Source organism: Vipera ursinii, assembly GCF_947247035.1.
Source record: "Vipera ursinii genome assembly, chromosome: 2".
Classification (NCBI taxonomy): domain Eukaryota; kingdom Metazoa; phylum Chordata; class Lepidosauria; order Squamata; family Viperidae; genus Vipera; species Vipera ursinii.
In genome coordinates, this window is record NC_139513.1 from 151,418,139 (window position 1) to 151,527,019 (window position 108,881).

The 108,881-nt window shown below is 42.6% G+C and overlaps 2 protein-coding genes across 11 annotated transcripts; one reads left to right on the plus strand and one right to left on the minus strand.

Moving 5' to 3' along the window:
• Window positions 1–11,521: 11,521 nt before the first annotated feature.
• On the plus strand, window positions 11,522–38,719 carry TSPAN31 (tetraspanin 31). 2 transcript variants are annotated; one of them, XM_083353685.1, is made up of 6 exons: window positions 11,522–12,118; window positions 25,058–25,225; window positions 27,878–27,958; window positions 29,362–29,502; window positions 34,288–34,401; window positions 35,181–38,719. In XM_083353685.1, exons 1-6 carry the CDS (start codon window positions 12,056–12,058, stop codon window positions 35,253–35,255), a joined length of 642 nt encoding a protein of 213 aa, XP_083209811.1. In that variant the 5' UTR covers window positions 11,522–12,055; the 3' UTR covers window positions 35,256–38,719. The 2 variants fall into 2 exon arrangements, with proteins under 2 accessions (XP_083209811.1, XP_083209810.1); XM_083353684.1 differs by lacking the exon at window positions 11,522–12,118 and adding an exon at window positions 14,011–14,092.
• A 5,160-nt stretch (window positions 38,720–43,879) lies between these two features.
• On the minus strand, window positions 43,880–61,561 carry CDK4 (cyclin dependent kinase 4). 9 transcript variants are annotated; one of them, XM_083356172.1, is made up of 9 exons: window positions 60,943–61,165; window positions 60,433–60,612; window positions 58,127–58,376; window positions 55,525–55,660; window positions 55,235–55,402; window positions 54,386–54,495; window positions 46,480–46,530; window positions 45,603–45,738; window positions 43,880–44,771 (listed from the first exon to the last, which is right to left on the minus strand). In XM_083356172.1, exons 3-9 carry the CDS (start codon window positions 58,342–58,344, stop codon window positions 44,679–44,681), a joined length of 912 nt encoding a protein of 303 aa, XP_083212298.1. In that variant the 5' UTR covers window positions 58,345–58,376; window positions 60,433–60,612; window positions 60,943–61,165; the 3' UTR covers window positions 43,880–44,678. The 9 variants fall into 9 exon arrangements, with proteins under 9 accessions (XP_083212298.1, XP_083212297.1, XP_083212299.1 ...); XM_083356171.1 differs by having other exon boundaries at window positions 60,442–60,612; window positions 60,943–61,164; XM_083356173.1 differs by lacking the exon at window positions 60,943–61,165 and adding an exon at window positions 60,822–60,863 and having other exon boundaries at window positions 60,442–60,612.
• Window positions 61,562–108,881: the final 47,320 nt, after the last annotated feature.

Sequence of the window (108,881 nt, forward strand, 5' to 3'; positions counted from 1 at the left end):
AGGCTGTGAGTCATCCTGCATGAAATCCAAGGGGCAGTTAATGTGAACAATGTAACAGGTTATTCAGGTGAGGTAGTGGAATAGTGCTGCAGCTGCCTAGGAATAAGTTATATTTGATGAGACTTGGCTTTTTTTTTTTAGCAGATAGGAATGGGGTTGCTCTGCAGATCTCATCAGGAACAGCCAAACGTAAGCAGGTGGGGACGCCCTTTCCTCTTTTTTCCCCTCCTTATTAAATCTATCACCTTCCTTCTCGGAGGCCAGAACTAAGCCAGAAGGATTAGTTTTCAAGACGCAGGAGTGAATCTCATAACGTGCTAGTAACAACAAAAGGAAGCATCGATCTGAGCCAGAGGCATAATATACTTTTACCTACTGAACCAGTAGCATCCAGATCGCAGCCTTAACGGCCGGTTTTCTTGCAAGCTTTCAGATCCATACGCTTGCATGTCAGCATGGTGGTATAGGAGAGGATGCTCGTTGTTACTGTGTATCTCAAGGGTACCTCTTACATTTGAGCACACTTTAAATTGGGAAGAAATGGCAGAAATTTGGGGGGGGGAAATGTTTCAGACCTCATATAAAAATAGCACCTTTCACCACACTTGGACAAAAAGATGCTTTAAGTTTTTGTTTTAACTACGATGATGTAATTAAAAGAGAAGATTACACACAGTGAGATAGATATTTGGGTTGCCTAGACCCTAAAAATATTTTTAATTTTTAGGGTTTAGGCAACCCAAATAACTTATCTCACTGCGTGCAATCACAGATATCACATAACTGGTCTTAGGTGAGAGCTTTTTAAAATTTAAGCCCACAAAATGGTGTGTTCGACACTCTTTCCTGATTTCCATGTAGAGGTTGAAATTTGGAAATTCTGCAACTGTAAATATAGTTCATAGCAGAGAAAAATTGGACAACTTGATTAAGAAGTGACACAGATAAATTAGTTATATTGAATAGAACAGGTTGTCATAACGGGAAGAAAAGCTACAATTGCTCAAATTACTTTTCTATGCTTTTAATGTAACTACTGTGTTTACTGATATCTAGTCATACTAGAAATGCTCCATTTGGTTAATGTTCTGTCCTAATCAAGCATGCAGACTAAGATTAGGCTGCAACAATTTATTACATATGAAAGCAAAAATCTGCAGGCAGCACAAGCATTTGTACAATTGCGTGCACAGTTAGCAAAGTCCCAAACAGTGGCACAAACAAGACTGCCTACAGCAGGTCTATGTCCATAACAGTAGCATTGTCAAAACAGTCAAGGAGCTCATGGGATAGTTATTCGCTGGTCAGAGTAGCAGAGCCTCTGGATATACTGGTAGTCCTTGACTTACAACAGTTCATTTAGTGACCGTTCAAAGCGTCGTGGAAAAACCCAATGGAAAAGACAAGAGACAGCAATACAAAACAATAATTCTTACTTTAAGATTCAGAGGTTTATTTTGCTAATCATTTGGAACCTAGCATTATAACATAACATCACTTACGTTAACAACCCATTGCAATGAGGACCATATGATATAGCAAACTCCAATAGGACAGCTATAGGCCAATGGCAAATCAATCAGGTCCAGTCCCAACCTTTATACCCTTTCTTGTTGGGTATAATACCCAACCAGTGATGGTCCACTGACTTTTTACTGATTCCTGCTGACCTTCTGCTGAACATAAAAGGTAAAGGTAAAGGTTCCCCCGCACGTGCATCCTAGTCGTTTCCGACTCTAGGGGCCGGTGCTCATCTCCGTTTCAAAGCCGAAGAGCCAGCACTTGTCCGAGGACGTCTCCGTGGTTATGTGGCCGGCATGACTAGACGCCAAAGGCTCATGGAACGCTGTTACCTTCCCACCATAGTGGTCCCTATTTTTCTACTTGCATTTTTACGTGCTTTCGAACTGCTAGGTTGACAGAAGCTGGGACGAGTAACAGGCGCTCACTCTGCTACGCGGCACTCGGGATTCAACCCGCCAAACTGCCGACCTACTGATCGACAAGCTCAGCGTCCTAACCCACTGAGCCACCACGTCCCTTTCTGCTGAACATAACTTTCCACATATATCCATGTACATTGGAACCCGCATCCATCAGCTACTTTCAGTTCCTCTTTTCCCACGGTTATAATACTCATGTTCCAAATATAGATAGAACTATCTACTTTGCAATTTCATATTGCACAAAGCTCAGCAGATTACAAATAATACGTCCGTATTGCGAAACAGTATAGAGTTTGAGTTAAAAGCTTTGTTTTAAATCACTTCTGTGGGGCCTATCCCAGGTGTGCTCCAGCCTCATCTTGTTATATGAGGAGGGGACTATATTTTCATCTCGTACAGAAGTTACAACAGCACTGAAAAAAGTGACTTATGACCGTTTTTTATACTTACAACTGTTGTAGCATCCAAATGGTCATGTAATCAAAATTCAGAGGCTTGGCAACTGGCATGAAATTATTGACGGTTGCAGTGTCCCGGGTCCTGTGATCACCCTTTGCAATCTTCTGACAAGCAATGTCAATGGGGAAGCCAAATTCACCGAATAACCATGTTACTAAATTTAGAACTACAGTGGTTCACTTAACAACCGTGGCAAGAGAGGTCTTAAAATGGAGCAAAATTCACTTAACAACTGTCTCACTCAACAAGAGAAAATTTGGGCTCTATTGTGATCGTAAATGAAGGGCTACTTGTACTAATTCTGAAGAATGAGCACACTCAAGAGCCAGGGTGAAATGGCCATCTTCGGTGGAGAGGTACTGGCTAGCTGGGACCCTGATTTAGGGCAGCCACCAGGTAAGAACCAATAAAGGGATAATGGCACTCTTGCCAGGAACGGAAGTGTGCCAAGAGCCACTATTTTGTTCTCTGTGGTACACAGTGTATCCTGTGGTTGCCTGGGATTAGTTCCTTTGTCATCAGACTGTCTAACCAGCTGCTTTGAAAGATCTGTGGCAGAATCTGCTTCAGGTACTTGATTCTTCCTGATTCCCAAGGCTATCATTCACCCAGTATGTCTGAGGCAGGCTCTTCAGTGTCAGATTCCTCAGAAACCAAGTCAGGCATGTCACTATTCCCCCTCCCGATTCCCCCAGGGCCCCCCCTTCTTTCCTGACCAAGAACCTGGGCTTCAAGGGAGAGCGCCAAAGAAAGAGTTGCATCAGCCACGGGGCATAGACTTGTTCCACGTTTTCACACAAGGACTTCTCCGGTCTGTGATTATTAGCCCTACCAGGTAGTCCAAATAAGAAGCCCAACCAGGATTACTAGCTCTGTTTTTATGGTTGATTACGTTTAACAGAATCCTGCAAGACTGAAAGAATTTCTCCTCTCCTGTCCATTCACTCTCTGGAAAACTAGGGAGGGCCCCTTCTTGAAACATTTCCCATGCCATCCCTCCTTTTGTGGGCTGAGACATCTTTGACGTGCCGGTTGTCCAGTCTGCAGCATTTTCTCCTGTCTCCCAGAGTCATTCTCACATACCATTACAGTAGTCCTTCCAACCTATGAAGTACCCAATGTAGGCAGTCCCAATGATGGAAGGTCTAGAACAGTGGTGGCGAACCTAGGGCACGTGTGCCAAGGGCGGCACTCAGAGCCCTCTCTGTGGGCACGCATGCCATCGCCCCAGCCCCGCCTCTCCCTGCGACCCCCTCCTCACCAGCATCCCCCCCCCCGGAGAATCATCTCCAAGCAGCCAAGGACATGGCAGCCAGGCAGCGGGGTCAAGACACTGCACTCACGCCCCATCACACGCAGATGATGCTGCAGGGCACAGGCAGATGGCATGGTTGCCATGGCACTGCTGGGCTGCCTGGGCAATCTGCGGTGGGCCTGTGGGCAGGTGGGGGGCAGGGGTGGGACAGGGGCGGTTTTTGGGCAGAGTCTCTAAAAGGTTCGCCATCACTGGTCTAGAATGTATATCAACTCGTATTTGAGTGCCTCCAGGATTAACACAGGTGGCACAAGTTGTGTAGCATGAGGCCATGGGCTCAAGGTAGCCACAAGAGTAATGAAATCAGAAATCTACCTTCAGCATCAAAAGCAGCTTGATCCTGTACACAGTGTTGATTACAGCTTCTATAGCAGGGGTCTTCAAACTTGGTCCTTTTATGACTTGTAGACTTCAACTCCCAAAATTCCTCAGCCATGCGTGCCAGGCTGAGGAATTCTGGGAGTTGAAGTCCACAAGTCATAAAAGGGCCAAGTTTGAAGACACCGGCTCAAAAGGAAACAATGATCTACTTTTAACAAAGGCCACTGCATTTTCATAGGCATTGTCAACATCCACACCAAGTGCCCCATTACCAGGGAAGCCCCAGACTGCCAGTGCTAATCAACAAAGCATTTGCAGACTTCTTGGCATTTTGGATCTGGATCTGGTGGCTTGTAATTCCTGTTTCTGGCCGGAATAGGGAATGCTAGTTGTTGTAAAGGGAAACATTGGGTTGGAAATCAACATTTGCCAAGAAGAGTGCCATATGACTGAACACATACTGGGCATTGTTATAACCTATGCAAAAATCAGTAGCTGCACTCAATTGTCCTATTGGTAGTTTCTCAAGAATCTCTATATACATCTATAAAATGGAAGATGGAGTGCCAATAGCTGGATACCCAGATTTCACAAACAAAATCTGCCTAAATCAGGTAAGTAAACGGTGGGCTGCAATTCATGCGGGCAAAAAATGTTCTGTAAAAAGAGCTGGGCCATCTCCTGGACTGAGCAAAACACAAAATGTGCCCAAGTAACGTTCAGAGCTTCTGGTGTTTTGAAGGACCCTAAAAACTTGGGCTCTTCACTCAGGCTTTTGGTGAGGGTGACTGAAGTTCCCTTTTCATTTGTTGCCATCCAAATTAGTAATCTCTGCAATCTTTCTATTTCTTTTTAAAATGTTTTTAACTGTTTTATAAAATGTAAAGTGCCCAGAATCAATGCGGCATATAAATTTAATAGATAATCTTTTAAAATTGGCATTTAGTGTTTTATCTATAGAATTCTGGAATCTGGGCAGATGTATGTGGAGGAGAAGATGGAGAAGAGTGGGGTTACACAGGAAAATGCATCGAAAATAAGAGCCAGAACTCCAGTCACCATATTAACCACTAATTAACCTAGCACAGGAGCTAGAAATGACTGATGTTAAGTTATTATGAAGTGAAGCCTATCCGTTTAAATTATGGGAGGGCAATTTGAGACTCTCAGGCTAATGTTGGGTACCATCTGAAAGAGTTCTGTTCAGACTGTTGTTAAAAACTGTCTGGCTTTTCCCTACCTTGTGGGGGGGGGAGAGAGAGAGAGAGAGAGAGAGAGAGGGAGGGAGGGAGGGAGGGAGGGAGGGAGGGAGGGAGGGAGGGAGAGAGAGAGAGAGAGAGAGAGAGAGAGAGAGAGAGAGAGAGAGAGAGAGAGGAATATCACAGAAAAAAACCCTGGTATCAGAGGGACATCAGTTGTCCCACTCCCTTTGGGTTTTGACACTACCTATTATAGACTTTGATCATATCCACTATATATAGTAGTTCCCAAGAGATTGCTCTGCGATCAAAAGAAAAAGGGATATAAAGTGGGGGGTGTAGGCAATGTTTAAGCAGTATTAGATTAAGCTTTTAAGGGTTAACCTAACATGAATTAAAGGGACGAGGTGGCTCAGTGGGTTAGGACGCTGAGCTTGTCGATCAGAAGGTCGGCAGTTTGGCGGGTTGAATCCTGAGTGCCGCGTAACAGAGTGAGCGCCTGTTACTCGTCCCAGCTTCTGCCAACCTAGCAGTTCAAAAGCACCTAAAAATGCAAGTAGAAAAATAGGGACCAGTACGGTGGGAAGGTAACAGCGTTCCGTGCGCCTTTGGCGTCTAGTCATGCCGGCCACATGACTACAGAGACGTCCTCGGACAAGCGCTGGCTCTTCGGCTTTGAAACGGAGATGAGTACCGGCCCCTAGAGTTGGAACCGACTAGCATGCATGTGTGGGGGAACCTTTACATTTACCTTTTTAATATGAATTAAAAGTAACACATTTGGAGCATTTTCAAAATTCACGATGCACTGTGTATTTGAGGAAGCAAAATAAAAGGCTGATGTAAGAAACAATAATTCTATTTGAATATGTGTGATTGATTAATGAGAGCAATCAAGTGTGCTGTAGCAGTTAAGGTGAAGGACTAAAAGTGGGACTACTGGGAGCCTAATTTAACACAGAAAATCTCTGGGTGACTCTGGGCCTATAGTTGTGTCTCAGCTCAATCTATCTCACAGGATTGTTGTTGCGGAGGCGGGGGGGGAGGAGGGAGATAGCACATATGTGCTGCTTTGAACGCATGAAAAGTGGGCCATAAATCATCTAAAAAGAGTGATTTCTTGTCCTCTTTCATTTCAAGAATATTATTGCAACAATTGGGTTTTTTAGTCTAATACAGTACCAGAAAACCTACTGCTATTAAAATAAACTGTTGGAATGAAAAATGAGATACATCTGAGTGGGAGGTGAGTTTCTTCCCTAAGGAGCCTCACTCTGCTGCAGTGAATTCAGGGATTAGTGAAATGAGGCGCTGAAAGGATATTTTACTGATGACACAATAAACAACTAATAAACCTAGTTATTTTGCCTATTCTTATATATTTGGTAGCAGGTGGAAATAAATATTCTCTCTATATATCTATGTGTATGTTCATGCGTGTGTGTATGCATAATCTCAGAAATGAATGCTAACCATTTATATAAGTTGTTAAAAAATGAAAAGCTGCACTTCAGCATATTACTGAGGAATGAGCCAAATTCATTTCTTAATTCTGGCTGAAAATCTCATCATTTTCAATGGGCCTAAACCTATCCTGAATACTAACTTAGAATAGAATAGAGCTGGAAGGGACCTTGGAGGTCTTCTAGTCCAGCCCCCTGCTCAAGCAGAAGAATCTTTACCATCTCAGACAAGTGACTGTCTAGCCTCTTTTTAAAAATCACCAGTGATGGAGCGCCCAGGATTTCTGGAGGCAACCTGTTCCACTGGTTAATTGTCCTCAATGTCAGGAAGTTTCTCCTTAATTCCAGGTTGCTTCTCTCTTTGATCAGTTTCCAACCATTGTTTCTCATCCTGCCCTCTGGTGCTTTGGTGAATAACGTGACTCCCTCTTCTTTGTGGCAGCCCCTCAAATTCTGGAATACTGCTATCATGTCTCCCCTACTTCTTCTTTTCTTTAGACTAGCCAAACCCAAGTCCTGCAGCCATTCTTTGTATGTTTCAGTCTCCAGGCCTTTGATCATCTTAGTTGCTCTTCTCTGAATTTATGGTAACGAAAACTGGCTGCAGTATTCCAGGTGTGGTCTTACTAGGGTTTTATAAAGCAGTACTTGCATTGATTCTATGCCTGTTTATACAACCCAGGATTATATTAGTTTTTTTGGTGGCGGCTGCACACTGCTGGCTCATGGTTAAGTGACCATCCACTAGGACTCCTGGGTCCTTCTCACAGTTACTGTTTTTAAGCTAGGTCTTGCCCAATCTGTACTTGTACCTTTGATTTTACCTGCCTAAATGTAAAACTTTGCTTTTCTCCACATTGAAACTCATTTTTTGTTGGATAGGGTCCATTGTTCAAGTTTGTCAAGATCTTTTTGGATCCTGAGTTTGTCTTCTGGTTGTTGGCCACTCCTGCCAGTTTGGTGTCATCTGAAAATTTGATGAGTTCCCTTCAATTCCCTCACCTAAATCATTGATGAAGATATTGAAGAGTACTGGGCCTGAGAGGGAACCTTGTGATACACCATTGCTTACTTCTCTCCATGTGGATGTAGTGCCATTGAGTACTACTCACTGAGTACGGTTTGCCAGCCAGCTACAGATCCATCCGGTGGTGATGTTGTCTACTCCACCTTTTTCTAGCTTACCAAGGAGTAGGTTGTGGTCTACTTTACAAAATGCCTTACTGAAGTCTAAGTATACTATGTCCACAGTATTTCGTTGGTCTATTAGTTTAGTCACTTTGTCAAAGAATGAAATAAGGTTTGGCATGATGTTTTTAACAAACCCATGCTGGCTATTGGTTATAACTTTGTTTGCTTCTACTTTTCAGCAGATCTGCTTTTTGATTCTCTTTTCTAGGTTCTTCCCAGGTATTAATGTTAAACTGATTGGTCTGTAGTTTCCTGGGTCCATTTTTTCCCCTTTCTTGAAGATGAGAACCATATCAGCCCTTCTCCAATCCTCAGGTACTTCCCCGGTGCTCCAGGATTTTTGAAAGATGTGGCGCAATGGTTCTGAGATAACATCTGCCAGCTTGTTCTTTAGAACTCTGGGATGTAATCTGTCAGGTCCCTGTGATTTATATTTGTCAAGGTCGGATAGGTGCTCTGTTACCATTTTCTTGCTTATTTTAATTTTTGTTTCTAATTTGTCTTTTGCAGTGGGTTTTTTTTTGGTATGTTGGGCTACAGTTTCTTTTTGTGTGAAGACTGATGCAAAGTATGAGTTAAGCAGCTCTGCTTTCTCCCTGTTGCCTGTTATTTCTTTGCCATCTTCTCTCTTTAGTGGGCCTACAGTTTCCTTGACTTTTTGTTAATACGTTGGAAGAAACTTTTTTTATTATCCATTTCTTTTGCAAGTCTTTGTTCGTTCTGAGCCTTTGCTTTCCTGACTTCATCTTGGCATGCACAGCTGGCTGCTGATAATTAGCCTTAGTTATGTGCCCCTTTTTCCACTTTTTGTATTTGTCCTTTTTCAGTTTGTCAGAGAGATCTTTATGCAGCCATGCTGGTTTCTTGTTGAATTTCTTTACTTTTTCACTGGTATTGTGCTGGTCTGGGCTTTTATGATCACATTTTTCAGTTTCCCATGCTTCTTGGATTGTTTTCCCCTTTAGGGTTTTTATCCATGGGCTCTTTCCTAGGTTCTCTCTGAGTTTGTTAAAGTCGGCTCTTTTGAAATTTAAGACATTGGTTGGATTGTTTTCTATTGCTAATGTTTGTGTTATATTAAATTCCAGTATGATGTGGTCACTTTTGCCCAAGGTTCTGGCAACTTCATCTCCCTCTATCACTTCTTCTCTATTAATTATAATTAAGTCCAGTATAGCTTTTCGCCTAGTTCCCTCCTCCACCTTTTGGATGACAAAGTTGTCGGCTAGGTTGGTCAGGAATCTGTTTGATCTCCCGCTCACTGCAGTTTGTCTCCTAGTTGATATCTGGATAGTTGAAGTCTCCCATTACTACTGTGGTATGCTTCCTACATACATTTGTTAGCAAAGAGTTCATCTATTTCTTCTGATTGGCTGGTGGCCTGTAATATACACCTATGGTAATGTCACTTTTTTTCTCTTTTATATTGACCCATATACATTCTGGAGAGATTTTATCTTGGACCACGTGCCTTTCGGTAGATGTGTAGTGTTCTTACATATAGTACAACTCCTCTTCTTCTTTTTATAGACCTGTTTCTTTTGAACAATTTGTATTCATCAGTCCATTCCATTCATGGGTTTCATCCCACCAGGTTTTTGTAATGCTTATGTCATAACCTCCCTTGTGTACTATTGTTTCTAGTTCACCCTGTTTGTTCCCCAAGCTTTGAGCATTTTTTTATAAGCATTTAAGACTTTTATGCCTGTTCATGGGTACGTTTCCTGCATCTCTTGATTGTTGTTTGGGTTTTTCTTTTTTCTCATCTCTGCCTGCCTCATTGTTTGATTTGTTTTCTTGGGATTTATGATTGTTTTTGGGTTCTAGAGATTCTAAAGATCGGTCGCCTTCCCCCCTCAATTTTAGTTTAAAGCCCTCCTGATGAGTTGGGCCAATCTTTTTCTGAGTACATTTTTTCCTGTTTTCGTGAGGTGCAGCCCATCTCTTGCCAAGAGTCCTTACATTTACATAGTATGGTAGAATATCAACAATAGATTTTTAAAAAGATAACTGCTACAAAGTATCTCTACACTTACTGTAGGTCAACAGTATTATCCCAATACTGCAGAACGCTAATACAGTAGAATACCTTTCATTCTGGACATACTAGGGCTGGCTCAGGAATTCTGGGAGTTGAAGTCCATGAGTCATAAAAGAGCCGAGGTTGCCTACCCCTGTACTAGGGGATGGAGAGAAAATAGTTCATGACACAATTGCACTAAACTATTATTTTTCTCTGAGAACTTTCAGTAGACAATTTTCATGGGAAAAATCCATGCTAAATGTTTTGGGAATGGACCCTTAGGGTTGCAAACTGTGTAAAACTGTATCACACTTGTGGTTAGGACACTGTTGTCATTTTTACCAATTCTTGTTAAAGGAGGATATGGGAATTAGGACCACAAAAAACGAAGCAACGTTGTCATTCCGTACGTTGCAGGAATATCGGAAAAGCTCAGGAGTCTCTTCAGCCAACACAACACACGTGCATACTTCAAACCCAAGAATACACTAAGGCAGAAGCTTGTCCACCTCAAGGATAACATACCCAGACACAAACTGAGCAACACTGTATATGCAGTGAGCCATGTGCAGATCTGTACATTGGGGAAACAAAACCACCACTTCATAAATGCTTGGCAAAACATAGAACAAACCCATCAGGATAAGAATCAGCAGTACATCTACATTTAAAAGACAAAGTTCACTCTTCGGAAGACAGCAAAGTCCACAGTTTGGACAGAGAGGACCGCTGGTTTGAAGGAGGGGTCAAAGAGGCCATCTAGGTCAAAACTGAACAGCCCTCTCTCAACAGAGGGGGAGGGACATGACATCATCTATCTCGTGTCTACAACAGCCTTTTCAACAGTTCCAAGAAGGCTCCACACCCATCTGCACCACTCAGGTGAACCTGATGACACAGATAAGCCTCTCCTTTCGCCCCCCCCCCTTCCAGTCAGAGCTGAAGAAGCTTCTTGGATGAGAAGCGAAACATCTTCAAAGAAAAACAAGCCCAGCTGCCTCATGAAAAAGCATCTTTGGGATAAGTGGCTTACTCCCAAATCCACGCGCAATGGATTTTATTTTAAGTATCTGCGCACTCGCTTTCATTATCCTCAGCACTGAATTTATTCGAGGAATAAATTTATACAACTCCAGTCTTGTAACCGTATACACGAAACGCTCCCTTCTTTTCTGTAAGAACACCTGAAGCCCAATATCTGTTAAATGTTTACAACTCTCTATTGTTTATATTTTTTAAAAAAATATTAGCTCAAACATGTATTTCCAAAACTTCTTTAGAGTTTCTGATCAACCGACTTATTAAATAGAGTTTACTGAGATGATGACCTACTAAAACAGTAAATGACTTCGGGTTTTAAGGCATCACAAGCATCTTCGATTCTGCTGCAAAAGACGCCATGGGAACATTTCATCAACGTAGAAAATATTAATTCTTGCCCTGTACACCGCCCTGAGTCCTCTGGGAGAAGGGCGGTATAGAAATATTAATAAATTAAATTAATATTAATATTAATAATAATAATAATAATAATAATAAACCTTTATTGTCAAAGTACAACGTGTACATTGAGATTAGCTGAGCCTCCCCTCCCAACACACAGCATTACAAAGCAAAAAGATGCTACTTTCCCGTTTGAACGTGTGGATACCACCTAAGAAACAAAAAATAAACTCTTTCCCTATGCTATAAAACAAGGCGCGCTATAAAATTCCCCTTTCTCCATTAAAGGCAGCCCATCCTACTCAACAACCGCCCCGTGAAAAAAAAATGGCAGCTTGGAGCCGGAAGTAGCCGCGACGTCACCTCATTGTTTTTCAAAAGCTCTCTGAGCTACGCATCTTCCGTCTTTTTTTTTTTAAACTTCAGAACCCGGATGGAGACGACCGACTCCCCAGGGGCCGTAGTTGCGTCTTACTCCACGAGGGCGCATGCGCCTGGGGCGGATGAACGTAGTAGGCGTTCTAGCGAGAGAATGCGCCGAGCCGGCCGGGCTGCACTGAGTGTCGGCGCGCAAGCGCGGCGGAGGCAGGCCGGGATTTAAAGGGGTAGTGTCCGCGGGTGCTGCCCCTTGGGGGGGGGGGAGTCTGTTCGGCGTTTTCAGAGGCGAGCGGGCTTTGTTCCTCCGGTTTGGAAACATGGTTTGCGGGGGCTTCGCCTGCTCACGCAATGCTCTCTGCGCGCTCAACGTCGTTTACGTGGTGAGTATAGGACAACCGGACGGCTGGCTGTTTCGCTTCTTCCCGGACGTAGCTTGGAAAGAAGAAGAAAGAGCGTGGAGTTCCTATGGAGGGAAAGGCGTGGGGGGAGGGCGGGCGCTAGATCTAGGGGGGGGGTCGAAGGCTGGGCTGTGTGTGTGTGTGTGTGTGTGTGTGTGTGTGTTCGTGCGTGCGATGATGGGGGGGGAGAACCGTACCCATATTGGGGTTGCTGGGTGCCCCAGGAGGAGCTTAGATTTGGGGTGGGGGGGGCGAGAGGTATTGCCAGGTCTTTTTCTGACTGTATTCTTGAGGCTTGGGCGGGCGGGGGGCGGGGGTGGGGGGGTTTAGGGTTGGAAGGAAGGTGGCGGTAGTTTTTAGAGGAAAATAAGTAAGAGCTAGGCCAGGGGTCGGCAACCTTGGCTCTTTTATGACTCGCGGACTTCAACTCCCAGAATTCCTGAGCCAGCTATGCTGGCTCAGGAATTCTGGGAGTTGAAGTCCGCGAGTCATAAAAGAGCCAAGGTTGCCTACCCCTGAGCTAGGCGAAGGGATGACCTCACTGCTACTGTGGCAGTTGCCCCAATCTGGTGACCTTCGTTTGGGTTGGAAGGCAGGTAGTCCTCGACGTACGACCACAGCTGAGCCCAGAATTTACCTTGCTAAGGGAGAAAATTTGTGCCAGCGAATTTTGCCCCATTTTTGCAACTCTTCTTGCCACCTTTGTCAAGTGGATCGCTGCAGTTTGCTACATTAGCAACACGGTTGTTAAGGGAATCTGGCTTCCCCACTGAGTGTGCTTGTCCGAAGGCGCCTCAACTGTCAGAAATATGAACCGGTTGTCGAGCATCCAAATGGGAATTATGTGACCGTGGGGATGCTGCAATGGTCATAAGCGTGAAACATCATCATAAGTCACTTTCAGTGCTGTGGTAACTTTGGTCACTAAATGAACTGTTGTAAGTCGAGGACTACCTGTATAGTATAGTCTCCAGAATTTCTAACTAATATGGCTGGAAATGTTGAGGGTGGTTGTAGTCCTCTAGAGCAGAGGCCCCCAACCATTTGGGCACCAGGGACCGGTTCCATGGAGAGAGGTTTTTCCGCAGACCGGAGGGTGTGTTGTTTTGTGTGTTGCCTGCATCCCACAGATGGGGCTTTTCTTGTTTGTGCAGACCGGTTGCTGGCATGCCACGGACCAGTATTGGTCCACAGACTGGGGATTGAGGACCCCTGCTCTAGAGCAGAGTAGATGGAGGAAGACTAAGATTAATGGGTGAGAGAATGTATGGTAGGAAAGAGAGATTTGTTTTGTCTGTCTTTTTTGTGGGGCAGGAAATTATAGTACAGTGAGAAGAGAAGCTATAAATCCTGCATACTTTGTTTGCAAGCATTGTGGGGGAGGTGATGAGTGGGTAATGGGTTGGCCCCAGAAGAGTTGGACTAAAACATATGTCTTGTCAGGGTTGCATAGAAAGGGAAGCTTGTGATATTTATCAAAGAAAATTTGCCTCTGCAAGTTTGAAATCTTGCCTCAAATGTTCCCTTGACCACTGACAATGACTGAACCTTCGCTTCTTGTTTATTGACCTATGTTTTGTCAGATTTGGTAAATAAGTTACAAAGATTATCTGTCATTTGACTGGGTCCCTGGCTACGCTGCGGGAACATCTGGGAAAGGTTGGAAAAATAAGAATTAGCAATACATAGCTCAAAAAAGAGCAGAACAGAAAATGACTGGTTCAGCAGAACTTTAATAGTTTACCTTGTACAATGATAGAAAAATTGTGATTTTTTTTATAACTATATTTTCTATTTAAAAATGCAAGACTGGCATTAGGGATACATAGGTTCTAAGCCATCCTCAGCCACAGAAGTTCATTGGGTGACTGGGCCACTCACTCGCTTGCAATGCAACCTACCTCACGTGGTGATAGGGAAATTGGAAAATGGAGTGCTATGTGTGCTGCACAGAAGGTGGGTCATAAACCTAACAAACCAATAAATGAACTTTTCTCCTCCGTTTGAGAAAGACAAGAGGCCTAAAATAGATTAAGTATGGATAGTAAGAATTTGTTGGAATTAATATGTACTGCTGTAAGAAGTCTTACAGTGTTGGAATCCTGGGTGAAAGAACTTTTTAAAAGCCCTGAGACTGATGGTTTTAAATGATGTAAGTTGCATTCAGCATCAAAGGACAGAATCTTTATAACTGAGCAATCCTACTTAAAACTGTAAGATGTGGGGCAGATTCTATGTTGGGTAACCCGATTCCATTTTCACAGAATAGACGACTTGGCTACATTTTTCATGCAATTAGAAATTTTTGAAAGCAGAGCTACTGCTCTCAAAGCAGATTGCGTATATTTATTGCTTTAGGTATTTGCCACCTAGATAATGAAAAGTCATGGCCAGAACATTGGGTCTAACTATAATTAATGCTTCATTAAAAAACCATGGGATGGTATCTGCTTGACAATTTTTCTAAAGGTAATAGACAGAATAACAGAGTTGGAAGGGACATCGGGGGGGGGGTTCTTGTCTGCTCAAGGATGAGACCCTGGAGATACCATTCCAGAGAAATGATTGTCCAATCTCTTCCTTAAAACCTCCAGTGTTGGAGAACTCGGAACTTCTGGAGGCAAGCCACTCCACTGATTAATTGTTCTCACTGTCAGGAAATTTCTCTTTTGTTGTAATTTGGATCTCACTTTGATAAGTTTCCATCTGTTACTTCTTGTCCTGCCTTCAGGTGCTTTGGAGAATAGGTTGACCCCCTCTCCTTTGTGACATTCCATTAAATATTGGAAGACTGCTATTATATTGTATATTATATAATATACAATACAGTAAGATGCTGTTCAGTACTGATGCAGACGCATCTTGAACTTGCAAGACGGGGAAAAAAACAATGCTTGGTACACTATTTGAATAGGGAGTGACCTTGGCTAGAGGCTTTTTTCGGCATAAAGTTACACATTCTGATTAAGTGAGATAAAGCACAGCTCATAGATTTTGTTTATATGTGAGCCACCTTCCTGGATCACCCCTACCCAAATTGTCCACATGTTGTTTTTTTGAAATTTTAAAATATGCAAGTTCATTCACACAAAGACTGACCCATCTTAGTGGACAGGCCTAAAATATAATTATCAGAAAGTATGGTGAGTAGGAAATCTTTGAGATTATAGTGTGAGGGGAAGGGAGAGAATTAGATTTCTCTTCCCCAAAAATAGTTGTCATTCACAAGCCACAAACATCTTACTCAAGATGAAGGCATTTTCCTTTATGGGCATCTCTGCAGCCGATTTGTACAACTATACGCTCTCCCTCAATTACTTATTTCCTGCTGTCCAATGATAAAATTGAACTCCACCTCTCTGCTACCCAGAGAAAAAGCTAAAATAAAGAGAATGGGATTACTGTATTAAGGAAAAGTCAAAGAAGATGGCCCCACTGACTGCATTTGGACTGGTGGCTTCTGTTCCCACACTCATGACAAATACTGAGTAATAACCATCTTCATACACAGTTCAGAGGCATTTATTTATTTATTTTTTAATTCCATTTATATCCCACCCTTCTCCGAAGACTCAGGGCGGCTTACAAGCTTAGCAGTAGCCTTCATTCTATGTATATGCCTGCTTATTAGGGCTTTCACACACACCCCAAGCAGCATTATTACAAAGTCAGCTTAATTGCCCCCAACAATCTGGGTCCTCATTTAATACTTTTCAGTCAAATGAAGCTATTTGTAACCAACCACATACACACAGCTATGCTTGGGACAAGTTGATACATTGTAAAACTTCATCTAAGGGAGCATTCAGTGCCTTAGTTAAAGCTGGCCTCACCTAAGATTTTTGCAAATATTTTATCACAAAGGCTTTACATATTTCTGCATCAAAGTAAATGTGGTTGGTGTATTTCCCTGCACAGTTTGCTCGCTGCTTTAAGAAAGCAACTTCCTAGCATTTGTTGCTGCAGTCAAACCCACAAGTAGCAAGCAGATTTTCCTGTCATTTCCACAAATCAGATGAATAGATATAGTCAGTGCTTTTTTTGTAAAAGAAAAAGGTGCCGGAACTCACACGTGTCATCCAACCCGCCTTGCCTACCCTACAAGGTTCCATCCAAAAAAGGTGCCGGAACTCCATTCTGAGCATTCTATGACAAAAAAAGCCCTGGATATAGTAAGAAATGGTATAGATTATATAGAATGTCTAACCCACTTCAGATTTCCAGGGAAGAAATGGCAAACTGAAGATGGCTCCACTAAAAGCAGATCTGACAATTGCAGCAGGTTTAACAGCTGGCGAGTAGACCAGCAAGCTGTAATTGCTTTCCAGATGAGAAAACTTGAGATCACCAACAAGTGCTCTGGACAGTTGCCCCTTGCGAGGAGAATGCAAGATAGGAGTCACCAGCTGATTTAGAGTTTTGGGAGACTAAAGGGAATAGTCATCCTTTTGCTCAAAGCACAGTTGGTGCCTTCAAAAGGACACTGGGTTTTCATACTTCCTTTTCTAATCACTTAAAGAAATTACTTGTTAACACTTTTCAGTTATTGGAAATCTTTGGATTAACAGGTTTTACAGCTCTAGGTGAGTTTCCTTCAGTCCTTAGCAAAAGAAATTTTAAATATGAGTTTAAGGAATTTTTAAAATATATTTTTGGAATAAACAGCCAAAGGTGATTAGAAGTTTGATTTTGGAAAGTTATAAATGGACTAAAGATCCAGATGGATTTGAAATAGGATTTTGAAATTAATTATACGAATCCTTCCCCGGAGGAAAATGCTCTTGTTTTGAATTCTCTTAAAAAAACTTGATGGGTTCAGATGTTGAAGGTTGAACACTAGAGGAAATTAGAAGCAACTAAAAATTACAGTTAAAGGAGAAAAACATTTACATTTGACCTAATAACAATGAAGCAAAATATTTTAATATTGGAATATTAAAGGATATTTTTGAACAATAGAGTCAGAATGTTAATTTTAAGATAGTCTGCCTCTATAGATAGACTGAGTTTTATAGAGGTTATGAAAGAGGAACAAGTTTTACTGAACAGGATTAACACTGATCGGAAAGTGGATTTAAAAATGGCAGGTTGTAAGCATGATATAGAAAAAGATGCTGCACTGTCCATACAAAAAAAAATCCTTTCAGCTGATGTCTTAATAACTAAAACGGATATGCAAATAATAAACCAAGAGATATGCAAATAATAAACCCAGATAATTTTCTTATATTGAATTACGAAAGAGACTTTTGTGATATCTGGAATATTTGTCGCAAGGGACTTAATAACTAAAAGGGATATACAAATAATAAACCAAGAGAATGACCCAGATAATTTTTCCTATATTGAATTATGAAAGAGACTTTTGTAATATCTGGAATATTTGTCACAAGAGACAAGGAAAAAAATAAAAAGAAATCAAGTTCTAGGACATTAGGAACTAAAGACCAAGACTGTTAAAAGAAAAAGAAGGAATGTAAAATTAGTGTATTTGGTCAAGGTTAAAATGGACAGTTTTTGTCTCTGGTAACCTTTAACGCGGTGGCTCAGTGGGTTAGGACGCTGAGCTTGTCGATCAGAAGGTCGGCAGTTTGGCGGGTCGAATCTCGAGTGCCGCGTAACAGAGTTGAGCACCTGTTACTCGTCCCAGCTTCTGCCAACCTAGCAGTTTGAAAGCATGTAAAAAAATGCAAGTGGAAAAATAGGGACCACCACGGTGGGAAGGTAACAGCGTTTCGTGCGCCTTTGGCGTCTAGTCATGCCGGCCACATGACTACAGAGACGTCCTCGGACAAGCGCTGGCTCTTCGGCTTTGAAACGGAGATGAGTACCGGCCCCTAGAGTTGGAACCGACTAGCATGCATGTGTGGGGGAACCTTTACCTTTTACCTAACCTTTAATGGACTTGCTGATCAGGACAGAATGACAAGGTTCTAAGGATTTGTTTAAAGAGATATGTGATAAGGGAAGAAAAGATCATTTGTTGACTTTTAACCAAAGGTGATAAGATATTAAAATTGGTTATACCTCTGATGAAGGGGAGAAGTAATTTCTTTATGTATTGCTTTTTCTTCATTATTTTTTTCTTTCTGTTTGGTTTTTCTAATTTTATTTGTGCATTTTCTATTTTTCTTTAATTTTTCTCTAGTTTTTATCTTTTAATTGTAAGTTTTAATAAAATTACTGTATTAAAAAAAGAAAATCTAACACATTTCTTCCCCTCTGCTTCCTACTTAGTGCAGAAATTTCAGAGCTGTTACATTCTTCAAAAGATGGCTGTTTTAGTAATAGGTTGAAAATCTCCCACATTGAAAAGTTAGATACTGCTAAGATTCTTATGAGGTTCTATCAAAATTTGCTTGTCAATTGCCATAAGTTACCATAAGACTTAATACTACCTTCTAGGACTAGGTTGACATTTTGTGTATATAATTTATACAGCTACCCAATGTCACAGCAGTAACTCAGTTAATAGAGGATTAAAACCCACAACAGCAGTACAATAAATATATAAATAATCATTTCAAAAATGATACTATAACATGTGCAAGATTTAAAAATAATTCCACTATTCTGATTAAGTGGGTAAAGCACAATTTATACATTTTATTTTATATGTGAGCCTCTTTCCTGGATCATCTCTACTCAAATATCCACATATTTTTGAAATTTTAAAATATACAAGCTGATTTGCACAAAGACTGGCCCCTCTTAGTAGCCTGGCCTAAAATAGAATTATCGGACAGTTTGGTGGATAGGAAATCTTTGAGATCAAAGTTAGTCCTCAACTTATGACCACGATTGTGCCCAATATTTCTGTTGCCAAGTGAAACATTTGTGAAGTGATTTTGCTCCATTTTATGACCTTTCTTGCCCCAGTTGTTAAGTGAATCATTGGTTGTTAAGTGAATCTGGTTTCTCCATTGACTCTGCTTGTAAGAAAGTGGCAAAAAGTGATCACATGACCCTGGGACACTGCAGCCGTCATAACTACGAGTCAGTTGCCCGGCGTCTGAATTTTGATCACATGACTGTGGGGAATGCTGCAATGATCATGTGAAAAATGATTATAACCAGGGCTTTTTTTTTTGTCGTAGAATGCCCAGAACGGAGTTCCGGCACCTTTTTTGGATGGAACCTTGTAGGGTAGGCAAGGCAGGTTGTATGACATTTGTGAGTTCTGGCACCCTTTTTCTGTTACAAAAAAAGCACTGGCTATAATTCGCTTGTTTTCATTGCCATTGTACTTTTGAACAGTCACTAAATGAACAGTTGTAAGTCGAGGGCTACCTGTATAGTCTGTGGAGAACGGAGAGAGTTAAATTTCTCTTTCCCCAAATAGTTGCAGTTCGCAAGCTGCAAACCTCTTACTGAGGATGAAGGCATTGTTTTCCTTTTGGGGCATCCCTGCAGCTACATTGTACAACCGTACCCCCCTCTCCCTCTTACTGGTTATTGCATAATTACAATTAGTTGTTGCATTAATTCTGTGAAAGTCATTAGTCTTGCCAGGTAAGTCTTACAGGAAATGGCAACCACATGAGCTAATTCTACATTGTCTAAGGCTACGTTTACCGGTTGAGCTCCAGATGGCTCCCGACCTTCGCTCCTTCCGACGCGACCTAAAAACATATCTGTTTGAGCAATCCAGTCTGGTCTGACGGGTTCTGTTGTAATTATTGTTTTAAGGTAACTTATCTTCTGCATTTGGGCAAAATTAGGGTTTAATTTGTTTTCAATATCTGTATTTGTGCATTCTGATATTTATGTCACTGTTCACCGCCCTGAGTCCTTAGGGAAGGGCGGTATACAAATCAAATAAATAAATAAATAAATAGAAAGGTCTTACAAGTCTGAAAGTACAAATATCGCATTATCCCACTGTTAAAAAGTTTTGAGAAGTTAGGGGGAGTTCCTTCTGGATTTATTTGCCAATTATGTATCTGCAGGCTCTGTCCTCTCTTATCTGATTGCTCCCTAGATAGCATCTTTGCCCCCTCCCCACCTTATTCTCGCATACCATTGCGGGTAGTCCTTAATTTACAGGTTTTTGATTAGTGACCATTTGAAGTTACAATGGCACTGAAAAAAAAGTGACTTATGATCATTTTTCAGTGCCCCCCTGGTCATGTGATCAAAATTCAAACATTTGGCAACTGACTCATATTTATGACCATTGCAGTGTCCCGGGGTCACATGATTTCCCCCTTTGTAACCTCCTGACAAGCAAACTTAATGGGGAAGTCAGATTCGCTTAACAACCATGTTTTTAATTTAACAGCTGTGGCAAGAAAAGTTGTAAAATGGGGCAAAACTCACTTAACAAATTTCTCACATGGCAACATAAATGTTGGGCTCAATTGTGGTCGTAAGTCGAGGACTACCTGTACCTCACCCTTGTTCTCTATCGTTCATTATATTTCCAGCATTTTTTTTTCCAAAAAGTGACTACTCATTTTAGGTATCAAAACTGGAGCGGTACCCCAATGGTAAAGCATCTTGTACTAATTCTTTCTGAGTGCATAAAAGCCTGGGGCTAGGCCTTTAATGCTTTGTGAAAGTCCAGCAGAGTGGAGCCATCCATATCCTAGAGCAAAGGTCTCCAACCTTTTGGGCACAAGGGACCAGTTCCATGGAGAGAGTTTTTTCTGTGGACCGGATGGGGCGTGGTTTTGTGTGCTGCCTGCATCCCGCAGATGGGGCTTCACTTGCTTGTGTGGACCGGTTGCTGGCATGCCGCGGCCCGGTACTGGTCCACAGACCAGGCATTGGGGACCCCTGTCCTAGAGAGATACTGTTCCTTAGAACAGGCACTGAAACAGAGGAGACTCTTAGATCCCACAAGGTGACTCTGCCCGACAGAAGAGGCATGGAGCATGCCACTCCTGCTAGTTCTGGGAGGTGAGTGAGACAGGTGATTCCAAAATAACTTGGTGCTGTGCTGTGTAGGTGATAAAGTAAGTGATAGCCAGCACCTTGAATTGTATCCAGAAGTTTACTGAAAGTCATTGTGGCTCATGGAACAGAGGTCTTTCACGAGCATATTGTGATATCTCCCAAAAAGTCCATGGTGCTACATTCTGGACTAGTTGTGAAACATCTTCAAGAGCAGCCATACACAGAGTGCATTACAGTAAACCAACCAGGGGACAACTAAGGCATGAATCACTGTAAGTAGGGCATCTCAGTCCAGAAATGGGTGCAATTGACACACAAGGCAAAGAGTTGTGAAAAGGCCCTCCTAGTCAGAGAAGCCTCCTTCTCTTTTAGCAGAATCCTTGAATCCAGGAGGACCCCCAAATTGCAATTCCACTCAGAGCCAAAGATGGAAAATCTCAGGATCTGGAAGGTTAAGGTGCTAAACTGTAGCTGCTTGATCTTGCCAGGGTTGAACTGAAGCCTATTCTTGCTCAGACATGCCCCATGGATCCAGAACATTGGGAAAGAACCTTGACGGCGTCACTTGATCAGTCTGGAGCAGAGACATATGATTTGGTATCATCTGTATGACACAGTATAACCCTGTGTCGGCAGCTTCATGTAGATTGTAAACAGAAACCAGAGATGGTTAGAGCTCTGATGAACATCACAAAGCAAGGGCATCAGGCTCAATCTTCCCCAGCCCATCAGCACCAAGAGAAAGAAGGGAAAAAACCACGTTAACACTGTGCCTCTCACTTCCAGTCCTCTGAGCTGCTCCAGAAAGATGACTACAACCAATAGTATTGAAAGCTGATGAGAGATCAAGGAGGACCAGGATGGATGTACTGCTCCCATCTCAAGCACAGCAGAGGTCATTGACAAGCATAATCAAATCAGTGCCATCTCAAGGCTGTAACCAACCTAAAAGAGGGAGGTTAGAGACTGGATGGAAGACGGTCTGCTCTCTTCTGTGTTCAGTGAATGCTTTAAAAAAGTTAACGTGTCTCTTATGCTTCCTCACTTTAAGCAAAACCTGCTTGCTTCTTTTTTCTTCCTAGGCCTTGCTTGCCTAGGAAGACTAGATTAATAGATGGTTAATTCCCGAGTTGCCACTGCTCCTATTACCCTCACAGTCGCCTACACATTACTTTTAGTGTTCTAATTAGCAGTTTTAATTGATTTCAGTGGCTGTTATTTCTAAATTTTGTTGTTTTTAATTATGGAAGCTGCCCTGAGTAACTTAGGTGAGTTAGGCAGCAATATAAATTGAATTAAGTATAAGTTATTCAATAAGTTAAACAAAGAAAGTAAATAAACTTCAAATATTAGTCTATAATGTTTATACTTCAAATAGCAGTCTGTCATTTTGGAATATATTTTTGTGTGTTTAGCTCCTGCTCTTAATTATATCGAGTTTTACCAAACCTGCAATGTCAAAAATATTGAGAGAATTGCTAATAGTGAGAGAAAAATGGGATAACTTTCCAGCTCACAACGTGAATCAAATTTCACCCCTTTTTTAATAGCCTCACCTATTTCTTTGCAGAGGCGTTTCCGAATGTGAGTTCTAATCTAAGTACACTGTAATAATTATATAGCTCATAACTCTACAGAAGTGTTCTGATATCTGAGGGGCTGCTACAAAGAAGAGGGGGTCAACCTATTCTCCAAAGCACCCGAAGTCAGGACAAGAAGCAACGGGTGGAAACTAATTAAGGAGAGGATCCACCTAGAACTGAGAAGAAGAAAAAAATTCCTGACAGAACAATTTACCAGTCAAGCAACTTGCCTCCAGAAGTTGTGGGGGCTCCAACACTGGAGGTTTTTAAGGAGAGATTTGATAACCATTTGTCTGAAATGGGTTTCCTGCTTGAGCAGGGGGTTGGACTAGAAGACCTCCCAGGTCCCTTCCAACTCTGTTATTCTGTTATACTCCATCTTTATATCTAGATCGGGGGTAGGCAACCTTGGCTCTTTTACGACTCGTGGACTTCAACTCCCAGAATGCCTTGTCCTTGTTGTGGCAAGTGTGGACCTGTATGTCTGAGCCATATTTTCTCTTTGTATACACCTAAAAGACCTTACACTTGGCAACCTTGTTTGAGAAGTGCATTTGCCACATTTCCCTTCTGTGTCCTTTCCCCCTTGTTTGGACAACTTCTTGTGGTTAAAAACAAGTTTACCTAGTTTCTCAGTAGAAGCGAACCAAGACAGTAGAAGGCAATCAAGCTCAGAGAGCACCAAGGCCTACACAGTAAGATAGCTTACATTGGAAAGCATTTGAAATTGAGTACGAAGTATAGGCAATTGTCAGTTAACCCTAGTAATAGGGGCTGTAACTTCTATCGTTAAGCAACGTGGTTGTAAAGAGCTATATCACATGACCCACACCACTCCTTAATTGCTGCTGTTAAGTGAGGATTGCAAGTCGTTAAGCGAGTCCTGCTGGGTGGTTTGCAAGCAGGCAAGTAAGACGGGCATCTGGTGCTGAATGGGAAAAGGTGTGCAAGTGGCTTGTGCGACACTAGTGCAGTGGACTGCTGGCAGACTGGAGAGAGTGTGAGCAACTGATCAGAGCAATCTGTGAGTTTTCCTGCCGACTTCCTCATTGATTTTGCTTATGGGAAGCCAGCAGGGATTTCCTGAAATAGTGATCGTGTGACCGCAAGACGCTGCAACGTTGTAAGTCTGAGCTGGTTGCCAAGAAGCCAGATCACGATCACATGACACATTGTTATGAGAGCTGGAACTTCAAGAACCAGTTGTCTTCCCCCCCCCCATGCCTTCATAACTTTGAACAATTGCTGATCCAATGGTCAGTAAGTGAGGCTGTAATTCTCTTCTCTCTTTTGTGGAGAATAGCTGGATTTGGCACTCATTGGTTGATCCCTTTATAAATTGGAAAGTCTCTTACCCCTATACCCATGGATGGGTGTGGAGGAATCCTTCAGTCTTGGAAGTTAACACCAAGCAAGCTAAGATACTGGAAAAATTAAGCAATTAAGAATGTTCAAATAGTGTAAAACAACTAAGTGTTTTCTTCTCAGCTCTAAATCACTCAACAGCCTTTGTCTAGCTTTCCAATATTCTTTTGGAAACATTTTGAATAATTGAAACATAACACAGTTCGGTGAACATATAATTTTATGGGTATACGGATGTTAAGGCTGTCCAAATAAAGTAGGGGTGTGTGTGTGCGTGTGTGTAAAGATTGGTTAATGTGAGGAGTCACTCTCTTAATCACTTTGTTGTAATGGAAGAAACTCTACTTTTTTCTCTCTATCTGGGGTTAGCTTGATGTTCTTCAAAAAATACAGTGAGGACAATTAACCAGTGGAACAGCTTGCCTTCAGACCTTGTGTGGGTGCTCTATCACTGGAGGTTTTAAAGAAGAGGTTGGACAGTCACTTGTCTGAAATGGTATAGGTTCTCCTGGTTGAGCAGGGGGCTTGACTAGAAGACTTCCAAGGTCCCTTCCAGCTCTATTCTGATTAATTATATTCTGATTAATTAAATGTAAAATACAGCAGCAATAGAGGGGAGACAACGCGGTATCTAGTTTTGTCATGAAAGATTTTGAATGAACAATAAACTGAGAAAAACAAATCCCTGTTTTCATTTCAGATCTCTTTAGGACTCCTAGAATATTTGTGGCAATTTTGTAATACACTAAAACTATTTTATATGATGTGGCCAGTTTTTCCACAATCTGGTCGATGAGAAAGTCTGGTCATGATAATGATAACCGAGCAGACACGTTCAGGCCAGTTCACTGGAATTGGGTTAAATGGATTTATAATCCAAAGGAGGGTAGTTAGTAGTTGCAATGCTATGCTTGAGCTGAAATGAAGGCAGCAACTGCAGTACAATATGTAGCATTTGGGAATGGAAATAATGCACATTATTGAAGAGAAAAGAAAAGCTAAATAGATTGGAATTGTTTTCAGTGTTTCTGATTTTTGCATCTTCTTCCTAACCCAAATCTTCCTTGTTTTCCAGCTGGTTGGTCTACTGCTGATTGGAGTGGCTGCCTGGGGTAAAGAATTTGGAATTGTTCCCAGCCTGAACATCACCGGAGGGGTCATTGCTGTGGGTTTCTTCCTGCTTATCATCGCCATTGTGGGACTCATTGGTGCTATCAACCATCACCAAGTCATGCTTTTCTTTGTATCCTTCTGTGCTGTTGGCAAAGGAGAATTCATGGCCTGTCTCCCAAAGTCTACCTTGCAAAAATAGATACGTGAGAATTCCACCAGATGTGTCGTTGGCATGACTGGAGTTGAAATTGCCAGTTATAATATTGTGGACTGCCTACGGTGTTTCCCCAAAAGTAAGACCTACCCCCAAAATAAGCCCTAGCTTGATATTTGGGGGTGGACCTAATATAAGCCGTACCCCAAAAATAAGCCCAGGGAAACACGGTATGTAAAAAGCGAGAACTTGTGACTGTTTAGATCAGGGGTGTCAAACTGCCGGCCCGCGGGCTGGACGCATCATCCAGAAGCCGTGCCCACCCCATTGCCGGCAATGGCAAAACCGTCCCGATACGTTGCGCGACGTCCCATGATGTCGCGAGTTTGACATGTCTGGTTTAGATCTCGATGAGCTACAATTCCCATTGCACCACTACTATGCTAGATGAGAGTTTATTTAAGGGAGTGGCAGGGAGATAGATATGTTGATGAAATATATTTGTAGGTTTTTCTCACTTTCACTTGGGCGCTTGAGGCTACCAAATAGGTAATATTTTTCTTCTGCATTGAGAATAATAGCTAGCCTTTCCTTAAGTCCATGGCTCTGCTCCTGGAGCTTTCTTCTCTTTTTGTCACGTTACGGAAAATGTGAATGTTGATGAAAATGAGTAGTTAAAAAGTTCTGCCTTCAAGCAAGAATTAAAATTTGATGATGATCGAGTCCCTTCCAGCCCTCTGATCATTATAACATGAAGATAAATCCTGTACATATAAGTTGATGAATAAATCTGTGTCTGGGTACAACAGTAGAGCATTTACAGCAAAAAATGTATTATAAAACAATGTATGTAAACTTAGGGGGGGAAAGAGGCCACAAGTAAACCTTAATGTTTGAGGTTGCAGTTTTGCTGAGTGGTGTAGTTTTGTTTCTTTAAAAGACTGGGTTTTGTTTTTGTTTTTTTAAGAAAAGGACTTCAAAAGTCATTGAAGTATTTCGAGTATTTCGAGGTCGTAGCATTTGTCTGCAGAGCCTGGTTGTCAGCATTACTAAAACCACAAAAATCTGGGAAGAAGCCCTTTGAAACATTGTGGCTGGTTGTTGACCATTCAAAACCTGCTTCAGAAGCGTAACTCACCTTGTTTTATCCTAACAACCTCCCACACTTCCAACAGCCAATTTCTGGGGGGGGGGGTTGTGGATTTCTCAACAGAATTAGGCTGCTCGTGAATGAAGGAGAGGCAGCGTAAGTGGTATCAAGCAACTTCCTTATTTGCCCAGAAAACTTGAAATGAGAAATACTGATGTAAGGCAACAGGAAATGTTGCAGAGACATCGGCACTTTAAACCAAAAATAGTCACCTTTGAGTTCAGCTCAGCAAATAGTTAACCAATGAAGGGATAATCAAGAAAGGGTCCAGAAAAGCTGATGCCTTTTTTCTTTTGCAATAATGGTGGAGAGGAAAATGTCAGCTGCAAAGTCTGGATTGGCTTCTGGATTTTCTGGATTCTGATTGACACATGGGACCCGTGATTGATTTAAGAGTTTACTAATCAGTGGGTTAGGACGCTGAGCTTGTTGATCAGAAGGTCGGCAGTTTGGCGGGTCGAATCCCGAGTGCCGCGTAACAGAGTGAGCACCTGTTACTCGTCCCAGCTTCTGCCAACCTAGCAGTTCGAAAGCATGTAAAAATGCAAGTAGAAAAATAGGGACCACTACGGTGGGAAGGTAACAGCGTTCCGTGCGCCTTCGGTGTCTAGTCATGCCGGCCACATGACCATGGAGACGTCCTCGGACAAGCGCTGGCTCTTCGGCTTTGAAACGGAGATAAGCACTGGCCCCTAGAGTCGGAAACGACTAGCACGCATGTGCGGGGGAACCTTTACCTTTACCTTTACCTTTACCTTAATGAGTAGGGCAAAAATATCCTCTTGCTGCCAGCCTTAAGAAACTGCTGTCATTCAAATTAGCACTCTTAGCTGAACAGTAGGGGCGGTCCTCGGCTTACAACAGTTCATTTAGTGACCATCAAAGTGACAGTGGCACTGAAAAATGTGAATTACGACCATTTTGAACGTTTACGGCCTTTGCAGCATCCCCATGATCATGTGATCAAAATTTAGATGCTCGGCAACTGCTCATACTTACGACAGTTGCAGTGGCCTGAGGTCATGTGATTCCCTTTTACGACCTTCGGACAAGCAAAGTCAATGGGGGAAGCCAGATTCACCTAACTTGTCAACTGCAGTGATTGATTCACTTAACAACTGTGGCAAGAAAGGTCATAAGATGAGGCAAAACTCAAATGTCTCACTTAGCTACAGAAATTTTGGGCTCAGTTGTGGTCGTAAATTGAGGACTAAGTGTTTATGCTCATGAACAACAACTTTGATTGTTTAAAATATCTTGTGTACCTGGACTCCTAAGGTCAAACAACGGCATTCCTAATCTTTAAAAAAGTATTCCCAATTTTATAGCCTTCTTGGAAGAATCTATACTACTTTTGAGAATATTTTGCTTCCTGTTTATTTTCTTCATGTAAATATCATTTTATCTGTAACTCAAGTTTTATTTGCTGCTAAGAAGCTCTATATTTTCCCCGAGATGTTCCTTAATTGTGTCTTCAGTATATGATAATTCTAGGGCTAATCTTTGTTTTCCAGTTTGGAATTTCCTGTGCATGCCTGGCACTAAAGACACATAAGCAGGTAAGTCTGCCTTTCTGTCCGAGTTTCATTCAGTTTTTCTGGCATATTTAGTCTGCACCGAAGCAAATTTACTTTCAAAAAACGCCCTTCGTGTTTATTCCCATCGTTTAAACAAACAAAGGGACAAAAAATGGAGCAACTTGCAAGATATCCCAATCCCATGAGCCAGGCTGAGGTTTGTGACTTCCACCCAATTTGCTTTGATCTCTTAGACCTCTGATACAAATAGAGATGCTGAATGTGGAAGTTGTGATTTGGCAACTTTAAGGAAGGGAACTGTTAAAACCATTCCTTGTTGGGTCAACAAAAGTATAACCATAGGGTAAATTTCCTCTTTGTTTTCCAAGCTTAGTAACAGGAAGACTTTTTTCTTGGCCCAAGCAGCATGTTAATCTTGCATTTGTCTCTGTGTACTTGCGTGTGTGTGTATGTGCACGCTCAGCATGTCCTTCAGCCCAATTGTGTAGCTGTTTAATTGTCTACCCAGTTTAATGCACACACACACACACACACACACACACGCACACACACACACCACTGAGTTTCCAGCAAAGGTTCAAGTTGCTGAAAAGATCAGTAGATTAAACCTCATCCCGTCCTTTCCCAATAGTGTTGTTGCATGTTGCATTCACACGGTACCCTGAATCTAATACCTGGGTTGTGAAATATAGTAGTTCTATTCATGGAATGCGCTGTGGCCAAACAAATCACATTAAGCAGAAGATCAGATTGGTTTGTGTAACATGTTAAGGTAACGACTGACTTCCCAAAACATAATGAACAGTAAACTACTGAACCACATTTATTCTAACATGTGGGTGGAACAAATGCAGTCAGCGAGTGTGCTTACTTTCTTTACATTTAATTTTACTTTTGTTATTTGATCCAATTGGGTTTAGATTTTGCGCAAGCGTTCCATAACTTCCTGTTCTTCAGATGCATTAGACAGTTCCCGGAATTTCTTGTGCTATAACCACTTGGAAATTCTGGAGCTGTGCAATGTATCAGGAGGAAGACAGGTTGGAGAATATGCCTGATATGCTGTTTCACAAACATTTCCCTCAAGGTACCTAAGTCATATAGGTGGTCCTCAATTTACAACCATAATCGAGCCCAGAATTATGGTTGTAGGCCGTGCCAGTTGTTAAGCAGGTCACCATGTGACTGCCTGTTTTTGCGTCCTTTTTTTTTTACTTTGAATTCAGATCATACATAGTCCTGGGGAAGTCTGCTGTAAATTCAGTTGCTAAGGGACTGGTTGTAAATCGAGGACTACATGTAGAAGATCAAAATTTAGCTTCCTTGGCTATACGGACAAAAATTAAGAAGCCCTTATGTCACGTCACTGAAAATTCCATTTTATGACACTGGCTTTCCAAGTCTTTCTCTCTCTCTTCTTCCAGGAAAGTCTTTTGAGCAGTACATGGAAATTACTGAATGAAAACACCAGGATATCATTGGAAAACAGCTTAAATTGCTGTGGGTTATTCAACAACACTGAATCTGCTGAGCTATTTAAGAGCGATGTTGACAATTGCAGTGCAGTAAGTGTACACTCTGGGATTCTTTGCCTTATGGATGAGATATTTAACTTGTAAAAGATATATGCTCTAATTAAAGAGGTTTAACATGCTGGAAATGATAAGTAAGGATTAAGGTGCACTTGAGGCTTTGAGCATCCAAGGCTGATACAAATCAGCTGTAGCACCCAAGATAATTTTTCAAAATGAGGTTCCTACTCACTGGAATTTGGCCATATCTGTGGCTCAGTAGGGATGCGGTGGCTCAGTGGGTTAGGACGCTGAGCTTGTCGATCAGAAGATCGGCAGTTTGGCGGGTCGAATCCCGAGTGGAGACATTTGGAATTTTGAAAGTATGCCTCATATTCACTAATTTCTGCTAGTACAAAGTATATATTTATCAGAAAGACCTTCCTGCGGGCCCAAAAGTCTATAATAATGAGAACGAAGCATCGGCACTCATGGATGGATGCCAGATTCTGAATTCTCCTCCCCTGAACACATTGTATCATACACAATTCCCTCCCTTAATTACACGTCGTAAATCACATTCTCCAATTAGTTTAACATGCAAAGTTTCACTTCCTTTCTGTAGCAGGGCCATTCCTTATCTTATTAAAACAACCAAGTTAGCATTCTTCTCTCCCCCCCCCCCCAGGTTCATTGATTGAAAGCAAGGCAGTTTAAAGGAAAAGGCTGCCTCTCATATTGTCAGAGCAAAAACATCCAATGTTTGCAGCGTTGACATATGTAGCATGTGTATGTGTGTGTTATGTGTATGGGTAGATATATTCTCTCTCTTGAGAGCAGGCAACAGAATTTCATTTTTAATGTGTGCCAGTGTGCCTACAGTAAAAAACATGACTTAAATCTATTGCTGCATTAAAAGATGAAGCTGAAGGGTACTGCCTTCCTTTGCAACATGCTATCCTTCCTTTTTCAGGAGCTTTGTTTTCAAGTTAATTAGGACTAAGCAGCTTGTTGTCCAAGACATTACCTTCTAATCCATAAGAAATGGGTTTGTTCATGTAATTACTTTATTTATATACTGTCTATTCCCAAATACTCTGAGTGGTTAACAGTCCAATTATAAAAGCAAATGACATCCAGAAAGGGGAAAAAATAGTCCCAAATTATACATCAGCAAAAATAACAAAATCAGAAATATATATAGAAAAAAGAAAATAAAAATTCATGTAGTTGCAATCCTCACCTTATTCAGAACAGACAGGAGTTGTTGTGCTCCCCCAATTATAGTTACTCCATATCATTCACAAGTGCAACCAGTGCAGTTTCCATGCTGTACCCTGGCCTATAACCTGACTACCTAGAGTCTAAATAACATTTTCTCTAGATTCTTTGGATTTTCAGAGACACTATTTTCTCTAGAATCCTTCCTAGATTACAGATCTAAATTATCCAAATCCTTCAAATCAAGTGAAAGTTCTTTGAACAGAGGGCATACCGCACCCTTTTTTCCCCAAGGTTACAGGCATGGGGCCTCACTTGGAGAAGAATTTATTACTCTTCAGATCCAGCTTTCTGCCCCTTTATGGGATAGGCATCCAACTAAGAAGCGGTGAAGCTGACATCCCAGATATTTCCTCAAGGTTCAAAATGATCCCAGGTCATATGACAAGATAAAGTTCAGTCATCTCCATTCTCCTACTGAAATATAACTGCTCTGGAATCTGGTTGGCTATCTACAAAATACCATAAGAATTCCTCAGAGTAGCCATTGAAATGGTTGTGACTACTAAAAGGATCAAGTCAGATTTATTTTTATTTATTTTAAACACTCTGCAGCCTCCATTAGGCCCTTTGGTTAATAGGCCTTTCCCCACTGAGGTGGTGGTTCCATCGTAGAACTCCCCACCAATCAAACAGCAGGTTCTCCACAACAGGCAAAGGTCATGGGTCAGATCCTATTGAGACAAAGTACAAATCTAACGTGATTTTTTTTTCATATGCATTAGGCCCTGATACACGGGGTCAGGTCCATAATTGTCATGGCAGCCATTTACTCCTGACCCATACCATGAACCTTGTCAAGGAAAGGCAGGCTGAAATCTCCCAAAACTACCAGCTTGGGGGACTCTTACTTCATTTCCACCCCAGCAATGAGGTCTATTAGATCTGACATGGTTCCTGCTTTGTAGGAGGAGGAATGGTACAGGAGGAATAAACTCATTCAGCTTAAACAAGGATTGGTGCCTGGCTATTTGCAGAGTAATGTCACTTGATACTGCTAGAATCTACCTACCTTCCTGCATGTCAGGACTCTCGCTAGTTGCAAACTCAAAATCCAAGATTGGCAGCTTTCCAAGAGAAGAACACGACCTCCTCCTCCCACTTAGGTTTCAGTGATACAAACGAGAAGTGTCAGGCATCCTTTATTTATTAAACTAATTTATATATCTGCCCGACTCTCTCGTATACCAATTTTAATAGATATTAAATAATAATGGACACACCTGTCAATAGCAGCAGCCAGAGCCTGGGTTCCAGCAATCTGGCTTTTAGAATGAGAGTTGGAAGTTGGAAAAGGAAGAGTGATGACTGAAGATATCAAGCATTTCTTTCCTGAGTGTGGTTCATCTTCACCCTCTTGCCATACTCCCCTGTTGCCTGTCACAACTGTGATCTCATTTCTCCACAATACTCCCACACACAGTGATGATGATTAGGGGACTGGAGGCTAAAATATGATGCTGAACTGTTGCAGAAAAGGATATGTCTGGTGCCAGGGATAGGCAACCTTGGCTCTTTTATGACTCGTGGACTTCAACTCCCAGAATTCCTGAGCCAGCCATGCTGGCTCAGGAATTCTGGGAGTTGAAGCCCACGAGTCATAAAAGAACCAAGGTTGCCTACCCCTGGTCTAGGCTAACGAAGAGAAGAAGCAGGAGTGACATAACAGCAGTCTTCCAATATCTAAGGGGCTGTCTCAAAGAAGAAGGGTCAGCCTATTCTCCAAAGAACCTTAGGGCAGAATAAGAAGTAACAGATGGAATCTTGTCAAGGAGAGGACAAACCTATAGTTAAGGAGAAATTTCCTGACAGTGAGAACAATTAATCAGTGGAGCAGCTTGTCTCCAGAAGTTGTAGATGCTCCATCACAGAGGGTTTTCAAGAAGAGATTGGACAGCCATTTGGCCAGAATGGTATAGGGCTCAGGTCTGCAACCCGCGGCTCCAGAGCCGCATGCGGTTCTTTCAGCCGTCTCCTGCGGCTCCCTGTCCTCTTCCATGTGCGGTTCAAAAAAAAAAGTGGGACTAAAAAAGTTCAACCAATCAATTCAAATATGTAGGGTAAGTGCATATCTCGCCTTGGCTCCACTCTTCAGTCAAACCCTGTTCTGCACATGCGCGCATGTACGCGCATGTGCACACATTTTTTGCGGCTCCCAGTTTTTCCTTTTGTGAGGGAACCGGTTCCGAGTGGCTCTTTCACTGTTTCAGGTTGCTGACCCCTGGTATAGGGTCTCCAACATGAGCAGGATGTTGGACCAGAAGGCTTTCAAAATCCCTCTTATACTGTTACCTTTACATTAACCCTGGCTTATATCCCCTGATGCAAAAAAAAAAAAAAAAACCTCTGCCATCTATCACAGAACCATAATCAACCACAGTAACTGTGAGCTGATTCAACCTCCCCAATACCCCATTCATCTTCTACTATGTCCACAGCACACCTACATATCTAGCCTCCTCCCCATCTGCTCCCACAACCTATTCTCACTGGAGGCAAGGAGCTAGTCAAAAATTAGATGCCCTATTGACTAATATGAACCTCACCCAAATTCTAGACCCCACAACATCTCAACAGTTCTTGCGTTGGGGGGAGGGCAACTCTAAAGGAGCTTCATGTTGATGAAAGCTGATTTCTAAATTGTTCCAAGTCACATTCTTGCTCTAGTCTCTCTTCAAAGGTCCAAATCCTTTTAAAGAATCGTTCTCTTCCAAACCAGCCTCCAGAGCAATGCTGATGGTAGAGCAAGTTCTCACATCAAAGTCCAACTTGCAACTCACACTTACTACTGTACCATCGGTTGCCAACTCTGATCACCTACAACTACCACAGTACCTTCTTTGGAGGTCCTCTTGGCTTCTGCTGTCATAAATTTGGGCACCCCAGAGATCAATAAGGAAACTCCTAATCTGAGGCTCTCCAGACTTCCAGTACTTGAAATTAAGCAGCCCCCAAGAGACTGAGAAAGAGTCCCCTAGGGCTAGGTTGAAAATTCAGGTTGTAATGTTGTATTCCGTTTTGGATAATATCAATAGGTTCATTCTTAAGACAAAAACCGTGTTGCTGTGTTATTTATGAATCCATATAGTGTACTTTCTGTAGTTTTAAAAGTATTTTTCAAACCAGCTCATCTTATTTAGAGCAGACTAGCAAGGATTAAATTCAAAGCAGAATACATACGGGATGTGAATTCCCACAAGCATTTTTGATGCAGCAAATGAGTATGCCTGAAGTGTTCTGCTTCTTCCAATGTGGTTCTGTTCAGACGTGCTGAACTACATCTTTTGACAATGCTGCCAGGGTGTTGCACAGTTGAGAGTCAATTTTGGCAGGACTCTGTCCATTGTATTTTATTTATAAGTATGCAACTTTCTTCTGTGTAGAAATAACTGGGTAGGATCATCTGCTATTTCACTGGTTAATGGCTCCAAAGGAAGAGCAATCCAATTTCTAATGGGAGTCCAATTTTTGATTGCTGCTAATGGTGTCTGCAAATTGGTAAAATTTCTGGTTGTCTGGAGAATACAGAGTTACACTGCATTTTGTCACCTCATGCAGCTGTGCACAAAATCAAAGTCTGGATGCTACAAATGTGGTGTTGTGCTGATGGAACATGCAGATGAGGCTTTGAAAATCCTTGGTGGAGTTGGACTCTTCTTCAGTTTCACAGAGGTAACCATGTCTATGAAACTAAACAAAAAGTAGGGGCTACTTAGCCTAGGTCATTTAAGTCCTTCAAATATCCCCTGATCTCGGGGAAAGATTTTATTTACTTATTTGTATCCTTGCCTTTATTATTATTAATATTATTATTTACAAATAACTCAAGGCGGCAAACATATCTGGCATTTCTTCCTCCTCTTGTTTTCCCCACAACAATCCTGTGAGGTAGGTTGTGCTGAGAGAGTGTGACTGTCCCAGAGTCACCCAGCTGACTTTTCATAGCTAAGGCGGGACTTGAACTTGCGGTCTTCTGCTTGCTAGTCTGGTGCCTTAACCACTACACCAAACTGACTCTTGATACAACTGGTGGGAGATACTTAAGTCATCTGAGTAACATTAAAATCTAGCCCTTTGATAATTACACATCCAGGATAAGCTATAGTAGTTCTCACATCTCTAAAGGTTTGGTTGGATAGCTACTTTTTAATTTAGTGCTGAAATGGAAAACAATATTTGAATTAATTTGGCATGCTGAGGCAGGGCGTTTTAGGGCTGACAAAGAAAAAAAGACTTCTTTTAGAGCAATGGACCACAACTCCCCAATTCTCAGAAAAGATCACGTTGCCAGGGAAGTTCTATGAATTTAACTCTGAAAAGGGTTCTCACCGCATGTTTGAAAGAGACAGCTTTGATCAGGGCAAACCATTTCCTAACCGTTCGTAAGATAAGCATGTTGGGATGAAGGAATGAAATTTTGTACAGTAATTGCATTTTTCCCTCCCTTTTAGATCCTTGGAGTATGGCTTGCAATGCGCTACAGAAACCAGAAGGATCCCAGAGCTAACCCCAGTGCCTTTTTATAGTTCTCCTACCATTTTCCAGGTTCCCTTTTTAGTTAGTCACTTCTTGCTTATTTAAGACCTCCCATTTCCATCACTTGGTTGCCGACGGCTCTGGCAGGCCCTAAGGAGGGTGAATTTTGCCTTTATGCCAAAATGCTGATTGGATGAAACAGCAAATCGGAGATCTCGTCCATGACATGAAGCCTTGGTGGCATGTGGCAAAGGGATCCAGTACTGGAAGAAAAAGGCAGACATTAGTTGGTACCGCATAAGATAGTGAAAAATCATTTTGTTGACTCATGTGATTGCTGCTCCATAACTACAATCATTCTGGTGTTTTTAAAATTTTTGCATTATTGTACCCGTGTTTTTTTTTAAAAAAAAAATAAGATTTTTCCCTAAAGCTGCTTCTCCCCCCCCCCCCCGCCTCCCCAAACAAATTTGTCTTCATCTTGACAAGGTAAAGTGTTTTGTGTTACCTTTTAAGCAGCAGAGGCAACGATTGCCCCATAAAATTACTTTCACCTGGTTTGCCAGCTCTTCCCAATTTGTGTTTCCTACGGTCAAACGCAGTAGACACAAGTGCTAAATAGGAAGCAGCTCTGGGGAAAGATTTAGTTTAAATAAGCATGATGATGTCTTATTTTAGGATTATTGTTTTTTTTACAAGCGGAAATTGGAAATTTATCTAAATTCAGAATTTACAATCATATACTTAGGCTGCATCTTTTTAAAGGAGGAAGGTCGTAATCCGCCTAAAACTGACTGGAGAACTCACTTGCTCATAAATAGTGTAATCACAATTACATCTTTAAAACATCTTAAACTGGCTTGAAAATGATTTCACTGAAAACTTAACACACCTTTGGAACAAAACGGACTTGAGTGATACCAGCCTGAGATTTGGATTCCAAGTTCCTTTGTAATATTTTTTTTTCCCTGTGGTGGAGGATTAAGACTTGAAACTTGTATGCTGGTGATATAGGTATGTGTTCAGTCGTTTCCCCTATATTCAATGGTTGTGAGTAAGGATGTATGTGAGGATCTTAGCTAAAACCCCATTGGGGATTCCATTGTTTGAACACTAGCCTGCCTATGTAGTAGCCCCCCCCTTTCCCCCGCTTCCGGTTTCAGCCCGCTATAATTCTCATATGCAATTTCTTTTGTTCTATTTTTAACAAGGGAAGCTGCAGCTGAGCACAAGCATGTTGCACATTAGCACTGGGCTTTGTATAGTATTAACTGATCTAGATGGCAGCCTAGGAAAGAGGGTTGCAGTGCTGTCGGTCACTTGTCAAGAAAGGTACTAGTGACACTCCGACAGAGGCGCCCTTTCAGAGCCAGATCTTTTTGAGGACAGAGATTGGAAGGACCCCCGGTGCCTTCCAGACGAAAAGCAGAAGCTCGTTCCCTTTCGTGGGGAAAGAAAAACTGGACTGCTTTCTCTTTGATGAGTTATGAATGTCTTCTAGTGAAACCTTGAATGTCTCATATGCTTATTACACGCACCCCGTACTATTTATTTATAGATTAGGAAACGTCTCATAATCCATGGCATATTTTGCAAACAAAGTATTTCATTATATAGGGCAGGGGGAAATAGCTTGGCAAATTCTCCTCAACTCCTAAAGCTACAGGTGGCCTCTGAGGTTATCATCCCAGGTGTCGCACAGTCTTAAACGGCACAGGTAAGCCCCCAAAGCAGTTTGCTGCCTTTTGGAAAAACGGGTGTGGATTGAGAAAGATGGACCTCTCAAAACTGCGTTTTTGAAGCTCAGATTACAACTCCAGTCAAATGTTGAGATGGGAAAAGTGGGAGAAGATAATTGTAAACATTTGATTTACGTACTCCGTCCTTCTGAGGCTCATAAAAGAGGGATGATAACAGAATGCAAATGCGAACGAATGATAAAATTCCGAAATCATCATCAAAAAAAAAGCAAATAACATGGTAAGAAATGCCTCTTTACAGATTTCCTAAATGCAAAAATCAGGGGGGAAAAGGTGGCCATTTGCAGCTCCCAAAGGAGCATTATCTGAGAGTAGTACCCCCCAAAATAAGAGCTGGCGTGAGTTGCACAAGGGAGACATCAGGAAGAGAACCTGCCCTCTAGATCCCAACAACTGTAAAAGTGTGAATCAGGAGACAGATTCTAAGCCATTTCAAGCTGTAAAGGTTAACCATTAACCCCTTAAATTACGCTCAGAAAGCAACTGGCAAGCCAGAGAACTTTTAGTATAGGCACCACGTGATCCTTGAATCCTAGCCGCCTAGTGGCCGCTTTTTGGAGTAAATGCAGTTTCTGTACAGTCTTCGAGAGAGTCTTGATGGAAACGTTGCAGGAGTTAAGATGTGAAGTAACAAAACATTGAAAACTGTCATCAAACCTGGCCAGCCTGGGAAAGGTGCAATTAATTTAGACGTAACTACAAGGGTGCACCTCACCTCACCTGGGAATCCAGTGACATTTGAGGCTCGAGGAGTACACCCAGTCTGGGTACTTGCTCGTTCAGAGAATGTGCAACGGTATCAATTAGGTGCAATTAGGCTGATCTCGGTCTCCCATCTTCGGTTTCCCATTTGAAAACTCATCTGGATTTAATTTCAGATGGTTCCTCTCCATCAAGTTTTGTTATTGAATTGACAGTGTTCAAAGGAACTAGTTTCTTTCTCGGAATTGAATGATAAGCAATAGAGCTAGGTTAATATCAGCTGGAAATACCCTTCCAAAACACTCTCTCTCTCTCTCTCTCTCTCTCTCTCTCTCTCTCTCTCTCTCTCTCTCTCTCTCTCTCTCTCACACACACACACACACACACACACACACACACACATATGCATGCGCACACACACACTCAGAGGTTTTCTCCTGACAGCATAGAGCAAGAGGAAGCCTACCAGACACCAAGAGGCAACCCCAATTAATACCTTCTGGATTATAACCATGGTAAAATGAGATTCCGATCTTACCCAATAGTCTAAAGAAAGTCTACCCTATCGTCCACTACACGCTGTAGTGGTGATAGTAAAAGTGACAATGGGTACAGAACTGGTAGGGCTATACTCGTCCCATCAAAGTTCCAGAAGAGCATAGGACAACTTGCTATGGGACAATAGTTACACTAATATCAAAGAACTGGTGGAAGAGGATCATTAAAGAAAGAATGCAAAAGGAGGAGTGAAATGGAATGTGAATGACAAAAATTAAAATATTTTTTTTATTTTTTTTTAAATAATTGAATAATTGTAATTGTAATTGAATTTAAATAATTGTTGAATTGTCCCACGGCAAGCAGGCTGTGGCGAGTTGTCCCATGCTGAGTTGGCCATGCTGAGTTGATCGCGGCAAGTTGGCTGTGGCAAGATGACCGTGGCGAATTGGCCGCAGTGAGATGGCTGCAGCAAGTTGTCCCATTTCATTCCAGAACAGGTGAAACACCCAGGTGACCCAATCTGGCTGAAAGCTTGATATTCATCCGGGGGGGGGGGGGGGGGGGGAATCAATATTATTTAGCTGCATCTAGAGCTGCAGGACTACTACATTCTTCATCGCTATACCATGAAATGGAATATTGAGTCTGGCCTGTAATTCTGCAAGCTTCCTAGGATAAGAGCGTGTTTCTGCTATAAAAGATCTTACAATGGTCACCATTACGTGCGAGGGCAGACATTTTTAAGCAGGAACTGGATACCATTTTTAGCAGCCTTTACACACTGGGCAAGGTGCTGGCAGTCTACCTAGCTGCGTTACTCACAGGAACTGATTGAAGCAATTCAACATGCACTTTATATAAGGTGGCAAGTGAAAACTGGATTGTAGCCATGGTTTTCTTATCCTGTTTACCTCAGAGGAAGGGCTAGATAGATGCCACCATGCATTAAACACATAAAATGGAGTTTGCAGGCTATTTCTTTCAATCCACCTTTTTTGGCCTTGCAGTGATGGTTGATGGAGAGGGTGAGGGAAAAACCTATCAGAAAAGAGCAATTTTGATGTATTCAGAGCTGCCTACAGCTTTAGGATCTACATACATTTTCCATCATGTACACATGGAACTGCTCCTGTTGTGACAGGCAATTTAAATAAATTCATTTCTGTCAAATGCAGACCTTTAGCGTTTTTCTTTAGTACTTGCTACTTTACTAGCTGGGGGATAGGAATGGCAGCAGCATTAGCAAGGTTAGGTGGCGATACATTCCGGTAAAGCAAAATTTGCTCTAAGGCAGGGGTGTCAAAACCTGCAATGTCACGTGATGTGTCGTGACGTATCACAACTTTTTTCCCATTGCCGGCAATGGGGTGGGCGCGGTTTTGGTATGACACATTCGGCCCGCGGGCCGGCAGCTTGACACCCCTGCTCTAAGCTATACCATCCTCGTTGTTGTGCTACAAATAAAAAAACAGCCTTCTGACAGAAGTCGACTGCTCTACTAAAAACTGAAATCTTTTAATGTTAGAGCTTTTGAAAATTCAACCCTACTTCACTGTTCCTCCTAGTAAGGAGTAGCGGCATCCCCCTTTGACTTAGAGCTAATAAAGAGGCCGACCAAGAATTAACCCATGGCACTGAAGGGCAGGTGGCTTCCCTGTGATCTATCAGGAGCCAATAGATTGGCCTTACTAACTCAAACCTTGGATTCCTACAACCCAGCATTCTTATTTTGTCAGGCAATGGTGAGGGGTCCTCTAGGAACGTAGAAGCCAAGTAGGAAGACACCATGGCTTTAAGCTTATTTTTCACCCTAATTATCAAACACCGGGATGTATTACAAACATGTGATTGATCCTAAAAGGAGATTGTGGTTTCTAACCAGGAGAAAAGGTCTCTTTTTACTTTACAGTAGCCCTCGAATTACAACAGTTCGTTTAGTGACAGTTCAAAGTTACAACGGCACTGAAAAAAGTGAGTTATGACCATTTTTCACATGCCTGTTGTGGCATCCCGGGGTCATGTGATCACCTTTTGTGATCTTTTGACAAGCGAAGTCAATAGGGAAGCCAGATTCACTTAACAACCCTTGTTACTAATTTAACTCCAAACTTAACAATTGTGGCAAGCAAGGTCACTGGGGCAAAACGCAACAAATGTCTTGCTTAGCAATAGAAATTTTGGGCTCAGTTGTGGTCATAAAAGATTACCTGTACTTTATTACACGCTGCCTATCTCACTGTGTAAGTGACCGAGTGGCTGCCAAGAAAAACGATTAAAATCCTTACCAAAATTAAAAGGCAGAGGGAATATTTTCAAACTACCAACCATTCCCAGGGCTACATACCACTATTGGGTGCCCATGTCAGCAATGCCAGATTTTATTGCTCTTCTAGAAGACCAGACGAGGGGGGGCCAACTTCACCTCTTAGGGGGGCAAGATATTCCATGGGGCAGGGCAGTGGGAAAAAGGCTTTTCCTAAACTCCAGGAGTCAAAATTCTTTAGCTGATAGGGTCTGTGACATGCCCTTCCTTCTGGACTGGGTGAGACGGGTCATTGTAATTGGGTCAAGACAGTTCCTCAGATAACCTGGCTCCATGCCATAACAGTCCTACCCAACTCTCTTGAATTGGACCCAGCATCCAATGCAGCTCACACAGCAGATGTGTTACACACACAGCCCTTAGAGCAGAGTTCCCCAACCTTTCCGGCTTCACAGGTCGTGGAGGGGGATCATTCTGCATGAGCTCAGCTCCATTTGCATGAGCAAATAGAGCACACACGTGCTTGCCTGCTGGTTGCGCAAGTGGGAATGTGAGTGCTTGCCCCCACTTCCGCAGCCTGGTTCCGAATGGCTAAAGGCCTGGTAGTGGGCCTCGGCCTGAGGTGGGTGGGTGGGATACCTCTCCTGGACCTATAAGTGTCCATAATGCCTGCACTGCTACATTCTGAGCCAGCTGCAGCTTCCACATACTTTACAATGGTAGCACAGTGAAGAGTATTGTAGTGGTTCACATGGGGGATGACCACGGAATGAGTGAGATATCCCGGAGAAGGGACAACTGGTGTACAACACGAAGTTCAACACAGGCCCTCCTAGCCATGTTTGCTACCTGCTCCTTGAGTAGCAGTCATGAGTCTTGGAGGACCCTCACATTATGCACTGGGACCAGCTGAGCCAGTTCAGTCCCATCCAGGATCAAAAGATGATAAAGTCCCTGATACAGAAGAACTCCACAGCTACTCTGTCTTCCCAGGGTGTAGTCGAAACCTGTTGTTCTTCATTCAGGCCTCCAAGGCACCACAAAAGAATACCCGTGGCATCCCCTAGTAATCAGGGGTAGGCAACTTTGGCTCTTTTATGACTCGTGGACTTCAACTCCCAGAATTCCTAAGCCAGCCATGCTGAGGGAAAAGGGAGAGGTTTCCAAGCTGAGACATGCTGGCTTACCGGTCATACCTGTATAGTCTATATTTAAGAACTTGAGAAGAGGTAGAAAAAGCCGGATTTTTGAATTTCTTCAATTTTGGCTCTCTAGATATGTGGAACAAAAATTCCCATGATCCTCAGCTTTCATGGCTTCCTCTAGAGCAGGGGTAGGCAACCTTGGCTCTTTTATGACTCATGGACTTCAACTCCCAGAATTCCTGAGCCAGCATGGCTCAGCTTGGAAACCTCTCCCTTTCCCCTCAGCATGGCTGGCTCAGGAATTCTGGGAGTTGAAGTCCACGAGTCATAAAAGAGCCAAGGTTGCCTAACCGTGGCCTAATTCATGTACAATTGAGCATCATTCAGCTGCTTATGATACCTCATCCTCTGGTGATGGGTAACCTCACCCACTGGTTTCATGTAGATGTTAGAAAGGAGCCAAGACAGCACACATCAAGACAAGAATAGCAACCGAAAATGAGAGCAGGTTCATCTATGATGCTTAAAATATACTTTGGCTTTGCTTCTGCATTTCCTTACTGAAGAAAAGCTCAGTGATAGCCATGCTATCGATTGTATATTTCTTTTATCAAAATAGCAACATATAGATGGTGTCTTGAGCTACATAAATGGAAGTAAACTTCAATCTATAAGGCACATACAATAGCTGCCCGAGCATACATTATGTACCAGAATCATGTATGTTTCAAAGTATACATATGAATTACTGTCATTTCTGAATACAGCAAAATCAATTATGAAGCACAGATCTTTGAACAGAATACATAAGATATGCCCCTGAATTTATTACAATGCAATAATCATGCAGTTTGCTTGATCTTGGATACATCACAACTACTATTAACTTAGAAATAGCTTTGATTTGTAAAAGAAAAAAAAGCAGCCAAATCTCTCCTGTTTGTCTCTTCAGTTTTGAGTACACACAAATCAAGAAGTATATTTTTATGAGGAACTCCTCTAAAAAAAATATTTCGGGTTGGAGAAATAGTTGATTAGTACATCAGCAGGGAAGAGACAGAACCCTATTCAAATGAAGCAGTTACAGCTTAGTCCAAAATTTAGCTAAAACAAGGAAAACTGGAGGAATGTATTAGCAAAAAAAGATGGTTTTTAATGGTAAGCGTGATCATTCTCACAGCATGGTGAACATAAACCAAGCTCCTAGTTGAGTTTTAAATTAAACATGAATGGCTTAGATTCCAGGTTGGTTGTGATGTGGCATTTCTATCAAGATTTTTTTTTCTTAAAATAGTCACTCCCTTCTCCCCAAGAAATAGCAAAATGCACTAAACATTGTTTGAATTGGCTATCCGTCCCATGCAGCCAGACTCCAGCTTATCTTGGCAAAACCGGAACACACAAAAAGCAGTTTGTTGAAGTTACCTGGAACTCGACGTATGAGCTCCCACATAAACAATTTCCTTCAAATACCCACTTCCATCAGCGAAAGCAAATTATTTAGAACAAAGGCATATTTTTGCAAGTAAAAATGTAAACAAAGTGCCTTTTACTTGGCTAAATCATACATTCATGAAGCATTGGCAACAGTTCTTTGGGGTTTCACATCAAGATTCCTCAGGCCCTTTCTTAGAAGTCCTTTCAAAGCTTTAAGAGTTGAATTAGGGGATTTATTTATTTTTTTTAAAGAAAGAGGTGCACCTCACCATGGCTATCTTCCCTGTCCCAACAGGAGAGAGTTGGCTTTTCACCCTTTTCCAAGGTATTAAGGCAAATCTGTATGTTGACAAGAGCTTCTACCACATCTAACATACTTCCTAAAGGAGTTTGCTAGATTTGGTGGAATTACATCAAGTTCGTAAGACCAATAGCGAAAGGGCAAAGTAGCCCTCAAGAAGAAAGGAAGATGTGAAAAGAAAAAAAAGAGAACTATGTAATAGAAAGTAAAATATGTAATGAAAGGGAGAAGGGAAGAGGGAAGAGAAAAGAAAAGGGGGAAGGGAAGGGAAGGGCCCTAAGCAAAGCTCAAGAATGTTCCAGAGAGGCTATTGCAGAGTCAGATTGTCAGGAACCTCATGAACAGATCAGGCAAGGGGCAGGACTTACAATAGGAAGATTCTGAAAAATCAGTACACAGTGTAGAACACACATCGTAAAGCACCAGATTTCCAATTTGAAAAGCAAAACGTTTGGCAATATCACTTTCTGTTCCTGAAAGCCCTTGGGGGTGTAGATGAATCAACACTTGAGCAACCCAACCCAGATGATAACCATTCACCAAACTAATCACAACACAAGACAACTTCAGGTGACAAGAAAAGGGAAAGACCAAACTATACTTGCCTGGACCTCGCCCTTATCCTTTATTGAAATGTTACCATTTTTAGAAGCCTTTAAAAATGTTTCACATTAATATCTGGAATCAAACAGACAGAGAATCTCTCTCATCTGAATGTATTCCCCATGCCGAGATAGCCAACAGCGTAGGTCTGTCCTGACCAGTGTCTTGGCAATTAAAAAAAGAAGAAAAAAAAAGAATTGTGAAGACTTATACAAAAATAATCTTCTGCTCCCATTTTTGTGGAGCTCTGCAACATGCTAAGGCAAGGCTTTAGTGTCGAACGGTTAGCCAGAGGAATGTGATAAGGCAGCAGTATTATTACGTGTAAACTGTTACAAAATTTTTATTAGAGGAAAAAGGGGCTATCCAAGAGAGACCTTTGGCAAAGAACCCATAGACAGATGACCGAGATGCCTCAAACTGGGCTGTCCCAAATACAACGGACCTCCAAGAATGTCAATGGAGATCAACCCAGGAATACAGAATGCACACTGCACAGTGACAGAGAGATGCCACTACAAAGTCCTAACATTTTCAGGGTGGGAAAGGATTTCCGTGGTGCATTTCCTGCAACGTGGCCCTTTCTTGTTTTCATGCATGTTGTCAAAAGCTTCGTCCTTCCCACCCCTTCAATCCTAGCACAGCCAGGACAGCTTGGGGAGTAGTCTGAGTGTATCCACTTGATGGGGTTCAGGTTATGCGCCTATTCACAAAGTCTTTTGTACAGTCTCTTCCCCCGTGCTTAGGGACTCGCTGGGGTGCTACCCTTCACCTGCGTTCTTGTCCTGAAAGTACTGATGATGCAATGCTTGGAAGGCAGATATACGCTTCAGTGGATTGAATGTCAGCATTTCCTAGAGAGGCACAGAAAAGGAAAGCGATTATATAAAGCTCATAAAAACAGATGTGCACGTACCTGTGTTTCCCCCAAAATAAGACTGGGTCTTATATTATTTTTTTGCTCCAAACGACACATTAGGGCTTATTTTCAGGTTAGGGCTTATATTTTGGGGAAATTCGGTACTAAATGTGTCCGTCTGGCTGAGGATCTTAACGTGAGGCTTATTTTGGGGATGGTGCTTATATTACGAGCATCCTGTAAATCATCCAAGGGCTTTATTTGCCAGTTGGGTCTTATTTTCGGGGAAACACAGTCTATCCAGCATTACAGTTGTGTTCCGAATCTCTCCCGAGCAAGACTCACGAGGGAGGATCTGAAGGCAGGCAAACCAAGAACTTCAGCAGTTCTCGGTATCTATAGCCTAGATTCTCTGGTCTGCCTCTTAAAACTTGAAATCAGGGCTTACTCTGAAAGCACCGCCTCACGCTATTCTATGATTAATGTTGAATTCACACAGTACATTATTCAGACGCCAGCTGTAATTGTCACCAGCAGCATGACTGGATGAAAATTAAGTCGCTCCTGGTTATCTAATACTGAGTCACCAACTCTCACTGCCTCTTCGCTGCCGAAGACAAATGCCAAGAAGACGGGTGCAAAGAACCGATGACTTGGTGATTACTCATGTAAGCTACCTAGATAGGAAATCTCTCCTTTGCTCCCTGTTTCCACCTTCAGAATAATACCAAGCCTCGGGCTCTCAATGATCATTCAATTCCCAATTCTCAACTCCAAATTTTTGCTCTCGTTTGTGTTGTAATTAGTCTGGTATCTTGGAACGTACCAACAGCAGCTGAACTCCCAGGACCTCAATTTCTGGCACAAAGTTCTCCACCGGCTGTGGAGAGCGAGCAGCGAAGGCACAGCGTGGTAGAGAAACATCCAAAGGCCAATCTTCCTCTGAAGGGAGACCGATCAGGCTGAAGGAAAGAAGGTGGGGTGGAGAACATGAGCTAGATCCAACTCAGATTGGTTTCAAGGCAATGGGGGCGAGCCTGTTAATGCACTGCAACTCCAAAGGTTTCCCAGCCACAGCACCAATCTTCAAATTACATGACTGAATGGTTTCTCATCTTGTAATTGTTGTTCTAATTCAGGGTTTCCGAGAGCTTGTAAGTGTAGGACAAGATTAACCCCTCCTAAATAATACTTCCCCTGACTAGTATGAGGGTCATGCACTCCAACTGAAATCAAGCACAACTAACCATTAAACATCAACAATAAAATGGATGAGTTCGCATAGATTCTCACCATCTTTTTAGCACATGAACTGGAAATCTGTGTTCCCCAGATATTGTTCAACTACAATTCCCAGCATCCTCCACGAGAGGTTGTGCCCTTTGAATGTTACAATCCAGCAATGTCCCTGCTTTTAACTCTCAACAAAAGCCAATGGCCAAAGCCCCGTTACTTGTGGCCATTTGCTCAATTACAAAGATCAACAAAATTAAGACCTTGCAGCTATAATGAGGCCCTTCCGCTTTCCCTGGCTCACAAAACCCAACTCACAAATCTTTGTTCTGCATCCTTATGTAGAGCAAAATCAGTCATGCTACCTCAAGTCATGCTGAGCAAAACCAAGGCTCTAAATAAGAAACCACCTCTTTGTGATAATTTACTGACCCGCAACTTTTGGCATATTATAAGAAGTTAAGACTCACTCAAAAATCTTGCCCAGTTGGTCAGCTTCTGATTTGCCACAGAAGAGAGGTCTAGAAAGAAGACAAAGGGAAATGGTGATCATGGCAATGGATGACGCTCACAAATTCTGTTCTCTCTTAAACCCCAGGGCTGCTCTTTTCTCATTCTCTCCGATATCAAAGCACTCAGGTCAAACATGGGGCTTGGTTAAGGTTGTATTATTCAGGGGGAATAGGAGGAGTCCATCACAGGGTTAACTATTCCAGGGCAGCTGTGATTCAATACACTGAGCTGAGAAGAGTAATAATTAGAAAGGCTTAACAGAGCCTTAACAGAGACAGGCTTTGAATTATCTGAAGATAATGTAGGAGTCAAGCCAGACAACTGGAATTAGTAAGCAATGGCAATTGGGGAAGGCCTGGCCACAGATGGGAGATGAGTGTACCTATTGATGGAGCTTATAGACAAGGATACATTATGCAGGAAATCCCAATTCTTCATCAGATTGCCCAAACTAGTATTTACAATTCATCAGTATCCAAGGTTCCAAGAAACACTGCAAGCTTCATGAATCACAGTAACACCTTTTTGCCAAATTTCTAGTTCTTGGCCAATGAAATGTTGAGTTTTAAGAAATGTATAAAAGATCTAGGAAAACACTTCACGAATCATTAGATGTTACCTCCTCTCTCAAATGAAAACAGTAGCTTTAGACAGCTCTTGTATAAGGTGCAATACCCCTTAAATAGGCTGCTACAAAGCTATATTCATAATCAATGGAATCGGTGCCTTTAATTAAAAAGACAGATGACTGACAACTGTAACTAGGTTCAGAGCTAATACCGGATTGACTGCAGTATCTAAAGACCACACAGCTTAGAAAGAAAATAAGAGAACAATGCAAAAAAGATGCTGTACTGAAAAAAAGCTTGAAAGAAACTGATAAATCCTAGACAGGGTGTGTCCAATCAGCAGCCTGCAGGTCACAGGCAGCCTTGGACAGCTAGCAATGTGATCCAACAGGATCATACACCTTTAACATTATACGATATATATATATATATATATATATATATATATATATATATATATATATATATATATATATACACACACACACACACACACACACACACACACCTTTTCGTTTTAGGCCTCCACCACGGTGTGCAAAAAAAAATAGGTTCAATCAATCAATTTCAACTTCTCGGGGGGAAAAAGAGATCTCACAAAGTTGGAATTGATTGATTGAACTTTTCGGTCCCACCCAGTCTGCTGTTACCACCGCAGCCACGCCCACCCAGTGGGCCACGCCCACTCGGCACCCAATGATACATAAGTGGGTTTTGGGTTGCAGTTTGGGCACTCGGTCTCTAAAAGGTTCGCCATCACTGTTATATACTTTATACGTAGCCTGAGACAATTTCTCTTCACTCAGTGTGGCCGAGGCAAACCAAAAGGTTGGACATCCATGTCCTAGACCAGTGATTCTCAACCTTTCCTTTACCAAGGACCCCCTTTAAATACCTTCTGTGGCCATGAATCATGGCCACAAACCTCCGAGACCGTAACATTTCTTCAAGCCTTCGCAGACCCCGTGATGACATTGTAGGCCCCCTCCCAGGGGTCTGTGGACCACAGTTTGAGAACCACTGTCCTAGATCATCCAATCGCCAGAATTTATGCTAAGCACCTGACATTCTATGTAGAAAAGGGAAGTTTGGACATTCAGCATGGCTGGCCAAAGCCACCAAGCACAATTGGCTTTCACGGATAAGCCCCATGCCACGTTCCCTTCCTCTCCTACAACTGCATGCCAGGGGACCAGTTAAGAAAGAGCTCTTGAAGAAAACCTCTCAAAGCTGGTGAGCACCTCTCTCTTTTTTTGCATCCACCTTCTATTATGCTACTCCCTCTGCTGGCTATGAGCAGGTAGAACAGCTGAACATTGCTGAGATGCTGACAAAAGAAGCAATTAAAGACTCCGAAGGACAGGCTACTCCGGTATAATATGCAACAGGAGGGCCAGCCACTGTACTATGCACAACGTGTTTACGGGCACGTTTAGTAAATCTACAGCAGCAAGAATTGGGAGATCAAAAGAAGTGAAAGCCCTAAAGGAAAAGTTACGGGAAAATAAAGAAGAGATTGAGAAATGTAAGTGATCCCCGTTACTGCAGCCATGGAAAGCTGTCAAAACAGAAAATCGGCAGATGCAAACACAATTACATGTTTGCAAAAACAGGAAAATCAAACATCAGCAAAAACGGAGGTAAATTTAGTCCGGCAGTCCAAAATTTAAACTTGAAAAAAGGTTTGAGCTACTCGGTATGGGGATATGCCAACCATAGAGGTAATGAAAGAAGAATGGATTAGAAAAGATTACAAAGTTACATGTATGGGAACAGGAAGTTCTCAACTGCTGTCCCTGATGGGCCCCTTTATATACTGAACCCCAACAGCATTCATAACAATGCTATACTCGAAGCAACACATTCGGAGGACACTAGCAGAATTATAGCTGCTCCGTTGTTCATTATAAATACTTTAATGGAATGATGAGCCAATTTGAATCGCTAAGGCCCTAAGGTATAAAACCAGGAGACGCCGAGTTTTAATCTTGCTTTAGGCATGAAAGCCAGCCGGGTGACTTTGGGCCAGTCATTCTCTCTCTGGCCAGCCCACTTCACAGGGTTGTTGTTGTGGAGAAAATAGGAGGAGGAAAGAGGATTAGGTAAGTTGCCACCCTGGCTAATTTATAAAAAATAATAAAGGTGAGAGGTAGATAGGTAAGTAGGCAGGTAGGTATATAGAAGGATGAGATAGATAGATAGATAGATAGAGAGAGAGAGAGAGAGAGAGAGAGAGAGAGAGAGAGAGAGATAGGCAGTCAAGTACGCAGACAGACAGACTGCACTGCACAAGGAAAAGTAAAATTAATTCTCAACATGAACTTCTACCAGTAACGATGAAGAAATGTACCGCAGTCATTTATTTCCCTGCCAACTTATTTGAATAATCAATATAGCCAATATTTTGCAGAGATCATTCTGGAAGGGTCTTAAGCTAAAGATACTTCCCAAATGACCAGGACTGACCATTTGACACCAAAAACAGGTTTTTTACACTCAGGTAAGGGTGCCTCAATCTTCAGATAGTTCAGATTTGAAACTCACTACATCCTTGGTATGAAAGTAACAGTCAAGAAAATAATATATTAGAAAATAAATGCATTAAATATAAATTCTATCATGACAGAAGTACCCAACTGCCTTTTGAGCAGATATAAAATATGATTCTCTTTCTTGATTTAGTAGAGCAAGAACTGATGGAAAGTGGGCACTGAATAAACTAAACCCAAACCTTAAAAAGAGCACAATTGCTAAATAACACAAGATCAGGCAACACTACTCTGTGGCCAATCAGAGAAAACATTGTGGATGTAATGTTTCTAGTTCTGCTGGAAATTACATGGACCTCGACAGATTCATCATATCAACAATAAAAGGCTATACAGGTAATCCCTGGGTTACAACTACTCGTTCAGTGACTGTTTAAAGTTACAATGTCAACATCCACCTGCCCAGCAACACAAGTCTCATCTACCTACCCGCCTGCTTGTAAGCTGTCTAAGGCGGAAGTCCCCAACCTTGGCCATTTTATGACTTGTGGACATGCTGACTGAGGATTTCTGGGAGTTGAAGTCCACAAATCGTAAAGTGGGCAAGGTTGGACACCCCTAGTCTAAGGCAACACTTGTTGTGCCGGGTACTTGAAAATTCCTGCAAGAATTTCCCATTGACATTACTTTTTGGAAGCCAGAAAGAAGGAAGTCACAAATCATTATCAATGAGATACTCATTTAACGTCACACAATTCTCACTTAACAGTAAACCAGGATTAACATCGCTAAGCGATGTAGACACGTCATGCTTTATGACCATAATAATGCTTAGTAACCAAAATTCAGATCCCAATAACCATCACTGAGGAATATCTGTAAGTATACATGCTTACTGATTATAGTTTCTGACAATGAAAAGTATTCAAAATATAAATGCTGAATAGATTTCATTTTCAGTTGGGTATAAGAAAACAAATGTCCTGCTTTTCTAAGAATGAGGATAGTGCCTCCTCCTCTGGAGAAGTAGACTTATGAAAGAGAAATGTATTTTGAATTTGCTTGATCTAGTTATTCTTTGGAAAATTATGTTAGTATGATCACTTTAGATTGCCAGAAAAAAGTGTCTTTCCATTTTCTTTATAATGAAGTTTCAATCAAAAACAAATCATAACCAATGAGAAACTAGAAAATGATTTATATTATGTATTTATATTGGAATGGACTTAAATCAGAAAGAAACACTGGAATCCTTCTGTAAAAGTATGATTTAGTTAACTATTATTTACATAAAATTATGTATGTCTCTTTCACATCCACCCCACATCCCAGAGGGTGGGAACCTATACAATATTTCCATATCCCTTTGTCTAGACCAGGGGTAGGCAGTCGTGGCTCTTTTATGACTCGTGGACTTCAACTCCCAGAATTCCTGAGCCAGCATGGCTCAGCTTGGAAACCTCTCCCTTTCCCCTCAGCATTGCTGGCTCAGGAATTCTGGGAGTTGAAGTCCACGAGTCATAAAAGAGCCAAGGTTGCCTACCCCTGGTTTAGTTCAAAGTATAGTTTGTGTTTAATCCTTGCAAGCTGCCTAAAATCAACACTGGATATTTATTTATTCGTTCAATTTCAATTACCCATCTCAGTAAATGACTCTGGGTGGCTTACAATTCAGTATATATGCCGTGTTTCCCCAAAAATAAGACCAGGATTTATATATTTTGGGGACCAAAAGACCCATTAGGGCTTATTTTCGGGCAATCTCTTATTTTGCAGCAGCCCGCCCACTCCATCCCATCTGGTTGCAACAGGGCAGGATAATCCAAATCCCATCTTGTTGCTTGTGGCCGCAACAAGGCAGGAGAGTGCACGTCGAACGGTGCCACCACCATGAAGGGAGGTGAGGCAGGTGGGGGAGGCCCCGCAGCACTCTGCCTGTTCCCCGTTCGCCGCCTGTATTGTATGGTTTCAGTGGCAGCAGCTCTGGAGGCCGATGGTAGGCTCTCTGCATCATCCTTGGGCTGCCAGTTTCGGCCACTGCCCCCCCTTTGCGGCTCTGCCTACACAGCCATGGGGAGAGTTGGTAGCTGGAGTTACGGCAGCAAGGTCTTCAGAGTGCCCCGCAGCCAGCCCTGGTATAACTCTCCCATGGCTGTGTGGGCAGAACCACAAAGGGGAGCAGTGGCCGAAACTGCCAGCCCACGGACAATGCAGAGAGCCTACCACCAGAGCTGCCATCATTGAAACCATACAATACAAGCGGCGAATGAGGAGCAAGCAGCATGAGGTGGTGCTGCAGTACCCAAGTGGCAGGCGGTGAACGGGGAGCAGGCAGAGTGACGCAGAGATGCAGGGAAGTTATCTGCGGGGTGGGGCCAGCGGGGACCAAAGAAAGCCCCTCCAGCTTTTACGATCTGTGAACTTCAACTCTGAGGATTCTTGAGCCAGCATGGGAGTTGAAGTTTTACAGATCGTAAAAGGGCCATAGTTCCCCACCCCTGAGGTATACCATTAAGATTTATATCAACATGCAACAGAAATACTTTCAGTTTTGCATTTGGGTTATGTTTTAGTGTAATTTTTAAAAATTATGTAGGAATAATAAAGAACAATATTACACAAGAAAAAAAGCTTACGAAGGAACAAAAACAGACAGGACCAATGTTTACAGACTTTTAGTTCTTGAAAAGGACCAAGTAATATACTGACACAGAATATGCATACTGAAAAGTGGGGGAGGGGAAGCCCTGCACCATTTACTTCCTGATTTAGTATCTCTGTTCTGTCAGGTTATATTCTCTTGATTCTGACAGGAACAGAAGATTCTAACAGCTTCCTAAAAAGCCAATATATGATGGCATAAAGACCATCCTGTGAATCCACAAACTGAATAGTGAAATAACTTCATTGTATTGTTTGCATGTTAAGAATAGCATAAGAAGTACAGTTTCGCCAAAAGAGGCCCACACTGTATATTATCTATTTACTAACATGTGGAAACTGCCAGAAAGACAGCTATTTTGGTAACAATGCTTTCCGAAATGCCTCAGAATAAGGCAGGGGGCTGCTCACATGTGGTAAAAGAGATACATTTGTTGAATTTTAAGAGCATAAAAATTGGGCTATATGACATTTGGAGGTGCATTTTTCTAAGTCTCAGGAATGGACTAGTATTATATCGTGTCTATATTTTATATTTATACTTCGGAGAGATGCTGTCTGAAAGTAAAGGAGAATATCCTAAGTGTAGAATTTTGGACATCTGCTGTGTTTTACAAAATACACCCCCCCACCTCAATAAAAACCCTTAGCATCCAAAGATGTAAATAATACCGTCTGTTGCAAAATCAGCTAAGAACTTTTTTAGTTTAAGTGGCAGTGAACTGAAGATTGTTGGATGAAATCCAGTAATGAACTATTCATGTGGTACGTGCCTCAAAGGAAGCCTGTCTGTTGGCTACACTCTTGAATCTGCCAGAAGAAATTTATGGGAGGAAATTATATAACTAGTGAGAAATACACTCCCAAGTTATGTATACCTGATTGAGCAATCCTGGTTTGGAAAAAATGGTCAAAATAATCAGGTCCCGTTGGATTCCGGAGCAAACCTGCACACTTAAATATCACAACCTATAGAAATAATGGCCAGGCATTTTTTTTTCTCTTACGCAAATGAAGACAGCAGTACTTTAACTCACTTAACAATGAGGGGGGGGGGAGAAACTGGCGGAACCCTGCTTAATTAAAATGGTGGTTTTTTTTTTTTGAAAAGCTGAATTGTTTTCTCCTCCCTCCAACCAGAATGTTTTTAACCTCCACAGTGCAAGGCAGTGAAGTGATTAAGCTGTGAATCTGTGTGACTTGTGATTTTTTTTTCTTTTTGGTTAACTAATACTCAAACTTCAGTTACATGCAAGAGGATTTCAAAACAGCACATGGTGCATTTAGTCTTGGTAAGTCTCCCTAATCCTATCTTCTGTTGAAAGGGGAGCCTAAGGAGAACAAGGGGAGGTCACTGGCTCCTCCCTATCAATCCTTAGCCTGAAAGATAAGCAAGACAGAATTCTGGCAGGCCAAGCCTTAATCTATTGTTTCCCAGCTGTGCTGCCGGCTGTGGTCACGTGCTGGCAAAAAGTATATTCACCAACACTGATCTGACACAAGGACAGCAAAGGAGGCAGAACAGCAAAGGAGGCAGACCCCGAGTCTCCTTTGAAGACAGAACATGCCTGGGTCAACCCTTGCCTTGCTGCCCGCTTCTTTTCCAGCCATTCTTTATTATCCCCTCTGTATCAATCCTTCCCTCTTATTTCAAATTACCCTAAGGCTGTGGAAGAAAAAAAAAAGGAAGCGAAGCATTTAACCTCCGCAAATGCCAACCCCCATCAAAGGCTTACACAAGCACACACAGAAAACTCATTCCCACCCAGACTCAGTACGGTAAACGTCTATAATGGTATTCGGAGGAAACTCCCATCTCATGAAATATTTTTTAGAAATAGAAAACGTTAAGACTCAAAACTGGGCAGAAGGGGGGGGGGGGGCTGCATGAAAGTTAAGACTATTGCAGGTATTATGGGGACCTACACAATTGCTCCGGAAAGTTAAGCCTATTGCAGGCATTATGGGGACCTACACAATTGCTCCGGAAAGTTAAGCCTATTGCAGGCATTATGGGGACCTACACAATTGCTCCAAAACAATCTGAAATCAGCTAACTGAAGCTCTGCCACAATCCCAATGATTTGTTTTCCCAACTGGAAGGAGAAAATCCTCCTTCCTCTTCCTTTCCCTCAACCGCTTACTTCCTTCGGAACATCTCTGCAAAGATACATCCCACACTCCACAAGTCCACGGGAGTAGCATAAGTTGACTGGAGCAGCACTTCTGGAGCACGATACCAAAGGGTGACCACCTGGATGAGAGGAGAATACAAGAAAGCATGAAGATGGGAGAAAAGCCACAGAGGGGAGACTCAAGCTCCATGCTGGAGATGAGGCTAAGTTCCATAAGAAACATTCTGATGCTTTCTATTATTTCCCGGGCTCCCATCCGTCACAATTCCTCCTCAGTCTGAACTACCCATTTTCCCATTCCTATCAAGACATCCGAGCATCTAGTTTTGTTTGGAAATAATATTGTCAATATTGAATGTAGATCTGCAGCTACCTATTAGGGGCACAGGGCTACTCTCCATTACACCCACCAAGACCACACAGGTTATGAAATACCCCTTCTCCACTGTCAACAGTAAAAAGAAGCAACAGAGTAATCCCTTCCTATTAGCTGCAAAGATCTCTAGAGGTAGAAATAGCTACCTGCTATTCTCCAGGTGTTATAACCCAGCAGCCCCCAAGCTTTTGGGCACCAGGGATCAGTTCTGCGGAGGGCAGTTTTTCTGGGTCCCGGAAGTGTGTGGTTTTGCATGCACAGAAGGGCCTTTGTTCTCTTGCACAGCCTGGTTCCTGGTGGTCTGCAGCCCAGGAGTTTGGGACCCCTGTTGCAACATAACAGTCTGGGATTCTAGTAGGTGGAAGTCTATAACATTGGGATAGAATGAGCTGGTTTACTCCTGTCTTCATGAAGGTCCCAACTTAGCTGTGCTAGTGAGAACAGGCCTTGTTTCTTTCTCATAAGATCTGGACAGCGCTCACCAATGGTGTCAGGGCCATCTGGCAGCTGTAGATACGGGCCAGTCCAAAGTCAGCCAGCTTGACTTGACCAGAGCTGGTCACCAGGATATTCTCTGGCTTAAGGTCACGATGAACAATGCAATTCGAATGTAAGAAATCCAAGCCGCTCAAGAATTGACGCATCATGTCCTGGAGGTGAGAGGTAGAAGAACACGTGACATCAACAGCTCTGCTTAGGAGTCCTTGTATTCTTACCAATCTGGAGGTCAGCCCAGAATAGAGTACTGGACGTCAATCTAAGTTTGATTTACCTTTATTACTTCTGAGGGTAAGCCAGGAGGTGGTGTTTTTTCCAAATAGGCTTTCAGATCCTGATCTACATGCTCAAAGACCAGAGTCACTTTGGTTTCTCGTTCAGTCCGTGTAGTTGTGCAAACATCCATTAGTCTAAAGAGGAACGAAGGAAGAGACACTCAGCAAATGTTCCACTACTGCCAAGAAAGATGGAGACTGGTAAAATTAAGAGAACATCTTAAATCAAAAGGATTCTTGAATAGAATTTCTCTGATCCTGAATTATGTCCAGGCACATCTAATGTCCTGAATAATGAGACAGGCTGGAAACCTCACAGCTTGCAAGAAATAATACAGATCTCTACATAATAGATTTAATCTATCGAGCTCTTAAGAGTCCAGGCCATCTGCCCCATACGCTTTTTTCTTTGTCTCACTAGCCTACCAAGATACTTCTATTCCAGTCTCAAGATCCTCCTATTAAAAAAATGCATTGATATACCCCTTCCCCCAATCTCTTCACTCCCATCCCATGTTTATCTCCTATTCTGACTCTCAGTTCACCCAGTTTCTGCTGTGAGTCATCCTTAAGACAAACACTGACCATGTTGTAAATTATCAATAGAGCCAAGGCCTCCTCTCTGCCTTTGTCAACACAAAAGAGAGCCAAGTAGAAAAAAAAGTCTCTGAGCCCCCCCAGATTCTCCTACACCCAATTTCAGATCTTATTTGCTAAGGGTGATCCTTTATAATCAGCAGTCTTCTCTAATCTGGCTCTCCATATACATTAGATCTGCATTAGATGATGACCAGTCTCCTGTTGCCCAGACACTGCACTGTAAAGGCGATGCTGCATCTTTCGGTGAAAGGTGAAAGATCTAACCAAGTTATAGCCCCTGCCCTTAATTGGCCTGCTCCACACAACAAAGGCAGATGAAAGTGCCCACTGTTGTTGGAGCGTGGGCCTGGAAGAAAGAAAGGAGGCGACCAAATAAGTCAAGAACTATAATCGGAGACCAATTATTCTAAAATAGCTCTGACAAATTTAGATCACCCGCTGTACACAAAGTCAGATAGTTTCACTTTAGGCTCAGTCTGATTCAGTGATCCAATTAACATGGCTTGTAAATCATGGTTGAAAGTTTAGCATAATTTATAAACCCAGGGAAATTGTGGTTTATTCAATTGACAAGCCATGCCTTAGTTGGCTACCCTCCAAACTCCCATATTCCTAGTGCTATCTACTGCATATACCTGAAGAGGGCTACTACCGTCTCCACAAGTAGTTATGGCAATTATCAATATGCTCAGTCCTCTTTCAGACTGTGATTATCCTAACCGAGCTAGGAAATGCAGCAGCATTGTGCTCTAGATAGACAGCTAAAAGGCCAACCCATACTTATCACACTATCGGCTTAGTCACACATAGATTTTCCTTCCAGTGTTTCTTAGATTGTGTGATCCCACTCTTCAAATCAGCTTTCCCCAACCAGGAACATTTTTTTCTGTGTACAAAGGCCACACTGAGCAAAGACTGTTAAAGCGGTAGTTCCACCTGTTCCAGTCCAATCTAGGCCACCAGTTTCCAGATCTAATCCAAGTCACTTAAAAGAGGCACTGAATGTAGAAAAATGCTCTAACTGAAGACAGCCCCATTTCCCAATTCTCAAACATTACAAACTAAACTCAAGCAGGAATAAGGCAGACTGCTGAATAAATTCAAAGCACTGAATCCCTCACGTACTCCTTCTATTCAGCCCTTGATGTGAACCAAGTCTGGTCCTGTTTTTATCTCAACTCTATAATCACAACACAGGTGGAACAAAAAGCCCATTGAAGAAAAGCTTTCCGGTGAATTAAACTTTGTTTAGAAAATCAGTTCAGAGTCTGCGTAGAGATAATGGTTTCCGGTCCCCTTGTATTAATTTACTTAAACGATGATTGAGTTAACATAAACTTCTGTTCTTTTGCATACATGGAAGCATTAACTGAACTGTCCAGAGACTGGGCTTTATGACTATATTATTCCATTTAAGCCCAATTACACACACACACACATACACACACACACTGTATGTGTTCATATATATGTTGATTTGATGGCACATTGTATATGAGGATTACTTATCCTCAGATGAAATCGACAAAGGCTTATACCACAGTAATATATTTGCACTATTTGTATTTGCAAAATAACTACTATTATCTCTGCAAAAACACAGAATGTGCAATTTGAGCCATAAGGTAAAGGTTCCCCCGCACATGCGTGCTAGTCGTTTCCGACTCTAGGGGCCGTTGCTCATCTCCGTTTCAAAGCTGAAGAGCCAGCGCTTGTCCGAGGACGTCTCTGTGGTCATGTGGACGGCATGACTAGATGCCAAAGGTGCATGGAACGCTGTTACCTTCCCACCGTAGTGGTCCCTATTTTTCTACTTGCCTTTTTACGTGCTTTCGAACTGCTAGATTGGCAGAAGCTGGGACGAGTAACAGGCGCTCATATCTTTACACAATTAACTCTCAAAAGGCTGCAGTTCCAGGTTCCCAGTCCTGCACCAACTGCAAATCTATCAACCCTTAAACCCCACCCTGGAAGGCTTGTAGTTACAGATGAGGCCCTCACCTCACAATGTTGGGGTGGTCAAGGTGCTCCAAACGTTTCAGCAGGGCCACCTCTCGGACGGTTGACAGAGGGAGTCCATTCTCACTGTTCTGCACTCGTACATTCTTGAGAGCCACAAATTTGCCACTCTGCAAGTCCCGGGCCTTGAAGACGGTGCCATAAGCTCCAATACCAATTTCAGCCACAGGCTCATATTGTTCTTGCACGCCCATGGCCATCCTGGCAATCCCTTGCTGGAGTCACTGAAGTTCTAAAAATGCAAGGAAGAAGAGAAAGACCGCATTTACTCTTACCTCTTCTTATACCAAACTCCTTGAGTACCCCAAGGCCAATCATTTCGTTTTTTAAACAAAGCAGTTTATTATCCCTCTTTACGTCAGTGTGTGGCCTTCAACTCTCAAGAATTCTGAGCTGGCTGGGAAATTCTGTGAGTCGATGTCCACACATCTTAAAAGTTGCTGAGGTCGACACACACTGCCCAAAATTCCACAGCACCTCCATTCCTTTCTGCCCTGGGCAGTTTCTTTCTGCACTTCACTAGACCAGGGGTAGGCAACCTCGGCTCTTTTATGACTCGTGGACTTCAACTCCCAGAATTCCTGAGCCAGCTGGCTTAGGAATTCTGGGAGTTGAAGTCCACGAGTCATAAAAGAGCTGAGGTTGCCTACCCCTGCACTAGACTATACCCCTCCAAGGGAGCATCCTGATTATTCTGATAACGAAATGGATTTGGAACTCTTTCCATCTGCATTCGAGTGGGTAGTGGATCTGTTTCAGCCGACAGTGCTAGCAGGTTTAGATATAACAAGATGTAAATAATTTGTGATGCTTTTAATATTGAAGCAGGAAGAGGGAATTTCAGCAGGTGCTGTTTTGCTCAATCTTGCATGAAAATTGGCACCTTGGGGGATACCCCCTTCTAACAGCACTGCTAGGGATATCAATCAATAGAAGGAGGAAGACATAACTCGAAAGCCTGAGAGCGCTTATTAGGCTTCCCACATAGGCCCAGATGATTCACAGATACTCACCCATTCAGTCCTTTTATTTGCAGTGGCATGACTGGGGTGTATTCCATTAAATAAGATTACTATTTTGACCGACCCAAGTTGCCATAACTGTGTACTTTTCCACATGCTCACTTGGCAACAGGGGAGAAACAAACCAAAAATCCTAAACTTTATCTACACATCTTCAATAAAGTGGCTACACAGATACTAAGTGAACACCAACAGAGCAGTAACAACTTTCTGTATATACCCAGAACTATATAGTACACGTACAGATTGCACTCAACAACTATTCCGAAAGGTTAAAGCAGGCATATAAGCTTAGCTAGGCTTCCCCGATTCCCCCTTGTCCTCCACACAGATCCTGAGTAGGCACATTAAAGCTGTCTAAAAAAAACAGCCGCTGTATCATAATTATAATCATAATTGGAGGAGGTCACATTCTATGAATGGGGTAAAAAGAGATCAATTACACAGGGCCGATTTCAAGGCACTGCATCATATGGAACTTGCTCAATTTTTAGACAGATCGGTCCTCCTTTATCGCAGGCAGGTAGTAATACAATAAAATCACGCTTACTTTTATCTTTCAAGCAGCCCATTTGCTAGCCAGTATCGACCACTTGCTTTGCCCAAACTCTCCACGGCCATTTATTTCTCTGGGCCACAGATGGCGTTTTTTGTGTTTTTTTTTAAACTCTTATCGCAAACAATCTCCACGTGGCCCCGAACAGCCCTAGAAACACTTTTTCCCACAGCCACAGCAAAAGCTGCTCAGCAGCCAACGAGGCCCGACATATTTCAGCGTCCTTAAAGGAAGAAAGGGGATGGGGGCGGGGAAGGGCTTCTCGGGGTTTTCAAACAATTAAAACACGCCGCCCGGTTACGGGGCCGGCGGCTCAGAGCCCGCGGGGAAACGTGGAAAAAAAAAACTCAGGTCGTCGGAATGCAAACTCTTGCGAATTAAAAGCTAAGCCCCGCCTCCTTCTCCTCCTCCTCCTCCCCACCACCACCACCAGCGCTTTGCTCTTGTGCAGGGGTCTTCAAACTTGGCCCTTTTATGACTCGTGGACTTCAACTCCCAGAATTCCTCAGCCAGCAAAGCTGGCTGAGGAATTCTGGGAGTTGAAGTCCACGAGTCATAAAAGGGCCAAGTTTGAAGACCCCTGCTCTCGTGCATTTCCTACAGTTACGCTGTTGCGCTCCGGACTCCGGGCGAGAACAGTTACATTTCAAACAACGCCCTTATTTTATCCCTCGCCTCCCATCCCCGCGTTGTAGCCTCCCGATTCCTACCTAACTCACCCCGAACCAAAGCCGAGGGGGGGGGGGGGCGGGGGCTAGGCTTCCAACATCGCCAAGCCGCTTCCTCTACCGCCTTCCTCCTTTCGCAGCCGCCTTCCAGCACAGAGACGGATCGGAGAAGGGGGAGAAGCGTCCTCCCCGGAGGAGCCTCATTCGCCGGGCAGTACGAAACTGCAAGACGTGATTAAAAAAAAAAAAAAAAACCAACAAACCAGTGTTTGCAAACATTTTTTTTAAAAAAAAAAAACAAAACCCCCCAAAACCCACCACCCTCTTCACCCACCCACCCCCTCCCTCCCTCCCTCCCTCGGCGATCCAAAGACCTCGCTCGCTTCCCGCCGTCCCCAACGATGCCCCCCTCCCTCTCCCCTCTGACTCACTGCCGGCGCCAAAGCTGCTTTGGCGGGATTAAGGCATTCCCCGCTCTTGCGAGCCACGCGGAAGAAGCTTCCCCTCCCTCCCTCCCTCCCTCCGTTGGGAAGAAGCAGGGCCCGAACTCACCCCGGCGAGGAGCCGCGACGGGGGCTGCTCCGGCTCAGCGGCGTTCAAAGTAGCAGGCTGGGTGGGTGGGTGGGTGGGTGGGGAGGAAGGCGGGGTTGGAAGACCCGGCGAAAACCAGAGAGGCGCTACAGCCAGAGTGGCTACCAGAAGGAAGTGGGGTCTCCATAGTTACCAGTCTAAGCTTAGCCTCCCCTCCCCCCCCTCTCTCCTTCAGAGGTATATGTGTGGGGGAGGGGGAGGGAGGGAGGGAAAGGCGCTTACTTCCTCTTTGCTGCGGAGATGCTGGAAGGGGCCAGGTGTCTTCCTCCTCTGTTTAAAGGACAAAATGTTGCCATGCACGTATTTGCAGGGAGAGAATGAAAGCGTGTGTGAGAGAGAAAGAGCTCACGTTGGCCTTGGACAGCTTTTAACCCTCAAGGGACGTCAGGGCTCCAGTGCCTTTATTTATTTATTTATTTATTTATTTATTTATTTATTTATTTATTTATTTATTTATTTATTTATTTATTAATTATTTTCTATACCGCCCTTCTCCCGAAGGACTCAGGGCGGTGTACAGGGCAATAAAAATACAATAAAAATACAATATACAAAAGTTAAAAATAAAATCAAATAAACTAGCCCAGGGGTCGGCAACCTTGGCTCTTTTATGACTCGCGGACTTCAACTCCCAGAATTCCCGAGCCAGCATAGCTGGCTCGGGAATTCTGGGAGTTGAAGTCCGCGAGTCATAAAAGAGCCAAGGTTGCCGACCCCTGAACTAGCCCATTACAATAAATAATTAAAAAATTACTAAATAAAATACCCCAAACCCATTAGACCAGGCCGGCTTGTTCAAATAGGTAAGTTTTCATTGACTTTAAGCGCGAGTTACATACAGCAAAGGCAGACTTTCTTAACTCCTACGGGCCCACGCTTGCCATTTTTCTTTTTCTTTTTTTTTTGCTCTTTTTTTTTTTTGCTCCAATCTGAGATTTGGATTTCATCTTTGGTGCTTCTTCCCCCACCCCTCCCACCCCACCCCCGGTCCGTGTTTCCAGGCGTGTGGAAATCATGGGATCTGAAATCCAGCACACATTCAGAGGGGGCCAGAAGTGAGCCGATGTAAAATACAAGTAGTCCTCAACTTGCAACCACGATGGAGCCCAACGTTTATGTTGTTGCTAAGTGAGACGTTTACGTTTACGTTTACGTTTAATTTATATACCGCCCTTCTCCCTGGGGACTCAGGGCGGTTCACAGGGCATATAAATAAAAATACAATACTATACAAAAGTTAAAACAAAGATTAAATCAGTGCCCAATTAAAAAACAATAATGCAATCTAAAATGACAATTTAAAACCAAGCTCCCCCATCAGGCCAGACCGGCCAATTCAAACAAATGGGTCTTCAGACCACGACGGAAAGTTCGGAGGTCCGATGCCGTCCGGAGCTCCACCGGCAGTTGGTTCCACAAAGCCGGGGCACCCACAGAGAAGGCTCTCCCCCTGGGGGCCGCCAGTCGGCATTCCCTGACCGGAGGCACCCTGAGGAGGCCCTCTCTGTGGGAACGCACAGGGCGGAGGGGAGTTGAAGCCGGCAGCAGGTGGTCCCCGAGGTACCCCGGACCCATGCCATGTAGGGACTTAAAGATCATAACCAAGACCTTGAACCTCACCCGGAAGACAACTGGTAACCAATGCAGCTCGCGGAGCAAAGGTGTAACATGGGAGTACCGGGAAACTCCCAAGACAACTCTCGCGGCCGCATTCTGTACCAGTTGGAGCCTCCGAGTGGTCTTCAAGGGAAGCCCCATGTAGAGAGCATTACAGTAGTCAAGGCGAGAGGTCACGAGCGCATGAGTGACCGTGCACAGGGCATCCCGGTCCAGATAGGGCCGCAACTGGCGCACCAGGCGAACCTGGGCAAAAGCCCCCCTAGTCACGGCCACTACATGATCTTCTAGGGTAAGCCGTGAATCTAGGAGGACTCCCAAGTTGCGAGCCCTATCCACGGGGGGTAAGAGCTCACCCCCCATAGAAAGAAATGGAACATTTTGAATGTCCCGGGATGCCGGAATGCACAGCCACTCAGTCTTGTCAGGGTTGAGCTGAAGTCTGTTCCTCCCCATCCTTTTAACGTTGGTTAAAAGTGAGCTTTGGCCCATTTTACCACGTTTCTTGAGAGAATGAATCCCTGCGGTTCTCTAAATTAGTAGCACGGTGGTTTAAGTGAATCTGGCTTCTCCATGGACTTGGCTTGTCAGAAGGCTCCCCAAAGAGGATCACGTGATACTAACCTGGATGCTAACCATCTTAAATGGGAGTCGGTCGTCAAGCATCCAGATGTAAATCGTGACTATGGAGATGCAACGGTCGTAAGTGTGAAAAATGGGTCATAAGTCACTTTTTTCAGTGCACTGTAACTTTGAACGGTCACTAAATTAACTGTTGTAAGTCAAGGACTACCTGTATATGGTAAAGGGAGCATTTTATTTTTTATTTTTTTTATTTTAATCCCATTTATATCCTGCCCTTCTCCGAAGACTCAGGGCGGCTTACAATTAAAAGCACAAATCAATGTGCTTAGCAATAGCCTTCATTCTATGTATATGCCTGCTTATTAGGGCTTTCCCCCCCCCCAAGCAGCATTATTACAAAGTCAGCTTAATTGCCCCCAACAATCTGGGTCCTCATTTTACCTACCTCGGAAGGATGGAAGGCTGAGTCAACCTTGAGCCTGGTGGGATGCGAACCTGCACTAATTGCAGGCAGCTGGTGTTACTTAAGGAGGCATTAGCCCACTGCTCCACCAAGGCTCTATTATTTCTTGAATCCAAAATAAATTCTGGTGATTATATGGGCATACACCCATGTTATCTTGGCAAAACAGTGGTTTGCCATTGTTGCCTGATGCTTGGATCATTGTTGCCTTTGGTTGTTTTCTTTTTCTTTTTTTTAATTTTCAGATTAGGCTACAGCCCTGGAATATCTTGGTGGTTTCTTTCAAATTTTAATCAGATTCTAGATAAGGCTACTTAGGTTTTCCATTCAGGGTCAGCTAGTCTTTCCATCTGAGTGGACAGTGAAAGTTGAATCTCAATTCCACCTACAAATGCTTTCAGTTACCTTGCCACATAACATCAATATTTGGGGAAACCAATGTACGGATCTTCCCAATCTGCTCACAAAGCACCATTGTGGATCTTGGAGAGCCACTGCAAAGATTTCCAGTGGTTTCCCACAGTGGTTATAGCAAAGAGAGGCTTTTGCAGAACTTCTACTGTAGCTCCTCCTGTGTCAGGATCAAAATGCAAATACCAAAATACAAGGAAATGATGCATTTCAAATCCATAAAAAACCCTATTAAATTAGAGGGAAATAATAGTGAAGTTAAGAAGTCCCTAAAGGAAGGACTTGCTAAAGCCACAGTTAACACAGGCAGATTTGGGATAACAAGACTGTTCCTTGAGTCTGGTCTCAAATGGGAATGAGTCAGTGGATGGAACTCAATGCCTCTGCCTCTTCAGGCCTTACTCAGCTGAAAATGTGACCATGAATATAAGGTTGTTTTTCTCCGTAGGAAGACAACCCCCCAGAGAAGGAAATATTAAAAGGGCAGAAAAATATATTTCCTCAAAGGATCTTAAAGAGGCAGAAAAGCATGCCCAGTTTTTCTTAATAGTCCCAAGTCTGCCTCCCCCATTGAAACTTAACATTAAGAAAACCAAGATCATGGCATCCGGCCCTCTCAATTCCTGGCAAATAGATGGGGAAGAAATAGAGGTAATGACAGATTTTATTTTCCTGGGCTCCAAGATCACTGCAGATGGGGACTGTAGCCAAGAAATTAAAAGAGGCTTGCTCCTCGGGAGGAAAGCCATGGCAAATCTAGACAGCACACTAAAAAGCAGACATCACCCTGCCAACAAAAGTGCGTATAGTCAAGGCTATGGTCTTCCCAGTTGCAATGTATGGCAGTGAGGACCATAAGAAAGGCCGAGCGCCAAAGAATTGAGGCCTTTGAACTATGGTGCTGGAGAAGACTCCTGCGAGTCCCTTGGACTGCAAGGCGATCAAACTGGTCAGTCCTAGAGGAGATCAACCCTGACTGCTCTTTAGAAGGCCAGATCCTGAAGTTGAAACTCAAATACTTTGGCCACCTAATGAGAAGGAAAGACTCACCGGAGAAGAGCCTAATGCTGGGAAAGGTTGAGGGCAAGAGAAGAACGGGACGACAGAGAATGAGGTGGCTGGATGGAGTCACTGAAGCAGTAGGCGTGAGCTTAAATGGACTCCAGAAGATGGTAGAGGACAGGAAGGCCTGGAGGAATGTTGTCCATGGGGTCACGATGGGTCGGCAGCTAACAACAACTGCCTCCCCCAAGCAGAAACCAGCTCTATAGAAATGCAGATATAAATCCAGGAAGGTTGGAGCTAGAAGATTAAGAAGACAAAGACACCTAAAATCTACATACCCCACCCAAAGTCTAAGACAGGACATAATAGGATTAACTTACAGATGCCAAAGGGACCCAGGTCAAAATACATGACATACGAAATACAAAGCCTCAAAACAGGAACAGGAAACAAGTCCAAACAAAAGGCTCCAGAGGGTATAAAAACCCACTCCTATATATGCACAGCCCTTTTTTCTCTTTTCTGGCAGAGCCATCTTTCGGTCTGGTTCTCCTCTTCAATAAACTGCAACCTTCTTTCTAAAGCAGTCGCCATGTTTATTCCCACCTTGGACTGAACCACGATGAAGACTTTTCTTCCAACACCTCTTGTCTCAATTTACTTTTGAAAGTGTCCCTCTAAGGTAATGTGTCTTAGTTAAAAGATATAATTCTTATTTCTACTGAAGGAAACATTTAAATCCTTCAATCATATTAAATAAAAGTTTCTCTTTATTGTATATATTACAAGAATTACAAGAATATAAAAGACTGTTCCTCCATCTCCATGAAGGTAAAAACTGTTACATTTGATGCCCAGCAGGAGCATAATTAGTAAGACAACTTGATAATACTACAATTAAATCATTAAATCATTCCAAGCTTAACGAGCTAGGACCTGACTCAATCATACAACAATTTACTCATAATAGGAATGCTTTCACTGTTTCATGCACATTTGAAGTGCTTACTTAAGCAGAATTTTAAGGGAAAGTTCCAGAATCAAGACAGATAAGGTCCTACCGTCAAATCTGAAAGCTTTTTAAACACAATGTGAGTTATTTTAATTAAGTCCATATATCAGATTTCCTTCCTTTTTCTTTTGGGAAAAAAGACATTCAGCGAACTACTTGTATAGAACAGGATTAATCATTTTGTTCTTTAAATGCCTAGATTTCAGAGGTAGACAATGCCTCTTTAAAATCTTTCAATAGAGCTGAAAGGGGAGGAATAGCTAATTGGGACCAAGAGAAGAGCTGAGATAGTTGATAGGTTAGACCTGTGGAATGTGAATTGCTTCCTAGATGCTTGCTTAGAAAGGAGTTGCACATTATATGACGTGGAAGAAAGCATTGTTATTTTGATTGTGACAAATCATAGAATATATGGTGGGGGTGTTGGGTAGGCTGTTGCAGGAGAAGACTAACAATCTATTGCTGGTCTCCACCTCTGGCCCAGATATCCCACTGCTGGGTCAAAGAGATACTTGCTGGAGACCCCGGCCTCAAGTCTTCATAGGGAACACCAGGTATGTGCAACATGACTGCATTGATCCATAATTTGAGCATGGATGAGCAAACAGTATGTGTTTAGGTGAATTCATCACCTTTATATGAAATTCCAACGTATTTTATAAAACATCTTCTCTGTTGGACAACCCTAACTATAAACTCAACAGTTCCAATGATTAGATTTATGTTTTTTCCCCTGAAGGAAGGAAAATATTTTTTTACGCATACACATCTGTTTTACAATTGCTGCTATGCTTACATTTCCAGATACAATTTGAAGTGTTGGCTTTAACCCATAGTACTGTATAAAGTCCTATATATGATTTGGCAGTAGGACACATAGAAGACAAGTCTTGCTTGTCCAGAAACAGCTCACTCATTTCATCCAGTGCAGACTTGACGGACATCTTTTAATGGTCCCCCAGTTAGGTGAGCTGAAAGGGGCCTGGGCCTTGTGGGCGATGTCTTGTCACTTGCAGCCTCCAATTTCCCCCCCCTGGAAATTAGTCTTTCACTCTCACTGCTGGCCTTCTGGAAATTATTAAAGACACAGCTGTTATGGAGGTTCTTTGGGGAGGGAATGGCCACTATTGTGCCCGCTGTGTTACGGCAGATTTCAGCTTTCATTGGTGTTTAGGTTTTTATTATGTTTTTTATGCTTTTCATGATGTGAATTGCTGGGAGATGTTTTCTAAGTCCATCAGTATGTAAACAAAATGATAGCTAGCTATATATAGTTAGCCAGTCTGCCAGCCAGCTAGAGAGAGTGACGGTACAATTTGCTGCCAGCAGCTATGGGCATGGCAGCCAATATACCGTAGGTGCTATTAAAGAGACACTGGACAAGTTCATGAAGAATCAGGCTATCAATGGCTACTGCTATTGATTGTTGTTTACTACCTCCTTAATTATAGACAGCATTCTTTATATCCTGGTTGCTGGAAAACTACAACAGAAGGGAGGAAGCACCCTCCAGTCAAAATATTGGACTCGATGGATGCATGGTTTGATCCAGCAGACCTTTCCTTAAGTAGCTATCTCAACACGTTTCTTATTTGTTTTTCCATTGTAGAAGGATCTGCAGTTTTTATGCTTTTAAAGCAACGTCTTCCATCCGCTTCCCTTTCCTTGCACTGAGGCATTTTGCATCAGTTCCACACTTTCACCAAAACCTTCTCTTGCCTCTGCACAGCTTTTTATTTTTCCTGAGGAAGCACTTTGTAAACTCACTCTGTACCACGTTTATTCCTAATGAATATTTTACTGTCTGAGGTTTTGCTTTTAAAAAATACTGCTAGGGATTCCCCATCCCCTCCTCTTTTTTTAGATTCATAAACGTGTGATTAAAATAGTGAGTTTAGGTTTTTTTTTCTGTTTTGCTTTGGAAATTTTGTGATAATTGTCCCAGATCCCGGCTGTACCTGTCTAGGTTTGATGTGCTTTGGAATAATGTCGCTAACCGTTTATGAGACTTGGTAGTGTTTGTAAATATCATGTACAGCAGGGCTTCTATTTTATTTATTTTATTTTATTGAATTTGTATACCACCCTATTCCCGTAGGACTCAGGGCGGTTTACAGGGCAGTTAAAACCATGAAATACAAAAAATTAAAATCAATTAAAACAATTAAATTAAATTCAAGCCCCAAGAGTAAAACTAAAACCCAGTTAAATTAACAACCCCACAGTCTGGACCAAACAGATCAAAGAGCCAAGTTTTCAGGTCCCGGCGAAATGAGCGAAGGTTGGGGGAAGTCCTTTTTTTCAACCTTTTCACCCATTGTACCATTTTTAGAATATGGCAACATCCGAGTACCACCAGTCGCTTAGCAAGGTGTCAAAAACTTGATGACCAAAAAAAAAAAGGAAAAAGTGATGAAGTACAGGTAGTCCTTGACTTACAACAGTTCTCTTAGTGACTGTTCGAATCGAAGTTACAATGGCATTGAAAAAAGTGCCCCCCCAAGCCACAGCTGAGCAAGACAGCTGCCTGCCTGCCCGCCCGGCGGCGCTCTTCCTCCTGTTCGAGGTTTACATTGTTGTGAGCATTTCTGTTGAGGATTGGCAGCCGGGATGGGGTGGGGGGTGTTTGGTTTTTATTCCCCCCCTCTGCTGGGTGGTTGCAGCAGGTTTTGGTCACTTCACATGACCCTGGGACACTGACCGTCATAAATATGAATCAGTTGCCAAGCATCTGAATGTAAATCACAAGACCCTGGGGATGCTGCAACATTCCAGCTGATCAGTGCTTCTTCTGGACTCAGAAGCGCCGGGATCAGTGCCGAGCTCTAGCTGGATCCTGGCGCTTCCACTGAGCACTGACAGCCCCAAAGAAGCACCGATCAGCTGGAAAGCAGCACTGATCCTGGTGCTTCCGCTGAGCCCTAACAGCCCTGCAGCTCCAACCATCTCTCGCTCAGGCTTGTGCGGTGCTGCCACCCATTCAGCTCATTCCCCTCCCCCGCTACCACTTTTCTAGGATGGTCGCATACCACCTGCCAGCTGCCAATGTACCACAGGTGGTACCCGTACCACTGGTTGAAAAGCCCTGCTGTACAGTATTACATTATTGTATGTACAGTATTAACTATATAGCCTAAACAAAGTTGGCGGCACAGTATTCACTTGCATGTACCTTGCATCGTTTTAACACGCCAGCATCCCAAATTACTTTTAGGTTTTTCACTGCTCAGCCTAAGTCTCCTTTGTGTTCTGAGTCTCTTTTGTGCCTCTCTGCAAAAGCATCCAGTCTGCTTCCTATTTGTGCACATTTGGCTGGCAGAGAGGAAGGGAGAACCAATTTATTCTTTGCTGGTCCTTGATAAGAAAAGGTTGTCCAACCAGCCTGAATATGTGATGCCTCTTCAATAAGTATAGGAAGAGCCCTGCTAGATCACTTCAAAATCCACGTAGTCCAACATTTGGTGTCACCCAGTGGCTGACCAGATGCCTCTGGAAACCATCAAGCGGGATTATGAAGGAGGCCTTCTCCCTCCAGGGTTTCTCCCCTAAAAGCAACACAGCGATCAAGATGGGCAGCCAATGATAATTCTTCCCTGGTCCCCCTTTAAAATCTCCCATCACAGAGCACAGAATTGGAAGAGACCCCAGCGTAGCCTTACTTATTATTTCCTAGCAATACTTTTAAGAACAAATTCCTCATCTTGTATGGTCCTTTTGGGTTGGATGTAGGAAAATTTTATTAAGGGGGAAGTTGAAATACCTAAGACTCAGCAATACCCAGACGACATTCGTGACCGCCCTAATCAACTGTCTGAATGTAAAACAGTGCACTAACTCATAATGTGATTGGTAAAAAGTAGTTTTTGGCTTAATGTGATAAGTTGCAACTTGCAACTGAGATAAATTCAATAAACCAGGGCTTAAAATGTTTTTGATGTGATGCAAAGTGTGATTCCCAATCACTGAGCAGTTGAACTGGGGAGATGCCGTTTTAAATTTGCTACAGTACCTAGCAGCCATCTTACATATCTGGAGTCATGATTTTTCCTAGCCACTCCCCAAACAATGGGAAATGGAGTGTCCACTATTCCTAGATTATCCTTTTCCAGGGGCACCTTCTATATACCAACACTGTAATCCATGAAGCCAGAAAGGCAAAGCTTCTCCAACCAGAAAAATATAGCTACTATCAGGATAGTTTTGGTCTGCTGCTTTTTTGTTCCGTCTGGCTGGATTTGGAAGGAATCTATTGTCATTCTCTTCCAATAGTACCAGTGGGATTAATATTATACTTTATGGATTTTTATGTTCCCTATGCAGGAATTCAGTGTAATTATCTGAAAGAAAGATAATTCTGAATATTAAACCCGCTTCCAATTTTCCCATTTTAAAGGTAAATTGAAAATTGAGGGAGGGAGGGGGGGAAGTAATCTTTTTTCAGATCAGTGTATAGCTAGTCCTTGACTTACAACCACAATTGAGCCCAAAATTTTCTGTTGCTGAGACACTTGTTAAATGAGTTTTGTCCCATTTGACGACCTTGCCTCAATTGTTAAGTGAATCTCTGTGTCAAGCCCCTCGGGCTCGACACCACAACAGGACTCAGGGGAGCACCAGAAACAGTATCCACGTGGGCCGGGAGGAGGTCCAGCCACGCCCACACCCAGCAGCTGCAAGGCGGCCGAAAACAACCGCAGGCGACCGCGTAGGAGCCGCGCCTGGCCCATCAGCTGTGGAGCAGCCAGAAACAGCCACCGGCAGTCGCACAGGAGCCGCGCCTGCCCGATCAGCTGTGCGGCGGCCAGAAACGGCCACCGGCAGCCGCGCAGGACCCGCGCCTGCCCGATCAGCTGTGAAGCGGCTGGAAACGACCATCAGCAGCTGCGCAAGACTCACGGAGCCCCAGCCGCTTCAGCCGGACGTTTCAGCTGCTCGCATTCCGGCGGCAGTGCAGGGCGCTCTACAGCTGTGCTTGGACGACGGGGGCTGCCAGGGGGCTGCGGGTGTGGCACGGGATGCTGAGATGGTGGGGGGGAGCACAACGGGGACTTTGGGGTACGGGAGAGGGGGATGCTGGGCTTACACCTTCCTCCACGCTGTATGGACCTCGGCGTCAGGGGGAGAAGCAGGGCGTGGGACGACGGGATAGGGGGGTGGGGTTTTTATGCAGCTCAGGCGGATGCTGATCTGCGCGGGGGAAAGGGTGGGGCTGTTGCCCAATTATCGGCAAAGTTTAAAAGACGCGTTGGGGGTGAGTGACTCCCAACGCTGACTTTGTATTTGCATGGATCTCTTCATAGTAAAGGTTTTCTTGCAGTCAACCGTGCCACATCGTCGTTCTTCAGGCTTGCGCTCTCCGGCGTGGACGTTTAGCTTGACACTGCAGTTAAGTTAGTAACTCGGTTGTTAAGTGAATCTGGCTTCTGCATTGACGTTGCTTGTTAGAAGGTTGCAAAAAGGGATCACGTGAAACCAGAACTATCATAAATACGACCCCGTTGCCAACCATCTGAATTTTGATCACGTGACCAAGAGGATGCTGCAATAGTCACAAGTGTGAAAACAGTAATAAGTCACTTTTTCCAGTGCCGTTGTAACTTTGAACTCTCTGCTGTAGTCACTAAACAAACTTTTGTAAGTTGAGGGCTCCCTGTAATATACGCAAGGGTTCTTAGTGCTTTCCTAATCCAAAATTTGAATTAAAGGCAGGCTGTCCCAAAAAAATATGTGAGGTTAATTCAGCCATAGTATGTTTACTCTGACTGACCATATTTCTTGAGGGGGAGGCATGCATTTTTCTCATAATGTGTTAACTCAGACATGTCAAACACAAGGCCCAGGGGCCGGATACGGCCCACGAAGTGGTTTCTTGTGGCCCCCAAAACCATCCTGGAAACAGGGAGGGAACGGCCCCCACTGCCTTGGCCTTGGCCCAGAGACCCTCCTTCTGCCAGAGACCCTCAGATCTGTCCCACTCCTGCCCAGGCCCCCATAGGCACCCTTGATGCGAACGATGTAGAGCTGGCCACGCCCACCCAGTAGGCCATACGCACTCTAGCCACACCCACCCAGTACGCCACGCCCACCCTGGCCATACCCACCCGGCCCCTTGAGGGCAACCGCAATGCTGATGCGGCCCTCAATGAAATTGAGTTTGACACCCCTGTGTTAATTGATCATTAAGTTACCTAGAATGCCATATTCTTCCAAACAAATGCTTTGCCACTCAGCTAGTCACTCCGTAGGGAAGGTGCTTATAGTTCCTCTCTAGCCTGCCTGACAAGGGATTTTGAAAATTAGCAGGGCTGGGGTTGAACTGGCTTTGGCTCAACACGAGGACGACAGAATGACTCTGGGGTTTATATTTCTTCAGCATCTGGCAGAATTGGACACAGTATTCCAGCTACAATCTGATCAGTCATCATAAAGTTTGCCTTGTTCGCTGCATTATATCTCTGCTGTTGTCACCAGTTTGCACTGGTTGTTTTGGCAGCTGTAATTTGTAATCTGTGGTTTACCAGGATGCCCAGATCCTTCTCATAGTAGTACTGCTCAGCAGGTACTTGTATCTTGCACCTATCTTTCCTACATAAATGTAGAACCATACATTTATGGTTCTATACATACATACATACATACATACATACATACATACATACATAGCCTACAAATATTGAACTGCATATTGTTGGATACCGTTCCAAGTCTTTTGAGGTGTTAGTAACTCCTCTTCCCCAATCTTGTGTTGTCTGCAATATTGATGAGCGTTTCCTTCATTTCTTTATGACTAAGGAGGTGTCTTAAGTTATTTTCAAAAATATTCAAACACAACGGGCCCAGGACAGAACCCCTTAGACCAGAGGTCCCCAACCTTTTGGGCACCAGGGACCGGTTACTTTGTGCTATTTACACTCTGCCCATCGTGGCAAAGAAGTGTTCTTTCACATTTTATTTCTTTTTAACTGAATTTCTCCCATTCTTTGCTTCAGGCTTTATCTTACTGTTGCCTGTATAAATATGTTTGAATATACTATAAATAAATATACAAAGGAAAAAGGCCATAGATACAAGTATACTTGACCTAAAGAATTACCAAATACACGTCTCTCTCCATTTTATAAAAATTGTATCTACAAACCCCGTCAATTGTCTCTCCGTTCCTCCACATTTTATTAGGACACTATATCTGTGGCCCTTTCCTTTCTTGCCTCTACTGAATTTTTTTTCCTTTAAAAAGTCAAATAGTTAAATTTTAAAAGGTAAAGGAAAGGTAAGGAATTCCTGTGGATTTTACTTCACTAGTAATTGCCAGCCGTATGGGGTGGTGTTCACCTCCATTTCAAAGCCATTGAGCCAGCACTGTTCAAAGACATTTCCGCAGTCTTGTGGCCAGCATGGTGTCATGGAACACTGTTACCTTCCCACCCATGGGGTACCTATTTTATCTACTTGCATTTGCCTGCTTTCAAACTGCTAGTTTGGCAGGATCTAGGGCCATGGTGGACACACGCGCCATCATCCCAGTCCTAGGCCTTCAGCTGGGTTTTATAAAACCTTTTTGCTTTAGGCCTCCGCCTAATGCTGCTGAGATTTATGCAGGCTGTTTTGAGTTCTTGTCACTCTGCGCTTTGCATAATATAACAGAGTAGCAGTTGAAAGGGACCTTGGAGGTCTTCCAGTCCAACCCTTTGCTCAAGCAGGAGACCCTATACCCGTGGTGGCAAACCTATGGCATGCGTGCCACAGGTGGCATGCAGAGCCCTCTCTGTGGGCATGCGCACCATTGCCCCAGTCCTAGGCCTTCAGCTGGGTTGTTTTTTTTTTATTGAAAAGTTTTAAAAATACAGTTTTCCTTTAAAAAAACCCCTTCCCCCTCCCTCCTCCCCTCCCTACCTCCCCCCTTCCCCCCCCCTCCCCCCCTCCCTCCTCCCCCCCACCTCCCCCCAACCCCCCTCCCCCCCCGGACTTCCCAGAGCTAAATACAAGGTATTTATATATAAAAAAGCAATCATAAACAACCATATACTAACAACTATAAATTCTAAAATCCATCACTCTCTAACTTATATAGGATCAAACAAAACTTAGCATTATTAAATATATATAGAAGACAAAATAAAAAAAGAAAAAAGAAAACGAAAGAAGACTTATTCAAATGCTAGATAAAATTTCTTGACCCTATACTTATTCTGGATAAACTCAATCCATTTTCTCCATTCCATAATATAATGTTCTTGCGAGTAATCTTTCAAATAGGCCGAAATCTTCGCCATCTCTGCCAAGTCGGAAACCTTTAAAATCCACTCTTGTATAGTCGGCAGTTCCTCTTTCTTCCAATATTGACCTATCAAAAGTCTTGCTGCCGTAACTAAATTCAACATCAACTTAGAGTCCACAACTGTAGCGTCAACAATTATTCCCAACAAAAAAAATTGCGGACAAAACTTTATCCTCTGTTTAAAAATCTTCTGCATGTTCCACCAGACTTTTATCCAAAAAGCCTTGACCTTTTTACATGTCCACCATATGTGAAAATATGTTGCCTCTTCATCACCACACCTCCAACATTTAGGCTGATAATTCGGATACATACTTGCAAGCTTTTTAGGATCTAGATGCCATCTATAAAACATTTTGTAAAAGTTCTCTCTTAGATTTTGAGCTTGAGTGAATTTTACATTCCTCACCCAGATCTTTTCCCACGTGTCCATTGTAATAACTTCCTGAATGTTTTGGGCCCATTTTATCATACAATCCTTAACAAGCTCTGTTTCTGAATCGATCTCTATCAATGCAAGATATATCCGTTTAATATGTGCTGGTCCTTGATTTCTAATTTGCTTTATCAAATTTTCATCAGTCGTTGCAAATCCATTTTTTTGGTCTTCTTTCCACCTGGCCTGTAACTGAATATATTGAAACCAAGTCTGAACAACCTTCTCTTCTCGCAAGAAACTATATGATTTCAAGCACCAAATATTCCTTTCCAAACTTAAAATTTCCTTGTAAGTAGTCTCATCATGTTTGAAACCAGCATGTATATTTTCTATTGCGTGTTTTGGGATTGCCCACAATGGTATCTTGCTGCTTAACTTATGTCTATACTTCTTCCAAACTCTCAGCAATGCCTGTCTTAAAATATGCATCCTAAACACAGTATCTACCTTCTTATCATACAACAAATATGCATGCCAGCCAAACAACAGATCATGGCCCTCAAGATTTAATAACCTCGATTGTGTCAAATTAATCCAATCACTTATTCCTGCTAGTGCAGCAGCTTCATAATATAATTTAAAATTAGGCATTTTAAGGCCACCTCTCTCACGAGTATCCTGCATAATCTTAAGTTTAACTCGTGGCTTTTTCCCTGCCCACACAAATTTATTGATACCACGCTGCCATTCCTACAAGTTAGAGTCTTTCTTAAGAATCGGTATCATTTGAAATAAGAATAAAAATTTGGGCAGGACATTCATTTTCACTGCTGCAATCCGTCCCAACAAGGACAATTGCAATTTTCCCCAACTCTCCAGTTCTTTTTGAATTTTCCCCCATAACTTTTCATAATTATTTTTATATAGCTTTGTATTAGAGGGCGACAAAATCACCCCCAAATATTTAACCCTTTTAACAATCTCAAATCCAGTTAATCCTTCTAGGAGAGCCTTCTGCGAAACTGTCATATTTCTAGCCAAAATTTTAGTTTTCTGTATATTTACTTTAAATCCAGAAACCTTCCCATATTGTGTTATTATCTCCATCAGGTCCACAACAGAGTTCTCTGGCTGGGTCACTGTAACAACCAGATCATCTGCAAATGCTCTCAATCTGTAATCCTGATCTCCAACTTGTATCCCCTTAATTTTTTCCGAATTCCGAATCTTAACCAATAATATCTCTAATGTTAATATAAATAACAAGGGCGATAGCGGACACCCTTGCCTTGTGCCCTTCTCAATATTACATACTGTTGTCAAACTATTGTTAACTATAATTCGGGCAGTTTGTTTTTGGTATAATGCCCTAATCGGTTGTAAAAAATTTTCCCCAAAATCCATTTTGTCTAAAACTTTCAACAAAAATTGCCAGTGCAATTGATCAAAAGCCTTTTCAGCATCTAAAAAGATTAGCGCAGCAGAGATCTGGTTGTGCCTTTCCAAAAACTCTAACACATCAACTATATGTCTCACATTAGTTTTCATTTGTCTTCCACTAATAAACCCCGTTTGGTCCCCATGAATCACCTGTTGCAGAACCCTCATCAGTCTATTAGCCAAAACCTTAGCAAATATCTTATAATCTATATTTAAAAGCGATATCGGTCTGTAATTTTTAACTAAAGTAGCATCCTGGTCTTCCTTCGGAATCAAAGAGATAAAAGCTGTTCTCCAAGACGGGGGCACCTTTCCCCCCCTCTGGATTGTCTGGAACAGTTCCTTTAATGGTTTTATCATCTCTAATTGTAAGTTTTTATAATAGGCCGCAGTCAAGCCATCAGTGCCTGGTGCTTTATCCACCTTCAGTTCCTTAATAGCTGTAAAAATTTCTTCTTCTGTAATCAGTTGGTTAATCCCCTCTTTTTGTACTTGCGTAAGAACCGGGATGCTAGCCTTCTCCAAATACGTATCAATATCTTTTGCATTAATGTCCTCTTTAGTATATAATTTCGAATAAAAATCCACAAAGGCATCCTTAATAAGATTCTGTTGATACACAACCCTTCCTTTATACTCAATCTTATCTATATTAGATGCCCTTTGTTTTTTCCTCAGTCTATAAGCCAACCATCTGCCTGGCTTATTAGCATTGCAAAAAGTATTATGCCTAGCAAACCGCAGATTGGTCGCCACTTGATCAGCCATTAATTTATCAAATTGTCCTCGTAACAGTCTAATAGCCTCCTTGATCTTCACCTCCTCTGGGTTCAAAATCAAAGCCTTTTCTTTTTCCTTTATTTCATTCTCCAGTTCTTTCCTTCTAGTTTCCACTGCACGTCTATGTCTATTATTCATATATATCAACACCCCTCTCATATAGGCCTTGCTAGCATCCCAAACCATATCCATAGAGGTACCCTTATTCATATTCATCTCAAAAAAATCCTTCATCCGCTGTTTGCATTCTTCCACATTTCTCTGATTTCTAAACAAATTCTCATTTACGCGCCATGAGCGTCTATCTCCTCTTTCCTTATCAATCTCCAACCACACTGGACTGTGATCAGAGATAATTCTTGCGCAGATTTTCACCTTTTTAGTTCTCAAAAGACGATCATTAGTCAACAAAATAAAATCAATCCTCGAAAAAGATTGGTGTCTATCAGAATAAAATGTATAATCCTTCTCCCGCAAATGTCTCTCACGCCAAATATCTCGCAATTCCAGGTCATCCTTCATTTCAAAAAAAAGATTTAGGCAGTCTAGCGTGACTTGGAATGCGTTTAAAGGCTCCAGCCTTATCCAACTGTACATCCATAACTCCATTCCAGTCCCCCATAAAAATAAAGGATTTATAATCCAACTGGGTAAGCTTTGTATGAAGTAAACTAAAAAAGTCAGCTTGTTGTTGATTTGGAGCATATAATCCAACTAAAAGCGTCTTTTTACCTTCAAACAACAGCTCGATCATAACATATCTTCCATGCTTATCTGCTTCAATTAGGTCCGCTGTTAAGGCACTTTTAACATAAACAACCACTCCATTTTTCTTATTCTCTGCAGAAGCAACAAATTGCGTACCCAGCCTCGAGTTCAATAAATACTTTTGATCCAAAACTCTAATATGCGTTTCTTGCAGGCATATAACATCTATCTTAAATTGTTTTAAATATTGAAAAACTTTCTTCCTCTTCTGCGGTGAGTTTAGTCCATTAACATTCCAGGTTAAAAATTTAGTTGCCATGTATATCCCCGAAAAGCTCTTGGACCACAGCTTTGATAGGACTGGTTACTTTAGGCCGTGCTCCTCCCACAGCTTGGCTATGAATGCGTTGTGAAGAATCTGAAGACTTTTGCTGATCATGTTCTTTTATTTTCTTTGCTCGTTTTAAAGCAGCACGCGTCACTCTTTGCTCTCTAGGATCATCCAAAGAGATTGTAGCTTGATCTCCTCCAGCACCATTTTCCTCTGTTTCCTCCTCTTGTTCTTCTTCTCCAGATCCCTTTCCAGCTTCCAGGAGCATTAATGGGGTTGCTTTTAAGACATTATTGTAGAAATCACGTGCTTGTTTCACAGTAATCAGCCTATACCTTTTACCTTCATACATCACCATCAGCCCCTCTGGAATCTCCCATCTAAACCTTATATCTCTTTGCTTGAGCTCTTGCACAAGAAATGTATAGTCCTTTCTTCCCCTTAAAATCCTTGGAGGAATTTATTTTAAAACCAAGACTTCTTGTTCAGCAATCACAACCTTAGCATCATAGGCAGCTTGTATAACTTGATCTCTAATTTCTCTTTTTGCAAAATAAACCACCACATCTCTAGGCAACTTTCTCTGTCTGGCAATCCATGAATTCACCCGAAACACTTTATCCATAGCTGCTCTTATTTCAGATGCTGGCTGGTTCAATACCCCTTCGAGAGCCTCAGAGATCAGCTGCTTTAAATCTTCTTTAACATTCTCTTTTAAGCCTCTAATTCTGACAGCAAACTGCATCTGGTAATATTGGGCATGGCTTAACTCCCTTTCCAACTTGCCTCTTTCAATTTCATTCTCCCGTGCTTTTACTTCTAGTATAGCATTCCTTTGAGCCAAATCATCCACTTTTTCATCTAAATCTTCCACACATTCCGCCACTTTATGCACTGAAGTCAAAATGTCTACCTTCATCACGCTGTACTTCTGTTCCATCCTCTCTTCCATTCTTTCCTCAAATTTCTCCAATTTCTCCTCCATCTGTGCAAATTTATCAGCAATTGATTGATTAATTGATTCCAAAAGTACCTGGGCATGTTTATCCAAGGCATCTCGCAAATCCTTCGATGTCAGCACTTCAGGAGGGTGCAATGCCTGTAGTGATGATTGTTGCACCGGCGAGGATCCTCCACTCCGAAGAGTTTTAGAGGGAGGTTTAGCTGCCATCTTTTAATCCTCAATTATGACGCACTTTCAATTAAAGTTTAAAAAGTCCAACAAGTTAGAGAGTACAGTAAAATAGTCCTCTTCACCTTTTCCTCTTGTACCGCTCTGCCTGCTCCTTTAAATCATAGTCCTTTCTTCAGGCAGGGATGGTTCGCAGACGCCTGGCTCTGCTCCAGGAAGTTCGGAGCAGAGACGACGGCCAGCTGGGAGCAACCCAGGCTTCGGGGGAGTTCGATCCTTCAGCCGCCCAAGCTCGAAGCTCAGGCGGCCTCGGAGAACTCTACCCCTACCTGGGGCCTCACCCCCTCCTCTTCTCCCGAGGAGGGGGCTTCAATTTCGCCCGAACAGCTGATCGGCGCTGTTTCGGGCGAAAAAACAAACAGCTGAGCCGCGGGCAGCCAGGGGAGGCTGTCTTCGGCGCCGCGCCGCCAGCGGAAGTCGCCTTCAGCTGGGTTTTATAAAACCTTTTTGCTTTAGGCCTCAACTGCCATGTGCAAAAAAAAAGGGTTCAATCAATAAATTTCAACTTCTTGCGGGGGAAAAAAAAAGATCTTGCAAAGTTGTTATTGGCTGATTGAATTTTTTAGTCCCACCCAGTCGGCCATTACCACCGCAGCCACGCCCACCCAATGGTCCACACCCACCCAATGGCCACACCCACCCAGCACCCAATGATACATAAGTAAGTTTTGGGTTGCAGTTTGGGCACTCAGTCTCTAAAAGGTTTGCCATCACTGCACTAGGGTGGAATGGGAGCTCACCCTGTTGTGTGGTGCTTGGATCTTGAACCTGGGCTGCCGGCTTTCCAGATGACAAGGCCCAGCTTCTTAACTGCTGAGCCACTGTGCCGCCCAAACCTTAACAGAGCTGTCTAATGATGCGATTGGTAGAGGACAGGAAGGCCTGGAGGAACGTTGTCCATGGGGTCGCGATGGGTCGGACACGACTTCGCAACTAACAACAACAATAATACCATACATTAGTTTTCCAATGCAAACGGTTTCAGTGTGAACAGCACTTCTGAATCCAAAATAAAAGTGATTCAGAAACAGCTAATATTTTGAATTATTTCAAATATGAATATTTGAAAAGGTCTACCTTCTGGTTTGTGTTAATGATATCCATTAGGGAAAAGGCCCCGAGGAGAGGGTTTTTCTTCAAGTTCCCTAGCAAAAATGAGGTTTCGGTTTCCGAACTTTTTGAGAATTTTGTTTTGATGACCACCGTGTCACTCAGTCTCAGGAGGAGGCAGGAGTCTTCATAGCACGATCTGTTCATCCTGGGTGGCTGGTCTTGCTCCAGATTTTCAACCAATACACCTGCTAACGGGGGTGGCTTACCAGTTTGTGCATCTGCTTTGAGGTCCCCAACAAAAGCTGAAATTATGGTGGGCCTGACTCAGCATGGCATGCTTGTGTGGGAGACAAACTCAGCTCTGCCAAGCTTCTGGGAATGGGCTTTAGTCCCAGCGAAGGCAGGAGGGAGGTGACTGTGGTAGAAACGAGTCTTCAGAACAAATATTTTCTTTCCAAATAATTTTGCCAGTCTTGAATTTTGAAACATTTTGATATGTAGATCTTATGGCTGCCCCCCCTTCTTCTCAAGGAAATGTTTACTGGAAAAATTGTCACTTGATTGATAGTATGCTGACAGCCATTCTGCAAAGCATTTCTTCATTTATTTATTTTTTGCAGCAATAAAGATGAGACAATTGATAACAAAGTTAGGGCAACAGAAAGGCATGGTGTAAAAAAAAAACAAAACCCCTGTTATTAGGTTTAGAGCTGACAGGTGGATAGAATAATACACAAGAGTGTGACACAATGTGATTCGGTTTTGTACATCAATAATTACATTGGTCTATTGGTAAGATTCGATTAAGCCTATCTTGCTGTTTAAAAAAAGATAGAATTCTATCCCCAATTAATGTGCCAGCTGTAGATGAATTTGGCATCATATGACTATTTATGAATTGTTGGCAAGGTTGTATTTTTGTCTATATTTTTCAGCATTTCTTATGCGGATTCATATTTGTCTTGGTTTTACAAATCAAGGGTAAAGGAACAAAAGAAATATGCAAGACTTAGAAACCTTTAACTGGATTTCAAATCTTACTAGTCTTTCTAGATCTTATTAACTTCCTTATTTCTAAGAATATTTATTATTATTAATTTATTAATTTGATTTATACACCGCCCTTCTCCCGAAGGACTCAGGGCGCTGTACAGGGCAATAAATATATTAAAAATACAAGATACAAAAGTTAAGAAAAATTAAATATTGTGCCCGATACAATAAAATTAATTAAAATCAATATTAAAAACCCCAAACCCATCAGACCAGGCCGGCTTGTTCAAATAAATAAGTTTTTAGATCACGGCAGAAGGAGCAAAGGTCGGGAGCCATCCAGAGCTCAACCGGTAAGCGGTTCCAAAGGTCTGGTGCGCCCACAGAGAACGCCCTCCCCCTGGGGGTCACCAGTCGACATTCTCTGACCAGCGGCACCCTGAGGAGGCCCTCTCTGTGGGAGCGCACTGGACGAAAGGAAGTTGATACCAGCAGCAGGTGCTCCCGTAAGTAATCCGGACCCATGCCATTTAGGGCTTTATAGGTCATCACCAGCAACTTGAATCTCACCCGGAGGGCAACTGGAAGCCAATGCAGCTCATGGAGCAGAGATGTAACATGGGAGTATCGGGAGACCCCCAACACAACTCGCGCGGCTGCATTCTGCACCAGCTGAAGCCTCCGAGTGGTCCTCAAGGGCAGCCCCATGTAGAGAGCATTGCAGTAGTCTAAACGAGAGGTCACGAGCACATGAGTGACTGTATGCAAGGCATCCCGGTCCAGATAGGGCCGCAACTGGCGCACCAGGCGAACCTGGGCAAAGGCCCCCCTAGTCACAGCTCCTATATGATCTTCTAAGGAGAGCTGTGAATCTAGGAGGACACCCAAGTTGCGAGCCCTATCTATGGGGGGTAATAGCTCACCCCCCCATAGTTAGAGGTGGAATAATCTGAATTTCCCGAGATGCCGGCACGCACAGCCACTCAGTCTTGTCGGGGTTGAGCCGAAGCCTGTTCCTCCCCATCCAGACCCGGACCGCCTCCAGGCAACGGGACATCACATCGAGGGCATCACTGGGGTGGTTTGGGGTAGAAATGAAAAGCTGGGTATCATCAGCATACTGATGATACCCAACTCCAAAACCACGAATGATCTCACCCAGAGGCTTCATATAGATGTTGAACAGGAGAGGCGAGAGAACGGACCCCTGAGGAACTCCACAAATGAGAGGCCTCGAGGCCGACCTCTGCCCTCCTGCCAACACCGGCTGTGAACGTCCCAGGAGGTAGGAGGAGAACCACTGAAAAACAGTGCCTCCCACTCCCAACCCCCTGAGACGCCCCAGCAGGGTACCATGGTCGATGGTATCGAAAGCCGCTGAGAGGTCTAATAGGACTAGGACAGAGGAGCAACCCCTGTCCCGAGCCCGCCAGAGATCATTCACCAGAGCGACCAATGCCGTCTCCGTGCTGTACCCGGGCCTGAAACCCGATTGGTACGGGTCCAGATAATCAGCTTTCTCCAGGAACAAAGGGAGCTGATGCGCCACCACGCTCTCAACAACCTTCGCAAGAAAGTGAAGGTTGGAGACCGGACGAAAGTTGTTTAATACAGCTGGGTCCAGGGCAGGCTTCTTAAGGAGGGGTCTCACCACCGCCTCCTTCAAGGCGGTGGGAAAACTACCCCCACTCAAGGAAGCAGTTATCACTGCCTGGAGCCAGCCTCGTGTCCCATCCCGAGCCGCATAAACCAGCCAGGAGGGGCACGCGTCCAATAAACACGTGGTGGAGCTCAGCTTCCCCATGATCCTGTCCACGTCTTCCAGAGTCACAGGATTGAACTCCTCCCAGATAACATCAAGTCTGCCCATGTCCTCATCGTCTGACTCTGCCTAGTCGGAGTCCAAACCGGTCTGGATCCAAGCGATTTTGTCCGACAGATGTTGGCTAAACTCCTCGGCATGACCCTGCAAGGGCTCCTCCCTCACCTCCTGATTAAGGAGGGAGCGGGTCACCCTGAACAGGGCGGCCGGGCGATTATCTGCGGATGCGATGAGGGTAGCAAAGTAATTAGACCTTGCCATCCTCATCGCCACGAGATAAGACCTCATAAAGGACCTTAGTCACAATCGCCCATCATATGCTTTCAAAAAGATTTCTACAACTATAGCTCTAGTCTAGGGACTTTTTAAAAAAAATGAAGATTTACTGAATGCTGAAAACAATATTAACATTCTTTGTTATGATTTACTACGATTCTGGAGAATCTATCTTGCAAATCTCCACTTTTAAGAGATGCAGCAGTATTTGTCTGCTTGTTTCTGTCACATCTTCAAAAAAGGGGAAAAAATGGATCCAGGAAACTACAGACCTATCAGCCTGATCTCAATACCTGGGAAAATTCTGGAAAAGATAATCAAGCAAAGAATCAGTGAATACCCAGAGGCAAACAAAGCCATTACCAAAAGCCAACATGGGTTTGTCAAAAACAGATCATGCCAGACAAATCTTATTGCATTCTTTGACCAAGTGACAAATTTAGTGGACCAGAGGAATGCTGTGGATATAATTTACTTGGACTTCAGTAAGGCATTTGATAAAGTATACCACAACCTACTACTTGATAAGATAGAAAAATGTGGGTTAGACAGCATCACCAACGTATGGATTTGTAGCTGGCTAACCGGCCCTACTCAGTGTGTGGTCCTCAATGGAACTGCATCTACATTTAGGGAAGTGTGTAGTGGGGTGCCCCAGGGCTCTGTTCTAGGCTCAGTGCTCTTAAACATCTTCATCAATGATTTGGATAAGGGGATAGATGGGGAACTCATCAAATTTGCAGATGACACCAAGCTGGCAGGAGTAGCCAACACTCCAGAAGACAGGCTTAAGATACAGGAAGATCTGGACAGACTTGAACACTGGGCGCTATTTAACAAAATGAAATTCAGTGGTGAAAAAAGTTAGGTTCTACATTGAGGCAAGAAAAGCCAAGTGCACAGGTACAGTATAGGTGGTGCCTTGCTCAATAGTAGTAACTGTGAGGGACCTTGGAGTCCTAGTGGACAATCACTTCAATATGAACCAGCAGTGTGCTGCAGCTGCCAAAAAAGCCAACACAGTGCTAGGCTGCATTAACAGAGAGATAGAATCAAGCTCATGTGAAGTATTAATACTTTACACTATCTTGGTAAGGACACACTTGGAATACTGCATCCAGTTTTGGTCTCCACAATGTAAAAAAGATGTTGAGACTCTAGAAAGAGTACAGAGAAGAAGAACAAAGATGATTAGAAGACTGGAGGCTAAAACATAAAGAACAGCTGCTGGAATTGGGTATGTGTAGTTTAATGAAGAGAAGAGTGAGCGGTGACATGATAGCAGTGTTCTAATATCTCAGGAGTGGCCACAAAGAAGAGGGAGTCAAGCTATTCTCCAAAGCACCTGAAGGCAGGACAAGAAGCAATGGATGGAAACTAATCAAGGAGAGAATCAACCTAGAACTAAGGAGAAACTTCCTGACAGAACAATTAACCAGTGGAACAACCTGCCTCCAGAAGCTGTGAATGCTCCAACACTGGAGGTTTTTAAGCCTGCCTGAAATGGTATAGGGTTTCCTGCCTGAGCAGGGGGTTGAACTAGATGACCTCCAAGGCCCCTTCCCCGTCTGGGGATTATGGGAGTTATCATTCAAAATAATTGGCACCAGGATGAAGGAAGGCGATACTGAAAATAAACAGGTATGTAGCCCTCCTTTGAGTTCATGATCTTACCAAGAGTTAGTGGTGTGCAGGTTGGCCACAGAAATTGTTAAGTAAATAAATATTGCACCTGAGCTTTAATCTTTCAGATGAAGAGCGTCTTTGCCAAATGCATGATCTGATAGCACAAAGTTCAGAACCGTTCAAGGCATCCTAGTAGTGAAGTCAGAGGGGGTTAACTATTCCCATTGAAGCCCTTTGTTACAAAGCAGGCTGACATATTCAAGTTGGAGGTAAGTAACAGCTTTCCCAGGCCACTGAAAAAAGATGTGACAGAACCATCCTTGCCTATGATGTAGTGTAGAGTTATGCTTTTGTTATTATGTGGAGTACGGAATTGGGATTTTTTTTTAAAAAAAAACCCCAGAAACATGGGACATACACTTGTCCAAAGTTAATAAAGGTAAAGGTAAAGGTTCCCCTGCACATGCGTGCTAGTCGTTTCCGACTCTAGGGGCCGGTGCTCCTCTCCATTTCAAAGCCGAAGAGCCAGCGCTTGTCCGAGGACGTCTCCGTGGTCATGTGGCCGGCATGACTGGACGCCAAAGGTGCACGGAACGCTTTTACCTTCCCACCATAGTGGTCCCTATTTTTCTACTTGCATTTTTACCTGCTTTCGAACTGCTAGGTTGGCAGAAGCTGGGACGAGTAACAGGCGCTCACTCTGTTACGTGGCACTCGGGATTCAACCTGCCAAACTGCCGACCTTCTGATCGACAAGCTCAGCGTCCTAACCCACTGAGCCACCGCATCCCTTCCAAAGTTAATAGTGTCCGCTAAAAAGCGAAAGGGCACACACCAGCAGTAACTGGTTTTATTGTACAATGTTCTTCTAAACAATTTCCTGTCTCCTGGTATTGCCGTTGCTACTGATTGATTTCTACTTTGCCCATTGAGTGAAGTTATTTCTTTACTTTGCTTCTTTCATCTCCTGTCTTTTCTCTGGCAGCTCAAGATACTATATGCATGAGAATCTTTTCTACTGTGATTTCCCACAGCAGCAATCTGCCCAGCTGAGGTTGGGCTGAGGGACAGCCCTTGACTCAAAGTCACGCCATGAACTCCATAATGAAATGGGGAATTTGAATCTGGATTCCACCCCAGTCCCCATTAAACTTTCTTGGAGTGAGATAATCTCCAGAAGAGAGTCCCTCAATTGAATTCAGACTTTCCTTTGGAGTGTTGATAGCTGCCACCGACTTCACTGCTTTGCTTCCTTGGTTAAAAACCCAACAGGTTGAGCTTTTCCCCTTTCCTTTTACTGCCCTGATTCATTCCTATGGGTGAGGTAGCTTATAGAGGCCAAGCTATACATTATGTAATTGGAACACTCAATATTTTCTCTTTTTTTTAAAACCAATAGCTACAAGGGTCTGTCAATTGTATTAAATCAGCAGTGGTGTGGTGTGGGGGAATGGTTCGGAGCCATTTTTCTGCTCAGTATTTGCTTCTCCCACCTGGGTCCTTGTTCCTAGCAGGGGAGAAAAGTACTTTTTCCTGTGGGCTAATGAGATTAAGAGAGTTTTCTCCCTGTGTGAAGGATTTTGTTCTGAGAAACCTATAAAGAAAAGAAAAAACCCTCAATCTCCTTTCTTCCTTATTCAACTCTGATCCAATTGGCAAGTTGCCCCACTTCATTTTATTAAAAAAATAATTAAAAAAAAAAACAGCCAGACAATCCATTATGCATCCTCATATAATATAAAATAATTTGATCCCAAGTGTCAACCAGACCTATTATTAATATAATATCAGACTTCAGGGCCAATACTAAAGCACAGGATGGAACTATGTCTATCCTTTTGAAACAACCATAATCATTTGTCTCTTTCAGGAAGAGAAGATTTCATTATCACTGTTGCTCTTTGATGTCTAGGAGAGAGTCTGACTGTTCACTTAAAATCAGCCCAAATAGCTGCATCCTTTTTTAAAAAACTGATATAGAAGTTGGTGTTAAACCTTAAGAGCCTTTTAACCAGTCCTCCCACCCACCCCAAATATAGTCTACCAGTTATGAATTTCAATCTTTTAGTGGCTTTAGAACTTTTTTTTTAATTAGATAAAAATCAAAGGAAGGAAATTGATTGATTCCTATATGGGCACCCACAGACTGGTGAGTTTTACTTGGCTATACAGGTCAACCATTGTCTTTATGTGCACTTTATCACCATGGAGTAACAAATGGGGATGTTATAGCCCTGTGCTATAATAATAGCTCTGTGCCATCATCCTTTAGCACAGCCTTCCCCATTGGGTATCTATAGATTTCCCATTTTATGGTGATAGTTTGAGAACATCATTCTGGAGAAAATTGTTATACTAGCATGAATTATCCTGTGACGTTTGGGCTCTTTCCTCAATTTCATAGGCATATATAAATGTCAGGTTCAACAGATCACTACAGGTAGTCTGTGACTTACAGCAATTCAGTTAGTTAACATTCAGAGTTATAAAAAAGTGACCTATGACACTTTTTCACAATTACAACCATTGCAGCATCCCTATGGTCACTTGGCAACTGACTCATATTTATGATGGTTGCAGTGTCCCAGGGTCATGTGGTCACCTTTTGCAACCGTGGCTGCAGTGTCCCAGGGTCACGTGGTCACCTTTTGCAACCTTCTGGCAAGCAAAGTCAATGGGGAAGCCAGACTCACTTAACAGCCATGTTACTAATTTAACAACTGCAGTGATTCACTTAACAACTGTGGCAAGAAAGGCCTTAAAATGGAGCCAAACCCACTTAACAAAGTTGTTAAAAGTTGTTGGGAAAGTTTGAGAGGAATGAAGGACCAGTTATTAATTGATAAAAGTGGTTTTAAAGAAATTGAAAAAGGAACAAATTTGTTTATGGCTTGGATAGATTATAAAAAAGGCACTTCAGAGTTGGATTAAGAAATGTCTCAGAATTTATGGAATCATCAGAAACATTTAAATTTATGAATACTTCAATGAAATTTTAGCAAACGAAACTGATGGCTAATGGGGAAAAGTTAGAAACCAAAATCAAACATGGAATTTCCCAAGGTGACTCATTATCACTTTTACTCTTCATATTGTCAATAGCCCACTGATAACAGTTTTGAAAAAGACAAAAAATAATCACACTTCTACTCTATAAGGATGATTTACACTTATCTGGAAAAACAAAGGCTGAACAACAAAAATAATTCAGTGAAGATATTGGAATGTGATTTGGCATCGACAGCTGTGCAACCATAGCAATGAAGACAGGACAAATTGTTGAAGATGATGAAATATAGGTCAACAGTGAAGATTTGATAAAGACAGTAGCACTAGAAGAAGGCTTCAAATATTTGTAAATTGAGGAAACTTCCCATTATATAATCAAGTAAAAAAATACTTTTAATAGATAAATCAAAAGGTTCAGAAAATTTTGAAATGAAGGCTAAATGATGGAAATCTCATTAAAGCAATTAAAACCCAGGCAGTCTCTGTTATTCAGTATGTAGTAGGCATAGTTGACTGCTTTCAGATGGAACTTGATAGCTTGGATTAGAAGACAGAAAAAACTAATGACAATGCACCACACTTTGCACCCAAAAAGTGCTATTGATCAACTATATTTTCCAAGAGCTGATGGGGGTGGAGGATTTCTACAGGTGAAGCAAACTGTAGAGGAAAAAAGCATGGCCTGAATAACTATATTAAGAAAAGCCAAGAATTCTTACTGAAAGAATTCAATCAAATAAAGCTCTTGAAAACAACAAAGATGAAGGTTGAATACAGAAAAAAAATTGAAAACCAATTTGTTACTTGAGCAAACAAGCCAGTGCAAGGTCAATACTTGAACAATATAGAAAGAAAAGCCAGTTAAAAAAAATACCCACATAGAGTTGGTTAAGATCAGGAGTGTTAAAGAAAGAAACTGAAGGCTTATTTTAGCAGCTCAAGAACAAGCTTTGCCAACTAATTTCATGGAGGCAAAAAAGTTCAACATATAAAAACAATGAATGTTGCCTTTGTAGTGAAGAGGATTGAACAATTGACCATTTGGCTGCAGCAAAATTTCACGAACAAACTACAAGCAGTATGTAATATCTGCAAGAAATACCTTTTGCCAGCAAACAAGGATTGGTAGGACTACAAAATAGGCAGAATAATAGAAAATGAAGAAGCAAAAGTGCTCTGGGACTTTAGAATTTCAACAGACAAAACACATGCCACATAGCACCCCAGATTAACAATTGCTGATAAGAAAGACAAAAAAAAAGCCATAGTGAATGTTGCAGTATCTGGAGACAACAGAAGAGAAAGAACTGGAGAAAAAATCCCCAAATACAAAGACCTGCAAATAGTAATAGAACGGCTGTGGTAAAAGAAAACAAAGATAGTACCAATAGTGACGGACATTTGGGTGTAATCCCAAAACATCTAGAGCAGCACTGGAACACCATCAGCATTGACAAAATCACCAGTAAATTGCAAAAGGCAGCTTTACTTGGAACCGTTTACATCCTGCGACAGTACCTTTAACACCATCAAACAATGTCTGCCTATCCCAGGTCCTTGGGAAGGACTCAATTAGGTGTTAAAAGTGCCAAATCCAGTCATAATGTGACCAAATAATAGCCCTGACGTTACCTAGCTGTCAATCCTCCTAAAATCAGGCAGATTAATTTTCCATGGGTAAGATAGGTTGTAAGAAGAAATTATGGGAAATAGTTCTACGGATCCTGCCAATATCTCTAGTCCCAAAATATGATCAGCAAATACATGCATTTGGTTCACTTTCCTCTTCCTCACTTCTGTTTTCACTTGTAAAAGCCGTGTGCTCTCAGATCTTCAGCAAACGCACATCAATAGTTCCCTGCATTTATATATCTAGCTAGCTTTCTATTATCTGTTTGGGCAGCTAGCTTAAAAGCACTTAGCCCCTCAGTTCTAAGTGAAATGCTCCATTAACTAGAACACTTCTCCATTGATTGTTGATCTCCTGTTCTGCTGCCATAAAGAGCGAAGATTGAGTTCTTGAACTTTTCGTGGAAGAATTAAGGCCATAAATGTGAAAAAAATATATACTGATGTTGATTAAAAAAAACAAAACCCTAAATCTTACGGCTTGGAGAAAGGATGGAATGCTGGTGAGCTCAAATCAGAATAGATTTTTTTTTCCCCAAAGCAAATCAGGATTCTGATTAAAGTTTCCAGATAAACAATTCTGGAACCCTGCCACTAATTCTCCACCCATTAGGAGCCTACTCCTTTCAGGAGGAATTTCAGTTTCCAATACATAAAGAGCAGATGTAGGTATATATTCAAAGGGGAACTGCCAACAAGGTTGCAAAGATCAGGCAGCATTTGCAGCTTGAGGAGAACATTGCTTTGAATCATTCTCAAGGCAGATTTCACAGACTTCTACAAATTTGTCTAATTTCCTTTTAAAGCCATGTAAGCCGGCATTTTATCGCCAGAGAGTGAGATCTAGTAATATACATCCCCATCAAACATTTAAGACAATCTCTCTTCCCTTTGGAAAAGCGAGAGAAAGTCAGGTCTGAAATTGCAAAGCTAGGTGAAGAACCTAATATGAAAGTTCTTTTAGCTGTTCTCCTTCCGTGCCAGTCCTTCTTTGACTGCCCTTCTCATCCCTCCAGCTGAGCTTCAACTCTGTAGGCATCAACAGGGCCTTCTGTTTCCAGAACCAGATTAATCTTTCACTTTTGCAAAGCTCTGCTTTCCGCCTGCAGGTGCTTCTGGCTTAGCAAGCACTTCATGAGCTTATCCCATAAATAAAGTTGTAAGGAAGATTAAAGTGCAAATTTGCTGCCTTATCATAAAGGTAATCTTCATCTCATGACAGTAGTCGAAATCTCAGTTCCATAGCACAACTTGGCGAAAAGTTATGAGTTTCAAGTTTCTTTGTTAACGTTGGTTTTCTTCGTGTTCTCTTCCAAGGCATTCTTCTTTACCCCCGATTCCTCCAGACTTCCCACTTCGGGGATACAGGACACAAGAAGATAACATTATAGAAAAGAAGCCTCAATGTATATTTCCACAGTTGACAACTTCCATTTTAGTTCTTTCCCATGATTAACAAATCAGCCTTCTCTCCTACAGAGACTTGTCCTTGCAATTTTGTTTTATGGATTAAGTTATTTTATTCTGCTCACCCTCCAGTCACTGGGACTGTTCATAATTCTAGTTTCTATCCCATTTTATCCATGCATCAGCCTTATGTGACTTTAATTGGGCACAATGATCTTCTTGGCTGAACTAGGATTTTCCTATATCAATGTAATAAAAAAAGGGGGGGCTAGTAACTTCTGGCTTTAGTATATTCTGAGTTTGGATAAATGTATATCATTAGTGCACGGGACTGGTCTACGGTCTCTACCATAGTATTAAGCACAGTAAACAAAAACGAGCAAAATTGTTTTAGCATATTTAGTTGAAATTCCCAGTTCACTCACTGATGTCACGTGTGGCATCTCTTGCAAGCCATTTAATTTTGTACCTTTGTCTCCCACCCTGTAGCATTCAACTGTAGTGTTCTATCTCCCCACAGATTTGGGGATGTCAATAAGCATATATTAAAAACCTTGCAGGACTAGTTAATTAATTAGAATTGCTTAAGCAATTAGAAGCTAATTAAAGGTTACCCGCACAAGGGTTTTCCCTGCCACTCCTTCAATGGGTTAAAAAATGTAAGGCTCTTCTCTCAGCTCAGGGAAAATTCCTTCAGTGGCAGTTCTGGCCACACTTTTGCCTTGTCCATTACCTTGATTGCTTTGGAATGTGCTAATAGGAGTATCAAGCCCCTGGTAGATCTAATCAAAGTTGTTGTTTGGAAAGACAGGCAATAAAGGTGCAGCTGTCTCCTTCCAGTCTGTACCTTTACCTGCATCTCTGACTTCACAGCATTAGTTAAAACTCCCAGGTTTACTAGGTTGATGGGTTTCCACCTGAACAGCCACGCCAAGAGACGAGTGTTGAATTGGAGTAGACAGGTTACTTCAGAAAGGGTTTTGTGATTCCAAATGGATTCCCAGGTGAGAGAGCTGGATTTGAGGGAAATTACATCCATCCAGTTTTTCATCTGAACTATATTCGTTGTGCATCAAAGACTCCCTGGACTTCCTTTATTACTCGCAATCCAATTTGATCAAAAATCAAGCACTGATTAAAGTCATAATGCCTAAAACCCTCGGTGTGCCTTCTCCAGTTCATCCCACCATTGGTTTCTCAGGGCAGGCTAAGAACTCCATTTTAGCAATGCTTCCAACTGCTCTTCCTCAGAAGCAGCAAAATCAACTTCAAACGAAATACAGCTAGTCCTCGACTTACAACAGTTCATTTGGTGACCATTCAGAGTTACATCATCACTGAAAAAAGTGACTTATGACCATTTTTTCACACTTATGACCATTGTGGCATCTCCGTGCTCATGTGATTTACATTCTGATGCTTGACAACTGATTCATATTTATGACGGTTGCAGTATTCTGGGCTCATGTGATCACCTTTTGTGACCTTCTGACAAACAATGTCAATGAGAAAGCCAGATTCACTTAACAGCCGTGTCACTAAGTCAGACATGTCAAACACAAGGCCCGGGGGCCAGATCCGGCCCAGGAAGTGGTTTCATGTGGCCCGCAAAGCCATCCTGGAAACAGTGAGGGAACGGCCCCCACTGCCTTGCCCAGAGACCCTCCTTCTGCCAGAGACCCTCAGATCTGCCCCACTCCTGCCCAGGCCCCCATAGGCACCCTTGATGCGAACGATGTAGAACTGCCCACGCCCACCCAGTAGGCCATACGCACTCTAGCCACGCCCACCCAGTAGGCCACACCCACCCTGGCTATACGACCCAGCCCCCTGAGGGCAACCGCAATGCTGATGCGGCCCTCAATGAAATTGAGTTTGACACCCCTGCACTAAGTTGACAACTGCAATGATTGACTTAAAAAAATGTGGCAAGAAAAGTCATAAAATGGGGCAAAACTCACTTAACAAATTTCTGAGCAACATAAATTTTGTGTTCAGTTGTGGTTGTTAAGTCAAGGACTACCTGTAAAAACATTATATAAGGATAAGAATATAATTGCAAATAATAAAGGAAGCAAACCAGCAGCAAAAGCACTAGTATAAGTAAAAAACAAAGCAACAACTAATAGGAAAGGGGATATCAACTGCAACAACAGAAAAAGGAAGTGACACTTTCATAAAGCTCTGAAAAGACAGAGGCATTGAAGGTGAAGCAAGTAAGCAGTATTGGAAGCAGATGGGCTTCCTAGGAAAAGACATATCATAGAGTTGGCTCCATGTTCGAAAAGGTCCAGGTCCTTGTAGAAGTGTCATTTTGAGTTCAAAAAGAGAATTATCACCTGCACCTGGGTTGCTGCGGTTGAAGATGAATTATACTACAGCCATGTTTCATGGATAAAGAAAAAGAGGAAAATGGTTCAGTAAGAATTTTTATAGCACTTAAACCCAAAAGCATTTTCAACTAAAGCATTTAAATAAAGGAGTTAAAACTGAATATTAATCATAATCAAAACTATGTTATTTCAACCTCTAGTCTCCATCATCCATATCCATTTAAAATGTACTAAGAATGTGTATGATCACTCAACAATTAAGGCATAACTCATCTTTACACATCAAGAGGGACCAAGTTCCAAATATTGGCCTTGTGTTTTAAGGCCCTAATTTTCTTGAGAGCTGATTAGACTTCTTTTACTCTTATTGCTCACTGAGGGAAAAGCCAGATTGCAACTTTATTCATCCTAAGTGCATATGAACCATATCTAGTAAACAGGTAGGAAAACTGCTAACAATTTCCCCTTATTTAAGCTCCAGATTACTACTGCCTAGGCCTAGGGTAAAGGTAAAGGGGAAGGGGGAGTATTGACTTCACAGTAGAATAAAATTTATTTATTAATTTATATGTTTGCCATCCATCTTGCTGCAAGGCAACTGTGGGAGGAAATAATAACATTACAGTCTCAACTTTTTACTTTTGCGTACTTAATATGTTTTGCCTTTTGGTATTGTAAAAAAAAAGGTTGCCGGAAGAAATATCAACAACCTAAGAGATGCAGATGATACCACTTTAATGGCAGAAAGTGAAGAGCCTCTTGTTGCAGGTGAAGAAGGAGAGTGCAAAACTTGGGTTGAAACTTAACATTAAGAAAACCAAGATCATGGCATCCGGCCCTCTCAATTCCTGGCAAATAGATGGGGAAGAAACGGAGGTCGTGACAGATTTTATTTTCCTGGGCTCCAAGATCACTGCAGATGGGGACTGTAGCCAAGAAATTAAAAGACGCTTGCTCCTTGGGAGGAAAGCCATGGCAAATCTAGACAGCACACTAAAAAGAAGAGACATCACCCTGTCAGTTAAAGTGCGTATAGTCAAGGCTATGGTCTTCCCAGTTGCAATGTATGGCAGTGAAAGCTGGACCATAAAAAAGGCTGAGCGCCAAAGAATTGAGGTCTTTGAACTGTGGTGCTGGAGAAGACTCCTGCGAGTCCCTTGGACTGCAAGGCGATCAAACCGGTCAGTTCTAGAGGAGATCAACCCTGACTGCTCTTTAGAAGGCCAGATCCTGAAGCTAAAACTCAAATACTTTGGCCACCTAATGAGAAGGAAGGACTCACTGGAGAAGAGCCTAATGTTGGGAAAGATTGAGGGCAATAGAAGAAGGGGACGACAGAGAATGAGGTGGCTGGATGGAGTCACTGAAGCAGTAGGTGTGAGCTTAAATGGACTCCAGAAGATGGTAGAGGACAGGAAGGCCTGGAGGAATGTTGTCCATAGGGTCGCGATGGGTCGGACACGACTTCGCAGCTAACAACAACTTAATATGTAGTATTTCTATAACAATAAACTTATCTAATAATCAAAACCCAAAGTCAAAATTTTATTATTTTCCATCTCAAGCAAAAAAATCTATAAGTGGTTTCCAAGTACAAACCAAGTTGGATGTGTTCTTTTCTTTGATTTGAGCAGTTAATTTAGCCATCTCTGATCTACTTCACAATTATCCTATCTGAGGGGATTTAATACTTTTTTTGTCCAGTCAAGGAATTATTGCAATCATAGGTACATTTTAAATGCTAATTTAAAGCAAGGAAAGATTTATATCTTTTTTTTAAAATTACCCCAGCAATGTGTTGGTAAGTAAGTATGAAAGGAGTCTTCTGAATAGGCGTTTTCTTCTGTCTTGTGTTTACTGTACCATAATATATTGCCCCTTGTTAAAAGATATCAGCATCACAAATAGGGTTTGTGTTCTCTGTCTTTGCTCATTCTAGTAAAGAACTGGTGGGTCAATTCTGTACTGTGATTTATAAATACAATATTTATAACAAAAAACAGTTGCCCTTACGTGCTAAAGGTTTGACTTTTGTCCCCATCTCTATTCTTCTTCATTATGCTTTTCTTCCCCACCCCAATGCAATTTGTCTCTCAACCATGCAATGTGACTGGGACTTGCAATGAAGAAAATGGCAGTTTAGATGCCTCCAATGTTCTCAGAGATGACAACTCAGCTTGTTTTGCCCCCTGCATAAGGGGTAGGTGGGTCTCTTTCTTCCTCCTGATTTAAGAAGGAAACCACTTCCTCCTTAAATTGAGCCACTTGACCACAGAACTGTCGCTTCTCATGAATAAATTACAGAAATGGAGGGTTTGCTTCATCAGCTTGTGAGTTCAACGAAAGGGAGTGAGGATTTCCATTGGGTTCTGTCAGGCTCAAGGAACCAAGACAACACAGCTAGTTGATCAGAGTGCTATGTCTGTTGCTACTCGCTTATTGACAGGAATCTGTGCTCACAACAGAACACCTAGATAAGCACTCCAAAGTTTAGGGAGGATCTGCTTTCTGCCCCTTCCTATCCCTCAACAATTCCAGGCTAGCTAGTCTTTTAACTCCACTCCTTACCTCAGCCCAGATTCCACCACGGGTTCACAGCTGCACTGTAGCCCACTTTATGGACACTAGAACCAACCACCATTTCTAAATCGCTTTTTGGATTTATTCATCTTTGTAGTTAAAGACGTCTGTCTTTAGACGTTAAAGACGTCTTTCTTTGGAATAGATAAGTGCTTCTCTCTGGAGATTTTCTTTCTAGACTTATATTTATATTGAGGTAAGTTATATTTATAAGTCAATAAGTAAGTTATATTCATATAGAATTTGTTTTCCTGAAATTTGTCTAACTCACAAAACTTTGGAAACAAAAGCATTTATACACAAGGGCTGAATTTTTATTTTTAAGGGATTGTAAACTGAAAACTTTTCTTTTTCTTTTTTGACAAATCTGCATTCTGGAATTACAGCTTTAAGCTTTGAACTGGCTAGGCTTTTTTTTTTCTATCTACACTCCCACCCATTAGTCCGATGTATAAACAAAGACTTCTTCCTTTGAATTGAAGGCTTTTAACATATCTTTTACCAGGTAAGTGTGCCGCAGAACATGGCTGCAAACAGAGGTAGCAGATGAGAGTCTGGAAAGGAGCAACAGATTCTGCTGTTTCTTACAAAGGCGATGCTTGACTTTGATAATACATTAACACAACCTTTAGAAATTTAAGTTTGAGACTTTTGGGGGGGCGTGAAATGGATAAAAGACTGGACAAGATTTTAGGGGAAATTAAGCAAGTTTATGACAGGATGGAACTGTTTTTAGAGAAAAAGTAATTTGAGAATTGGACTTCAAGAGAGGGCTGGACATTTGGGCTATGCTGGAACTCAGAGAGAAGAGATTCTGTCTGAGATTTAGGAGAATTCCGGAGGACCTTTCTGAATACATATGAAAAAAGCTCGTTCAGGAATTAGCTGATTTGTTGAGTTGGGAAGAGGAATAGATGGAGGGAGAGTTGGACAAGGTCTATCGCTTAAATACATGTTTTGCTGCAATGAGGCGAGCACCAAGAGATCTTTGGGTTCCTTTTCTGAGGAAAAGAACAAGGGATCAAATTTTTGCAATGTCATTTCAAGACAAGATTGATGTAACTGTTTTAAAGGAGATTCTTATTAGGGTCCCGAGTAAGAGGAAAGATTACTTCTTCCTAACAGATATTTTGAAGCAGAAAAGGATTCCACTTCACTGGGATAAGGTGGAAAGAGTAATTCTTACTTTCCGACACCAAAGATATAGACTGATTACTGTCCAAAAAGCTAAAGATTTTCTGGAAAAATGTAAGGCAGAACCAGACCATTTTCCTATGGGGATTTTCTGGTAAAGATTCGCAAAGATTGCAAGTGACTAAAGATACTGAGAAACAGAACTACTTTGGGAGTTACAGTTTTAAAGACTTCGATAAAATCTTCTCTTGAATATGGTTTATAAAATTTTAATATAGAATATAAGTGGAGCAAATGCTCCTTAAAAAAGAAAAAAGACTTTCCACTACAGGTAGTCCTCGACTTACAACCAATTGTTTAGTGACCCTTTGAAGCTACAACAGCACTGGAAAAAGTGACTTTTGATTCGTCCTCATACTTGTAACCTTTGTAACATTCCCAACGGTCACATGATCAAAAATTCAAGTGTTTGGCAACCAGCATCTATTTACAATGGCAGCAGCATCCCAGAGTCAAGTGGTGGGTGGCTTCCAACAAGCAAAATAAATAGGGGAAGCCAGATATACCTAATCGCTGCGTGGTTCACTGATCAACTGCAGTGGTTCATTTAACAACCATGGCAAAAAAAATAATAATCATAAAATTCCCCGTGACTTATTTAACAACCACCTTGCTTAATAATTCCAGTCTCAACTGTGATCATAAATTGAGGGCTATCAATATTTGAGAAAATTTAAGTAAGATATGTTTATATCTTGTTTATAAGAAACACATATATGAAAGAACATGTAAAGGTTTGATCTCTAAGACTCTGGGTGAAGAATTTATATCAGTGGGCTTAAAAAAGACTAATGAAGCAGTTGACACTGACGTCCAAGGAATTAAATCTGTAATTGTTGGTCCTTATGTTCCAAAGGAGGATTAAAGCAAAGGTTTTTTAAATTATGGACCAACTGACTGTTTTTCATATGTGAACTCATGTATGATGGGGTATTGGAATGGAGCTGTTGCTCCACACAATTTGATAGAGGTTCATATAAGGAAAATAAACTTAACCAAGGCAATGTCTTTAAATATACCCTGACAGTTTGGTACTTTAAAAAAAAAATCTACAACTTTTAGGTGGAGATTAAATGAAGTGTTTTTTTACAAAACATTTGGTGATGGATGACTGCAGGAAGAAAGTAACTGAATTCTTTTGACAACTACCTAGATAAAAGGACAGACTTAAAAACCCTTTGGGATGCCAATAAAGGTATTTTTTATTTTATTTTATTTATTTTATTTTAATCCCATTTATATCCCGCCCTTCTCCGAAGACTCAGGGCGGCTTACAAGCTTAGCAGTAGCCTTCATTCTATGTATATGCCTGCTTATTAGGGCTTTCACACACACCCCAAGTGGCATTATTACAAAGTCAGCTTAATTGCCCCCAACAATCTGGGTCCTCATTTTACGTACCTCGGAAGGATGGAAGGCTGAGTCAACCTTGAGCCTGGTGGGACGCGAACCTGCACTAATTGCAGGCAGCTGGTGTTATGAGAGTTTTATTTTATCCAATATGATCAAGAGTTAAAAAGAAAGTCTCAAGAAAAAAAATGCAAGTTACTTTGGAGGAAATTGAAAAGAAAGATGAATTACAAAAGTCACCAACAGATGCATGTATTATATGTCAGATTGAACATTTGCAATAACAATTATCTATGCTGGCTGTAAGGGAAATAGAAGCAAAGTTGAAATATGTGAAACCGAAGAATGGCTATGGAGATTCACAGTCACGGTGGTCCCAAAGTTGCTTTTTCAAAAGGCAAGTGGACTTTTTTGGTTTTGCTTGAAGACGTTTCACTTCTCATCCAAGAAGTTTCTTCAGTACCTTTTGAAAAAGCAGCTATGGGTGAAACAGAAGAATTTTCAGTTTACAAATAAACCTAGGAAACTGAGAAAGGAAAGAAAATAATAGTGAAAATTCAAAAAGGAGATGTTAGTGGACAATGCAATTATAAAGAAAACTTTTATTATTACTATTCCAATTTCTATAAACCACAAGATATTTTCTCAGGAAAAATTGAGGAATGGTTAAAAAAAAAACAAAATTTATCAAAACTTTCACAATCCCAGAAACAAATTATGAACATCCTACACCTGTTTAAACAAGCTATTAAAAAAGGTACCAGGACTGGACAGACTACCTGGTTTTTATTATAAACATCTTGAAGACCATCTTGTACAACTGCCTCAGAAAATGATGTGTCCTATTTTACAAGGAGGTGCAATGCCAGAATCTCGGAAAGGGGCCAATATTGCATGGTTAGCAAAAGAAGGATAATATTGAACTTCTACTAAAAATTATAGACCAATTTCTTCATTGAACAATTATTATAAAGTGTTGTCATCAATTCTGGCAGACAAGCTAAGAAGTTTTTACTAGACTTTATTCATGAAGATTACTTAGATTTTTACCTAAAAGACAATTGTAAGATGTGAGAACTGTGCTGGATGTAACAGAATATTTATAGCAACATAATGAAAAACAAGCTGCATTAATTTTTGCTGAGATGCTGAGAAAGCTTTTGACAATTTGAACTCATCCTTTTTATTTAAAGTTCTGGAAGATACAGACTTTGGTGGAATTTTTTTTCATGGAATCACGTTGATATATACAGCCCAAAAGGCTCAAATTATAGTTAATAGTGAATTGACTAAACCATAGGTTGGCAACCGGCGGCTCCGGAGCCACATGCGGCTCTTTAAGCCGTCTTCTGCGGCTCCCGGTGCGCTCGCACCTCTCCGAACGGGCGGAGGTGCGCGCGCACCACTCCAAAGGTTTGGAGAGCTGCGCGCGCACCTCTCAGAACAGGCAGAGGTGCGCGCTCACCACTCCGAATGGGAGGAGGTGCACGCGCACCACTCCAAAGGTTTGGAGAGCTGCGCGCGCACCTCTCAGAACGGGCAGCGGCGGTACCTGTTTGGAGACCTGCTGGTGTTCGGGCGGAGATGCGGTTTGGAGACCTGCTGGTGCCGGTTTAGAAAGCTGCTGCGGCCGCGACAGCTTTCTAAACTGGCACCAGCAGGTCTCCAAATGGGTGTTCGGGCGGAGGTGCGGTTTGGAGACCTGCTGGTGCCGGTTTAGAAAAACTGGCACCAGCAGGTCTCCAAACGGATGTTTGGGCGGAGGTGCGCGTGCACCTCTGCCCGAACACCCGTTTGGAGACCTGCTGGTGCTGCACCAGCAGGTCTCCAAACGGGTGTTCGGGCGGCAGTTTGGAGGTCCTGGGGGTGACTTTAGCAGCGCCCGGGCTGAAGGCGGCGCCGCAACCCAGCGCCCGTCACCAGGGAGACCTGTCGCCGCTGGCGTGCAGGTGTGTCCACATAAAAAAAAGTGAAACTGTGCGCGTGTATCCAAGCACGCGCATGGGCAAAAACATTTTGCACATGCTCAAAACATTTTTATGCGCATGCGTGTGCGTGGATGCACGCGCATGGCTCCCACTTTTTTTATGTGTGATGGAACCGGTTCCCAGTGGCTCTTTTGCTTTTTCAGGTTGCTGACCCCTGGACTAAACCATATGATATTCGGAAGGGGACAAGACAAGTTAGTTCTCTGTCCTCTTTGTTGTTTTATTTCGGTTCTTGAAATTTTACTTAGAAACTTTGTTTTGCAACAAAGATTTTGGTTTAGAGCATGATTACAAAAGATCAAAGTGTTTTGATGAAGAAATCTGGTTTTAAAACTGAGAAAAAAGTTAAACATTTGGGGGTTATTTAGTAATGTTGAATTGTATGTGGTTTTGAATAACTATGTGAAGGTATGGAATGAAGTTAATAAAAGATATGTTGAGATGGGAAAGCCTACAATTATATCATTGTCGAGAAGAATTTCTGTGATTAAAATGAATGAATTAAAATGCACATTCTTTACTTAGAATGGTATTTTTCCCCCCCCCCAGACAATAGAGGTTAGAAGTAGCAAATTTGAAATTTATTTATTTATTTAATTTAATTTTTATACCGCCCTTCTCCCGAAGGACTCAGGGCAGTGTATAGGGCAATACAATAAAATACAATATATAAAAATGAAAAAATATTAAATACAATAGCCCAGTTTAATAAATTACAAAACGTTAAAATACCCCTAAACCCATCAGACCAGGCCGGCTTGTTCAAATAAATATGTTTTTAGGTCACGTCGGAAGGAGCGAAGGTCGGGAGCCGTCCGGAGCTCCAACGGTAAACGGTTCCACAGGTCTGGCGCGCCCACAGAGAATGCCCTCCCCCTGGGGGCCGCCAGTCGACACCTTTCACCGACGGCACCCTAAGGAGGCCCTCTCTGTGGGAGTGCACTGGACGAAGGGAAGTTGATGCCGGCAGCAGGTGTTCCCGTAAGTAACCCGGACCCATTTCACAGCTTGTTGTTTACTTTGGATAAAAGAGTGAGTGACCTTAAGAAACAGGTTATTGGAATCGGAGGGACATGTTTTAAAATTAAGATACCATGGGTATCTGTGGCATGACAAAGAGGTAAGAAGACACAGGGGAACCAGTGAACATCCAGAATTACATGGTAAATAAAGATTGTGCATGCACAGCATATTCTTTGCTGTGGAAGGAAAAATTATATACATGCAAAGAAATATGGACATCCCTGGTCTATAGGATTATGGAAAGCCCTACCAGCATGGAACAAATATCACTCTAAAGAAAACCAGAACTTAATAACAGGGAAGTTTTGTTGGCTATCAAAACCAAATTCAAATAAATGTTATTACTTTATTTTGCATTTTATACCACTTCAATGATTGCCAACTGTAAGTGGTTTATTTACACGATATTTGTTAACCCCTCGGAGATTAGAATGGCCCCAACCCTGTTGGCCTTTCACGAGGCTTTAAAAACTTGGCTGTTTTCCCAAGTCTGTGAGGCTGAATGTGTTAAGGGCCCTTTCTTGGCTTTACTGGTTAACTGTCTTGGCTGCTGTGTATATTTATTCTGGATGGTTTTTTTATTGTTTCCTATATTTTTGGTTGTTTTAATTATTTTTATAATTTTGGAACTGTAAGCCTCCCCAAGCCATTGATTGAGATGGGTGGCTGTAGAAACTGAATAAATAAATAGAACTAAAATTAAAAAGAATAAACCAGAACCAACAAATAACTATCCACAATGCACCAGAGAACAATTTATCTCCCTACACATTCCAGTACAAGAAGAAACAGCCGCATCAGATAACCATGGTCCAAAGCTTCCTGATATAGGCAAGTCCCGATGGCTTTCCTGAATCCCTGCAGGGTTGGAGCCAGTTGGATAAGGAGGTTGAGATTCCAAAGAGTGAAGGGGAAGGAAGCAGCTGAGAAGACCTACTTCCTTAGTTCTTGCTGGCAGCATGCTCTGCTCATTTTTTATTTCATTCACCAAGCAAAAACAATTGGGAGAAGGTGATTCTGAAGATATCCAAATCCTAATCCAAGTAGGGTTTTAAAGTTAACAACCGGTACCTTATAGCCAGAATCAACTACTAACCAATGAAGATCCTGAAGCACAACATGCTGTTGAGCTGAAATAAATGTGCTCATAACGTAAGTATCCAAGCTGCCACATGCTGGACTAGTAGTAGCTTCCAAGTAGTCTTCAAGGGTGACTTCACATAGAGTGTCTTGCAGTAGTCCAGACAAGAGATGACTGAGGCATGAGGACAGTGTAATCAACGTAGAGAAGTATAAGCATACTGTTGAAAAAGTATGCAAGGGCAGTTACCTGAACATCAGCTTAGCCCTCTGAGAGTAGGGGGTTAGAAGAAACTCAAGGTTTACCTGCCTTGATTCTCCTTACTTCAGAAGAGGGGAAAGGTGAAACTCTGTTGACTTTGAAGATTATCGTTTTATCTTTAGTAATAGAGTTCAAATAGGATTATTCACTTTAGAAGAAATTAATCTTGGAGACTTTTTCCCATGCCCAATACATGAGCATGTGAGACATACATACATAAATGCATGCAACTTGTATGCACTTATGTTTGTACACATACATATTATACAGCACATTCATACAGTATATATACATACACTCTATAGAAGAGCAAAGTATGATTAAACAAAGCTTAACATTGAATTAATAATTACCAATTCAAATTAATTGACTAAAATGAGGTACCCTATTCTCATATTCCAATCATTCTCTCTCATATGCACAAACCATTGTGACACAGAAATACACAGGTGTACATACATATACATACAGTCATCTCCTTAAGATTTACACGCTTATAGTATATCAGAAATTAGGATGCAAGTAGTGACATCCACCAGAATGTTAAAGGGTGTAGATTAAGTAAATCAGTGTTGAGGGATTGTGGTGTAAGCCCTGTCCCTTTTCTATGAATTGTAATGTTGCTTGTTCACCCAGAAGAGTCGGAGCTTGTGATGTGACTGCAATTGTGGTGTGACACCACAATTCTGATGAAAGTAACAAGATCCTGTGGAAGACCCTAGTCACAATACAATACATAATGGTGATACAATATTTGCATGACTTTATCATTGCACAAATTTGTCTGCTTGGCAAGAATTTGGCTTGCCTCAAATACTGCTGCCCCGAATTCATAATAAATTATTTGAGAATAAATTTCTTCATGGTAAATGAAGAATCTCAGATCTTTTAGAGAATCCATTTTTCTAGCAGTAGAACATCATCTAGTTAATATTGAAAATCACATTTAAGTGGCCTTCAGCACTCAGTGGTCTATCTCTGCTGATAGGAGCAGCCATTCAATCTTTACTGACAAAAGGAAACAAAGCAAATCTGATATTTGACAAAGATCCAGGTCTGATGGCATCCAATGTAGTAACCTTCTTGCAGCTAAGCAGGTCTTGGACTCAATAAAACAAGGGAGGGGAAAAATAATGCATTAAAATTGCTTCCATACTTTGCAATTAGCTTTGCATAACTAAGAGTACTTGTATTGTGGGCTAAGGTAAAGGTAAAGGTTCCTCCGCACATGCGTGCTAGTTGTTTCCGAATCTAGGGGCCGGTGCTCATCTCCGTTTCAAAGCCAAAGAGCCAGCGCTTGTCCGAGGACGTCTCCGTGGTCATGTGGCCGGCATGACTAGACGCCAAAGGCGCACGGAACACTGTTACCTTCCCACCGTAGTGGTCCCTATTTTTCTACTTGCATTTTTTACGTGCTTTCGAACTGCTACGTTGGCAGAAGCTGGGACGAGTAACAGGCGCTCACTCTGTTACGCAGCACTCGGGATTCAACCCGCCAAACTGCCGACCTTCTGATCGACAAGCTCAGCGTCCTAACCCACTGAGCCTACCTTATAGCAATAAACTGTGCAGAAGTGATATTCAGCACAACTTTTTACATGGGTTTTCCTTTCACCTTTTCTGCCATTCTTTGTTGTGATTATATAAAAATTCCAAATTCAACTCCAAGTTCAAGAAACCAATTGTGTTTTCTCTGCCAAAATTAATTTATTGGATTTTCATGCAAATCCTGCTCTGTGTGATCTTCTGCCTATAGGACAGAATGTAAATTTCAGAGGCCAAGCAAGGAGTCCAAACAAAAGCCATCAAGAGTTTTCAGAGAGAAACAAAAGAAAAAGACTTAGGTATATTCCAAAGTCTGTTCCTGGGTTTGCCAAAACATAGCTTTCAAGTATAAAGTGGCCCTCCCCTTCAGGCCTTTCAGTATTAATAAAGGACTGTAGACTGCAGCATGGAATATAACAAAAGCAATCCAAGGACCAGTTCACAGGAGTACAGGCCACAAAGCCCCAGCTTGGTGCACTGCAAGAAGAGGCACAGAATTTAAAGGCTGCTCCTCCCTTGCTAAATCTTGAGAGACTCGGGAACCTGCTCTTAGGAGACATCTCACTCCAGCTCAACTTGGGCGGGAAAGAGAGTACTTATGAGCTGAGATTTAGACATGAACATAATACCTAAACATGGCTATTACTAAGTCAATACAATTGTAAAGAAGGAATTCCAGAAGATCCTAGTTAAATTCCTTATTATCCAAAGGGTGTAATATTAATATAACAGTTGGGTTTAGTTGCTGTTTGGAAGAGGAAAGGAGATTCCATCCTCATTCATGCACCGAAGTTTGGCAAGTGACTTTGGGACAACCTGTCTGTCAATTATTTCACTTGAGTGTTGTTTTACGAATACAATGAGAGAAAATTATGTGCACCTTATGAACTGCTTACAGTTTACCAGTGATTTCCCATTGCCTTTACATTTGGAGAAAATTATCCTTATTTTAACATTCTTCCCAATGGTTCCACGCTTCTGCTATCTTTTAATGACCACATCTTAGAGCCATTGCTCTTCCAACTCTATCACCATTGTCCACAGCCAAACTACCTGGCTTCCTTTCCACCTTTCCCCACTTGTCACTCCGTTTAGGCCTCCTTCCCCAAACATGGCTCTACCCTGCCCTTTTCTTTCAAACCCCTCTTCAAAACCCAGTTTTACCAAAAAGATGTTTAGGTATAGGGTCTCCTACTTGAGAAGGGGGTTGGACTAGAAGACCTCCAAGGCCTCTTCCAGCTCTATTCCGATTGGTTGGTTTTATTCCTTATAATCCTCATTTCCAGACCTAAGCATATTCAACAGTATGTGCTCATATTCTTTTTTTTTTGCCTGCAGCCTTTCTTTTATCAAAATTTTGGTTGTAAGATTTTTCAGGGAAGGGAAGTTATTTTTACTTCATTCTTCTCTTGCTTTCTGCTTACCTATTAACATTAACAGCACTTTGGCGCTAGGAATAAAGCAATACTTTGCTTTGTCTTTTGTTCACCCTTCTTGTTACTTAATTGTAGTGTGAAATAAGTTCATCTGCAATCAACCCCCCCCCCCCACACACACACCCTTTTCTCATCCACCCCCACCTCTCTGCCTTCTGCCAGGTTGGTGACTGTATTAAAAACAGCCTCCCCCAAGTTTCATTACCAGCCTACTTTATCCACCTGCTCTTTAAACCTCTTTTTATTCCAAACTGAAAGATAACCTGCCTCCTTTCAGATGTTGTGCACCGCAACTTCTAAACAATTGTGATAAGGGATTATAGGAAATAAAAAGTCCAAAAATTGGGAGAGTACCAAATATAATCTATTCCTTCTCTAATCTTTTCTTCGGTTCTTTATTTGCTGAACCTCTTTCCCTGTCCGTTTTATTCATTACACCTGCCTTTTTATTCTGAATAATGGAAAGTTGGCTGGCCTTAAATCCTACTTAACTATTTAGAGAAGATTGTTATCTATCCATCCATCCATGTATCAAAAGCCTTGGTGGAGCAGTGGGCTAATGCCTCCTTAAGTAACACCAGCTGCCTGCAATTAGTGCAGGTTCGCATCCCACCAGGCTCAAGGTTGACTCAGCCTTCCATCCTTCCAAGATAGGTAAAATGAGGACCCAGATTGTTGGGGACAATTAAGCTGACTTTGTAATAATGCCGCTTGGGGTGTGTGTGTGTGAAAGCCCTAATAAGCAGGCATATACATAGAATGAAGGCTACTGCTAAGCTTGTAAGCCGCCCTGAGTCTTCGGAGAAGGGCGGGATATAAATGGAATTAAATAAATAAATAAATAAATAAATTTAACATTTCTGCTTCAAGGCTTAAAAGGCAAATTAACCTAGGAAAAGAACATCACTTATCTCCTCACCTTCCTTTGTTCCTCAACACCCTCCCTGACCCAGAGTCTCACGTGAAGGATAATAGCTCTTGAGTAAGTGAGGTCACCAGACTTCTGGGTCAGGACAGAGACGTTCTTCCTAAGGGAGAGACAGTTTTAAGCCTGCTGAGTTAGGGAATGATTTTCGGAGCAGAGATGAAGCTTTCACTGTCAAATTCTGACATTTTCCCAAATTTTGAATTTATTTTTATTTTTTAAATTTTAATTCCATTTATTTATTTATTTTTTATTTATTTTAATTCCATTTATATCCTGCCCTTCTCCGAAGACTCAGGGCGGCTTACAAGCTTAGCAGTAGCCTTCATTCTATGTATATGCCTGCTTATTAGGGCTTTCCCCCCCCCCCAAAGCGGCATTATTACAAAGTCAGCTTATTGCCCCCAACAATCTGGGTCCTCATTTTACCTACCTCGGAAGGATGGAAGGCTGAGTCAACCTTGAGCCTGGTGGGACGCGAACCTGCACTAATTGCAGGCAGCTGGTGTTACTTAAGGAGGCATTAGCCCACTGCGATTTAACAAATCCGCTTTTTTTTCCCCAGAGAAGCTTTCCCTACCGCCTCCATCTAGGCATCTCTGGAATGGGGGGAAACGCAGACTGTTTCTTAGGGCAGCGTTTCCCAACCTTAGGAACTTGAAGATGCGTGGACTTCAACTCCCAGAATTCCCCAGCCAGCATAGCTGGCTGGGGAATTCTGGGAGTTGAAGTCCACGCATCTTCAAGTTCCAAAGGTTGGGAAACGCTGTCTTAGGGCACTTTTCACATTTCCCGGGGATTCTCTTCCCTCCCCCCCCCCCGTCTTTCCACGTGGTCGAGGTCGACCGACAGTCGAGTGGCGCAGCGGTTACGCATCAGCCCCTCGGTTTTCCTCCGACGCCGACGCGCCTCCGAGGCCCCCACGCAAGCCTTGCATCCACTCGCTTCGCGCTCTCGCTCTCCTCCCGAAATGTTTTATTTAACATGCTGTACCGGAAGGAGAAGCCATCTTCCCTCTCCTCAGCCCTGAGCCGCCGCCGTCGTCGCAGCCGCCGCCGCCGCCAGCGCTGCCATTCGGGCTGTCGTGCGGCCCAGCCCCCGGATCTCGGGGGCGGTGGGAGGAGGAGAGGCGTGGGGAGTCGGCTGGCAAGCCCCGACGGCCGGGGGCGCCCTGGGACGGAAGCCTAGCGCCCGCCGGGGCCGGCTGCATAAAAGAGCCGAAGGGAAAAGAGGGCTCCGCATCTCAGACGCTGCCCGCCGGAGCTCCCCTCCCTGCGCGCGCGCGCGCACACACACACACAAACACAAACACACACACACACACGCACCGCCCGATCCCGGCAGGAGAGGGTGGAAGCGGCCGCCCGGCGGGGCAGGGGAAAAACCGGCTCGAGCGCGCCGGGATGCGACTCCTCCAGCCCGGCGGCGCGGCTGCAGTTGAGGCTGCAGCAGGGAGCGGAGCTACCGGGAGCGCTGCAGACAAAAGAGCCGCCTGCGCCTGCTGCTGCCCAGCCGGCTCCCGAGGGGAGGAGGAGGAAGAGAGAGGGCCCTGTCGCCGGGGCTGCAGGTCCTGAAGCGGAGGTAGCCGCCTCCCCGGCGGCCGGCAGAAAGGGAAGCTCGGGCAGGAGAGAGAGAGAGAGAGGCGCAGCCCGCCGTTGCAGCGCGTCTGCTGAAGCCTCCTCCTCCTATTCGTCGTCGCCCTCCTCCCTCTTCCTCTTCTCTCCTCTCCTCCTTCCTCCCTCCCTCCCCGGATCCTCCGTGGAGCCGACTGCAGGCCCTGATCGCCGGCAAGCTCTCCCTTGGCTCGCCTCGCTTTAACAATGGCCCGAGGAAATCCGGACGCCGGAGCTCCGCTTAGAGTCCGAGAGGGACTTTTCCAGCGCGCCGAATCCTAGCGGAGAGCAAACCGGCCGCGGCCTCGGGAAAAGAGGGGGGAGCGCGGCTCCTGTCCCAGCCTAGCAGTCCGCCCGCAACGCCTGGACTTGGCGCCAGGCAGGACGGCTGCCCGACCCTCTCCCCTCCCACCCACACCCACACACACACACGCATACGCACCCCGCGCCCTCGTCGCCCACCCCGGCGGGACCTGGAGTTGTCGAATTCGGACCTCTTCGATTAACCCTTCGCTGTCCGCGCCCAAAGCCCTTTCTCTCCGTCGTAGCCGGCTG

Excerpts from the sequence above, each read along its gene's own strand:
- TSPAN31 (XM_083353684.1), top strand. The coding sequence starts at position 14,027 with ATGCAACCTACCTCACGTGGTGATAGGGAAATTGGAAAATGGAGTGCT. Across the intron at positions 27,959-29,361 it reads CACTAAAGACACATAAGCAG|GAAAGTCTTTTGAGCAGTAC; the intron begins GTAAGTCTGCCT and ends CTCTTCTTCCAG. Across the intron at positions 29,503-34,287 it reads ATGTTGACAATTGCAGTGCA|CTGTGCACAAAATCAAAGTC; the intron begins GTAAGTGTACAC and ends CACCTCATGCAG.
- CDK4 (XM_083356176.1), bottom strand. The coding sequence starts at position 58,344 with ATGGCCATGGGCGTGCAAGAACAATATGAGCCTGTGGCTGAAATTGGT. Across the intron at positions 55,661-58,126 it reads GACCACCCCAACATTGTGAG|ACTAATGGATGTTTGCACAA; the intron begins GTGAGGGCCTCA and ends GTTCCTCTTTAG. Across the intron at positions 46,531-54,385 it reads GCAGAGATGTTCCGAAGGAA|ACCTCTCTTCTGTGGCAAAT; the intron begins GTAAGCGGTTGA and ends TCTTCTTTCTAG.